Source organism: Pituophis catenifer, unplaced genomic scaffold (assembly GCF_029215685.1).
Source record: "Pituophis catenifer annectens isolate HBS135680 unplaced genomic scaffold, rPitCat1.0.hap2 SCAF_7, whole genome shotgun sequence".
Lineage (NCBI taxonomy): Eukaryota > Metazoa > Chordata > Lepidosauria > Squamata > Colubridae > Pituophis > Pituophis catenifer.
Genome location: NW_027256887.1, coordinates 88,129,821 through 88,251,716, shown reverse-complemented (window position 1 = coordinate 88,251,716; position 121,896 = coordinate 88,129,821). Strand labels below are relative to the sequence as shown.

Sequence of the window (121,896 nt, the reverse complement as noted above, 5' to 3'; positions counted from 1 at the left end):
TTTATACAAAGTCAGCTTATTGCCCCCACAAACTGGGTACTCAATTTACCTACCTTAGAAAGGATGGAAGGCTGAGTCAACCTTGAGCCTGGTGAGATTCGAACTTACAGTAATTGCAGACAGTTGGTGTTAATCACAATGCTATCAGTCTGCTGAGCCACCAGGCCCCGTGAATCAGGTGAATTCACGTGGCCACGTTTGGAGACCCCCTGCTCTAGCCGTTGGCGCAGAATCAAGATTCAGGTTACTCCCTGGTAAACCTGCCTCACTCACTCAAGATGGACCTTCTCCCACAGGGATCCATGGATTGTCCCAACCTGGATTTTGAGTACGGAGATGCTGACAGCCACGCAGCTGAACTGGCAGGTAAGAAAAGTCTGGAAGGAGCCACGTTCTTCCCTTGGGTTGAAAAGAAGGCCACCAACTTTCGTGGTTTTGTGGACACTGCCTGAAAATGCTCAGGTATTTTGCAAGCAATTCTGATTCTGATTCATTCATTCATTCATTCATTCATTCATTCATTCATTCATTCGACTTGACTTGATTTCTATAGCCACCAATCTCAGCGAGCAACTAATTCTGGGCTGCTACAGAAATCCAGTCAATCAATCAATCATCAATCAATCATCAATCAATCAATATCTTTATTCAGCAAAACTTCAAATTTCACGGGAAATCCTTGCCTGCTTTTCACGAGACTGACTTCAGTCTACACAGATAGTTCTCGGCTTAACTACCATTCATTTAGCAACTGTTCAATATTACAACAAAGCTGGAAAATGTGACTTACACTTATAACTGTCACAGCTTCCCCACATCACATTCAGGCAGTCCTCAACTTACAACAGTTCACTTAAAAAGTTTAAAGTTACAACGGCAGTGTAAAAAGTGACTTTATGACCATTTCTCACACTTGTGACCATTGCAGCATCCCCATGGTCACGTGATCAAAATTGCTTGGCAACCGACTCGTATTTATGACGGTCACAGCATCCTGGAGATCACGTGATCCCCTTTTGCAACCGTCTGACAAGCAGAGTCAAGGGGGAAGCCAGATTCACTTAACAACTATGTGGCTAACTTAACCCTTGCGGGGATTCACTTAACAACGGTGGCCAGAAAGGTCGAAAAATGGGGCGAAAAGTCTTGCTTAGAAATAGACATTTTGGACTCAATTGTGGTCATAATTTGAGGACTATCTGTAATTGCAATTTGGGGGTTTGGGTTTACGATCCCGAGGGTCATGTGGTCGCCCTTCCCAATTTTCCCAGCTGGCTTCAGACAAAGTCAAATGGGGGGGAAGTCGGATTTGTTTACCAATCGCTACAAAAAAACAGATTGCGAAATCAGGTGCAGACGGGGAGTGACTCACTTAATGACCACCCCACTTAACAACAGAAGTTCTGGTCCCAATTGTAGTCATACGTCGAGGACTTCCTGTATGCTTTAACCCCCGTGAGAGATGTTTGTTTGAGGGAATGAAGCCCCCCAGGGAGGATTGGGTAGAAGGTGGGATTTGAATCCAGTGCCTAAACTTTGCTGCTGCCCCGTGCTCGGTCTTGGCTGAGAGGGCAGCTGTGGGGTGGCACCAAGGCAAGGGTGGCATCATCGGAGGGCAGCTTATTCATTCTCTCCCTGTTTGAAAAAAATCAATCTTTCTTGAATAGAGCTCTACAGCTACACCGAGGGACCCGAATTTGCCCTCAACAGGAGATGCTTTGAGGAAGATTTCCAGATTCAAGGTACGTTTTTCCCCCTCTAAGGTTTCCCTCCATGCCCCATCGATCCGGTTCCCTCTCTCTCTCTCTCTCTCTCTGTTTTGGGGGGTGGGGTATTTGTGTTTCTGAGGGGCCCAGAGTTGCACTGATCGGATTGGGACACCCTGCAGATTCATCTTTCTTTCCTTCCTTCCTTCCTTCCTTCCTTCCTTCCTTCCTTCCTTCCTTCCTTCCTTCCTCTTTTTCCTCCTCCTCCCCATTCCTCCTTCACTTGTAGTCTTTTACAACCTCTTCCCCTTCCTTCCTCCTTCCTCCTTCCTTCTTTCCTCTCCTTCCTCCTCCCCCTCCTCCTCCACTTGTAATCCTTGATATGACTTCTCCTTCCTTTCTTCCTCTTCCTCCTCCCCATTCCTCCTCTTTATAACCTTCCTTCCTTCCTTCCTTTCTCTTCTTCCTCCTCCTCCCCATTCCTCCTTCACTTGTAGTCTTTTACAACCTCTTCTCCTTCCTTCCTTCCTTCCTTCCTTCCTTCCTTCCTTCCTCTTCTTCCCCCTCTTCCGCTTCCTTCCTTCCTCCTCCTCTTCTCCTTCCTTCCTTCCTTTCTCTTCTTCCTCCTCCCCATTCCTCCTTCACTTGTAGTCTTTTACAACCTCTTCTCCTTCCTTCCTTCCTTCCTTCCTCTTCTTCTCCCTCTTCCGCTTCCTTCCTCCTCCTCTTCCCCTTCCTTCCTTCCTTCCTTTCTCTTCTTCCTCCTCCTCCCCATTCCTCCTTCACTTGTAGTCTTTTACAACCTCTTCTCCTTCCTTCCTTCCTTCCTTCCTTCCTTCCTTCCTTCTTCTTCCCCCTCTTCCGCTTCCTTCCTTCCTCCTCCTCTTCTCCTTCCTTCCTTCCTTTCTCTTCTTCCTCCTCCTCCCCATTCCTCCTTCACTTGTAGTCTTTTACAACCTCTTCTCCTTCCTTCCTTCCTTCCTTCCTTCCTTCCTCTTCTTCTCCCTCTTCCCCTTCCTTCCTTCCTCCTCCTTCTTCTTCTTCTCCCTCTTCCCCTTCCTTCCTCCCTCCTCCTCTTCCCCTTCCTTCCTTCCTTCCTTCCTTCCTTCCTCCTCCCCCAACCCCCTTTTACCCCTTCAGCCGTTGAGGGAGATGGAAGGTCCTGGTTCTTGCTCTTCTGGAGGCTTCAACTTTTGTTATTTGAGGCTCTTCTGGTGTCGTCTCTCCATCTCCTTCCGAGTCTGCTTTCTGTCTCTTTGGCCTTCTCCTCTTTCTCTGTGTGCCTTGTATGGTACGGAAACCCATTTCTTACCCTTTGAATGGGAAAACTCAGCGGGTCCTTCCTTTCCCGCAGCCAAGGGCAAGCGGTGGGCAGAGTTGGACCTGACCCAGCAGAAGACCTACGTGATGCGGCTATTGGACGGGCTGGAGGTGGTCAGCAGGGACCAAAGGCTGAAAGTCGCTCGGGCCGTTCTCTATTTGGCACAAGGTAACGGCAGCTCTCGAGGGCCAAATAGGTTCCTTTCGGGAGTTCCTGATTGGTTGTTTGTTTGATTAATTAATTAATTTGCATCCTGCCTTTATTATTCTCACAAATAACTCAAGGTGGCAAACAAATCCTCCTCCTGTCAGCGTTTCAACGCTGGCATGGAGAGCAGAGGAGAGCGAGAGATAAACTCTGGAACTTTTGCCTGCTAAATCCCTTTGAAGCTGGGTTGTCGTGGAAATGAGGGGAGAGGGCACATTCCTGGGGAATGAAGTCTGAAGAATGACTTGGAAAATAGCCAATGAGAAGCAGAGATTTGGGGATCGGAAAGGGAGGGATTGGGGGGCAAAAGGTCAGTCTTGTCCGCGCGGAGTCATGATCCGGTGGCTGTGCTCAATTAAAGAAAGATTTCCTTAAAGATTGGCAGTTTGGAAATTCATTTAATTTTGAGATAGCATCGTAGTCTGACACCTTCCTCCTCCGATTTTCCACACAACAACTCTGTGAGGTGGATTGGGCTGAAAGAGAGACAGAGAGAGCCCAGCTGTCTTTCATGCCTAAGGCGGGACTAGAACTCACCATCTCCCGGTGATTGGCCCAGCCACCCAGCTGGCTTTCATGCCTAAGGCGGGACTAGAACTCACAATTTTCTAGTGATTGGTCCAAAATCACCTAGCCACCTTTCACACCTAAGATGGTACTAGAACTCACCATCTCCCACTTTCTGGCCTGGCGCCTCAACCAGTGGTGGAATTCAAATTTTTTTACTACCGGTTCTGTGGGCGTGGCTTGGTGGGCGTGGCAGGGGAAGGATACTGCAAAATCCCCATTCCCTCCCCACTCCTGGGAGAAGGATATTGCAAAATCTCCATTCCCTCCCCACTCCTGGGAGAAGGATATTGCAAAATCTCCATTCCCTCCCCACTCCTGGGAGAAGGATACTGCAAAATCCCCATTCCCTCCCCACTCCTGGGGGAAGGATACTGCAAAATCCCCATTCCCTCCCCACTTCAGGGGAAGGATACTGCAAAATCCCCATTCCCTCCCCACTTCAGGGGAAGGATTCTGCAAAATCCCCATTCCCTCCCCGCTCCTGGGAGAAGGATATTGCAAAATCTCCATTCCCACCCCACTCTGGGGCCAGCCAGAGGTGGTATTTGCCGGTTCTCCAAACGACTCAAAATTTCCGCTACAGGTTCTCCAGAACCTGTCAGAACCTGCTGGATTTCACCCCTGACTCAAACTAAGAGACCAGCCTTTAGTGTGAAGTGCATTATTCCACACACACACCTATGTTACTAGAAATCCTTACTCTATGTGTCTGAAGTTATCCACCTTATATTTTTGGCCAATATCTTATTAAAGTAAAGAAAGGAAAAGATGATTTAGAGCAAGGAATGGCTAACATTGCAAACAGATTTTATTTTTAAAAAACCGTGAAATTATGGAGGGTTACAAAATCCTACGCTAAGCAGAACATGGGATGTGAAGGCCATACTTAAGTACCTACAATGGCTTCTGAGCAACACCTTGAAAGACCAGCCAAGAAGTGCTATCTAGGGAACAGTCAGATAAGGGAGCGCGTAGCCCTCAGCTGCACAATGGACGGAGAAAGAAAGGAAATTCTCTAATTCTCAGTCTTAAAAAAGAGACGGTGGGAGGTTTGTATTTTCAGACCTGCAAGACTGATAATCCGCCTTCCCAGGTAGACAAGACAGGAAACATAACAAGATGAGTTAATTCTGCTTTATTGTAAAGCTACGTTAACAGTCTTGCAAGTCTTCGAAAAATTAAGATATTTTGTTTTGCTTTCTCTTCGTTGTTCACTATAAACAGTGGCGGGATTCAAATAATTTAACAACCTGTTCTCTGCCCTAATGACCGGCTGGGTGGGCGTGGCCATGGAGGGCGTGGCCAAGGGGTATAACAGGCAGCACTCTGCCTCCTGCACCCCCCTGGGAGTAAAAACAAGGCCGTGCCCCATTTTGGGCCTAGTAGGCCTCACTGCAGCCTCCTGGGAGCAAAAACGGGCTGGGGGGGGCGCTGCACATCCCAACCCCCCCCCTGTGCCTTATTTTGGGCCTAGGAGGTTTCCCTGCACTTACTTGGGAGCCAAAATGGGGCACGTGGGGACTCCTGGAAGGGCGGAGCGGGAAGGGGTGGGGCCAGCCAGCAATTTAACTACCGGTTCTCCCGAACTGGCTGAATCCCACTGCTTACTATAAACCAGTGTTTTCCAACTTCAGCTACTTTAAGATGTCTGGATTTTGGCTCTCAGAATTGGCTGGGAGAATGGCCAAGCTTGGGAAACACTGCAAAAAAAAAACAAAAAAATAGGCAGAATTTTCACTATTCTTTTTTTTTTTCACTTCTCACCTGCATGGGGTTTCCAGGTGTCTTTGGAGAGTGTGACACGGAAGCGGATGTCCTCTCCTGGGCGCGACACAACAACTTTTTGCTGTACCAAATGGGGACCTTCACGGCTTTCCTGGAACTGCTCAACATGGAAGTGGCGTAAGTGACGTTTTCGGCAACGGGCATAAAAGACTCTGCACGCCCTGCTGCTGAATTTACTTTGGCAAGCGACAAGTTTATTTATTTATTTTTTTAAAAAAGCTTGTATTTCATAAAAACATTGACGCTGATTTGGAGAACGTATTATTATTATTATTAATAATAATAATAATAATAATAATAATAATAATAATAATAATAATAATAATAATAATAATAATAATTTTATTTCTATACCATTGCCAACTTTCGGTTGTGTGAATGGGTTGATTTAGGGAGAGGCTCAAATAAATAGAAAAACACCATTTTTCTAACCTTTAAATACTGATTTGTTGCACACAAAGGAATTTCGGCGGTGGAGTGGTGCGGTGGCGTAGAGGTGGAGCTCTCACCTCACAATCGGGAGGCTGTGAGTTCGATCCTAGGTAGAGGCAGATATTTCTCTCTCTGGGCACAATGAGAATAGATCTACCGAACAAAACTCCGCATTGGTGACAGGAAAGGCATCCGGCCAGTAAATACTCACCTCCATTCAGTTGGCCAGACTCCGGTGCAAGGGATTAAGGGGTCGTTAAAAGATGATGATGAAAGGAAACTTTTGACTGTTTTTCCGTGTTTTTTATTTTATTTTAGCAACACCGAGGCCCGTAGCAGCGCCCTGAGGAAGCCGGCGATCTCTCTAGCGGACAGCACTGAACTCAGGTGAGTTAGTCCCAGTGTGATTCTTCCCTTCACAGGTAGTCCTCGACGTACGACCACGGTGGAGCCCCCCCCCCTAAATTTCCGTTGCTGAGCAAGGCAGTTGTTAAGCGGGTTGTTTTGCAATAAAAATATAAGTAGTCCTTGACGTATATGACCATTTCCGTTGCTAAGCGAGACCGTTGCTAATTTGACAACTTTTGTCACGGTTGTTAAGTGAATCGGTGCCATTCAGTTAGTAACACAGTCATTAAGCAAATCCGATTTTACTTGTCAGAAGGTCGCCAAAGGAATCACACGACCCCGGGGACACTGCAACCGTCGTAAGTGTGAGTCAGTTGCCCAGCAGCCTAATTTTGACCACGAGCGAACGCTGCAACGGTCATAAGTGTGAAAAATGGTCCTAAATCACTTTTTTCCGCACCGTTGTAACTTTGAACAGTCACTAAACGAAACGGTTATAAGTCAAGGACTAACTGCAGCTTATTTTTGGATTTATTTCCAGGGTGATTCTGAGCGTCATGTACCTGATGGTGGAGAACGTCAGGGTAGAAATGGAGACTGACCCTCCGAAGTGGACGGCGTCCCGCGAGATGTTCAGGGCTGAGCTGAGTAGGTTACGGCAACACACAAAACAAATACACACACACACACAAACACTATGCCTCTGGAGTGGCCAAGGTGGTGCCTTTTAACCTTAGCATTGGTCCTTGCTCTGTTCAGGTTCAATTTTTGCTTTTTTCTCTCTCTTCTCTCTTTCTCTCTTCTCTGTCCTCTCTCTCTCTTTTCTCTCTCTTTTCTCTCTCTTTTCTTTCTCTTCTCTTTCTCTTCTTGTTCTCTTCTCTCTCTCCTCTCTCTCCTCTCCCATCTCTCTCTCTTCTCTCTTTCCCTCTCTCTCTTCTCTGTCCTCTCTCTCTTCTCTCTCTCTTCTCTCTCTTCTCTTTCTCTCTTCTCTCTTCTCTCTCTCCTCTCTCTCCTCTCCCTTCTCTCTCTTCTTTTTCCCTCTCTTTTCTCTCTCTCTTCTCTCTCTCTTCTCTCTCTTCCTTCTCTCTCTGTCTCTCTCCTCTCCCTTCTCTCTCTTCTTTTTCCCTCTCTTTTCTCTCTTCTTTCTCTTCTCTCTCTCTTCTCTCTCTCTTCCTTCTCTCTCTGTCTCTCTCTTCTTTCTCTTCTCTTTCTCTTCTTGTTCTCTTCTCTCTCTCCTCTCTCCTTTCTATCTCCTTTCTCTTCTTTCTCTCTCTCCTCTCCCTTCTCTCTCCCTTCTCTCTTTCCCTCTCTCTCTTCTCTGTCTCTCTGCTTTTTCTTCTCTCTCTCTTCCTTCTTAGCCCTTTGCAACCTCCGATGCCACATCCAATAATTGGGGATCCATTCACTCTCCTTGGGTGGACCCCCCCCCCGGCCAAAAATTCTGTTTAATTTTTTTTTAAACTTCTGGGTTGCTCTTACGTAGACACAAGGTTGGGTTTTGCCAGGCCGCTGATGACACCCCCAACTCAACTTCTCCTATCCCCTCCACACACACCCCCTCCGATTTGACTTTTCAAAATTTTCCTGGCAGGTTACCCGATCCACAGCGAAGAACCGTTTGGCCTCTTGCTGTTCACGATGGTGACCAAATTCTGCAGCGAGCATTCTCCGCATTTCCCCATGAAGAAAGTCCTGCTTTTACTCTGGAAGGTCCTCGTGGTGGGTCAGCTTCTCTCTTTCCCTGATGGGGTTTCAGTGGGGCGCATCGGTGGGAAGAGGGGGGGGTCTCAGAGCCGACGTTTCATGACCCAACTAGGGAACATCATCAGTGGTAGATGAGGAGAGGGGTTTGTGGAGGAAAGGAGGAGGAGGAGGAAAAAGAGCAGGAGAAACAGGAGGAGGAGGACTGGAAGGTCCTCTCTGAACTTGATTGTTTTTTGCAGACGTATTATGACCCAGCTAGGGAACCTCATCAGTGCTACATGAGGAAAGGAGTTTGTGGAGGTGAAGAGAAGGAGGAGAAGGTGAAGGAAAAACAGGAGGAGGACTGGAAGGTCCTCTCTGAACTTGATTGTTTTTTGCAAACGTTTTATGACCCAAATAAGGAACATCATCAGTGGTAGATGAGGAGAGGGGTTTGTGGAGGAAAGGAGGAGGAAGAGGAAGAGGAGGAAAAAGAGAAGGAGAAACAGGGGAAGAACTGTAGGGTTCTCTATGAACTTGTTTTTTGTTTTTTTTTGCCAAACATTTTATGACCCAACTAGAGAACATCATCAGTGCTAGATGTCAGGTTTCGAGGTCGTCTCAAATAAATTGCATTTCAAACAAAATCTTTGAAGAAAAACTCCCATTTATTAAGCACGACATTGTAACTCCGACTCCATCGCAGCCAACACTGACTTCCAGACCCAAAACCCTCCCTTTCCATTCCCCACTCCCCTGCACTCATTGGCCATCTTCCAAGTCACTCTACCCCTAATCTACTGCTCCAGCTCAAAGGAATTTCCCCCCTCCCATCCCATCTCCTAGGGGATATTATCTCCAGGGAAAATAAGTAGGTGAAAAGTCAAACGTCCCTTTCCAGACGCCTCCGCTTCTCCTTCTTATGTCAGCCCTAGAGTAAATGCAGCTTGAAGTGCTGTCACTAGAAGGATGGGGGTGTGGTTTTCTTGTCAGTAGTTTAACAGAGAGCAAAACCCCAATGCCTTCTAAGCACTGATGATGTTCCCTAGTTGGGTCATGAAACGTCTGCAAGAAGATAGCCAAATTCAGAGAACGCCCAAGACCTCACCGGTCAACCCTGAGCTTCAAAGATTCTCTCTATGAAAATTGAGAGTCGCTGGCCAGCTAGAGCAGGGGTCTTAAAGTTGCCAAGGTTGGAGACCCCTACTCTAGCTGGCCTCTTTTTCGCAGTTCACTCTGGGCGGCTTCGATACCCTCCAAGCGATGAAGGTGAAGAAGCGGCAGGATTTGGGGCTGCCCCCCTTGCCAGAAGACAGCATCCTGGTCATGCGTAACATGCGGGCGGCCTCCCCTCCAGCCTACACCGCCGAGTTGGGGGAACAGCCGCAGCCGCCGGCACAGAAACGGGGACACCGGAGTCGACGGGTAGGATAAAAATTTCGCTTTATTATCCGGAGTCAGAAATGCAGATAATTCTTCCTTTCCTTCCCTTCCTGTTTTGATTGATAACTTCAACTTCCCCATCCTCCTTGCTTTGCAGACGTGGGACAAGAATGATTGGCTATCAATAAATTTCGGATAAATTGGAGACTCGGGCTGGGACGGGTGTGGTTTTTAATCCAGGGTGAAAATTGCAAGTATTTTGGTTTGAAGCAAGGGAACGCCTCCAAGGGTCTCCCCTTGCAGGACCTGGGAATTTGATGCTGTCAAGACAGCCTTGTCTCTCCCGTTCTTCCAACATACATGAGGTGAGGTTTGGCCTAGTGGTTAAAGCACCAGTCTAGAAAGCAGGAGATGGGGAGTTCTAGTCCCACCTTAGGTAAGAAAGCCGGCTGGGTGACTTTGGACCAATCACCAGGAGATGGGGAGTTCTAGTCCTACCTTAGGCATGAGAGCTGATTGGGTGACTTTGGACCAATCACCAGGAGATGGGGAGTTCTAGTCCTACCTTAGGCATGAGAGCTGATTGGGTGACTTTGGACCAATCAGCAGGAGATGGGGAGTTCTAGTCCTACCTTAGGTACGAAAGCCGGCTGGGTGACTTTGGACCAATCACCAGGAGATGGGGAGTTCTAGTCCTACCTTAGGCATGAGAGCCGATTGGGTGACTTTGGACCAATCACCAGGAGATGGGGAGTTCTAGTCCTACCTTAGGCATGAGAGCCGATTGGGTGACTTTGGACCAATCACCAGGAGATGGGGAGTTCTAGTCCTACCTTAGGCATGAGAGCCGATTGGGTGACTTTGGACCAATCACCAGGAGATGGGGAGTTCTAGTCCCATCTTAGGCAAGAGAGCCAACTGGGTGACTTTGGACCAATCACCAGGAGATGGGGAGTTCTAGTCCCACCTTAGTACGAAAGCCGGCTGGGTGACTTTGGACCAATCACCAGGAGACGGGGAGTTCTAGTCCCACCTTAGGCAAGAGAGCTGATTGGGTGACTTTGGACCAATCACCAGGAGATGGGGAGTTCTAGTCCCACCTTAGTACGAAAGCCGGCTGGGTTACTTTGGACCAATCACCAGGAGACGGGGAGTTCTAGTCCTACCTTAGGCATGAGAGCTGACTGGGTGACTTTGGACCAATCACCAGGAGATGGGGAGTTCTAGTCCCACCTTAGGCAAGAGAGCTGATTGGGTGACTTTGGACCAATCACCAGGAGATGGGGAGTTCTAGTCCCACCTTAGTACGAAAGCCGGCTGGGTGACTTTGGACCAATCACCAGGAGACGGGGAGTTCTAGTCCTACCTTAGGCATGAGAGCTGACTGGGTGACTTTGGACCAATCACCAGGAGATGGGGAGTTCTAGTCCCACCTTAGGCAAGAGAGCTGATTGGGTGACTTTGGACCAATCACCAGGAGATGGGGAGTTCTAGTCCTACCTTAGGCAAGAGAGCCGATTGGGTGACTTTGGACCAATCAGCAGGAGATGGGGAGTTCTAGTTCCACCTTAGGCATGAGAGCTGATTGGGTGACTTTGGACCAATCACCAGCAGACGGGGAGTTCTAGTCCCACCTTAGGCAAGAGAGCCAGCTGGGTGACTTTGGACCAATCACCAGGAGACTGTGAGTTCTAGTTCCACCTTAGGCATGAGAGCCGATTGGGTGACTTTGGACCAATCACCAGGAGATGGGGAGTTCTAGTCCCACCTTAGTACGAAAGCCGGCTGGGTGACTTTGGACCAATCACCAGGAGACGGGGAGTTCTAGTCCTACCTTAGGCATGAGAGCTGACTGGGTGACTTTGGACCAATCACCAGGAGATGGGGAGTTCTAGTCCCACCTTAGGCAAGAGAGCTGATTGGGTGACTTTGGACCAATCACCAGGAGATGGGGAGTTCTAGTCCCACCTTAGTACGAAAGCCGGCTGGGTGACATTGGGCCAGTCCCTCTCTGTCAGCCCAGCCTACTTCACAGGGTTGGAAGGGACCTTAGAGGTCTTCTAGTCCAACCCTCTGCTCAGGCAGGAAACCCTATTCTTTCTGCTGGCACAGATAGGGTGGGCCCATCCCATTGTGGTGAGATGGTTCCTCCACCTTCACACATGGGCTGAGCTCTGTCCCTCGACTTTCCGGTTTTCTTGGCGAGTCATCTTCTTTTTCCCCCCAAAAGCATGGGTGGTCCTTCTGGTAGAAGGTTGTCCCGGAGCAGAAGACTTCCTACCAGGTGGCCACCACCTTTGTTCCTCTCTTGCTTTCTTCGCTGCAGCCTCTGATGAAGCAGGACAGCCTAGATATTTACAACGAGAGGGACCCCTTCAAGAACGAGGAGGCCGTGGTGGACGAAGAGGAGCCCGATGACATTGAGAGCGGGCTGGAAAGCGAGCTGGACCTCTTGGAAAGGACCACTGTCGTCCAAGCCGAGCTGGTTCCATGCCCGCCTGTGGAGAAGGTCTCCTTCCCAAAGGGCCTTCCGTGGGCCCCCAAAGTCAGGTATCGTGTCCCCCTAGGTCTCCTCCTACCCCTCAGGAACCTTCCGTGGACCTGGTCAGGACGTGAAGGAGGATGAGATGGTTGCTCTTTCAGAGTCAGAACAGAGCTGGAAGGATCCTTGGAGATCTACCCTATACGATTTGAGACAAGTGGTTGTCTAATCTCTTCTTGAAAGCCTCCGGGTGATGAAGGACGTTGAAACGTCCAAATGTTCCGTTGCTAAGTGAGGCAGTTGTTAAGTGAGTTTTGCCCCACGTTACGACTTTTCTTGCCGGAGTTGTTAAGCGAATCACTGCGGTGTCGACTTAGTCACACGGTTGTTTGAGTGAATCTGGCTTCCCTGTTCACTTTGCTGGGCGGAAGGTCACATAAAGTGGATCTCTGCAACCGTCATAAATATGAGTCGGTTGCCAAGCGTCCGGAATTGGATCACATGACCACGGGGACGCTGCAACAGTCGTCAGTAAACGGGTCAGACTTTTTCTACAGTGTCATTCTAACTTCGATCAGTCGCTATAAATGAACTATTTGTAAGTCAAGTGTTAAGGATATTGGTGTTGTGTTACCAACCAGCAGAGTAAATGCACAAGGAAACGTTGCTGAGAGCGATGAATAAGAGATATGCAAACTGGTTTACCAAAAGCTTACTTTATAGTAGAAAAAACACTCTCATAGTCTTTAAACAAATTCCAAGTCTTTGCCAGTTAAATCAGTCCAGTGATACAAAAACTCTTCTTACCAAACAAACAGTAGTTGGTTAGAATAACAAACTCACTCTGGTTCACAAACCACGATGATAGCAGATCCATCCAACGATGATTAGCAGAATGTTAGCAACTCCTCACAATGGTAGCATATCATACTCTGGTAGCATATCACAACATCTTCATACACAATGGCAGCATATCATAGCAGCAACTGAATACGTTGCAGTACCTTACTTAAATACGTTCACAACTAATTACAGCATGACTCTGCATTACAAGGATTCAGCAATAAAGCCTTAAAGTCACACAATACATATTCACATTAAAGTCACAGAACACATATATTGCCTGGACAACCTGTTAGGCTCAAACCATATCCTAACATCAAGGACTGGCTATAAATCTTTTATCTTTGGATGTGACCCGCCTGCACTCAAAGTGGCTGAAAAAGCAACTGCTAATCCAGAATTGGCATGAGGCTACAAAGTTTTCTCAAGTTTTGTACTGTTGTTCTGTCCTCTCTCTCTCCCTTCTCCCTTTCTCCCTCTCTCTCTCTCTCTCTGTCTCTGTCTCTCTCTGTCTCTCTCTCTCTCTCTGTCTCTCTCTCTCTCTTTCCTTCTCTCTCTCTCTTCTCCCTCGTTGTCTGTGATGCAACCACTTTGTGTCTTCCAGACAGAAAGACATAGAACATTTCCTGGAGACAAGCAGGAACAAATTCATTGGATTCACACTTGGGCAGTGAGTAGATGGTGGCCCTCGGAGGCTATTTTTTTACCTCTTAAGTACAAAACTTTAATTTACCTGTCAGGGGTTGAAGGAAGGCATTGCTGGCTAAATGGGAAAATCTGGGTTTTTTGAGGGGTGCTTGGTGCCCTCTGAGGTTGGTGGTTTTCTTGCGGACGTTTCATGACCCAACTAGGGAACATCATCAGTGCTAGAAGGGAGGGAGGAGGAGGAGAAGAAGAAGAAGAAAAAGAAAGAAGCAGAAGGAGGAGGATGAGGAGGAAGAGGAAGAGGAAGAAGAAGAAGAAGAAGAAGAAGAAGAAGAAGAAGAAGAAGAAGAAGGGAGGGTGGTTTGTGGAGAGGAGGAGGAAGAAGAGAAAGGAGAAGGAATAAAGGGAAGGGGAAGGGGTGGGAGGGAGGGAGGGAAGGAAGGAAGGGCTGTGGGGGGGTCCTTGGTACCCTCTGAGCTTGGTTGTTTTCTTCCAGACATTTCATGACCCAGCTAGGGAACATCATCAGGAATAAAGGAGGGAGGGAAGGAAGGAAGGAGAGGGAAAGAAGTAAGGAAGAAATGAGAAGGAGGGCATTGATGGTCTCTGAGCTTGGTTGTTTTCTTGCAGACATTTCATGACCCAACTAGGGAACATCATCAGGACTAGAAGGGAGGGTGATTTGTGGAGAGGAGGAGGAAGAAGAGAAAGGAGAAGGAATAAAGGGAAGGGGAAGGGGTGGGAGGAAGGAGGGAGGGAGGGAGGGAAGGAAAGAAGGAAGGAAGGAAAGGCTGAGGGGGGTCCTCAGTGCCCTCTGAGCTTGGTTGTTTTCTTGCGGACGTTTCATGACCCAACTAAGTAACACCATCAGTGCTAGAAGGGAGTGAGTGGGGTTGTGGAACGGAGAAGGAGGAGGAGGACTGGGGTGATGAAGTTACTTAGTCTGGGTCATGAAACATCTACAAGACAACAATCAAGTTCAGAGGGCACCAAGGATCCTACAGCCCCTCCCTCCTTCCTCCTCCTCCTCTCCACAAACCCCCTAACACTGATTATGTTACCTAGTTGGGTCACGAAACGTCTGCAAGAAAACCACTAACTCAGCACCAAGAACCCCACCCTCCTCCTCCTTCTCCTCTACCTCCTCCATTCTGCAAAGCCCACCCCCTTCTAGCACTGATGATGTTACCTAGATGGGTCATGAAACGTCTACCAGGGAGCCCACGGGTTTAAGTAACCATTCTATAAAGATCCATCCACCTATCTACTTTCTCTCCCTTTCTCTTTTTGCCACTGACCATATTCATACTTTGCAATCCTTTACTGGATTGACTTCAGCGGCTTCTTCCGGTTCTAGATATTGCAATTCTAGCACTCTTCTCTAACTCCAGATGTACGAGAGGGGGACTTTTCTAGAGACTTCCATCCGGGGGGGCTTGAATTGCACTGTTGAAGAGCCCGGCGTTAAGCACATACAAAATATTTATACGTACAATAAGGTCTCAGTTCACCTTTTCCTGATAGGTTTTTTTTTTTCCCCCCAGAGTCTGTTTGTCAAATGCATTACGGTAAAAGTGGAAAGGATGGATGGATGGATAAACCGTTCTTGCAAAGACAGCCTCGTCATCCAAAAGCTGGAAGAAGAAAAGATATATTTGGTTCTTAATTTCTCTCTCTTTTTTTTTTCCTTGTTCCTTCCTTCCTTCCTGTTCTCTTCTGATCACCCTTTCCAGGGACACGGAGACCTTGGTGGGCTTACCGTGCCCGATCCATGAAAGTGTGAAGACTCTGAAAGAGGTAAGGCAGATAGTTGGCAATAAACTGGTTATTTCTTTAACCCTGCCTGCTTTAAGGTGGGTGGACTTCAACTCCCAGAAGCTGTGGAATTCTGGGAGTTGAAGTCCACCCACCTTAAAGCAGGCAGAGTTGAGAAATCCTTCAATAAGCACTTGGATTTAGCTGTGAATTCTGATTTTTCTCGCGTGGCAATTCTGGGATCTCTGTAAGGAGGATTTGGGGACTTTTTATTTATATTGGTTTTTATTTATTTATATCCATCTTCATTATTTCTTATAAACAACTCAAACTCAAACATACCTAAACTCCTCCTTCTTCCCAAAGTTGCTCAAGGCAATCAGCCAGCTTTCATGCCTAAGGCAGGACTAGAACTCACCGTCTCCTGCTGATTGGCCCGAGGTCACCCAGCTGGCTTTCGTGCCTCGGGCAGGACTAGAACTCACCATCTCCTGGTGATTGGCACAAAGTCACCCAGGCGCCTTTCATGGCTAAGGCAGGACTAGAACTCACCGTCTCCTGGTGATTGGCCCAAAGTCACCCAGCTGGGTTTTGTGCTTAAGGCAGAACTAGAACTCCCAGTCTCCTAGTGATTGGGCCAAAGTCACCCAGCTTGTTTTCATGCCCAAGGCGGGACTAGAACTCACAGTCTCCTGGTGATTGGCCCAAAGTCACCCAGCCGGCTTTCATGGCTAAGGCGGGACTAGAATTCACAATCTCCTAGTGATTGGCCCAAAGTCACCCAGCTTGCTTTCATGCCTAAAGCGGGACTAGAACTCACTGTCTCCTGGTGATTGGCCCAACTCACCAACCGCCTTTCATGCCTAAGCTGGACTAGAATTCACAATCTCCTAGTGATTGGCCCAAAGTCATCCAGCTTGCTTTCATGCCTAAGGCAGGACTAGAATTCCCATTCTCCCACTTTCTAGCTTGTTGCCTTAACCACCAGAGCAAACTGGTTAATATTTTCAATTTTAACTAAATTAAACCGGATTTTAACTCAAATTCCTCCAAGATATTTTGATTATTTTTTGTGCAATTCCTGTTGTTCCATCTTCTCCTCAGCACAAATATATCTCGGTCGCCGAAGTGCAGATCAAGAATGAGAAAGAAATGGAAAAGTGTCCCATCTCTTTGGTAAGAATCTCTCGTTGACTGTCCCATTCCGCTGCAGCTTTTTCACCTCCCGGTCCTCGACTTACGACCGTCGATTACACCAGAAATCCCATGGCTGAGCGAAGCAGCTCTTCAATGTGTCGTGTCCGGTTTTATGACCTTTCCCGCCAGGGTTGTTGAGCGAATCCCTGCAGTTGTTAATTGAATCATCTGGTCGTTAAGCGAATCTGTCTACTCCCATTCGACTTTGCTTGTCAGATGCCGGCTGGGAAGGTCCTGGACCCTGCAACTGTTGTAAATACAGGTTGCAGAGCGCCTGAATTTTGATTTTTTTTTTTGATGCTGAGACGGACGTAAACGTGAGGTGCAATTGGAAGCCATTTTTTTCAGTGCCGTCGTAACTTCAAATGGTCGCTAAACGGATGGTCGTAAATCAAGGACTTCCTGTGTCTTCTTGTTTGCTCTGCTATGATAATTTGTTCGGTCTGTTCTCTTCTTGGACACTAATATTTATGAAGAACGGTTGTAGGATTTGGGTATGTCTAGTTTAATGAAAAGAAGGACCAGGGGTGACATGATAGAGGGGCTGCCCCAAAGAAGAGGAGGGGGTCAAATTATTCTCCTGAAAGTAGGTCAAAAAGCAACGGATGGAAACTCATCAAGGAGAGAAGCAACCTGGAATTAAGGAGAAACTTCCTTAACAGTGAGGACAAATTAACCAGTGGAACTCCTTGCCACCAGAAGTTGTGGGTGTTTCATCAGTGGAAGGTTTTTAAAGAAGAGATTGGACAATCATTTGTCTGAACTGGTATAACTTCCTGCCTGAGCAGGGGGTTGGACTAAAAGACCTCTAAGGTCCCTTCCAGCTCCATTGTTCTGATTGTTTTGCACCTGTTCTCTCACTTCAGGGGGAGGAGGAAGTGCAGGAGACACCCTGTGAGATCCTATATCGAGCCATGCTATACAACCTGCCCCAGTACATGGTGAGTTGTTTTATTTATTTATTTGTTTGTTTATTTTATTGCATGCGGCGTAGCATAAATGCAGCGTAGTGCATGCAATTCACAGACAGAACCTAGAAAATGTGCATCAAAACTGTGCATCAAATTTGCATCAAAACTGTTGTGAGCCGCCCTGAGTCCGGCTGGAGATAGGGAGGCATATAAATCTCAATAATAATAATAATAATAATAATAATAATAATAATAATAATAATAATAATAATAATAATATAAAAAAATATATATAAAACGCCAAATCAGCGAATTATTTTTAAAAGATACCGGGTGGGTAATGAATAAAAATATGAATAAAATTAAGTTTTGGCATTTACTGGAGTGACTAAACCTCTGGCCGGATATCTGGATCCTTTAGCCATTGGACAGCACTGCCCACGAGGGCAGGGATCCAGTCCAATTTCTGAGGGGAAAATTCCTCACAATACGACGTAAAGTTTGTGGGGTGTTCCCACGATGACTGTTAGGATTATTATTATGTTTCCTTAACACAGGTAGTCCTCGAGTTACGACCCCAATTGAAACCAGAGTTTTCTTTGCGCTAAGCGAGACAGTTGGGAAGTGAGTTTTGACACGTTTTACAACCTTTCTGGGTCACCGTTGTTAAGCGAACCACTGCGGTTGCTAAGTTACTAACGTCGTGAAGTGAATCTGGCTTCCTCGTGGAGTATGTTTGTCGGAAGGTCGCGAAAGGGGATCACGTGACCCCGTCATAAATACGAGTCATTTGCCGAGCGGCTGCGTTTTGATCCCGTGGCCATGGGGATGCTACAACGGTCGTATGTGTGAAAAAGTGTGACCGTTCCCATGGACACATGACCAAAATTCAGACGCTTGGCAACTGACTCGTATTTATGACGGTTGCATGGTCGCGGGGTCACGTGATTCCCTTTTACGACCTTCTGACAGGCAAAGTCAATGGGGAAGCCGGATTCGCTTAATGTCCACGTTCCTAACACCTGCAGCGATTCACTTAACAACGGTGGCAAGAACGGTCGTAAGATGGGGCCAAATTCATTTAACAAATGTCTCACTTACCAACAGAAATTTTGGCCTTGACTGCTGTCGTAACCCGAGAACTATCTGTACCAATTAATCCTGGTTCCACAGACAGCAATGTACAAATCTCTTTGATTGGACTGAGCTCCCTTCTGTTCATTTGAATTAAATTGTAAATTGTAATTTTTTTGGTGTTGTTTTTTGGGGTCTCCAAACTTGGCCGCTTTAAGACTTGTGGACTTCAACTCCCAGAATTCCCTAGTCAGCCATACAGGAAGATTTGAGGACTTCAATTCCCAGAATTCCCCAGTCAGCCATATAGGAAGATGTGAGGACCTCAGCTTTCTGAATTCATCAGTCTGACTGAGGAATTCTGGGAGTTGATGTCCACCAGTCTTAAAGCGGCCAAGTTAGGCCGGCTGAGGAATTCTGGGAGTTGAAGTCCACCAGTCTTAAAGCGGCCAAGTTAGGCTGGCTGAGGAATTCTGGGAGTTGATGTCCACCAGTCTTAAAGCGGCCAAGTTAAGCTGGCTGAGGAATTCTGGGAGTTGATGTCCACCAGTCTTAAAGCGGCCAAGTTAAGCTGGCTGAGGAATTCTGGGAGTTGAAGTCCACCAGTCTTAAAGCGGCCAAGTTAGGCTGGCTGAGGAATTCTGGGAGTTGATATCCACCAGTCTTAAAGCGGCCAAGTTAAGCTGGCTGAGGAATTCTGGGAGTTGAAGTCCACCAGTCTTAAAGCGGCCAAGTTAGGCCGGCTGAGGAATTCTGGGAGTTGAAGTCCACCAGTCTTAAAGCGGCCAAGTTAGGCTGGCTGAGGAATTCTGGGAGTTGATATCCACCAGTCTTAAAGCGGCCAAGTTAGGCCGGCTGAGGAATTCTGGGAGTTGATATCCACCAGTCTTAAAGCGGCCAAGTTAAGCTGGCTGAGGAATTCTGGGAGTTGATGTCCACCAGTCTTAAAGCGGCCAAGTTAGGCTGGCTGAGGAATTCTGGGAGTTGATGTCCACCAGTCTTAAAGCGGCCAAGTTAGGCTGGCTGAGGAATTCTGGGAGTTGATGTCCACCAGTCTTAAAGCGGCCAAGTTAGGCCGGCTGAGGAATTCTGGGAGTTGATATCCACCAGTCTTAAAGCGGCCAAGTTAGGCCGGCTGAGGAATTCTGGGAGTTGATATCCACCAGTCTTAAAGCGGCCAAGTTAAGCTGGCTGAGGAATTCTGGGAGTTGATATCCACCAGTCTTAAAGCGGCCAAGTTAGGCCGGCTGAGGAATTCTGGGAGTTGATATCCACCAGTCTTAAAGCGGCCAAGTTAGGCTGGCTGAGGAATTCTGGGAGTTGATGTCCACCAGTCTTAAAGCGGCCAAGTTAGGCCGGCTGAGGAATTCTGGGAGTTGATGTCCACCAGTCTTAAAGCGGCCAAGTTAGGCCGGCTGAGGAATTCTGGGAGTTGATATCCACCAGTCTTAAAGCGGCCAAGTTAAGCTGGCTGAGGAATTCTGGGAGTTGATGTCCACCAGTCTTAAAGCGGCCAAGTTAGGCCGGCTGAGGAATTCTGGGAGTTGATGTCCACCAGTCTTAAAGCGGCCAAGTTAGGCCGGCTGAGGAATTCTGGGAGTTGATATCCACCAGTCTTAAAGCGGCCAAGTTAAGCTGGCTGAGGAATTCTGGGAGTTGATATCCACCAGTCTTAAAGCGGCCAAGTTAGGCTGGCTGAGGAATTCTGGGAGTTGATGTCCACCAGTCTTAAAGCGGCCAAGTTAGGCCGGCTGAGGAATTCTGGGAGTTGATATCCACCAGTCTTAAAGCGGCCAAGTTAAGCTGGCTGAGGAATTCTGGGAGTTGATATCCACCAGTCTTAAAGCGGCCAAGTTAGGCTGGCTGAGGAATTCTGGGAGTTGATGTCCACCAGTCTTAAAGCGGCCAAGTTAGGCTGGCTGAGGAATTCTGGGAGTTGATGTCCACCAGTCTTAAAGCGGCCAAGTTAGGCTGGCTGAGGAATTCTGGGAGTTGATATCCACCAGTCTTAAAGCGGCCAAGTTAAGCTGGCTGAGGAATTCTGGGAGTTGAAGTCCACCAGTCTTAAAGCGGCCAAGTTAGGCCGGCTGAGGAATTCTGGGAGTTGAAGTCCACCAGTCTTAAAGCGGCTAAGTTAGGCCGGCTGAGGAATTCTGGGAGTTGAAGTCCACCAGTCTTAAAGCGGCTAAGTTAGGCCGGCTGAGGAATTCTGGGAGATGAAGTCCACCAGTCTTAAAGTGGCCAAGTTAGGCTGGCTGAGGAATTCTGGGAGTTGATGTCCACCAGTCTTAAAGCGGCTAAGTTAGGCCGGCTGAGGAATTCTGGGAGATGAAGTCCACCAGTCTTAAAGCGGCCAAGTTAGGCTGGCTGAGGAATTCTGGGAGTTGATGTCCACCAGTCTTAAAGCGGCTAAGTTAGGCCGGCTGAGGAATTCTGGGAGATGAAGTCCACCAGTCTTAAAGCGGCCAAGTTAGTCCAGCTAAGGAATTCTGGGAGATGAAGTCCACCAGTCTTAAAAGCGGCTAAATTTGGAGAGCCCTATTTTAAAGTCTACTTTTGGATTGATAATCTCCTTCCCTGTTTCAGATAGCTCTGTTGAAGATCCTGCTAGCTGCAGCCCCAACTTCAAAAGCCAAGACCGACTCAATCAACATCCTGGCAGACGTGTTGCCGGAGGAAATGCCGTAAGTGGACGGCACCCCAGAAAAGCTATGGAACTACTCCGATGTGGCGGGAGATCTGGGGAAGACATTATGCATCAGCATGAATTCTGGGAGTTGTAGTCCTGTTACATCCACAGGAGGCCACACTTGGGATTTCTGAAAATCTTCATAAATAATCTAAATGAGGGGACACAGGCAGGTCCTCGACTTACAACAGTTCATTTAGTGACCGTTCGAAGTGTCAACGGCATTGAAAAAAGTGATTTACGACCGTTTTTTATACTTACAGCCATTGCAGCATCCCCATGGTCATACTGACTAAAATTCAGACATTTTACAACTGACTCATATTTATGACGGTTGTGGTGTCTCGGGGTCACATGATCCCCTTATTGCAACCTTCTGACAAAGTCAATGGGGAAGCTGGATTCACTTAACAACCGTATTACTAACTTAAACAAACTGCAGTGGTTCGCTTAACAACTGAGACAAGAGAGGTCGTAAAATGGGGTAAAATTCACTTAAGAAATGTCTCATTTAGCAACAGAAATGCTGGGCTCAGTTGTGGTCGTAACTGGAGGACGACCTGTAGAAGGGAAACTCATCAAATTTGCAGATGACACCAAGCTGGTGGGGGAATAGCAGACATTTTAGAAGATCGGCTGAAGATCCAGAAGGCATTTGACAGAGTTGAGACCTCGGCCCTATTCAACAAAATGCAATTCAGTGGTGAGAAAAGTAAAGGTTTTACACCTAGGCAAGAAAAGCGAAATGCACAGGTACAACATAGGTGGTCCCTGGCTCAATAGTAGGAACTCTGAGAGGGATTTTGGAGTCCTAGTAGACAACCATTTAGATATGAGCCAGCCGTGTGCGGCAGCTGCCAAAAAAGCCAACGCCATCCTAGGCTGCATCAACAGAGGGATAGAATCAAGATCACCTGAAGTGTTGATACCACATTATTATGCCTTAGTAAGGCCACACTTGGAATCCTGCATCCAGTTTTGGTCACCATGATGTAAAAAAAGATATTGAGACTCTAGAAAGAGTACAGAGAAGAGCAAAAAGAAGAAAAAAGAGCAGGAGCCTGGATAACTCTGCAGACTAAGCACTGTAATTTAACACCAGCTGTCTGCAATTAAAGTAAGTTCGAATCTCCCCAGGCTCAAGGTTGACTCAGCCTTCCATCCTTTCTAAGGTGGGTAAAATGAGGACCTAGTTTGTGGGGGCAATAAGCTGACTTTGTATAAAATATACAAAAGTATGAAGGCTATTGCTTAACGCGCTGTAAGCCGCCCTGAGTCTCCGGAGAAGGGCGGCGTATAAATCAAATTAAATTAAAAAAAAAAAAGATGATGATTAGGGGACTAGAGGCTAAAACATATGAAGAACAGTTGCAGGAACTGGGTATGTCTACTGTGATGAAGAGAAGGACTAGGGGAGACATGATAGCAGTCTTCCAATATCTCAGGGGCTGCCCCAAAGAAGAGGGAGTCAAGCTCTTCTCCAAAGCACCAGAAGGCAGGATGAGAAACGACAGATGGAAACTAATCAAGCAGAGAAGCAACCTAGAACTAAGGAGAGACTTCCTAACAGTGAGGACAATTAATCAGTGGAACTCCTTGCCTCTAGAAATTGTGGGTGCTCCAATACTCGAGGTTTTCAAGAAGTGACTGGACAGCCATCTGTCCAGGATGGTATAGGAGTAGGGATGTCCAACCTTGGCCGTTTTAAATCTTGTGGACTTTTAACTCCCAGAATTCCATGCTGGCTGAGGAATCCTGGGAGTTGAAGTCCACAAGTCTTTCCAAAGTGGCTATGTTTGGAGACCCCTGGTTTCAATCCTCATCTTTTTTTCTCTCCTGGGTTTCAGGGTGACCGTCCTCCAGAGCATGAAACTGGGGATCGATGTGAACCGGCACAAAGAAATCATCGTCAAGAGCATCTCTGCTTTATTGCTGCTCCTCCTGAAGCATTTTAAGCTGAACCATGTTTATCAGGTGGGACTTTGCCGGTCTTTGGAGAGAAGAAAGAGATTTCCTTCCGTTTTATGGTATTTTATTTGCATTGTGTATAGCAGGGGTCTCCAACCTTGGTTGCTTTACGATGGGTGGACTTCAACTCCCAGAATTCCTGGCTGAGGAATTCTGGGAGTTGAAGTCCACCAATGGCTGGCTGAGGAAGGCCCATCAATGGCTGGCTGAGGAATTTTGGGAGTTGAAGTCCACCAATGGCTGGCTGAGGAAGGTCCATCAATGGCTGGCTGAGGAATTCTGGGAGTTGAAGTCCACCAATGGCTGGCTGAGGAATTCTGAGGAAGGCCCACCAATGGCTGGCTGAGGGATTCTGGGAGTTGAAGTCTACCAATGGCTGGCTGAGGAATTCTGAGGAAGGCCCATCAATGGCTGGCTGAGAAATTCTGGGAGTTGAAGTCCACTAATGGCTGGCTGAGGAAGGCCCATCAATGGCTGGCTGAGGAATTCTGGGAGTTGAAGTCCACCAATGGCTGGCTGAGGAATTCTGAGGAAGGCCCACCAATGGCTGGCTGAGGAATTCTGGGAGTTGAAGTCTACCAATGGCTGGCTGAGGAATTCTGAGGAAGGCCCACCAATGGCTGGCTGAGGAATTCTGGGAGTTGAAGTCCACTAATGGCTGGCTGAGGAAGGCCCATCAATGGCTGGCTGAGGAATTCTGGGAATTGAAATCTACCAATGGATGACTGAGGAATTCTGGGAGTTGAAGTCCATCAGTCGTAAAAGTGGCCAGGGTGGGAGATCCCTGGTGTATAGGTTTTATATATAGCGGTACCTCGGTACTTATTTATTAGTTCTGTGAGGCACAAAAAGTACCAAAAATTGACAAGTATCAAACATATTTTTCTCATAAAAAATACAGGGACACCTCAATTTACAATACTTCATTTAGTCATCTTCTTTTAAGACCCCATAATCCCTTATGGGGTGTAGACTGGGCAACTGAATGGAACTGAGTATTTACTAGCCGGATGCCCTTCCTGTCACCAATGCTGAGTTTTGTTCAGCAGATATTCTCAGTGTGCCCAGAGAGAGAAATATCTGCCTCTACCTAGGATTAAACTCGCAGCCTCCCGATTGTGAGGCCACCGCACCACTCCATAACAGTTCCATTTAGTGACTGTTTAAAATTACAGCGGCCCTGAAAAAAGGGATTTATGACCATTTTTCACACAATCGTTGCAGCCTCCCCGTGGTCACGTGATCAAAAGTCAGATGCTTGGCAACTGACTCATTTATGACGGTCGCAGCGTCCTGAGGTCATGTGATCCCCCTTTTGTGACCTTCAGACAAGCACAGTCCATGGGGAAGCCCGATTCACTTAACAACCGTCACCCTAACAATTGCAGTCATTCACTTAATACATGTAGCAAGAAAGGTGGTAAAATTGAAGCCAATTCCTAGGCAAACCATAATCCATTAAAAATCAGTTGGAAAGGAGAAGTCAGGAGGAGAGGGAGATGGACCATGAACCAAAGGATAATGAAAGAGAAGAATTTTATTCAATACTCAAAAAAAAAGAATTAGGCCTGTTTTTAAAAGAAAACTGGAATGAAGAAACTCAAAATTTATGGGATACAACAAAAGCTTATATAAGAGGTTTATCGATAGCGTACACAATAAGGAAAAATAGAAATAAGAAGAATCAACTCGCAGAGCTCCAAGGAAAATTAGAAAAAGCAGAATCTAAATTACAGGAAGAACCCCTGTAAGTTGAGGACTATCTGTAATGTAAGTGAGTCACAAGGCAACTGACACCGACAAGTTGTAGCTTCTGCATTGAGTACTGGGACAACATTTTCACATGAAAATGCATTAAATACCAAATTTTGAGGAGTTTCAAAGCAGTGTGGAGTACCAAGGTACCACTGTAGCTTTATCTTTTTAAGATTGTAAGCTGCCCAGAGTTAGCTTTTTAAAATGGGGCCGCTAATAAGTTTACTAAATAAAATAAAATTAAAATTTCTTAAGCCCACCTCCCTTCTTGCATTGATGATGTTCTCTAGTTGGGTAACGAAATGTCTGCAAGAAAATCACTAAGCTCAGAGAGCACCAAGGACTCTTCACGGTTCAACCCAGAGCTACAAAAAAGTTTCATCTTAAAAGGAAAAACAAATAGGCTTATAATGTTTGATTTAGCATGCTGTAATTTTAAGATTAGAGAATTATGTTAAGTGAATTATGATGTTGTAAATGTTGAAGGTTTGGCACACAGAAATATTTGAGCCCAGATGACACCCTGTTTAAGGAAAGATGGAATGCTTGTATTTTGAAAAAAAAAAAAAAAACTTAAAAAAAATTTCTCGTCTTTGAAATTCCTTTGACTCTCCGTAACATTTCCCCTTTCCTTTTCCTCCAGTTTGAATATGTCGCCCAGCATCTGGTCTTTGCCAACTGCATCCCGTTGATTCTGAAGTTCTTCAACCAGAATATCCTGTCTTACATCACCGCCAAAAACAGGTGCCGGCTGCAGTCGCCCCGGTCTACCCCCCCCCCCCAACCCACGAAGGCATTTTAAACCTTCAACTGAAGAATTCTTTTATTTATTGTCTTCATCTTCTTCTCCTTCTTCTTCTCCTCCTCCTCCTCCTCCTCCTTCTCCTCTTCCTTTTCTCTTCCTCCTCCTCCTCCTTCTCTTCCTCCTCTTCCTCCTCCTTCTTCTTCTCTTCCCCCTCCTCTTCCTCCTCCTCCTCCTTTTCTCTTCCTCCTCTTCCTCCTCCTCCTTCTCCTCCGTCTTCTCCTCTTCCTCCTCCTCCTCCTCTTCCTTCTTCTCCTTCTCCTCCTCTTCCTCCTTCTCTTCTCCTTCTCCTTCTCCTCCTCCTCCTCTTCCTCCTTCTCTTCCTCCTCCTCCTCCTTCTCTTTCCCCTCCTCTTCCTCCTTCTCCTCCTCCTCCTCTTCCTCCTCCTCCTTCTCCTCCTCCTCCTCCTCTTCTCTTTTTCTTCCCTTTGATTTCCCTGCAGTGTTTCTGCCTTGGATTATCCCGCCAGCACCATCCATGAATTACCGGAACTCAATGCTGAAAGTCTCGTAAGTCACTGATTATTTATCACCTCCTGAGCATTGGTGGGGTTGGTTAATAGCAGCATAACAAAATAACAGAGTTGGGGGGGACCTTGGAGGTCTTCTAGTCCAACCCCTTGCTCAGGCTGTTGGTTGTGGGAATGCTGCAATTTGTCATTTTTTCCCCCCTTGGCCGAAGGAGACGGGAGACGACAGCCAGTTTTGCTGGAGGAATCTCTTCTCTTGCATCAACCTTCTGAGGATACTCAACAAGCTGACCAAGTGGAAACACTCGAGGACAATGGTAGGTCAGGAGATGTAGGCATTTATTTATTTATATGGGGGAGGAGGAAAAAGAAGAGGAGGGAGAGAAGAAGAAGCCTTGGTAGTACAAGGGTTTGAGGCACCCTGTTATTAAGCTGCTTAAGACCAGCTGCCTGCAATTACTGCTGGTTCGAATCTCTCCAAGGCTCAAGGTTGACTCAGCCTTCCATCCTTTCTAAGGTAGGTGAAATGAGGACCCAGTTTGTGGGGGCAATAAGCTGACTTTGTATAAAATATACAAAAGGATGAAGGCTATTGCTTAACGCATTGTAAGCCGCCCTGAGTCTTCGGAGAAGGGCGGCATATAAATCAAATTAAAAAAAAAAAAAAAAAAAGAAGAAGAAGAAGGGGGAGACGGGGAGGAGGAGGAGGAAGAAGAAGAAGAAGAGGAGGAGGAGGAGAAGGAAGGAAGGAAGGCCAACGCCATCCTAGGCTGCATCAACAGAGAGATAGAATCAAGATCACGTGAAATGTTAATACCACTTTATAAGGCCTTGGAAAGGCCACACTTGGAATCCTGCATCCAGTTTTGGTCACCACGATGTAAAAAAGGATGTGGAGACTCTAGAAAGAGTGCAGAGAAGAGCAACCAAGAGGATTAGGGGACTGGAGGCTCAAACATATGAAGAACGGTTGCAGGAACTGGGTATGTCTAGTTTAATGAAGAGAAGGACTAGGGGAGACATGATAGCAGTGTCCCAATATCTCAAGGGGCTGCCCCAAAGAAGAGGGAGTCAAGCTATTCTCCAAAGCACCTGAGGGCAGGTCAAGAAGCAACGGGTGGAAACTCATCAAGGAGACAAGCAATTTAGAACTAAGGAGAAGTTTTCTGACAGTCAGAACAATTAATGAGTGGAACAACTTGCCTCCAGAAGTTGTGAATGCTCCAACACTGGAAGTTTCTAAGAAGATGTTGAATAACCATTTGTCTGAAGTCGTGTAGGGTTTCCTGTCTGGGCAGGTGGTTGGTGCTGGAAGGGAGTGAGTGGAGTTTGCATAATGGGAGGAGGAGGACGAGAAAGGAGGGGTCCTTTGTGCACTCTTGCAGACATTTCATGACCTAAGTAGGTAACATCCTCCACCACCACCACCTCCTCCTCCTCCCTTCCAAATCCCACTCTCCTTCTACCACTGATGACGTTCCCTAGTTGGGTCATGAAACCTCTGCAAGAAAACCACTAAGCTCAGGGAGCACCAAGGATCCCACAGTCCTCCTCCTACTCCCCTTCTAGCATTGATGATGTTACCTAGTTGGGTCATGAAACGTCTGCAAGAAAACAAGCCAGCTTGGAGAGCACCAAAAGACCCCTCCTGTCAACCCCGAGCTACAAATATTCTCTTTTAATTGAAACAAGCTTGATCGTATTTCTTCCCTCGACAGATGCTTGTCGTCTTCAAGTCCGCTCCGATCCTGAAACGGTCTCTGAAGGTGAAACAAGCCATGATGCAGCTCTACGTGCTGAAACTGCTGAAGATCCAAACCAAGTATCTCGGACGCCAGTGGAGGAAGAGCAACATGAAAACCATGTCGGCCATCTACCAGAAGGTCCGTCACCGCATGAATGACGACTGGGCGTACGGCAACGGTGAGTGTTACACAGGCAACCCACCCGGGACCCCTCAAAGGGTAAATCTGGACGGTAGCTCAACTCCGGTTAACTCCAGTTTACGAAGAAATGGTTGCAGGAATTGGGTAGGCCTAGTTTAATGAACTAGGGAGACGGCAGCTCAGTGGCTAAGACGCTGAGCTTGTCGATCGAAAGGTCGGAAGTTCAGCGGTTCGAATCCCTGGTGCCGCGTAACGGGGTGAGCTCCCGTTGCTTGTCCCAGCTTCTGCCAACCTAGCAGTTCGAAAGCAGGTAAAAAATGCAAGGAGAAAAATAGGGACCACCTTTGGTGGGAAGGTAAGAGCGTTCCGTGCGCCTTTGGCGTTGAGTCATGCCGGCCATATGACCACGGAGACAGTCTTCGGACAGCGCTGGCTCTTCGGCTTTGAAACGGAGGTGAGCACGGCCCCCTAGAATCGGGAACGACTAGCACATATGTGCGAGGGGAACTTTTACCTTTAGTTTAATGAAAAGAAGGACTAGGGGGTGACATGATAGCAGTGTTCCAATATCACAGGGGCTGCCACAAAGAAGAGGGAGTCAAGCTATTCTCCAAAGCACCAGAAGGCAGGACAAGAAGCAATGGGTGGAAACTAATCAAGGATAGAAGCAACTTAGAACTAAGGAGAAATTTCCTGAGAATGGAAACAATTAGCCAGTGGAACAACTTGCCTCCAGAAGTTGTGGGTGCTCCAACACTGGAGGTTTTTAAGAAGAGATTGGACAACCATTTGTTTGAAATGGTATAAGGTCTCCTTGTGATCATAAGTCGAGGACTATCTTTAGTAATCTGAAATTTGGAACTACGTTCTAAATTCTTGGTTCGGAGAGTCTGTAGGTGAAAACAAGGAAAACTAGAACTCACCATCTCCTGGAGATTGGCCCAAAGTCACCCAGCTGGCTTTAATACCTAAGGTAGAACTAGAACTCACTGGCTCCTGGTGATTGGACCAAACTCACCCAGCTGGCTTTAATACCTAAGGGAGAACTAGAACTCACCATCTCCTGGAGATTGGGCCAAAGTCACCCAGCCGGCGTTAATGCCTAAGGTAGAACTAGAACTCACCGACTCCTGGTGATTGGCCCAAAGTAACCCAGTCGGCTTTAATGCCTGAGGCAAGACTAGAACTCACCATCTCCTGGTGATTAGCTAAAGTCATCCAGACGGCTAATGCCTAAGGGAGACCTAGAACTCACCGTCTCCTGGTAATTGGCCCAAAATCACCCAGCCAGCTTCTGTGCCAGAGGTGAGACTAAAACTCACTGTCTTCTAGTAATTGGCCCAAAGTCACCAGCCTGCTGTCATGCCCAAGGCTGTACTAGAATTCACCGTCTCCTGCTTTTTAGCCTGGCACCTTAACTGCAAAGCCAAACCTGCTATCCTTCAACTCCTGTGACACCCAGATTTTCAGGCCCAGTGGTCACTTTTTAGTCCACGAAATCCTGCCTCACTTTCCCCCTGTGTGTTTTCGGCACCTAGATATTGATGCTCGTCCTTGGGACTTCCAAGCCGAAGAATGCAGTTTACGAGCCCACATCGAGTCCTTTAATAGCCGGAGGTATGACAAGATCCAGGACGCTGAATTTTCTCCGGTGGACAACTGCCTCCAGAGCGTGCTGGGACAACAATTAGAACTCCCTGAAGATTTCCGCTACTCGTACGAACTCTGGCTGGAGAGAGAAGTATTTTCCCAGCCCATTCACTGGGAAGAACTGCTGTGCTACCAGTGATGGGGAAACGGGATTCGAACTCGGTGCTTCAGCCAATAAGTGCTACCTGGGGGCGGGAGGTGGGGGAGAGGAAGGAGTTTTCTTTGGTTTGTGGATGTCTTTCCACAGGGAATTAACAGCTAGAAGTTGTAAAAAACAATTCCTCCTTTTCCCTCAACGTTACGGGCCTGTAAGCAAAGAGAAATTTATTATTATTATTCCCGTCGTTTTCCCTGATCCAGGTTACACGATACGTATATATTTAAAGTTCTTATAATGGTGGCTTTGAATGAAGGGGATTCTGTACATCAGCAGTGTGCAACCTTGGCTACCTTAAGATCTGTGGACTTCAATTCCCAGAATTCCCAAGCTAGCTGGAGAATCCTGGAAGGTGGATTCTGGGAGTTGAAGTCCACAAGTCTTAAAGTAGCCAAGATTGGACACCCCTGCTGTACATCATATATCTCCAAGATTTTGGTTGCTATTATAAACATTTTCTATGAGTAAGATACCTGGGCAAACATATACCTGTAAACCAGGTGACATTCTTTCACTACAGACAATCTATTGCTGATTCCATCAAACATTTCAGCAAAGTATCCTCTAATTGTATTTCATAACCACCTATGAGGATAATCTCTAACTAGAAAACACTATTCATAGAATAATTTTTCAGGATATAAGGATAAATTAGGGGGCATTTGCGTGTCTCCGATACATAAAAATATATCGGAGATATGCAAATTATATACCAAAAATATGTAAAAGCACTGTCCAATTTTCTTCCATCTTTTATTCACGATTCCCCGTGGATATATTCCAAGAATTTTTTCCCCCAGGCATTGCAACGCTGCATTAAACAGATGTTTGCAAAAGGTTTGATGCATTTTCGAATCAAAATGAATGCATCAAATGTTCAGGAACTGTTCTTAACCTGTTTTGGAAATGAAAAAGCACATGATTTTAGAAATTGTAGCGGCATGCCAAAAAATATTTACACCGCACAATAATTGTGTTGATAGTGGCTTATCCGGAATGCATTCAGATCCCTCCATACAGATGTTCTCTCTTTTATTTCTGCGAGGTGACAATGTTTGAAGCATGCCAGCCCTGTTGCATGTTCACGCTTCAAGGATATTTTGCACGTCCCCAAACCTGCTCTCCCGGCAGAGATAACACGGGTTCCCCCATGAACTGCTTCATGCTTTGTGTGTGTGTGTGTTTTTATGCCACGAACACAGGTAGCAAGAAGGAACAGAAGGGTATAGCGCTAAGCAAAGCTTGGTTTATGAGCACAAGACGAGAGTTAAACACGCTTGTATTCCGACATGCTTGAATGTACAGTATGGCTACGTGTGGTTCTGATGTGCGTGAGACACTTTTATCGGCAGCCTTAGTAACATGGCACCGATTTCTCTCTACAATACAAATAAGAGGATTTTAGTGTTTTTTTTTTCATTTTGGCCCAGCAGAAAGGGCATTTTGTCCAAAAGCTGGACGTATTTTCCAGGCTGCATTTTCAAAAAAAGACCATCGTATATATGCAACATCCTATCTAAAGAAGGAAGCAGATGCAGTGAGGAATATATTTAGCAACCCGGTAAATACGTGGCCTTAAAATTTCACCAAAATGACTTGAAAGCTAGATGTGCACCTTATCAGTTCTGTGAAAGTGTCTGCATAAAGACAAAGACAAAAAAAAGAAAATTACGCGTCATTTTGTTTGCAATCCTATTTTGGAGCAGATGTTTAAGGAGCTGCTCCTTACCTTCTTCGGAAATGAAAAATACATGATTTTAAAAATCATAGCGGCATGCGAAAATATTTGCTCTGTGGCACCGCACAATAATTGTGTTGATAGTGGCTTATCAGGAACGCGTTCAAATCCTTCAGTTCTCTTTTTATTCCTGCGGAGTGAAAATGTTGATTTCCTAATGCATTCACAAATTATTTTTTAAGGAAGCGTGTGTATTATCCTAAGCACGAGGTGTAAGGAAGAATAAAAATCTAATTCTTAAAACAGTTTTCTTCTTTAGATTATTGAAGGATATTTCAGTGCTTGTTACGCACACCCAGAGAACCAGTATTTTCACCGTAACAATGGGGAGAGCATTTTAAACTATAGACTATTATATTTTAAACTATTAAATATTATAAACTATTATTTATAATACAGGGATGTATTCCGTAACTAATACTGTAAAGCTTTAACCTCAAGAGTAGCTACTACTGTAGTACAAGTGCATTTTTTAGTAAAAAAATAAATGAAGAAATTCATTTTTCCTTCCTTCCTTCCTTCCCATCCTGAAATTCTTCTTTTCCCCTTCTGCCTTAACATAGTTTTTCTAAAAAGCTATAAAATTAATGTGCCAGATGGCACCTGTCTCTGCATAAGGCAGCTAAACCATATTGAAATTCGGATTATCAGATCAGCCAAACCTCCTTCCTTGCCCAGCCTCTGTAAATGTGGTTTTTAATGAAATAAATATAACCTTATCTTTAAAAAGCCATTACCCTCTGGGACAATTACTATATTTAAGAGATAGGATCATGTACAAAACAAGCCACCTCTGTGGCAGTATTTTTTTTTTAAATTGTTTTTAAAAAATTACTGCTGAGAAGTGTTAGGGGATTTGTAATTTTTTTCTGGAAGAAAAGGCTAAGAAAATTTAGCTTCCATCTTTATGCATGCGATAGGTCCAGTTCTGATTGTCCCATAATAAGCCAAGCATGCGAGTTTCTGGAATATCACACAGAAAGGAAGGAAACTGATAAAGGAGAATACAGGTAATTCTCATTTAGGGACTGTTTGAAATTACAACATCACTGAAAAAAAGTGACTTATGACCATTTTTCGCACTTATGACCATTGCAGCCTCCCCATGGTCACGTGGCCAAAATTCAGACCCTTGGCAACTGACTCATATTTATGACGGTTGCGGTGTCCCTAGGTCACGGGATCCCCTTTTGCGATTTTCTGACAAGCAAGGTCAATGGGGGAAGCCAGATTCACTTAATAACCATGTAACTAGCTTAACAACTGCAGTCACTTGAGACTTTTCAAGGAAAGATTGGACTGCCATTTGTCAGAAATGGTTGGGGGGGGGTTGGACTAGATGACTTACAAGACCCCTTCCAACTCTTGTTAATCATTCACTTCACAACTGTGGCAAGAAAAGTCATAAAATGGGGTACACGATTCACTTCACAACAGGGTGGATTTGATTTAAATCAAGTCGATTTAAATCACGATTTAAATAATGATTTAAATCACGAGTAAAAAGGCTTGATTTAAATCAACTCGATTTAAATCATAATTTTTAAAGAGCAACTGTCATCTCTGCTACTCCTTTGACCCACTGTTGACTCACCGATAGTCCCAGTGTTGCAGAATATACAGCCTCCTGCTACATAACTAAGCTCCATTTCATGCTGAATAAACTAAATTATTTATGTATCTTAAATAGAAAACTATCTTGCGATAGATTTTTACCCCAAAAGTTTTTTATTAAAATAAATTTAATAAAAATCAAAAAAATCTGATTTAAATAAAAAAATCCAATTTAAATCAAAAAAATCCAATTTAAATCAAAAAAATCCGATTTTTTTGATTTTTTAAAAAAAATCATTGATTTTTATCCACCCTGCTTCACAGCTGACTTCACTTAGCAATAGAAATTTTGGGCTCAATTGTGGTGGTTAATTGTGTTTGTAACTCAGGGTTGAACTGTGGGATCCTGGATGCTCTCTGAGCTTGCGTTTCATTACCAAACTAGATTACATCATCAGTGTTAGAGGGAAGTAGGGTTTGCTCTATTTATATACACCAGAAGTCTTCAAACTTGGCAGCTTTAAGACTTATGGACTTCAACTCCCAGAATTCTACAGCCAGCTATGCTAATTGCTGGTGAATTCTGGGAGTTGAAGTCCACAAGTCTTAAAGCTGCCAAATTTGGGGATCCCTGATATACATGTATGTGTGTGTGGATATACACACACACACAATTTGCCCTGTCAGTGTTGGTAGGTATGTTCTGGAAGGTTGTATATAAAGTTGGATATAAACAGAAAGCAACGCCCCCCTCCCTTCTATGGTGGTCAGGGAATTCTGGGAGTTGAAGTCCACAAATCTTCACCTGGCCAGGCTTGGGCCCACCTGGTTTTTTTTTAAAAAAAGGACCCTTCCAACAATTATTTTGACTGCGCAGGCGCAAGGCTTCATATTTTCCCCCCCTCCTCGGCTCGTTGCCTAGCCACTGAGAGTCGGGCCCGCCCCCTTCCCCATGGCAACCGGAGCAGCGGCGGGACAAACAGAAGCCTCCGAAGCCCGCCCCCTCGCCAGAAGCCCCGCCCACCGAGGGCGGTCGTTGCGGCGGTTGCGGCGCTTCGGGGTGGGGGAGACGCGTGTCCGGCGCAGCACGTGGGGACGGACGGGGGGTCCGCGGGCTCGCGGTGGCGGCGTCGAGCAGGTTAGGGGGGGTGTCAGGGGACGAAGCGGGAGAGGGCGAGTGGGGAGGCCGGTCGCCCGAGCTCTTCCTCCGCCGCTGCTTTCGCCAAACAGGCTCAGCCGGGCGGTTGGTCCTCCGGGGAAGACCCGGGAGCTGGGCTTAGTGGGTTGTCTGAATGCAGGTGGAGGCTTCTTTCCCTCCCTCCCTCCTTATTTTTCCTTCCTTCCTTTCGTCTTTTCCTTCCTTTCCTCGTTTCCTTCCTTCCCTCCTTTCCAATTTTTTCTTTCCTCTTTTCCTTCCTTATATCTTTTCCTTTCCTCCTTTCCAATTTTTCCTTCCTTCCCTCCCTCTTTTCTTTCCTTACATCTTTTCCTTCCCTCCTTTCCAATTTTTCCTTCCCTCCCTCTTTTCCTTCCTTTCCTTCCTTCCCTCCTTTCCAATTTTTTCTTTCCTCTTTTCCTTCCTTATATCTTTTCCTTTCCTCCTTTCCAATTTTTCCTTCCTTCCCTCCCTCTTTTCTTTCCTTACATCTTTTCCTTCCCTCCTTTCCAATTTTTCCTTCCCTCCCTCTTTTCCTTCCTTTCCTTCCTTCCCTCCTTTCCAATTTTTTCTTTCCTCTTTTCCTTCCTTATATCTTTTCCTTTCCTCCTTTCCAATTTTTCCTTCCTTCCCTCCCTCTTTTCTTTCCTTACATCTTTTCCTTCCCTCCTTTCCAATTTTTCCTTCCCTCCCTCTTTTCCTTCCTTTCCTTCCTTCCCTCCTTTCCAATTTTTTCTTTCCTCTTTTCCTTCCTTATATCTTTTCCTTTCCTCCTTTCCAATTTTTCCTTCCTTCCCTCCCTCTTTTCTTTCCTTACATCTTTTCCTTCCCTCCTTTCCAATTTTTCCTTCCCTCCCTCTTTTCCTTCCTTTCCTCGTTTCCTTCCTTCCCTCCTTTCCAATTTTTTCTTCCCTCTTTTCCTTCCTTACATCTTTTCCTTCCCTCCTTTCTAATTTTTCCTTCCTTCCTTCCCTCCCTCTTTTCTTTTTCTTTTCTTTTCCCTCTTTTTCTTCCTTACATCTTTTCCTTCCCTCCTTTCCAATTTTTCCTTTCCTCCCTCTTTTCCTTCCTTTCCTCGTTTCCTTCCTTCCTTCCTTTCCAATTTTTTCTTCCCTCTTTTTCTTTCCTTACATCTAATTTTTCCTTCCTTCCTTTCCTCGTTTCCTTCCTTCCCTTTCGTTTCCTTCCTTCCCTTTCCAATTTTTCCTTCCTTCCCTTCCTCCCTCTTTTCCTTCCTTTCCTCTTGCTTTCTTCCTTCTCATTTCCTTCCTTTTGTCTTTTCCTTCCCTCTCCAATTTTTCCTTCCTTCCTTCCCTCCCTCCCTCTTTTCCTTCCTTCCTTTCCTCGTTTCCTTCCTTCTCATTTCCTTCCTTTCATCTTTTTCTTCCCTCCTTTCCAATTTTTCCTTCCCTCCCTCCCTTTTTTCCTTCCTTCCCTCCTTCCCTATTTCCTTCCCTCTTTTCCTTCCTTCCCTCTCTCATTCGTTGCATTCCTTCCCTCCCTCCTCTTCTTCCTCTGCCTTTTAACTACTCCGTCTTCCTATTTTCCACACTACAACAACCCTTTGAGGTAGGTTCGGCTGAGAAATTTGACTTTCATGCCTAAGGCAGGACTTGAACTCACCCTCTCCCAGTTTCTGCCTGAAGCAGTAAGTCAAACTGGGTCTCCTCTTGAAATGTTTAAGAAGAAAATAATAAAGCAGAAACAAGTCAGTAAAATGCAACTGAGGGACAAAACTCCTGCTCCAATTTAACAATAATTACGGGGATTTATAAACTGCCGCCCTGCACAGAATTCTCACCTCTTCCGGGATCCTTTCGGATTACTAGCAATAGGATTTTAGACTTATATACCGCTTCATAGTGCTCTACAACCCCTCTCTAAGTGGTTGAGAAGAGTATTTCCATTCAGGTAGTCCTCAACTTATAACGTTTCTTTTAGCGACCGTTCAAAGTTACAAGGGCGCTGGAAAAAAGGGATTTAATGACTGTTTTCATTTTATATTATTTAGCCTTTGAAATGATGGTTTGCATGTTAACCTTCTCATGCTGGCCTTTGAACACGATAAAGATTTGATCGACTGCCCGTTATTATGTGGAAAGGAATTGATTTTGTCCACCTGCAGCTCTCTGCAAGATGTATTGCAGGGATTTAATATTTTAATTTTTTTTACAATGTAAAGGCCTTAACCTGCGTTCTTTTTTGTTTGTTTGTTTGTTTGTTTTCCCTTAACACTGCAGATAAACTGAGTTTGGAATCCGATCCAGGGATCTGGCTTTGAAAGGGGACATGATGCTCATCAGCTCACCTGCATAAAAGGATGATACCATGGTAACGTATACCTTCCCCCGTGCTTCACCTGGGTGACAGGTAGATTAGATTTGCCCTTTCTGGCTGCAGAGGGAGGGAGGGGGAACCCGGCATGCAGGTAGTCCTCATCTTATGACCACAGTTGAGCCCAAAACATTCCTGTTCCTAAGTGAGATGGCCGTTAAGTGAAGTTTGCCCCGTTTTGTGACCTTTCTTGCCATGGTTGTTAAGCGAATGCCTCTCGCAGATATGCTGGGCGACATTACTCCAAGCTAGTCTGATTTCTGGACATGAGGATGGGAGAGGCCATTTCAGGCCATGAAATAATCCCCAGATGCACAAGTGGCCGTTGATGTATCTTGATTTATTTCATTGTGATCCGGCCTTTATTATTTCAGAAGTAATTTGAGGCAGCGAGCACGCATAATACTCCTTCCTATTTAACCCACAACAACCCTGTGAGGTGGGTTGGGTTGAGAGGGACTGCCTAAAGTGGGACTAGAACTCAGTGCCTCCTGGTGATTGGTCCAAAGCCACCCAGCCCAAGGTAGAACTATAACTCACCATCTTGTGGCGATTCAACCAACCAGCTTTCAGGTTGTAAGGCGGGATTAGAATTTACTGTCTCCTGGTGATTGGCCCAAAGTCACTCAGTTGTCTTTGATGCCTACAGTAGGGTGGGGCTAGAATTCACCAACATGTGTGATTGGCCCAAAGTCCCCACATTGGCTTTCTTGCCTCTGAGGCAGAACTAGAACTCCCTGTCTCCTGGCGATTGGCTTAAGTCACCCAGCTGGCTTTCACGCCTAAGGTGGGACTAGAACTCCCTGTCTCCTGGTGATTGGCCCAAAGTCACCCAGCCAGCTTTCATGCCTAAGGCAGGACTAGAACTCCCTGTCTCCTGGCGATTGGCTTAAGTCACCCAGCCGGCTTTCACGACTAAGGTGGGACTAGAACTCCCTGTCTCCTGGTGATTGGCCCAAAGTCACCCAGCCAGCTTTCATGCCTAAGGCGGGACTAGAACTCCCTGTCTCCTGGCGATTGGCTTAAGTCACCCAGCCGGCTTTCACACCTAAGGTGGGACTAGAACTCCCTGTCTCCTGGTGATTGGCCCAGACTCACCCAGCCAGCTTTCACGCCTAAGGTGGGACTAGAACTCCCTGTCTCTTGGTGATTGGCCCAAAGTCACCCAGCCGGCTTTCATGTCTAAGGCGGGACTAGAACTCACCATCTCCTGGTTTCTAAGCCAACGCCTTGACCACCGCAGCAAACTGGCTCTCAGTTATCAGGCCCCTGGGGAAACGCACCCTCGGAGTGCCCTCCCTACAAGGTGGGGGTTTTGTTGTGTTTTTTCCGCTTCCCCCCCCCCCCCACAGGGAGGCAAGAGCAAAGGGAAGGGCTCCGGGAAAGGCAAAGGCAAGGGTGGCAAGAAATCCAAGAAGGCCACCGTGGAGGTGGATATTCTGAGCCCAGCGGCCATGCTCAACCTCTACTACATCGCCCACAATGCCGCCGCCTGCCTGGAGTTCCGTGGCTTCCAGTGGCCGGGCTCTCTGAAGAAGAAAGGCAAGAAGAAGAAGTAGGCAAGGTGGAAGAGCCCCACCGGGGGCCGCTCAGCGGAGGTTCCGTCGGGGGCAGGAGGACCTTCAGCGAATCGGCTCGGGTTTGCCGTGGCGCTTGCCCTTCTGACAAAGTAAACCTTGCTTTGACCTACCGGCGTGGTGTTTACCGCGGAATACCTTCCCCACAGCCCCCACTGCCATTGCCTCGATCCCATGCACGAGCGGCAGCCTCCGCGCCAAGTGCCGGCGTCCCAAGACATCGCGCGACGCTCTCCTGCCGGCGACATTCTGCATCTCGGGAGGCCTCGAGCGCCCGAAACACCTTGCCTGCACGTTGTCATAACTTGGCAGTTGTGACTCGGTGCACGCACCACGGGCCGCCTTCCAACAAGCCAGGTGGGGTTATGCACTGGTTGCCCTTGGGAGCTGCAGGGCTGATGGGGCGCCATTCTTTCAACCGAGGTTTCCCGGGAAGCCAGGATTACATGTGGAGGCTTGTCAGGTTTTCATTGAGCACCCAGGTTCCCGAGGAGTCCCCGGCCACCCTCTCTTCTCAGGTAGCCAAAAGGAAGAGATGTGCTCCGTTGTAACCCCGAACCAGACCAAATTTCCAGAGAATGTTCCTGAATCCTCTGCGGAATTGTCAAGAGGATTCCGCAGCAGAGATCTCTGTCCTTTGGAACTGGTCCTGGCTAGATCTTGGCTTGAGTGGAAGTCACATTCCCCCCACCCCTCCTTGCTAGGCTGTTGCTCGGCAGCCACGCTGAAGATCTGATCTTCGCTTATTACTGTGACAGAATAAAGAAATAATGTGTGCGCAACTCCCATCAGCGGAAGCACCCACTGCACCCGTCTAGCTCCAAATAGGGTCCCTATTTGAAAGATAAATGGGAAAACTTCATTTTGCCTTGCAAAACCAGGATGGGACGTAGGTAGGTTGGTTCAGGATGCTGCTTTGATTGTCATTTGGAGACCTAAAATGTGACATCCCATCTGCAGACTAACCTTTGATAACTGATCTCGGGCAAAGCGTGGCTAGACGTGTTTTTGCGCTTCAGGGGCGTAATGTGGGGAATTGTCCAGTCCAGAAGGTTTAAAGACCCTTCTTAGTCCTTGCAAAGACTCCTCAAAGCTTGCCAAAGTGGGGCCTCGCCACTCTTGCAACGTCCAATTGATGCGTAAAGCATCATTCTCCATATCGATTGGTGATCAAAGACAACAAGAGCCTTGGCCAATTCAGAGACAGGCCCCTGGGGAACCACAAAGGGTGTGGGGTGTCACAATATCAGCACGACTGCCAAGGCATCCAAGGGCGATGGTTGCGGTGCCCAAGGCCCCTGCCTTGCTCACACTCCTCCATTTTTGGCATGGTGCATCGTTTGCTAATTTGGCCATTCGATTTGCACATCGGGAGGCCTGTACTTCTTCCCCGGATCTGTTTTAAACCCGTGTCGTAATACTTGTATAGCAGTCCTTCTGCGCACAACAGAGTGAGATGCTGCAAGCCAACATCTGCTGGTTTGTGCCCATGTTATCACTACTGCGCCCCCTTCCCTGCTTATATCTGGTTTTTCTGTCTTCATTCAAAAGCCAAACAGGCTGTTTTGTTGTGTTGTGGGTTATCCACAGGTTTTTACAAAAAAAGTTTTTGAAGAAAATGTCTCATTTTCGTATTAACGTTCAGGGACTCTGTATCGTAATAGCTTCCAGTAAAAAGATAAATATCAGCATACAGAATCCCAAAAGGTTAATATGAAAAACCATTAGACATTTGTCTGTTTGATCAGTGCCAGTTTTTGCTAGCATTTTGGAGTAAATGAGGCTGAAGGGGGGGAAAGTTTTAAGAAGATGGCCCACAAAAGACTCTGGAGAAGAAAGTGGAAGCTAGCAGATTGGGACAAAAAAAAAAGATGGCTTGGAGATGGATAGGCAAGATTAGCCCAGTGGTCTAACAAGGTCAAGTTAATATCCTAAAACAGGGGTCTCCAACCTTGGCAACTTTTAAGACTTGTGGACGTCATCTTCCAGAATTCTTCAGCCAGCTTTGCTGAGGGAAGTTGAAGTCCACAAGTCTTAAAGTTGCCATGGTTGGAGACTCCCGTCCTAAAGTGTTGGGTATCTCTGCAAACTTCCCCAGGGAGACTGAACTTAGAGCTGAGTGGCATCATTACAAGCACCTTGGCTACTCTAGCCGTTTCTTTTTTATTCCAAGGTCAGCAGGTAAAATGGAAAACAGACAAGCTTTCCCACGCTCTGAAGAAACTTGATTTGGCAGGGCCTTCTTTGCAGATGTTATCAGGGTAGCCACAAGTAACAGAACCCCTTCCCCAATTCGCTGTTTTGGATTAAGAGATACAAGAGGCTTCTGGTGTTGACGTGTTTGTTGCCTTCTTGTTGCTTCGAGGTGCTCCCTGCCTGCTCTGAACCCCAGAACCAGACGTCTGGGGTTTCTCTTGAGTAGACAAAAAATAGTTGGTTTTTATTGTTAAAGGCCGCAAGTTGCAGGTTGTTTACTCTGCGGTGGCCCCAGCGCAGAGTGTTTTTGCTTTGAAATTTCTCCTATAAGGGTGTGGTGCTATTCCCAAACTGGGAACAGGCTAACTTTTAAGAAGTATAAAATGCAAAAGTTGATAGCAAAATATTTAAGGTATTATTGTTAACTTAATTTCCTCACTGTATTTTTTTTACATGTAAAAAGTGTTTGGAGGTAATAAAACTTCAGCCAGTGTTGATTCGTTAATACAGGAGTTTGAATACTTTTCAAGGCTTTTGGGGCAGATCACTGCAGCGTCTTGCATGTCCAGCTAATGGAGGCAAGGGTGGACTGGCAACAGAAGTCCTTTCAGGTCAAGGTTTGCCCTGGCACTAATGTATCCTAGTAACCATAAACCTGGGCACTGATTAATACACAAGAGAAGCATAGTAACACAACGTTGAAGTGTATTGTAACATTTTATTAGATCGTTTGATGCTTCGATAGAAAGCCAACTATTAGGAGCTGTATTTCTGACAACCTGATTGGCTTAATTTTAAAGAAAAAAGGAATCTCTTTGCCAAGACCTGTTTTTAAGCACAGCCTGTTAGAAAGTGATATTGGCTTATTTTAGTAAGCAAGAAAAAATTGCATACATACATACAGGCAGTCCTCAATTTATAACTGCAATTGAGCCCAAACTTTTTTTTGCTAAGCGAGACTGTGAAGCAAGTTTTGCCCCGTTTTACCACCTTTCTTGCCACAGTTGTTAAGTGAATCACTGCACTTTTTAAATTAATAACATGGTTAAGTGAATCCGGCTTCCCCGTTGATTTTGCTTGTCAGAAAGGGCATCACATTGACTCTGGGACACTGACTCATAAATATGAATCAGTTGCCAAGCGTCTGAATTTTGATCACACAAAGCATGGGGATCTTGTAATGGTCATTAAGTGTGAAAAAGTCATTTTTTTTTCAGTGCTGTTGTAACCGCTAAACAAACTGTTGCAAGTCGAGGACTGCCTGTACTTTGAGGAAGCCACTAATAATGGTCCCCTCCCCCCAGCCAATTATTAGCTTGGCTCTGCTGCTGCCAAGATAGACCAACAGACAGGTGTTTTGGTTGGGCTGCTTAATCTGCTGTTCAGGCATCTCTAGAAATTAGGATTGCTAAAGTTTGCTGGCCATGCTGCCTGCCTCAACATTTCTGTAAAGCAAGCTGTGACATGCATAGCGATTCCCAAGTTCTGTTTTCACAAATTCCAATTGGGATTTTGGCTGGGGATGGTGGGAACCACAGGCCTTCAGAGAGCAGCCATTCCAGGAAGATCATTTTTCAGGGTGAAAATACTCGGTCAGATTTACTGAAATGTTTAGCACGAAACTTTGCCTGTTTTGGTGAGATGAAAAGCCTCAGTGGCAAAATAAAAGCATCTTTCCCATGACACAAACCAGGTAATTTCAAAGTCCATTAAAATGTTTTAAGGAGTTGAGAGTCTACAGAAGATGGTCAAGAGCTTTGGGTAGGCTTGTTTATTTATTATTGTGTTTATTAGATATATATTTGCTGCCTCATTTCACTGTGGGGTTACTCTAGGTGGCTTATCATAACAAAAATGAAGAAAGATGGAAAAACATGTGAAGAGAAGTAAAATAATAAACAATGACAAAGGAACACAATAAGAATAAATGCATCAATAGGTATTTATTAATACATCAAATGGTCCTCTACAAAGACCCAGCAACTGAGGAAGTTTTGGGCTGCTGCACTGGCTGATTCTGGGCACCAACTGAACTCCAGGTGGGTCGGGACTGCTGCATTCACACAACATGCCAACCTGGGCTGGCTTTGCTGGATGAGCGCCTTGTGTGAACCCAGCAGCTTCCACATAGGCGCAGTCCTCGACTTGCAGCCACAATCGAGCCCAGAATGTATGTCACTAAGTGAGTCTTGCCCACATTTCACTGCAGGTGTTAAATTAATCAGCCGGTTGTTAAGTGAATCTGGTTTCCCATTGACACTACTTGTCGGAAGGTGGTAAAAGACGAGTCCAGGGCACCGTGACCGTCATAAATGTCAACTAGTCAAGCATCCGATTGTAAATCACGGGGATGCTGCAACGGTCGTAAGTGTGAAAAACGGTCGCAAGTCACTTTTTTCGGGCACCATTGTAACTTCGATCACTAAGCAAACTGCTGTAAGTCGAGGACTACCTATATTGCGTAAGACACTTGTCTGGGTCTGCAAGAGGCAGCATTAAACCTTCCTTCCCTAAGAACTTATGCAGACTCGGCTCCAGGGTGGCTCAGGATGATGCGTCTTGTAGGGTAGGCAAACTTGGCTCTTTTACACCCTGTGGACTTCAACTCCCAGAATTCCTAAGACAGCTTGTCTGACTCAGGAATTCTGGGAGTTGAAGTCCACAAGGTGTAAAAGAGCCAAGTTTGCCTACCCCTAGGCCAGTGTTTCCCAAACTTGACCCTTTGAAGATGTATGGACTTCAACTCCCAGAATTCCTCAACCAGGCATACTGGTTGGGGAATTGTGGGAATTGAAGTCCATGCATCTTAAAATAGCCAAGTTTGGGAAACACTGCCCTAGGCGCCTGGAAGGGGGGCCTCTTCCCCCCCTCCCTTCCCGCCTTCTCCCTCCCAACGTCAAGGCCGGAGCGGACCTCCCGCATATGGCAGCCCGGGAAGGAACGGCACTTCCCGCCCCCAAGACCTCTCCAACATGGCGGCGCTTCCGGCAGCTGACCCTCCCAAGATGGCCACCGCCACTACAGGAAAGCGCAGGCCACTGACCCTCCCAAGATGGCCGCCGCCGCCACAGGAAGCCCGCCTCTAACCTCCCCAAGATGGCCGCCCACCATTGCTTGCCTTACGAGGCCGCTCCACGGATCCCTCCCCCCGCAAAAAAAAAAACAAACCACCTCCTCCGCTTCCCCTCCTCTCAATCACCCCGCGGCCTCCACCTCCGCCTCCTCCTCCCTCACCGGGCCCCGACCGGTCGAGCGCGGCGCCTTCCCTCCCTCCTTCCTTCTATCCCCTTCATGACCTTCCCATCATGGCGGCGCTGGGCCTCCGCTCACGCCCTGCGTTCCCCCCCCACTCCCCCTCCCCTCTCCCTTCCCCTCCCCTCTGGCCTGCTGCCGCTCCCGCCACCGCAGGACTCCTTTCCCCGCCCGCGGTTAGGCCCGAGCCTCGCCTCGAGTAGCGCTGGGGGTGTTTGATACGTGTGTGTGTGTGTGTGTGTTTTTCTCCTCAGCAACGCGACGAGGCAGGCCCGGCTTCGCGCGCGCGGCCGACCCTCAGTCTCGAGCGAGCCGGCCAGCGGGCGCGCGCCCGCGCTGCCTCCTCCTCCCGCCCGCCCGCCGTGCCTCCCGCTCACTCCTTCGCGCGGCCGTCATCGTCGCCGCCGCCCGTCTTCCTCCTCCTCCTCCGCCCCCGCTGCCTCATCTTCCTGCCCGGCTGGCTGGCTGACTGACTGACTGACTGGGGCTGGCTGGCTGGCGGCTCCACGGCGCAGGCCCGCTGCAGCGCAGCCGCTCTGAGGTGAGTGTCCTACCGCGCAATCTCCCAGCAGCTCCTCACTCGCCGCGCGCCAGACCCGGCGCAGCCGCAGCAAGGCGGGGGCCCCCGCGCCGCCTCGCCCGCCCGCCCCCGCCTGGGCCGCCGCGCGCGCAACCCCCCCACCCCCCACCCCGCCCTCCCGCTTCGCCCGCCCGGCCAGGCCCAGCTAGGCCTCAGGCCTGAACTCCATCGCCCATCATCCGAGGCCCGCGGCCCGGCCTAGGCGCGGAGGAGCCTCGGCCGAGTTACCCGCGCCGGGAGACGGCCGGAAGCCTCGTTTCCTCGGCCCGGGGACGCCGATTCCAGCCGCCCCACATGACTTGCACAAATAATTCGCCCCCCCCCCGCCCCATTTCTCCCCAATGGCGCCGGCTTCCGGGAGTCACAAGTCTCCTCGTCCCATTCCTGGAAGGAATGAGGGGAGGGGGGCTTCCTCTGGCCAGGAGAGCTCTGGCTGCCGAAAGCTGGCGCCGTTGGAGGGAATTTGCACAGCTGCCTTGAGCCAAAGTTGATGTTATTCAATGGAAATAAAGGGGGGGGGCTGTCAGAAAAGGGGTTCCCTACGCCCCCCCCCTTTTCCCAGCAGGCCATGACTGGCCTATATTGAGCTGTCTGTCAATCTCCGATCAAGAGAAGTACAATCTGGAATGGTCTTTGGCCAGGCCCTAGGGGTTTCCTGCTTTAAGCAGGGGGTTGGACTAGAAGACCTCCAAGGTCCCTTCGGACTTCTATCCTATTTTTCATTTTCTAAATTCTATTCTTTATTCTATTCTAATATTCTATTCTGGTCTATTCTTAATTCTGTTTTATTCTGTTTATTATTTTCTATTCTATTCTAATATCCTGTTCTAATAATCTATTCTGTTCTATTTTTAATTCTATTTAATTCTATTTATTATATTCTATTCTTCTATTCTGATATCCTGTTCTAATGATCTATTCTGTTCTATTCTTAATTCTTTTTTATTCTACTTATTATTTTCTTTATTCATTCTATTTTATTCTATTCTTTATTCTGATATTCTGTTCTAATAATCTATTCTGTTCTATTTTTAATTCTATTTAATTCTATGTATTATATTCTATTCTGATATCCTGTTCTAATGATCTATTCTGTTCTATTCTTAATTCTTTTTTATTCTACTTATTATTTTCTTTATTCATTCTATTTCATTCTATTCTTTATTCTGATATTCTGTTCTAATAATATAGTCTGTTCTGTTCTTAATTCTATTTTATTCTTTTCTTTATTTTATTCTATTTTTATTTTCTATTTTTTATTCTATTCTAATATTGTGTTCTAATAATCTATTCTGTTCTTTTCTATTCTTAATCCTATTTTATTCTTTTTTCTTCTTTTTTTTTAATTTGATTTATATGCCGCCCTTCTCCGGAGACTCAGGGCGGCTTACAGTGCGTTAAGCAATAGCCTTCATCCTTTTGTATATTTTTATACAAAGTCAGCTTATTGCCCCCCACAAACTGGGTCCTCATTTTACCCATCTTAGAAAGAATGGAAGGCTGAGTCAACCCTGAGCCTGGTGAGATTTGAACTTGCAGTAATTGCAGGCAGCAGATGTAAGTGGATGTTAATAACAGTGCTTTAGTCTGCTGAGCCACCAGATCTCATTCTGGGCTATTTATTATTTTCTATTCTTAATTCTATTCTATTTTTGTTTTTATTTCTATTCATAGCCCACAAAAGCTCTTCTACACCTTTCAGGGCAGGTAGTCCTTGACTTCCATCACAATTGAGGCCAAAAATTTTCCACTGCTAAATGAGACAGACGTTAAGTGAGTTTTGCCCCGTTTTACGACCTTCCTAACCACGTTTATTAAACGAATCACCAGTTGACAAATTAATAACCCAGTTGTCCAGCTTCCCCCCATTGACTTTGCTTGTCAGAAAGTTGCAGACAATGACCCAGGGACCCTGCAAACGTCATAAATATGAATCAGTGGCCAAGTATCCAAATTTTGATGACGTGACCCTGGGGATGCTGCAGTGGTCATAAGTGTGGAAAAAAAGATCATAAGGCACTTTTTTTTTTCCAGGGCCGTCGTAACTTAAGTCGTTAAACCAATGGTTGTAAATCAAGGATTACCTGTACAAAGTGTGGATGGGAAAAGGTGCTGGACTGGTTTTAGGGAACTGGTTTTCCAAACTGATCTCTGGAATCTCTTGGATGAATATATGGACAGATCTTTCGGGAGGGGGAAAACCCACTTTTTGAGTGGGGGAAAAAAAGGGGAGTTAAAATTCCACCTAAGGGTGGATCTGCATTTATTTTGATTTTATTGGGTTTTTCTGGGAGGCCTGTGATGCAGAAAAGGAATCTAAATAGGATTTAGGGTGTGTACCAAGGGGTTTTTTCTTTGATCCCGCTTTCTCGATCGAAAAAAAAAGGGGGTTAAATTCCATGGAAAGGCCGGTTCCGTGTTTTATTTTGTTTTTTATTTGTCTTGTGGAAGAGACCCTTCGATTAAAAATTCAGGGGCCACCGGAGTCTTTTTCACCTCTTGTCTGGCTGAGGGAGACTTTATGAATATACCGGAGTGTATTATTCTTTTAAAAAGCAGGTGATGGATTTTTTTTTTATTTTTTTTTTAAAAACCATTTTATTCCTGGGACTCAAAATTTGTTCTCCAGCTTTCCTTGACATTTCATAAGCTCTGAAGAGGAGCTGGAAGACTTTGTTCCCGGGAAGGGAACAGCGGGAGGGCGGATTAGTATACCATTTATCTGATATCAAGGGGATATCCATTTATTTCTTCATCCTGGAGAGATCAAATTGCTGTTTTAGTCTTCTTGCTAGCTGGTTACAAAATTAACCAGGCTGGCACCATTGTTTGCTTCTGTCCTTTTAGGCACCCGGATTTTTTTTGGTTGGGGGGCCCGCAAGGGTGGTTATCGGATGCTCTTCCCAAATTGTGACGTCCTTGGTGCAACCCTGAGCTGGGTTGTTTGCTTTCAGACGTTTCATGACCCATCCAGGTAACATCATCAACGCTAGAAGGAGCTTATATATGAAATAACTCCACTCCTTTTTTTTTACAACTGATGATGTTACTTAGTTGGGTCATGCAACGTTGGCAAGAAAATAATCCAGCACAGAGAGCACCAAGGACCCCACAGTCATTGTCGCCATCCTCCTCTCCTCCACAAATCCCACTCCTCCTAGCACTGATAATGTTCCCTAGTTAGGTCATGAAACATCTGCAAAAAACCCACAAAGTTCAGAGAGCACCAAAGACCACACTTTTATTTATTTATTTATTTATTGGTTCGATTTATATGCCGCCCTTCTCCGGAGACTCAGGGCGGCTTACAATGTGTTAAGCAAGAGGAAGTTCTCTTCCTCACCTCTTCCTTCTCCCTTCCACAAACTCCACTCCTTAATCCCCACTCCCTGTAGCACTGATGATGTTCCCTAGTTGGGTCATGAAACGTCAGCAAGAAAACTACCAAGCTCAGAGAGCTCCAAGGACCCCACAGTGCCTCCTACTCCCCTCTCCCTTCTCCTCTCCACCACAAACCCTGCTCTCTAAACCTCACTCCTTTCAACACTGATGACGCTACCTAGTTGGGTCGTGAAACATCTGCAAGAAAACCATCAGGCTCAAGAGAGCTCCAAGGACCTCACATATTCTATTCTCCACAAATCAGTGCTTTTAGTGCACTTTATTAGGAAACTTAATTCTCCTTAGCCCCTTCCCCCCAATACCCCCATCGATTGCACCCGCCTCTTGGCTCAGTTCATAGGGGAAGGTCCGACCAGCCCCGATATCCCCTTGTGACGCCTTTAGAACTGGCCTTGCCGTCTTTGTCTTAGCCTCTCTCTCGCCAGAGGGATTTGGCATCGTGAATCATATTTATTTATTTATTTTCTCTCCCCTTGCCTTGACTCCCAGATCTCATGACTGAGCCAGGAAGTGTGCAGATCATCCTCCGAGATAGGTCTGCCTCCTCCAGCAGACGGGTCCCAGAGGATCCCAGCCTGTAAAATTTGGTAGAAAAAAAAAAAAATCAAGGTCTTTTTTTTTTGGCCCCGGAAACTCAGTTGCTCTTTTCTTTTTTCTTTTTTTGCATTAACATGTTTATTGAGTTATCAAGTAATATAAAATGCAACTCGGAAGCTCTTGAGCAAAATTTAAAAAAAACTCTCCGTACAGGAGACTAAAGTGGGGTGATCCCACTTTATAATAATCCACCCCAGCCAGCCTTCGGCCCGCATACCGCGACCGATAGCCTTGAATGTTTGAGAAAAGGAGGTATCCGTGAGAGATTTCTCATTTTTTGGGGACCTCTCCAGTGGATCTGAGAAGGGGGGGGGGGGGGAAAGCCCATTTATCGTAATAGGCTTAGAAGAATGAGGCTGCAGCTGTTCTCCAAATGCGAGGATTGCAGCCGGCCTCTTGAGTTGCTGGTTTTTCTGGGATTATATTGGGACAGGAGGCAAATCGGGTGCGCACCACATGTATAAGGCTTTGATTAAAAAAAATGTCCATTTTGTCTGGCAGGACGGTATAAACATCGGCCATCTGCTCAACCAGAAAACAGAGACTGGTGACCCCCTTATTTAGGCAAATATAGAAAGAATTGTCCTCTTTTAACGACCCCATAAACCCTTATCTGGGCAACGGAATGGAGCTAAATGTTTACTGGCCGGATGCCCTTCCTGTCACTAATACGGAGTTTTGTTCAGCAGAGATATTCTCATCGTGCCCAGAGAGAGAAATGTCTGCCTCTACCTAGGATCGAACTCACAGCCCCCTGATTGTGAGGCCAGAGCTCCACCTCTAGGCCACCGCACCACTCAAAATATAGAAAGAACGATCTCTGCTAAATTCGAATTTCTGCGCATACGATTCGGAGGGGTCTCTCTCCATAGCGATGCAAACTTAAAATTCTTTTATTTTGAGTTCTCAGACTTGTGCTCCAGTTGTAAACAATTCTCCGATCCCGTCACAAAATACCATACAGGTAGTCCTTGATTTACAACAGCTTAACGACCATGTGACTAACTTGCCGAGCGTCTGGATTTTGATGGGGATGCTGCAACAGTCTGTGTGAAAAGCAGTCCTAACTCACATTTTTTCAGTAGCGTGACGTCGTTTCTTCGAACGGTCATTAAACAAGCTGTTGCAAATCGGGAACTACCTGTACTCCCTCATTTTGAATTCTCTCTTGATAAACCGAGTTTAGGATTGTTGGCAGGGATGAAGAGAAGGATCTAAATGGCTTTTAGAGGCAAGAACGGAGGATTGGATGCTTAAGCCGATATCAGACCCTTTTTTGCAAAAATGAATTTATCACGGAGGCAGCAGCTCCAGGCTGTTGATGAAGTATTGTTATATATAGAAAATGAGATATGCAAGTTTTGGTGTATTCGGGTCTTTTCCCGTGTAAGATTGAGAGTATCTTGGCTTTCGTAAACTTTCAAGGGTAGAGGTATGAGATAAATTATATATATATAATATATATATTAAAAAAGGACAGGAAATGATTCAAGACGAGAGCAAAGCCTTGGGTGCAACCCTACACCACCTTGCAAGTTTACTTAAAGAGTAGATACAACCAACTCACATTTCTCCTGCTAGTGGTTGACCACAGGGTGATCAGAGAGTTTCTGAAGAGCCTGTGCAGAGTTTTTGCTTTCAAAATGTTGGAACAAGAATTTGGTGACCTCTGCAGCTGGTACTCGGAAGGCAATATTGGAATTAGAATAACAAGAGTTGGAAGGGGCCTCGGAGATCTTCTAGTCCAACCCCCTGCTCAGGCAGGAAACCCTATCCCATTTCAGACAAATGGTTATCCAATCTCTTCTTAAAAACCTCCAGTGAGGAAGGAAGGAAGGAAGGAAGGAAGGAAGGAAGGAAGGAAGGAAGGAAGGAAGGAAGGAAGGAAGGAAGGAAAAAGAATAGCAGAATAACAGAGTTGGAAGGGACCTCAGAGGTCTTCTAGTCCAACCCCCTGCTCAGGCAGGAAACCCTATCCCATTTCAGACAAATGGTGGTCCAATCTCTTCTTAAAAACCTCCAGCGTTGGAGCATTTACAACTTCTAGAGGCAAGTAGTTCCACTGGTTAATTGTTCTTACTGTTAGGAAGTTCTAGGTTGCTTCTCTCCTTAATTAGTTAAAATGAGCATTCCTCACCCAAGTGGCTGATTTTAGAATAATAATACCGCTAGTCCTCTCTTAACAGACATTCGTTTAGTGACTGCTTGAAATTATGATGGCACTGAAAAGAGTTACAACCCTTGCAGCATCCCCGTGCCCACATGTTCAAAATTCAGACGCTTGGCAGCTGACTCACACGACAGTTGCAGTGTCCCCAGGGTCATGTGATCCCCTTTTGCAACCTTCTGAAAAGCAAAGTCAAAGGAGGAGCCAGATTCACCGAACAACCGCAATTCATTTAATAGGTGCAGTCATTCACTTAACTGTGGAAGGAAAGGTCGTAAAATGGGGGCAAAAATTACTTGTCTTGCCTAGCAACATAAATTTTGGGCTTGACTTTGGTCCTAAGCCGAGGACTACCTCTAATCGCATTTCAAATCCAGAAAATAGTGTTCGGTATTCATGTACAGGTAATCCTCGAGTTACGACCACACAAGAGGCCAAAATTTATGTTGCTAAGTGACACATTTGTTAAGTGAGTTTTGCCCCGTTTTACGGCTTTTCCTGCCACAGTTGTTAAGCAAATCATGGCAGTTGTTAAGTGAGGAACACGGTTGTGAAGTCAATCTGGCTTCCCCCGTTGGCCTTGCTCGTCAGAAGGTCCCAAAATGGGATCATGTGACCCCGAGGCACTGCGAACCAGTTGCCAAGCATCTGAGTTTTGATCCCGTGACCATGGGGATGTTGCAACGGTCATAAGGGTGAAAAACGGTCGTAGGTCACTTTTTGCAGTGCCGTTACAACTTCGGTCACTAAGTTGAACTGTTGTAAGTTGAGGACTCCCTGCATTAGGTATGTCCGTTGCCTTGAGTTACCTATAGAGCAATAAAGGCAGGATAAAAATCTAAGAAATAAAATAATAAACACAGCCGCTGTAACTTTGAACGGTCACTAAACAAACCGTTGTAAGTTGAGGAATGCCTGTATAGCAGGAACTGTTCCTTATATTGTGGTTAGCCACGCACATTAAAACCCAATCAATATTTAACTGTTATTTATTTATTTTTATTTATTTATTTTTCATATTTGTATACCGCCCTACTCCCGAAGGACTCAGGGCAGTGAACAGCCATAATAAATACAAATACATATAGAAGTTAAAAACTGTTAAGAAACAGATTAAGTAATTTAGGCTCAAAGATTAAAAAACATCCAAATTTATCTAAAGAGGTTTAAAATCCAATTTAAAAGACAGTTTAAAAGCCAATTAAAAGCCAATTAAATTTCAGTTTTTATTGCACCTTTCCTTCCGAGAAGCTCGAAGCAGAATTCACGTGACCGTCGGGATGCTGCAACTGTGAAAAACGGTCATAAGTCACTTTTTCCGGAACTGTCATAACTCTGAACGGTCACTAAATGAACTGTTGTAAGTCAAGGACTACTTTTTTTTTTTTTTTTTAAGGCAGTGCAAATGTTGTGGCTTGCGATGGGTCCCAGAGCAGTGAAAAACACGCCTTGCTTAATCTTTTAAATTTGAATTGTTATCTTTTTTTTTTTTTTTGTGCAAAACTCCCGTCTGGCCTTGGGCAAAACCGGCTTGCTCGGAGCCGATAAGGCCTTCCAAGATATCTCTCTCTGCAGCACCAAGTTGGGAGAAGCTGTTGCAAGGTCCAAGGAGCAGGATTAGAATTCCCCCCCCCCCCCCGCCGTAAACGGAAGGCCCGGCTTTCGTTCCCACCTACAGGTAGTCCTCGACTTACAAACAGTTCACTCAGTGACCACTCAGAGTTACAACGACACCAAACAAAAGTGGCAGGACCAGGGGTGGGTTCTAAATTTTTTTACTACCGGTTCTGTGGGCGTGGCTTATTTTGTGGGTGTGGCTTGGAGGTCATGTGACTAGGTGGGCGTGGCTAGCTGGTCAGAGTCATTTCTGGAAGGTCCTCGCACTTACGACCAGTCCTCGCACTTACGACCCGACTCATTTGTTTGCTTTTAACACTGATCAGCTGTAGGGCGGCCCTTTGAAGCCCCGCGGCAAGAGTTTAAACAGGTTTTTTTTCCCTCTAGTCATCAGCTGGGACTCAGGAGGCAGCAATAGATTGGGGGTGGGGCCAAATAAAAGGTAAGAATAACGTGGGGGGGTTGGGGGGGGAGAACTGGTTCGGTGACATCATATCGTCACTGCTACCGGCTCGGCCGAACCGGACCGAACCGGGAGGAACCCACCACTGGGCAGGACCATTTTTCACACTGTGATAGTGATAGTGATAGTATTCAGCCGGTTCGGGAAAACCAGTAGTGACCGGCACTATGCCATCCTATTTAGCCACGTTACGTCCGGATGCTTGACAAATGACTCACATTTAACCGTGTTTCCCCGAAAATAAGACCTCCCCAAAAATATTTAACCACATGCACAGACGGTCCCCGCCAATTCCTCTGGTTAGGGTTAGGGATCCTTGGTAGTACAGGGGTTTAAGGCACCCTGTTATTAAGCTGGTTATTAAGACCAGCTGCCTGCAATTACTGCAGGTTCGAATCTCTCCAAGGCTCAAGGTTGACTCAGCCTTCCATCCTTTCTAAGGTAGGTGAAATGAGGACCCAGTTTGTGGGGGCAATAAGCTGACTTTGTATAAATATACAAAAGTATGAAGGCTATTGCTGAGCACATTGTAAGCCGCCCTGAGTCTCCGGAGAAGGGCGGCATATAAATTGAACAAACAAACAAACAAATAAACAAATAAATAAAAGAGCCTTGGTAGTACAGTGGTCTAAGGCACCCTGTTATTAAGCTGGTTATTAAGACCAGCTGCCTGCAATTACTGCAGGGTTCGAATCTCGCCAAGGCTCAAGGTTGACTCAGCCTTCCATCCTTTCTAAGGTAGGTGAAATGAGGACCCAGTTTGTGGGGGCAATAAGCTGACTTTGTATAAATATACAAAAGTATGAAGGCTATTGCTGAGCACATTGTAAGCCGCCCTGAGTCTTCGGAGAAGGGCGGCATATAAATCAAATTAAAAAAAAAAGGGAGACTAGCTGGAAATCGGGTAAGACGGCAAGAGGAGCCCCGTCTCGTTCCACGCGCCCCAAAATAATAAAACCTCCCCGAAAATAAGGCCAAGCGCTTATTTCAGGGTTAAAAAAAAATATAAGACAGGGTCTTATTTTCGGGGAAACGCGGTATGACAGTTGCAGAATCGCTTGATCATATTTTGTGACCTTCTGACAAGCAAACTCAACGGGCAATTCAGATTCTCTTAACCACCACGTGACTAATTTAACAGCTGCAGTGATTCGCTTAACAACTGTGGCATGAGAGGTGGTAAAACGGGGAAAAAAATTCACTTCACAAATATCTCACTCGAGCGACAGAAATTTTGGGCTCCGTTGTGGTGGTAAATTGAGGACTACCTGTTTGGTGGCTAGGATAGCCAATTTTCACATATAGGTAGTCCTTGACTTGGAACGATTCGCTTCCTGGCCAAAGTTTTAACAGCACAAACAAAAAAAGTGTTCACACTTACGACCGTTCTAGCATCCCTGCGGCCATGTGATCAAAATTCAGACGCTTGTCAACCGACTCATATTTACGACGGGTCGTGGTGTCCCACGATCCCCTTTTGCGACCTCCTGACAAGCAAAATCAACAGGGAAGCCAGATTCACTTAATAACCGTAGGACAAACTTCACAACTGCAGTGATTCGCTTAACAGCGAAAGAAAGGTCATAAAATGGGGCAAACCTCACAACTGTCAGAATCAGGATAGAGCCGGAAGGGACCTTGGAGGTCTTCTAGTCCAACCCCCTGCTCAAGCAGGAGACCCTACACCATTTCAGACAAGTGGCTGTCCAGTCTCTTCTTAAAAACCTCCAGTGATGAAGCACCCAAAACGTCTTGAGGCAGGCAGTTCCACTGGTTAATTGTCTTACTTTAGCAATGGAAATGGTGGGTTTCATTGTGGCCATAAGTAAGGAGTGGTGCGGTGGCCTACGGGTGGAGCTCTCGCCTCACAAATCAGGAGTCTGTGAGTTCAATCCTAGGTAGAGGCAGATATCTCTCTTTCTGGGCACAATGAGAATAGATCTGCTGAACAAAACTCTGCATTGGCGATAGGAAGGGCATCCGGCCAGTAAACACTCAGCTCCATTCAATTGCCCGGACTCCAAGGGATTATGGGGTCATTAAAAGATGGTGATGATGATGATGATTGCAACCATAAGTCAAGGACTACCTGTATTATTGTTATTTCTTAAGTTTACATGCTACTCAATTTGGGGCGGTAATAAATCGAAACTGTCCAGATGGCGGACCCTGGGAGAGGGAAGCGGCTTCCAACATCCTAGTAAATAACACGGTTTAATCAAAGGAACCTCCTGGGCCAAACCTTCAAGATCAAATTACCTGGACAGGTGTTGTCAAAGACAGACACGCCCCGCCCCCACAGGCCCCGTGCTGTGAAGGGCTTTATAGGTAGCAACCAGCACCTTGAACTGCACCCGGAAGCAAACTTAACAACCCAAAGGATAGGTAAGCTATAATATGGATAGTCCTCGATTTACAACAGTCCGCTTAGTGACCGTTCAAAGTTACAACGGCTCTGAAAAAAGTGACGACCGTTGCAGCAGTGGTGGGTTTAAAAAAATTTTTACGACCGGTTCTGTGGCTGTGGCATGGCTTGGTGGGCGTGGCAGGGGAAGGATACTGCAAAATCCCCATTTCCTCCCGATCAGCTGGGATTTCGGAGGCAGAGAATAGAGGGGGACGGGGCCAGTCAGAATTTTTACTACCGGTTCTCTGAACTACTCAAAATTTCCGCTGCCGGTTCTCCAGAACTGATCAGAACCTGCTGAAACCCACCTCTGCGTTGCAGCATCCCCAGGGTCGCGTTAACAGGGATTCGCTTCCGACGTGTGGCCAGAAAGGTCGTAAAATCCCATGCCGTCGTAACTCTGAGCGGTCACTAAACGAGCTGTAAGCCGCGAACCCCCTGTAGAGCTCTGTGAGGTTGGTCCTGACGGCTTCTCCTTCTCTGCTTCCTTCCCTGCAGCAGTAACCATTCATGGAGGAACATACGGTCACCCAAACGGAGCACATGGCAACCATCGAGGCCCACGCAGTGGCCCAGCAAGTCCAGCAGGTACACGTGGCCACGTACACGGAGCACAGCATGCTGAGTGCCGACGAGGATTCCCCCTCTTCGCCCGAGGACACGTCCTACGACGACTCGGACATCCTCAACTCCACAGCCACCGACGAGGTGACTGCCCACTTGGCCGCTGCAGGTAGGTTGGCTTCCCTGGCTTCTGGCTGCCTCTTTTGAAGACACACCTGGGGGCAGGTGGAGGAGGCACGTAGGTTCCTTTCCCAGGCCCGTCCTTCAAGAGGGTTTGGCAATGCTCTTGGGCTTGGCTTGTAGTTGAGACCAAAAATCAATTGACCATGCCTTCAAGAAGTTGTTCTTTTTTTTAAAAAAAAAAAAGCTTCCTGCTTTTTGGCATTTTATTCAACCAGGACCTGGGCGGTTGTCTGGCAAAGACCCTCAAAATTAAAAACACGGAAAACTGACAGCAGAAAAAGACCCAGTGATTTATCAAGGATGCCCTTTGAATTTTCTTATCTGTCTGTCTGTTTGCCTGTCTCTGTCTCTCTATCTTCTCTTTCATCATCTATCTTTCAATCGTCTATCTTTATCTACTGTCTATCTGTCTATATCATCCATCCATCTATCTATCTATTTATCTATCTATCATTATTTAACTTCTCTTTCATTATCTATCTTCTCTCTCTTATTGTTGGGGGCTATATGATGACTCTGTAGACTGCTTAGAGAGGGCTGTAAAAGCACTATGAAGCAGTATATATAAGTGCTATTGCTATTGCTATCTATCTCTATCAATCTATCATCTATCTCTATCTACATCCATCCATCTATTTATTCCTCTATCCATCCATCCATCTATCCATCCATCCATCCATCCATCAATTTATTCCTCTATCCATCCATCCATCTATATCCAACAATCCATGCATCCATCCATCCATCTATTTATTCCTCTATCCATCCATCCATCTATCTATCCAACCATCCATCTATCCATCCATCTATTCCTCTATCTATCCATCCATCCATCTATCTATCTCATCCATCCATCCATCTCTTCCTCTTTTTCTCTCTCCCGTATTTGTTTCTTTATATCTATCATTTATCCATCCATCTATCCACCCACACACCTATCTATCTATCTATCTATCATCTATCTATCTATCTATCCATCCATCCATCCATCCATGTATCTATTCCTCTATCCATTCCTCTATCCATCCATTCATCCACCTACCTACCTACCTACCTACCTATTAGAGGTAGTCCTTGACTTATGACCCAATTGAGCCCCAATTTTTTGCTGTCAAGTGAGACATTTGTCAAGTGAATTTTGCCCCATTTTACAACTTTTCCCACCACAGTTGTTAAGTGACTCACTGCACTCGTTAAATTAGTAACACGGTTGTTAAGTGAATTCGGTTTCCCCACTGACTCTGCTTGTCAGAAGGTCGCAAAAGGGGACCCTGCGAACGTCATAAATAAGAGTCAGTTGGCAAGTGTTCGAATTCTGATCACATGACCCAATCGTAAGTGTGGGAAACGGCCAAAGGTCACTTTTTTCAGTGCCTTTGTAACTTCGAATGGTCGCTGCTGTAAATCGAGGACTCCCTGCAAAGGGATATTCTAGGAAGGAGAGACCCCCTTCGCTTCCTATCACTTCGGTGGTTGTTTGTTTGTGTGATTGTGATCGGTCTGACATTCTCCTTCCCGTTCTCCCAGTAAGAAAAATATTGTGCTGTTCAAAATCCATATTTTGCTGCTTGAATTTAACCTGGTAAACTGTCTGGAAATGGCCTTCCTGGAATTTTCAGTTTTCTATATTCATTTTATTTATTTATTCATTTATTTTTATTTTATTTTATTTGTATACCGCCCTTCTCCAACAGGACTCAGAGCGGTGAACAGCCATAGTAAAACATAACATATAAAATTTAAAAGCAATTTAAAAACATTAAATAATTTGGCTATCCATTTAAAACAACCCGGGTTAAAACCAATTACAAATTAAAATCGAAGGGATGGGATCAAGCCAGCCCAGCTAGATGGAATAAGTGTGTTTTCAGGGCCCGACGAAAAGTCCGGAGGTCTGGTATCGAGCGTATCTCTGGGGGCAGGTCGTTCCAGAGGGCAGGTGCCGCCACAGAGAAGGCTCTCCTTTTGACAAAGGAGCAAGGAAAATCCCGTTTTTATTTTTATTTTTTGGTCTTGATTTTTTTCAGGATACTTTGCTGAAACCAGAACCCTTAACGATGAAGCATAGCCTGCAGAGGGCAGCAGAAGAGCGATAATAACAGATCTGTTTTTGTTCAGTTTTTCAGTTAGGTGGCCTGTTGCCCTTATTTTCCATTTTTTAAAAAAAGCCTGTGATCATTTATTCATCGACACTGGCAGTCCTCGACTTACAGCAGCTTGTTTAGTGACCGTTCAAAGTTATAACAGCACCGAAAAAAGTGACTTAGGACCATTTTTCACACTTCTGTCCGTTGCATCGTCCCCACAATCATGTGATCAAAATTGAGATGCTTAGCAACTGGTTCGTACTTACGACCGTTGCTGTCCCAAGGTCACGTGATCCCCTTTTGCGACCTTTTGACGAGCAAAAATCAATGGGGAAGCCGGATTCACTTAACAGCCGAGTTACTAATTTGAACAACCCCCAGTGATTCACTTAACAACGGTGGCCAGAAAGGTCTTAACACAGGGCAAAACTCCTTTAAAACCTGTCTTTACTTTACAACCTCAATTGAGCCCAAAATTTCTGTTGCTAAGTGAGACAGCTGTTCAGTGAATTTTGACCTATTTTACAACATTTCTGGCCACAGTTATTAAGTGAATCGTTGCATTTATTAAGCCAGTCACACGGTTGTTAAGTGAATCTGGCTTCCCCATTGATTTTGCTCGTCAGACGGTTGCAAAAGGGGATCACGTGACCCCAGGACACTGCGACCGTCATAAATACGAGTCAGTTGCCAAGCGTCCGAATTTTGATCACATGACTGTGGGGATGCTGCAACGGTTGTAAGTGTGCAAAATGATCATCAGTCACTTTTTTACAGTGCTGCTGTAACTTTGAACGGTCACTAAGCAAACCGTTGTAATTCGTGGGCTGCCTGTCTTTTGTTCGGAAGGCAGCTGCCATAATTCCCAGCCAGCTTACCCCTTTTCTGAGTAACCATCTGCCCTGCTTTGCGACTGGGGATAATGGGAGCCGTCACCCACTACATCTGAATTGAGAAAAGATCTCCAACATCTCTGGCTTTTCTCTTTTGGGTCTTTCAGATCTCTCTTTTCTCCCCAGGGCCGGTGGGAATGGCCGCCGCCGCCGCTGTGGCCACCGGTAAAAAAAGGAAGCGGCCTCACGTTTTTGAGTCCAACCCATCCATCCGCAAGAGGCAGCAGACGCGGTTGTTACGGTAAGAGCTCTTGGCCCACCTGTCTCTGGCCAGCGAATCCCAGGATTCCCAAGTGGGGGGAGGCAGCATGGGGCCTTCCGGTTGGGTACCAAGTGCTAGACTTAAACAGTGGGGGGATACACCCCCCCTCTCCTGCCAGATTCTGATGGAGCTTCCTCTAACCTAGCTTTGCCCAGGGAATAAGGGAGTTGAGCTGTATGGTATGGAGCAGGGCAGCTGGCCTATGAGCCAGTCGAGATGCCAGCCCTACAAGGTAGACCAGAGTAAGGAAACGATAGCATGGAGGTCAATGGCTCCTTTATTGGGAGGTGAAGTCTGGAGGTGATTCCCTCCCTTTCATGCTGTCTTATCTATCTACCTGCCCATCCATCCTCCCTCCCTCCCTCCCTCCCTCCCTCTCTCTCTCTCTCTCTCCCTCTCTCTCTCCTATCTATCTATCTATCTATCTATCTATCTATCTATCTATCTATCATCTATCCACCCATCCACTTATCCAGCCAGTGCAGACCCTAAACACTAACCCTAACTATCTGTCCTTTTCTGTCCTTTTCTGTCCCTTTCTGTCTGTCTGTCTGTCTGTCTATCTATCTATCTATCTATCTATCTATCTATCTATCTATCTATCATCTATCAATCCATTCACCCAGTCTATCTATCAGACAGGCTGTCTATCATCTATTTGTCTGTCTATCATCTATCATCTAAGTATTTGACTGTCTGTCTGTCTGTCTGTCTGTCTGTCTGTCTGTCTCTCTCTCTCTCCATTCATCCTCCCAGTATATCCATCCATCCATCTATCTATCTATCTATCTATCTATCTATCTATCTATCTATCTATCTATCTATCTATCTATCTATCTTATCTATCTATCTATCTATCATCTATAATCTATTTATCATCTATCCACCCAATCTTAACTATTTGACAGACTAGCTGTCTGTCTGTCTGCTCCCTCCTCCATCCATCCCCTCAGTATATCTAGTTGACTGTCATTCCATCCATCCATCTCTATCATTCAATTTCACTCTGTGTGTATATTTGTCTGTCTATGATCTTCCTTCCTTCCATCCATCCATCTTTCTATCTTTCTATCTCTGTTGTAATCCGGATACTAAGCCACATGGGGTTTTGGAGATGGCAACCCACCAACCTCTTGACTTGCAGAAGGAAACTCATCCCCATGTCCAGTTTTGCAATAAGGTGGGACGTGGGAGAGCCTAGAGCCGTGATGGCGAACCTATGGCACACGTGTGTGGGCACACGCACCATCGCCAACTGCTCTTCTGGTTTCCGGCCAGCTCCTCTTCGCAAGTGCAGTGGCGCCAGAAAACCAGCCAAGAAACAGGCTATTTTTCAGGCCATATTATGGGCTGTTTTCACCAGCCAGCTGGTTTTCGAGTTTCTGGCACTGGCATGCACACATGCACACACATGCATGATGCTCATTCCAGTTTGGGCACTCAGAGGTCCTATCAGCGCTCCCCCCCCCTTCCTCCCAACTTCATTCTGGAACCCTGTGAAGCTTCCAGGTAGTCTTCAAGGGTGGCCCCACGTAAGGCACATTGCAGCAGTCCAAACGAGAGCTGGCCAAAGCGGGAATGACTGTTTGGGGGCACCTACACACATTTTTACCCCTTGTGTGCCCTGAGGGTAGCGTTACCTCCTGGCTGGTTACCAACGCAAGCTTTCTTCTCATTGGGAATGGCAACGTCTGAGCCAATGCGCAGGTCTAGGAGACAGGACGTACATTTCTTGGCATGCGCTTTGGGCCCTTCCCAAGAAGAACCAAGTTAAAACGCTAGTTGGGAACACTTTTCCGCTTCTCTTTTCTCAAGGGTTTCTCTGATGCAACGTTCAGCTTTATTTCTCCCGCCCTGCTGTTGCAACCCCTGGCCCAATCTTGCTCGGTATCGACCGGGTAGCCCCATTGGTGCTTTGGCAGAGTTGGTCGCCTTAGTGACGAGTCCCGCAGTGGGCTCGGGAGGTTGGCACTTGCAAGTCCTCGGGTGGACTAAGATGCCAGAGAGAGCTTCGGTGTGCTGGACTATGGAAATAGTGTAGATAAATGTTTAGAGTTAAGGGACTGATGTGTTTGTTGTTCGTAGCTTTACCAAAGGAAGTTGCTTCTGTTTATGTTTTTCTTCCTTCTTTCTTGTACTTTTTCCTTTCCTGAGCTTTTTCATTTTTCAAATCTTTTTTGTTTATCTTTAAACTTTGAAAATAAACTTCCCCCCTTCTGTCTTTCTATATCTGTACATCAGTTTATCTGTCTTTCTCTCTATATATCTGTTCATATATCTATCTTATTTGTCTGTCTATTTATCGTCTATCTAATCTACCCTTTTCCCCCGAAAATAAGACCCTGTCTTATATTTTTTTGAACCCCGAAATAAGCGCTTGGCCTTATTTTCGGGGAGGTCTTATTATTTTGGAGAGAGATGGGGCTCCTCTTGCCGTCTTACCTGACTTCCAGCTCTGCGTTTAAATATTTTCTGGGAGGGCTTATTTTCGGGGAGAGGTTTATTTTAGTGCACGCACTCAAAAGCCCGATTGGGCTTATTATCAGGGGAGGTCTTATTTTTGGGAAAACGGGGTACCTACCTACCTACCTACCTATCATCTATCTATTATTTTATATCTATCTATCTATCTATCTATCTATCTATCTAATCTATTATTTATCTATATATCTATATTATCTATTATTTATCTATTATTTATCATCTATCTATTATTTATCTCTATTTATCTATATCTATTTATTATTTACCTCTATATCTATTATTTATCTCTATTTATATCTATTATTTATTTATCTATATCTATCTATTATTTATATCTATCTATCTATCTATCCTCATGTGCTATCAGAGTTGCCAAAATTTGAAAGCCCCTTAAAAAAAAAAGTTTCTTGTCCATTTGTTCTTAGTTCCTCCATCCTAGCTACCTTAAATGTGCATGTCGGAGAGAGGAAGGCACAATGTTTCGCTTGAATTCATACTTCTACACGCAGTCCTTGTTTAGCAACTGCCTCGTTTAGCGACCGTCGTTACAGCAGTGATGAAAAAGTAACTGCAACCAGTTCTGCACGCACATTTACGAACTTTTGTAGCTCTGTAAAGCAAGTGAAAACTCAACTCAGATTATCGGCACAGTTGTGGGTTCACTTAGCAACCGCTTCTCTTAACAACCAAGTTGTTGGTCCCAGTGTAACCTTCGTAAAAGGTCATCCCATGTTTGGGGTCTGCAGATGCCACGGAGAACTGTCAGCAAGTTGCACTGCTGGCTTCTTTAAGTTAGATCAGTGTTTCTCAACCTTGGAAGCTTGAAGATGGGTGGACTTCAACTCCTAGCAGCGCTGGCTGGGGGATTCTGGGAGTTGAAGTCCACCCATCTTCAAGCTTCCAAGGTTGAGAAACACTGAATTAGATCCTTTAAAAAATAGCCACCCTTGAAAACTGCATTTAACCAAGATTTGATGATATTACAGAATAGAATATAGAATAAGAGTGTTGGAAGGGACCTTGGAGGTCTTCTAGTCCAACCCCCTGCTCCAGCAGGAGACCCTATATCAGGTTTGTCCATCCTCGGCCACCCATCTTAAAGCATGCTGGCTGGGGGAATGCTGGGAATTGAAGTCCACAGGCCTTAGGTGGCCAAGGTTGGATATCCCTGGTCTAGTCCACTGCTTCTCAACCTTTAAGATATGGAGACTTCAACTCCCAGAATCCATCTCTCTTAAAGCAGGCTGGCTGGGGAATTCTGGGAGTTGAAGTCCGCAAGTCTTAGATTGGCCAAGATTGGACTCCCTTTGCCCAACACAATTCCAGACAAATGTCTGTCCGATCCCTTCTTCAAAACTTCCAGCGATGTTTCGGAACATCCTGGGCAGAACAGCACAAGTAGTTCCCTATGTACGACTGGCTGCTTAGCGATTATTCGAAGTTACGACGGGTCTCCCCAGAGCTACTTACAACCCAATTTTCTCTCCTCCGCCGCAGTCACGTGATCCCATTTTGGGCACTTAGCAGCTGGCACCGTTCCCCCGTTTGCTTCTCACCATCTCTCTACCCAGCTGCTCCTCGGAGGCACGGCTGGCACCTGAGGTTTCCTTGTTTGTGTACACAGAAGTGCTTTTTGTCCTGATAACAATCAACAAGCTGTAGTGCTAACAATTCAAAATATCTCTTGATTGTCCCCTACCAACCTCCCTTTCCCAGTTCCTTTACAGAATTCAGCCCCAAATCAGTGTGGCTAAGTGGCACATGGGTTAAGTGAGTTTTGCCCCGTTTTACGACCTTTCTTGCCACGGTTGTTAAGTGAATCACTGCAGTTGTTAAAGAAATTAACATGGTTGTTAAATGAATCCGGTTATCCCCATTGGCTTTGCTCGTCAGAAGGTCGCACAAGGCAATTACATGACTCCCGGACACTGCAACTGTCATACGTGTGAATCGGTTGTCAAGCATCCGAATTACCATGGGGATGCTACAACGGTTCTAAGTGTGAAAAACGATCATAAGTCACTTTTTCCAGTAATGTTGTAGCTTTGAAAGGTCAATAAATGAACTGTTGTAAGTCAAGGACTACCTGCATACCAGTATTCCTTCCTTCCCTTATTTTCCCCACCACAACAACCCTGTGAGGTGTGGGTTAGGCTGAGAGAGAGTGATTGGCCGAGAGTCACCCAGTCAGCTTTCATGCCTAAGGCGGCACTAGAATTCACCATTTCCTGGGGATTGGCCCAATGTCACCCAGTCGGCTTTCATGCCTAAGGTGGGACTAAAACTTCCAGTCTGCTGGGAGTGGCCTAAAATTTTACCCAGCCAGCATTCATGCCTAAGGCAGGACTAGAACTCACCGTCTCCTGGTGATTGGCCCAGAGTCACCCAATCAGCTTTCATGCCTAAGGTGGGACTAGAACTTACCATCTCCTGGTGATTGGGCCAAAGTCACCCAGTCAGCTTTCATGCCTAAGGCGGCACTAGAATTCACCATTTCCTGGGGATTGGCCCAATGTCACCCAGTCGGCTTTCATGCCTAAAGTGGGACTAAAACTTCCAGTCTGCTGGGAGTGGCCTAAAATTTTACCCAGCCAGCATTCATGCCTAAGGCAGGACTAGAACTCACCGTCCCCTAGTGATTGGCCCAGATTCACCCAATCAGCTTTCATGCCTAAAGCGGGACTAGAACTTACCATCTCCTGGTGATTGGCCCAAAGTTACGCAGCCAGCTTTTGTACCTAAGGTGGGACTAGAACTCCCCGTCTCCTGGTTTCTAGGCCATCCACTTAACCGGAAGATGCCACCTCCGCCCCACTGTATTTTGCTTTTTAATTTATTTAACCTCAACTTATTTTCACATTCAATATGTTAACATTTTATACATGCTTTTACCTCGTTTTGCTTTTTTTTTAGCTTTTCTGTTTAATCCTTCTCATTTTAATTGTCTTGTGTAGTACTTTTTTTTTTTTATCATAGCGTAAGCCCCCGAGAGCCGCCTGACAGCGGGAATGGGCGGCTTATGAATTTTAATAAATAAATATGCAAAAAATTTCCCTATCCCATTTTACCATTTGTTGGGCCTTCATCCCATTTGCAAACTTCACATGGTGGAAAAATTTAAAACCAGAAGCCTTGAGGATCTGACTTTCCTGAAGGGGAATATCTTTTAAAGCCACCGCTCTTCCTTTTCTTATCCTTCTGAGCCAGGAAGCTGCGGGCCACGTTGGATGAATACACCACGCGAGTCGGGCAGCAAGCCATCGTCTTGTGCATCTCCCCCTCCAAACCCAACCCGGTTTTCAAAGTCTTTGGGGCGGCCCCGCTGGAGAACGTGGTAAGACTCCTCTGCGCCTTCCTCGCCCCTCCCTAGTTGGAAGTGGATTTGAGTTGCCAGGAGTGTGTTTGTATGTGGAGGGAATGGAGAAGTTTGGAAATTGCCAGAAGAAGATGCGAATGGGAGTATTTGCCTCCGCAAATACCTCAGAAAACCAGGTAGTTATTTTATTTTTACTCAAAGGGTAAAAGGTGAGAAAGCAGAAAGCTCCCAGATATCCACTCTACATATCTACAACTGTGGGGCCCAACTATGCTCTCTGAGCTTGGTGGTTTTCTTGCAAACGTTTCACGACCCATCTAGGTAACGTCCTCAGGGGTGGGTGCTCGGTGAGGTTCTCCGGCAGACGCTTGAGACTTTCAAGTCCCTCTTGGGAGGTTGAATTGAGGGGCAGCGCTTTGGGGATTGGGTACTGATAGAAGAGAATATTTGTAGCTCAAGAGTTGAACTGAGGGGTCCTGGGTGCTCTCTGACCTTGGAGGTTTTCTTACAGATGTTTCATGACCCTACTAAAGAACATCATCAGTGCTAAAAGGGAGAGTGAGGGTTGTGTAGTGGAAGAGGAGGAGGAGGATGACGACTCTGGGGTCCTTATTGCCGTCTGAGCTTGGAGGTTTGCTTCCAGAAGTTTCATGACCCATCTAGGTAACATCGTCAGTGCTAGAAGGGAGTTGGGTTTGTGAAGGAGGAGGAGGAGGACTGTGGGATCTTGGGTGCTTCCTGAGCTTGGTTCTTTTGCAGACATTTCACCACCCAAATAGGTAACGCCATCAGAGCTAGAAGGGAGTGGGGTTTGCTCTCTGTTTACACACAAGTGGCTTGCTTGTCAGTGTTGATGGGAGTGTTGTTTCCTTCTTGGCAGTTCCTTGATCACGCCAAGCCCCAAAACCCTAGAGAATACCTGGAAGCCTGGCATTCAAACAAATCGGCCATCAACAGGCACATCGATATAAACAACATCTACACACCATTCAAAAAAAGAGAAGTGAATATACTCCAGTTAAGGAACTGACAATTCCAACAGTAAGCAACAGCCTAATTAAGGAACACCCCAGAACACTCCCACCAACACTGATAGGGCAAACAAACTTGTATATAAATTAATGAGAGCAAACCTAGCACTGATCATATTGTCTAGTTGGGTCACGAAACGTCTGCAAGAAGGCAACCAAAGCTCAGGGAGCACCAAGAAACCTATAGTTGTCCTCCTTCACTCCGCAACCCTCCTTCCTTTCTCTCACTGATGATGTTCCCTAGTTGGGTCAGGAAACGTCTGCAAGAAAATCACCAAGTCCAGAGAGCACCATCTTCCTCCTCCTCCTCTCTGCAACCTCCCCTCCTTTCTGACACTGATTATGTTACCTAGTTGGGTCGTGAAATGTCTGCAAGAAAACCCCCAAGCTCAGAGAGCACCAAGCACCCCTCCCCCCCTTCCTCCTCCTCTTCCTCTTCCCCTACACAAACCCCACTCACTCCTTTCCAGCACGGATGATGTTCCCTAGCTGGGTAATGAAACGTCTGCCAGCAAATCTCCAATCTCACCGAGCACCCAGGACCCCTCCTCCGTTCAACCCTGAGCTACGAACCCTCTCTTCTGCCGGTACCCAACCCCCAAAGCGCTGCCCCCTCGACCCAACCTCCCAAGAGGGGACTTGAGAGCCTGGCTGAGAATCTCACCAAGCACCACCACCGAAGTCCCTGCCCTCCCTTACAAACCCTCTCTGGCAACCACCCCCTGCCACGGCTTAACGTTGCTCGCCGTTTCATCATCTCGCTGCCCTGCGCCTCCCATCCTTTGGGGGCCAAGGGCTGTTTTTCCCGGGCAGCTGCGGCGTTGTTTGCTCGCTCGTTCGCTCTGCCGCTCAGCACCACGAGCAACGCGGACGCATTCCTGCCCCTCCCCACTCCGTTTCCGTTACTTAGCAGTTTCTTCCCTCCTGTCGCTCTTGGCTCTTGTTTACCTGAACCTCTGCGATTCCCCACAGGTGCGCAAGTACAAGAGCATGATCCTGGAAGATTTGGAGTCAGCGCTGTTGGAGCACGCACCTGCGCCGCAGGAGGTTAACTCGGAGCTTCCCCCTCTCACCATCGACGGGATTCCGGTCTCGGTGGATAAAATGACCCAGGTAACCATCCGAGGGAGGTGGAAACTTGGAGCAGGTTGCTAAGAGAGGGAAGGAGCATGACACGTCTCTGGCCGATTGATTTCCCCCCCCCCCCCCAATCAAGCATCTCTCTCTCTCTCTGCCTCTTCTCACAACTCCTCAGAGGCGCACTTAATTCTGCCCCTCCTGGGAGAGAACCGCGATGATCTTCTAAAACGCCAGCAGTCCTCGACTTACGACGCCAATTTGAGCCCCAAATTTCCACTTGCTAAGCGGAAGACTTCTTAAGTGAGTTTTGCCCCACCTTACCGCCTTCCTCGCCACAGTCGTTAAGTGAGTCGCTGCAGGTGTTATATTGGTAACAAGGTTGTTAAGTGAGTCTGGCTTCCCCCTGGACTCTGCTCGTCAGACGGTCGAAAAACGGGATCACGTGGTCCTGGGACTCTGCAACCATCACAAAGTTTTTAATCTTCCTTTTCCTTCCTTCCTTCCGTCCTTCCTTCTTTTTCTTTCTTCCTTCCTTCTTTTTCTTTCTTCCTTCCTTCTTTTTCTTCTTTCCTTCTTTCTTTTTTTCTTTCTTCATTTCTTCCCTCCCCTTTCTTTCCTTCCTTCCTTCCTTCCTTCTTTTTCTTCCTTCTTTTTCTTCTTTCCTTCCTTCTTTCTTTTTTTCTTTCTTCCTTTCTTCTCTCCTTCCTTTTCTTCCTTCCTTCCTTCCTTCCTTCCTTCCTTCCTTCCTTCCTTCCTTCCTTTTATATTGTATTTTTATGTCCTCATATGCTGCCTTGGGTCGCCCTAAATAAATAAACGTCTGAAGCCAGATTCCCTTTAACAGCCCCGCGGCTAACTTAATGGCGGCGATTCACTTAACAACTCTGGCAAGAAAGGTCGTAAAATGGAGCAAACCTCTCTCCATGGCTGTCCCGCTTAGCAAAAGCAGAAATTTGGGGCTCAATTGTGGCCGTTAAGCCCAGGACCGCCTGTATGTCAGGGAGGCCTCGCAAGCTGTGAAACCTGAACTATTCTGGCGGCAACTGGGAAATTAAGGCTTGGCGATGTTGGGCTGTCTTCAGAACCCTGATTAGTCCTTGGGAAGCACCACGATTGTGTTCACGGCTGATCACGTTCCCATAATTAAAGCTCTCGTGCCTGAGCGGGCTTGCTGTGCGCGGCTCTCCTTGATTGCGTCCCCAGGGCCCTTGACAAGTGCTCGGCGTGGCGCAAAACTCTCCGTTTCTAATTAATCCATCGGGGGACCCCAAAATAGAACTTTTCAAAGCAGCCAGATGGAGCTTACGGACTCCCATCAGAACCGAGACAGGCCTAACCTGAACAGATGCATCTCTCTCCATCTCTGTCTTGGTCTGCTTCTCCCTTGCAGGAGTGGCGTTCGTAAGAAGCAGGTTTAAAAAAAAAATAAAATCACACCCCACAGGCCTTGGGGGTGAGTTGAAGAGGGCCCATTGCGTAGAGGAAGAAGGTCTTCTTCGGGGCAGGTAGCCCCATGCTGAAGACCGAGGATTAACTGGGCAACCATGTTAGTCTGGGGCCGTAATGGCGAACCTATGGCACACGTGCCAGAGGTGGCACGGAGAGTCCTCTCTGTGGGCACTCACGCCGACGCCAGCTACTCTTCCAGATTCCATTGCACACATGCACGGCCGACAGCTGGTCTGGCGTGCATGCGCACCGGGCCAGTTCTGTTCCAGGTTCTGGTGCTCCGGCACGCATACGCACTCCAGTTTCAGCACTCGGTGCCGAAAAGGTTAGTCGTAACTGGTCTAGGGCATCATTTCTCAACCTTGGGGACTTGAAGATGTGGGGTCCTGGGTGCTGTCTGAGCTTGGTGGTTTCCTTGCAAATGTTTCATGACCCAACTAGGTAGCATCATCAGTGCTAGAAGGGAATGGGATTTGGTAGGGGGGAGGAAGAGGAGGAAGAGGAGGAGGAAATGAATTATGGGGGTCCTTGGTGGTCTCTGAGCTTGGTGGTTTCCTTGCAGACGTTTCATGACCCAACTAGGGAACATCATCAGTGAGAGAAAGGAAGGAGGGTTGCGGAGTGAAGGAGGACAACTATAGATTTCTTGGTGCTCCCTGAGCTTTGGTTGCCTTCTTGCAGACGTTTCATGACCCAACTAGGGAACATCATCAGTGCTAGAAGGAAGAGGGATTTGCTTCCTGTGTCTATAACCCCACTCCTTCTAGCACTGATGATGTTCCCTAGCTGGGTCATGAAACATCTGCAAGAAAGCCACCAAGTTCTGAAAGCATCAAGGACCCCACAGTCCTTCTCCTCCCCCTCCTCCTCTTCCTCCTTCTCTTTTGCAAATCCCTTTCCCTGCCAGTACTGATGATGTTACCTAGCTGGGTTATGAAACGTCTTCAAAAAAAAAAAAAAAGAAGCCACCAAGGTCTGAGAGCACCAAGGATCCAAACAGCTCAACCCTGAGCTACAAATATTCTCTTCTATCAGTACTTTTTAAGATACGTGGGCTCGACCTGCTGGCTGGGAAACTCTGGGAATTGAAACCCAGCCCTCTTCAAGTTCCAAAGGCTGAGAAACACCAGTCTACAATATACCAAACTCATAAAGAGTTGTGCTGCACCTTTTGTGGATTAACATTTTTTTTTAAAAAATAAATAGCTTACATAAGATGCTTTCCGATCACGATATACTGCAAGATTATTTAGGAGACACTAGGGGGCGCTGTAGTGTGATATTTTCATAGCTATTATACCTCTTTATGGAATGATTAGGAAAACCTGAAAAACTTGGATTTCATATGTGTGGTAGAGAAAAAGAGAAACGTTCTTTGAGTTAAGGGAAGGTTGTCTTTAAATCAAAGACAGGCAGTCTTTGAGCAGTTGTGCCCTACCCTTCACTCTCCAGACCTCCATCCGGGAGTCGGAGGAATAAAATTTTCCATTCCTGTCGTTTGACCTCTTTAAAAAGGTTTTCAGAAAGCCTGGGGGGGGGGGGCGAAGGTAAGTCACTCCCTTTCCTTCCTACCCAGAGAAAAAGGAGGAGGAGGATCCAAAATCATGCTATCAAATTTCACCCACATTTTGCAGCCACATATTCTCAGGGCAAAAATCAGAATATCGCCTGTTACCCTCTGTGGAACCAGGAGTTCATTTTCGAACAAGCAGGATTGGAAGAATACAGATTGACCGTACTTGAGCCAAAAATATCCAGGTGTTGAGGCTTTTTCTCATTTTGTGACCTTTCTTGCCACCGTTGTTAAGTGAACCCCTGCAGTTGTTAAATTAGTAACATGGTTGTTAAGTGAATCCGACTTCCCCGTTGACTCTGCTTTTCAGAAGGTCGTCAAACTGCGACCGTCATAAATACAGTTGACAAGTGTCCGAATTTTGATCCCGTGAGCGTGGGGATTGCTGCAAAGGTCGTAAGTGTGAAAAGCGGTCATAAGTCACCTTTTTCAGTGCCGTGGTAGCTTCATCACTAAACGAATGGTTGTAAATCAAGAATTACCTGAGGTTGACTCAGCCTTCCATCCTTCCGAGGTGGGTAAAATGAGGACCCAAATTGTTGGGAGCAAGAGGCTGACTCTGTAAAACCGCTTAGACAGGGGCGTAAAAAGCACTGTAAAGCGGTATATAAGTCTTAAGTGCTATTGCTAACTCTATTGAGGCTTTTGAATTTGGGTGTTGAAGAAGATTCTTGAGAAGACCATGGACAGCCAAGAAAACCAACAAATGAATCTCCCAAAGGCGCTTTTATTTTAAAGACACCTGGATTTTTTGATTTTTCTTTAAGACATTTCACTTTCTCATCCAAGAAGCTTCTTCAGTTCTGACTAACTGGTGGGAAACTATGATCTGGACAAATGAAAACAGATGGACCATCAGACAGTCAACCCGAAATTCCGACTGAAGGTTCAAATGATTCTACTTTGGACAGGTGATGTGAAGAGAAGACATTGATGCAAGGAAAGGTAGAAGGGACACTCAGCGGCCCGGTAGAAGGACTGAGATACAGTGGTACCTCGATATTTGTTGGAAATCCATTCCGGAAGACACAAAGAATACTAAAACTTGACGAGTACTGAGAAAACGATGTGATTTACCACATGACTTGCTATTTCAGCCAGAAGAAATAGTGAGTCACGAGGCAGCCAACGTGAGCAAGTTCTTCCTTGCACGTCGAATGCAGGGAGAAAGATGAGTGCCGGGACAAGATTTCTGCTTCAAAACATGCCGAAAACTGAATTCAATGAGTTTTGAAGCAGTCGGATGCCGTGGTATGATGGGTGCACTCACTGTTGAAAGACCTAACCTGGACAAATGAGAACTTTTCTTTGGTCAATTCCTGAGGTCAATTTCTGCAAAGTTAGAGCCAAATCTATCTGTGTGGTCGCTAGAAGCATCGTAGACCAAGCCAGGTCCAAAAATGCTAGAGAATTCCTGGACGCTTGGCATTCAGGCAAATCAGCCATCGACGGGCACATAGAGATAAGCAACATGTACACACCATTCAAAACAGATGATTCAAAAGCTAAAAAAACCCAAAAGACTTCCTTGCCAACACCAACTTCATGGCACATAATCAATCAATTGTTCAGTCGATTCCTGGAGTGCTAAGTTAGAGCCAAAAATATCTGTGTGCGCTAGGAGCATCGTAGACCGAGCCAGGTCCAAAAATGTTAGAGAATTCCTGGACGCCTGGCAGTCAGACAAATCAGCCATCAACGGGCACATAGAGATAAGCGACATGTACACACCATTCAAAACAGATAATCCAAAAGCTAAAAACCCAAAAGACTTCCTTGCCAACACCAACTTCATGGCACATAATCAATCAATTGATGGTTCAATTCCTTGGGTGCTAAGTTGGGGCGAAATCTCCAGCCTTCCGTCCCTTGATTTCTTATCCTGGAGGACAAACACGCACCTCAATAATGGCGTGTTTCTCCGTGAAGAAAAGAACACCGCAGAGGATGATGCAACTCTCAGAGGCCAGAATCAGCGACTCTGCCGACAAATACACCCTAAACGCTGCAGCATTTCCCCATGGGTTTTTTAAAAAAATAATAATAATCTTCATTTTGTGCAGCACTGTTGTACATGATGACACACAACGTTCGTAGGCTCCACGGTTCATCCGGCAAGAATTTCCAAGGCGATTTCCACAAAATGTAAATAGCGACATTATGGGAAGGGTTGAAGAACAGTGTAAACAGCTGAAGAAGTGAGAACTGTGGATGGATCCGGTTGATGATTCCCTCGTTTTGTTTAGTTTTGGTATTCTCAAAGAGTCTTCTCCAACGCCAGACTTCGAAAGCATCAATATTCTTCCCACCTTGTCCCAAAGGTGTTTTTTTCAAAAGGCAACTGGACTTCCTTTGTTTTTCCTTGAAGAAATTTCGCTTCTCATCCGAGAAGCTTCTTCGGTTCTGATTGAATTGGTGGAGGATGGAAGGATTTAGACTTTAGACTTGCAGTCGTCTGGTCGTTAGTGCTCTCTCTGAGAGTCCTTGTGGCCGCTTGGAGGTTTATCTGCGCCCTCAGGGTCACCTGAGTAACCTTCCTTCCATTCTTCACCGTTCAGTCAGAACTGAGGAAGCTTCTGGGATGAGAAGCGAAACGTCTTCAAGGAGAAATAAGAAAGTCCAGTTGCCTTTTGAAAAAACACCTTTGGGACAACCTGGATGACTAAGAATCTCAATAGACATCTTGCTGGCTTGGATGGATGGATGGATGGATGGATGGATGGATGGATGGATGGAAGGAGGGATAAGAATACATTACAGATAGTGCTTGACATGCAACCATTAAGGGACCATTCAAAGTTACAACAGCACTGAAAACAATGATTTACCACTGGTCCTTACATTTATGACCGTCATAGTATCCCCAGGGTCATATGATTAACCATTTGCAACCTTCCCAGCTGCTATCCGACCAAATTCGTTAAGCCAAATTCGCTTAACGACTGTATGATTCGCTTAACAACCTCAGCAGTCCGCTTACCAACCGTGGCCAAAAAAGAAAATCAGGTTTACTGAATAACAGAATAAGAGAGTTGGAAGGGACCTTGAAGATCTTCTAGTCCAACCCCCCTTGCTCAACGAGAAAAGCAGGATGCGACTCACTTAACAACTGCCTTGCTCAGCGATGATGATTCTGGTCCCAATTACGGTCGTAAGTCGAGGACGATCTGTGTATAGGTTCAAGTCTTACGATACTCAAGATGGCAGCATGCAAATACAAATCTATGGTGAAATTTCCTTTGTTTTTTCATTTCCTTTTCTTTTTTCACGGCCTCTTTTCCCCCATCGGACTGTGCATTATTAGAAGTAAAATTCCAAATCTTTCAAAACTCCTTTGCAATAACTGCAGAATACTTCTGCTCTTAAGTTTTTGGGTACGGAGAACAAGGGATGGAACAGGAGTTCTGGCTGATAGTTCCTGCCCCATCCCAAAATGCATTAGGAAAATTCCACTTTGCTCTTGTGTTAAAAGTTTCTCCAGGATCTCTGAAAATCTTGCTTCAATATGATCCGTAATGGGCCAGTCTGCTGCTTGCCTCTTGATATCATCTATATGTTAAATATGTATTTATTGTATGTTTATATACAATATAATTATGATATAACACTGTATATCCCAGTGTAGATCTGGTCCTGCCAGCAGGCCTGGGGAATGCAGAGTGGGATGGAGCCCATTAAATGGGCTCATGTGATGTGTTGTCGCTGGGGCGAGGTGGGAGGAGGGTTATTTGATTATATTATTTTATTAATTTATGATTCTCTCTTTTATTAGTTTTATTGTTTTTTTTTCATATGAGGTTTTTATATTCTTGTAAACCGTCTTGAGTTGCCAGCTGCAAATAGGCGGCAACATAAATTTCCTAAATAAATAAAAATATTAAGATGTATATTTTGACATTGTAAGCCTCTCGGGCTCACCTTGTGGTTGAGATGGATGGCAAATAAATTTAATGAATAAATACAAATAAATATCTTTGGATAGTGAGGTAGGTAGCGTTTAAATTTCATAAATATAATGATGACCTTCTTGCATCTCGATAAGATCTGTTCAGGTAGTCCTCGACTTATGACCACGACTGAGCCAAAAATTTATATTGGTAAGTGAGAAATTTGTTAAGTGAGTTTTGCCCCATTTTACGGCTTTTCTCGTCACGTTCGTTAAATGGGTCGCTGCAGTTGTTAAATTAGTAACACGGTCGTTAAGTGAATCTAGCTTCCCGCTTGACTTGACTTGTCAGAAGGTCGCAAAAGGGGATCACGTGACCCCGGCACACTGCGACCGTCATAAATGTGAGTCCATTGTCAAGCATCCGAACGTAAATCGTGTGATCACGGGGACGCTGCAACGATCGTAAGTGCGAAAAATGTTCGTAAATCGCTTCTTTCTGTGCCGTTGTAACTAGGAAAGGTCATTAAATGAAACTGTTGTAAGTTTGAGGACTACCTGTGACGGGCCAAGCTCTTGATGCAGACCTTTGTTTCCCCAATCTTTACATCATCATTATTATTATTATTATTATTATTATTATTATTATTATTATTATTATTATTATTTTCTTAATGCCACAGGCCCAGCTGAGAGCTTTCATCCCTGAAATGCTGAAATACTCAACGGGTCGCGGAAAGCCGGGCTGGGGGAAGGAGAGCTGCAAACCCATTTGGTGGCCAGAAGACATTCCCTGGGCTAACGTCCGCAGCGATGTCCGGACAGAAGAGCAGAAGCAGAGGGTAGGTCTTGAACACCTTCCTTCCTTCTTCTAGCAACAGACTTTTCTTAGGTTTGGCACACGATGAGGCCTAGAAACTTTGGGGCTTGATTAAAGTAAGAACAAAAGTCACTCAGAAGACCCCACATATGGAGAATACCCCCACTATAGTTTCAACTGGAAAACGACGAGCATCCTAGACCAAGCCACGCCCTAAAAAATGCTAGAGAATTCCTTGTAAATAGAGATGTTTACAACTCAGCCATCAATGGGCATATAGAGAGAAGCAACATTTGCACACCATTCAGAAATGGCAATCAAAAAGCTAAAAGGCCAAAACTCTTCTTTGCCAGCAATGAACGCCCCGATAAGCAGAGATTAACACCAAAATTAATACTAGACCAACAATCAAGCAATAAAGAAACCCCACCAACTCATACAAACCATCAAACATGAAACAACAGCCTGATCAAGGAGCCAGCAAGAACCCTCCAACACTGACAGGGCAGGCTACTTGCATATAAATAGAGTGCAAAACCCCCCATTCCTTTCTGGACTGATGGTGTTACTTAGTTGGGTCACAAAACGTCGGCAGAGAAAACAACCAAGCTTAGCGAGCACCAAAGACCCCAAAGTTGTTGTCGTCATCCTCCTCCCCCTCCTCGCAACCCCCCTCCCTTCTAGCACTGATAATGTTACCTAGTTGGGTCATGAAACATCTACAAGCCAATAACCAAGCTCAAAACCTGGTTAACCGGATGCTGTATTGCATTGCATCACATCCTGGAGAGTCAGACTAGCCGGCTTCCCACCACCTTGGCCTTAAACACAACTCATGGTTTTCCAGATAGGCTCTTTCATACCATGAATATTAACAGAATCACAGAGGTGGGAGGGACCTTGGAGGTCTTCTAGTCTAGTCCAACCAGGCAGGAAACCCTCTTACCATTTCAGATAAATGGAGGTCGATACTCTTCTTGAAAACCTCCAGTGTTGGAGCACCCACAACCTCTGGTGGCAAGCTGTTCCACTGGTTAATTGCCCTCACTGTCAGGAAAAATGTCTCCTTAGTTCCATGTTGCTTCTCTCCTTGGTTAGTTTCCATCCGTTGCTTCTTCTCCTGCCTTCAGGTGCTTTGGAGAATAGGCCAACCCCCTCTTCTTTGGGGCAGCCCCTCAGATACTGGAAGACTGCTATCATGTATTGGAAGGTGCAAGAAATTGCTCCAGTAAATCTGACTTCATAGAATCTTAGGGCTGGAAGAGACCTTGGAGGTCTTCTAGTCAAACCCCAAGGCAAGAGATCTTCCACCATCCAAGACAAATGGTTGTCCAATCTTTTCTTGAAATCCTCCATTGATGGAGAGAACCCACCACTCCATCGTGAGCGATTCCATCGTTCTCACCGTTAGGAAATTCCTCCTCATTTCAAGGTTGGCTCTCCTTCTGAGGAGCTTCCACCCATCTGCACTGGGTAAAATTTACCAGGTGGTCTAAATGTTCTCTGGGTGACGCGACATCAAGTTGGCTTTTGTCAAGGTAACAACTCAAGAGCTGACCAGCTGATGCAATGAGGGGAATGAGTCAGCAGGTTTTTTGGCTGTTATCCCTTTAAGAGCCTGTGCTTAGGCTGTTATCGCTTTAAGAACCTGTGTTTTGGCTGTTATCCCTTTAAGAGCCTGTGTTTTGGCTGTTATCCCTTTCAGAGCCTGTATTTTAGCTGTTATCCCTTTAAGAGCCTTAAGAGGAGGCCCTGCTAGAGTGTTGGTTGGTTCGTCAAGTTTCTTCCCTGCTGTAATTGCTGTTTGTTTAGATACTGCTTGTAGTACATGTATGTATATTATTTCTATATTCCTATTGTAGATAAAGAACCATGATTTGATACAAACCACTGTTGACTGTATTTGCTCCTGGCCTGATACACGTGGTAGACCTGTGCACACCTGCCTCTCTCAGTCCCCCTGATCTTTTCTCCTCTCTCCTTCTCACCTGGCCTCAGGTGTCTTGGACCCAGGCGCTGCGGACGATTGTGAAAAACTGCTACAAACAGCACGGCCGGGAGGACCTGCTCTACGCTTTCGAAGACCAGCAGACCCAGTCCTTGACCGCCACGCACAGTATAGCCCACCTGGTTCCCTCCCAGACGATGGTCCAGACCTTCAGCAACCCTGACGGCACGGTGTCCCTCATCCAGGTGAGGGTTACAGGGGGAATCAGTTCATGCCCCGCCTCGGCCTGGCGTTCGGATTGTGGCTTTAGGGTGGGGTGGAGGGGAGAGAGTTCTGGGTTCTCCGTGCTGAGCGAAAGTAGGTTTGGGGGTCCGGTGACTCGCGATTAATCCCAGAGGCTCCAGGGTGATCTTCAGCAATTAGATCTGGGGAAATGGGCAGATTCCGGATCTCTTGAAGGACCAAGGAATGTGATCTTTTCCCTTAAAAGCTGTGTGTGGAAACAGCATGGGACAGTTCATATGAGGGATTTTTTTTTAAAGAAAGTAGCATTATAGGGTTCTGTAAAAAGTATGTGATCATACTTTCACAGGAAAAGGAAAAAATGGATGTAGTATAATTTCCTTCCTTCCTTCATTTTCCTCCTTCCTGCCTCCCTCCATCTTCCTTCCATCCTTTCTTCCTTCTCTCATCTCCTTTCCTCCTTCCCTTCATTCCTTCCCTCCCTCCCACCTCTCCTTTCCTCCTTTCCTCCCTTTCTCCATTTTTCTTCCATCCTTTTTTCTTTCTCTCATCTCCTTCACCTCCCTCCCTTCCTTCCTCCCTCCCACCCCTCCTTTCCTGCCTTTCTCCATCTTTCTTCCTTTTTTCCTTCTCTCATCTCCTTCACCTCCCTCCCTCCCTCCATTTTCCCTCCATCTTTTCTTCCTTCTCTCATCTCCTTCCCCTTCCTTCCTTCCCCTATCTTCCTCTCTTTCTCCCTCCCTCCCTCCAGCTTCCTTCTTTCCATTCTTCTCTCTTCTCTTTTTTTCCTCCCTTCTTCCCTCCCTCCCTCCCTCCCTCCCTCCCTTCTTCCTCTCATCATGATGTCATTGGTCCAATGTCACACTGTCAGTGTGTCCCTGCCAGTGGTGGGTTTCAAAACTTTTTACTACCGGTTCTGTGGGTGTGGCTTGGTGGGCGTGGCATGGCTTAGTGGGCGTGGCAGGGGAAGGATACTGTAAAATCTCCATTCCCACCCCACTCCAGGAGAAGGATACTGCAAAATCCCCATTTCCTCCCGATCAGCTGGGACTCAGGAGGCAGAGAATAGATGGGTCAGAATTTTTACTACCGGTTCTCCGAACTACTCAAAATTTCCGCTACCGGTTCTCCAGAACTGGTCAGAACCTGCTGAAACCCACCTCTGGTCCCTGCCCTTCCCAACCAATCCGCTCCCCTCCCCTCGTGGATCTTGGCCCCCCCTCCCCTGGCTTTGTGACTGCTGAGACCTCGGGAGGGGCCCCTGGTGACTTCTGGGTGTCTTGCAGGTTGGCACCGGAGCCACAGTGGCCACCTTGGCAGACGCCTCTGAATTGCCCACCACTGTGACGGTCGCTCAGGTGAACTACTCCGCCGTGGCTGATGGAGAGGTAAGGGGCCCCTTAACAGAAGCACCCGCAATTTCTGCTTTCATAAAACAAATGACAATTACGGTTGTAAGTCCGAGAACTGCTTACAGTCCAGGGGCGGGCAACTGTGGCCCTTTTACAACCTGTGGACTTCAACTCCCAGAATTCCTGAGACAGCTTGGCTGTCTCAGGAATTCTGGGAGTTGAAGTCCACAGGTTGTAAAAGGACCACAGTTGCCCGCCCCTGGCTTACACCTATCTCTTCGTTCCAATTGGGATAAAGTCAGGAGTCCACAACGAACCACTGTTTAAAAAAGGACGTAAAATCGGGCGCGGTCACGTAGTGACTCGCTTAGCGACCAGAAGCGACTTCGGGCCTCCGTTCCCATCGTAAGTCGAGGACCCCCCCATCCTCCTCGTTCATTTCAACCGAGCTGAATCCAAGGCTGCTTGGCACCTTCTGAAATAACGTCGGACTGAAACGAGCCAGGATGGGAATCCGATAACAGTCTGTTAAATTGGGGAAGGGGAAGGAGGTCACCCCTCCCCTTTTTTTTTTAACCTTGCTCCCACCCCCCCTCATCCCGCCCTTGGTCTCCAGGCCTTTGTAGCAGCCTCGTTCTCCCCCGCCCCACAACGGTGTAGGATTCTCAGAGCAATAGAGGGCAGCACAAAACAGCTTTGTTTCCTCGAGAAAACCGGATTTCCATCTGAAAAACCAGCTAAAAATTGTGGGGTTTTTTTGTGTGTGCGTTTTTGATTCCGCCCTTGAAAATTTGCTCGGGAAGACAAGCGTCCATTGTCTGAGCAAAGCTGGACACTTTCCCTCTTGCTTAGGCTTTTCGCGGGCGCTTTAACCCCCCTCTGATAGTCCTCGACTTACGACCTTAAATCCTCGGTTTATGACCATCAAGGAGCCTGGCCATCCTGGTCGTAAAACTGGTCATCCACATGACCTTAATGAGCTTTTTAGGCATTAGTTGTTAAGCGAATGCCACGGTACTAAAGCAACCCGTCATGGTCATTAAATGAACAACGTGGTTGTTAAGCGAGCCAGTGGTTTGCTCTGGGCTGGTTTTGCCTAACATTGGAAGCCAATTTTTCGGTTAAAACCGTTGTAAAATGCAGGATGGCGCAAATGGCCATAAATGCAGGTCACGTGACCGCAGGATGGGTTGTCTTAACGACCACAACGGAGCCCAGAATTTATGTCCCTAAGCGAGACATTTTGTTAAGTGAGTTTTGCCCTGTTTTACGACCTTTCTTAAGTGAATCACGGCGGTTGCTAAAGTTAGTGAGACGGTTGTTAGGTGAATCTGGCTTCCCCGTTGACTTCCCCGCTGGTCAGAAGGTCTCAAAAGGGGATCACGTGACCCTGGGACACTGCAACCGTCATAAATACGAGTCAGTGGCCAAGCATCTGAATTTTATTCACATGACCATAGGGATGCTGCAGTGGTCATAAGTGCGAAAATCGGTCGTAAGTTACTTTCTTCGGTGCTGTTCTAACTTGGAACGGCCATTAAACAAACTCTCGTAAGTCGAGGGCCGTACCTTTTGGGGACCTGTCATATCTTTGACCGTTTGCTAAGCGAGCGGACATAAGTTGAGGAGTCCTGCAACGGATCTCTCGTCTCCTCCATCCCTGCCAGGTGGAGCAGAACTGGGCGACGCTACAGGGGGGTGAGATGACCATCCAGACCACACAGGCCTCCGAAGCCACGCAGGCAGTGGCCTCCCTGGCCGAAGCCGCCGTAGCCGCCTCGCAGGAGATGCAGCAAGGCGCCACGGTCACTATGGCGCTCAACAGGTAGGGGAGGGGTCCTGGGTCCCCATTTGAACCCTTGACCAGATCTCGGTAACCCTGGTTGGTTGATTGGTTGGTTGGTTGGTCGGTTTCTTCCTTCCTTCCTTCCTTCCTTCCTTCCTTCCTTCCTTCCTTCCTTCCTTCCTTCCTTTCTTTCTTTCTTTCTTTCTTTCTTTCTTTCTTTCTTTCTTTCTTTCTTTCTTTCTTTCTTTCTTTCTTTCCTTTCTTTCTTTCTTTCTTCCTTCTCTTTCTTTCATCTATCATTCTTTCCTTTCTTTCTTTCTTTCTTTCTTTCTTTCTTTCCTTTCTTCCTTCCTTTCTTTCCTTTCTTTCTTTCTTCCTTCTCTTTCTTTCATCTATCTTTTCTTTCTCTTTCTTTCCTCACTCCCTTCCTCTCTCTTCTTCCTTCTTACCCCTTCCTTCCTTCCTCTCTACTTCCTTCTTACCCGTTCCTTCTTTCCTTTCTCTCTCCCTCTCTCTTCTTCCTTCTTACACCTTCTTTCTTTGTTTCTTTTTGTTTTCTCTTTCTTTCATCTATCTTTTCCTTCTCTTTTCTCCCTTCCTTCCTCTCTCCTTTCTTTCTTTCTCTCTCTCTTGCCTCCCTCCCGTCCTCTCTCTCATTCATTCTTCCCACCTTCTTCCTTCCTCTCTCTTCTTCCTTCTTAAACCTTTCTTTGTTTCTTTTTCTTCTTCCTTCCTTTCTCTCTCTCTCTCTCTCTCTTTCTTTCTTTCTTCACCCATCTCATTCTCCACAGCTTTAGCTTTTCCTGCAGCTGTCACATTCCCTTCAGCACCGAATGACAAGAGCTAATCTACAAAATCCTTTTTTAAAAGAAATAGAATAGGTTCTTGTTTTCATTCTCCAGCGAGCAACCCAGTTTCTTTTCGGTGCATCCTTGGGAAACGCAGTGACTGGGATATTTGTGGGGGGGGGGTGGAGGGGGCACTGCACAAATGCCAAGGTGCTGGATGTCTGTGGGGTGGGCTCCCCCCTGTCCCACCCAGCCTTTGCCAGCCTGCTGGCTCAAACTCCGCAGCGCAGAAGCCCTGGCCTTTCGCAGGAAGCTCTCTCCGGCTGCGTGGGAAGCAGAGATCGCTTTCCAGGCTGGCTTTGGTAGCGGGAGATTAATGGCGTCCCTGGAGAGTTGTGTTAACAAGCCTATGAGCACCTGAGCTGACTTGAGTGCCTGGTGGGGGTGGGGTGCAGAGAGAATGTGGCTACCTGTGAAAGGAGTGTGTGGGGGGAAGGTGAGAGCACTGCATGAAGCTGAGAAGGATCAGACAGAACAAAAACAAGCAATTTTTTTTTCCAACGGAATTGGTGATGGTCACTGGAGAAGGGAAAGCTTTTTTTTTGTTTTGCTTTAATTTGTATGCCGCCTTTCTCTGAAGACTCAGGGGGGCTTACAATGCATTAAGCAATAGCCTTCATCCTTTTGTATATTTATACAAAGTCAGCTTATTGCCCCCACAAACTGGGTCCTCATTTTACCTACCTTAGAAAGGATGGAAGGCTGAGTCAACCTTGAGCCTGGTGAGATTCGAACTCACAATAATTGCAGACAGCTTGATGTTAATAACAGTGCTTTTTAGTCTGCTGAGCCACCAGGGCCTTGGATTCCTCCCGGCCTCAATCGGTTAATTAGGATGTGCACTTTTTTCATCTAACAAAGGAGAATATTTGTATATTCTCGAGGTTGAAAACAAGGAGTCCTGGGTGCTCTCTGAGCTTGGTTCTTTTCTTGTAGACATTTCAGGACCCAACTAGGGAACATCATCAGTGATAGAAGGCAGGAAGTTTGTACAGAGGAGAAGGACTGTGGGGTGCTTGATGCTTTCTGGGCTTGGTTGTTTTCTGGCAGACTTTTCATGACCCAACTAGGGAACACCATCAGTGCAAACTCACATTTAGGAAGTGCCCATCTCCCTCGCAGGGGAACTCAGGTTGGCGTACAAATAAAATATTTAAAGCGCACAAAATAAAATCCAAATTGGAAAGAGGCAAAAATTAATTCTTTTCTTTCTTCCTACTCATGGGTGCCTCCCTCTTTGTCATCTTGTCTTTGCAGTGAGGCGGCTGCTCACGCCGTGGCCACGCTTGCAGAAGCCACCCTCCAGGGCGGAGGGCAGATCGTCTTGTCCGGCGAAACGGCAGCGGCCGTGGGCGCGCTCACCGGGGTACCAGATGCAAACGGTAAGCCGGTCCTGATAACCGCGCCACGGCTTTCGAGAGAGTTTGCGTCTCTGGCCGTTTGAGGGTGAAGATCTTCTAGGACCAACAAGCACCCCAACCCTGTTGCATTGAGTTGGCCAAGAGATACGAGGGAGATAGAATAATAATGATAAGGCTGGAAGGGACCTTAGAGGTCTTCAAGTCCAACCCCTTGCTTGACCAGGAATCCCTCTTGTCAGCCTTCCAGAAAAACCCTAATTCCAAGTAAAGACTCTGAAGCAAGCATTTTTCAAAGTTCTATTTACTAGAATAGGTAAACTGGCACATCTGGGGAAAACCCGAATCTGAGAGGTCCATATTTTCCCTCAGTAAATCAATGAGCCTTGGTGGTACAGGGGTTTAAGGCACCCTGTTATTAAGCTTATTAAGACCAGCTGCCTGCAATTACTGCAGGGTTCGAATCTCGCCAAGGCTCAAGGTTGACTCAGCCTTCCATCCTTTCCAAGGTAGGTAAAATGAGGACCTGGATTGTGGGGGCAATAAGCTGACTTTGTATAAATATACAAAAGGATGAAGGCTATTGCTGAGCACGTTGTAAGCCGCCCTGAGTCTTCGGAGAAGGGCGGCATATAAATCAAATAAAAAAAAAAAAAAAAAAACCCCAAAACCATCCCCTCACTCCTCAGTTGATCACATGCTCCAATCACCGTCCGTCCCATCTCGAGACAGCACTCCCACCACTCCTCCAGATGCAGGGATCGGCGTGACCTTGACCGAGAGGAAGAATGCTATTATGTCTACAGACAACCCCTCTACTAAATCCCCCCTCCTACTTTCCCACACATGAGAAGGTGGCAGCATGGAAGCTTCCGGCCTAATATGTCTTCCAAAGCTGACACCTCTACCATTCCAGACAAGCGGATGTCCACTCCCTTCTTAAAAGCCTCCAGCACCCACAGCTTCTGAAGGCAACTTCTGTTCCTCTGGTTAATTGTCCTCACTGTTAGAAAGTTCCTCCTTAGTTCTAGGTTAGTATCCGTCCATTTTTTCTTGTCTTGTCTTCTGGAGCTTTGGAGAATGGCTTGACCCTCTCTTAACAGAATAGAAAAATAACAGAGTTGGAACCCTAACCTGACCCTTGGAGGTCTTTAAGATAGACGGTCCCACAAGTTGCAAGGCCCTGCGTGGCATTGTTATAGGTAACAGCCAGCAGCCAACTGGCCATCAGTGGAAGTTATGGAGCAGGGACATCTCATGGACATGTTGAGGCAAGCTCATCTCTGCTTATACCACTGCATTCCGGACCAGTTAAAGCGTCTGAGTGGCCTTCAAGGTCAGCACCGTGTAGAGTCCATTGTGGTAGCCATTGTGGTGGCTTATGGAGTAGGGACATCACATGGGCAGACCGAAGCATGGCCATCTCTGCTTACACCATTGCATTCTGGACCAATTGAAGCTTCTGAGTGGCCTTCAAGATCAGCTTCACGAAAAGTGCATTGTGACAGTCCTTACGATAACTTATGGAGGAAGGACATCTCAGAGACATGCCGAGGGAAGCCCATCTCTGCTTAGACTGCTGCATTCTGGAACCACTTGAAGCTTCTGAGTGGCCTTCAAGGCCAGCTCCACGTAGAGTCCATTGTGGTAGTCAAGCCATGAGGTGACCAGGACGTGAGGGACACTCTGAAGGTTCTCCTGATCTAGGAAAGGATACAACGCGGTGCCTCAGATGAAGTTGCACGAAGTTCCTCTTGGCCAAAGCCACCACCTGCTCATCAAGCAGAAGCTGTGAGTCCAGGAAGACACACACACACACAAACTTTGAAATTGTGCATCACCTTTGAATGAAGAAGTACCAACCCCAACCAAGGTCAACATTGGAATATCCCCAGATCGGGGTGGCCCAAACATACATGGTCTCCTCTTCTTGATAGGACTGAGTTGGAGATGATTCTTCACTATCTGTTACACCAGGGATCTCCAAACTTGGCAACTTTAAGACTTGTGGACTTCAACTCCCAGAATTCCCCAGCCGGGGAATTCTGGGAGTTGAAGTCCACAAGTCTTAAAGTTGCCAAGTTTGGAATAAAATAAATAAATAAATAAATAAATAATTTTATTTCTATACCGCCCTTCTCCCGAAGGACTCAGAGCGGTGTACAGCCTATTTAAAAACACAAAAACACGACAACAATTTAAAATTTAAAATCATTAAATAATTAGGCTCCAATTAAAATCCCAGAAATTTAAAATACCCCAATTTAAAACTCCTGCGTTAGACCAATCATCTCCAGATCTCTCCTAGTTTTGGGAGAGAGACAAAGTGGCTGTGACCATCATCCTTTTTCAACACAGGACGTCCTCAACTTACAACAGCTCGTTTAGCAGCCGTTCAAAGTTACGACGACACTGGAAAAAAGCGACTCGTGACCGTTTTTTTCACACTTAACGGCCGTTGCAGCATCCCCGCGGTTCACATCATCAAAATTCGGAGGCTTGGCAACTGGGCATGTACTTACGACGGTTGCGGTGTCCTTTTGGGGGGGGGGGTGTCACATGATCTGCCTTTTTGCGACCTTCCGACGAGCAAAGTCAATATGGGGAAGCCGGATTCGCTTAACAACCGTGTTCGCTAACTTAACGATGGCGGGGATTCGCTTAACAGCGGTGGCGAGAAAGGTTTTCAAGGGGGCAAACCTCACTCGACAACGGTCTCGCTTAGCAACGGAAATTTTGGGCTCGGTTGCGGTCGTAAGTCGAGGACGAAATGTATTGATCTTTCTGGAGAAAACGGCCCTGGCAGAAAGTCCCGTTCGGACTTTTTCATCCTGGGGGGAAAAAAAATCCATCCAGGTGCTGGCTTAGAAAATCGACATTATCTTGACGGCACCTGATCCTCACCTGGGAATTTGAATTTTAAGACAAGCCTATTATTTACACACACCGACTTCCAAGGAAAAGTCTGCCTGGCTATAAGTATATCAGCCTTTAGACAGAGCCAATCAGCGATGTCCTTCAGAAGGGGGTCCACCCAGAAGATTAAGGATCGACCACGCCATGCCTCACGTGGACTGGCAAAAAGTGGCGGGGGAGGGTCTTAGCAGGCAGTGGACTTAAGCAGCCAATTCATCCTGTCCTAGATTCGATACCCAGCAATGATTTATGTATTCTCTGAACCTTCCTTCCTTCCTTCCTTCCTTCCTATATCCATCCATCCATCCCATTGTCCTTCCTTCCTTTCTTCCTCCCAGTGTTCTTCCTTCCTGCCTTTTTCTCATTGTTCTTCCTTCCCTCCTTCCCATTGTCCTTCCTTCCTCCCTCCTTCCCATTGTCCTTCCTTCCTCCCTCCTTCCCATTTTTCCTTCGTTCCTTCCTCCCTTGCCCTCTCTCTGTCCTTCCTTCCTCTCTCCTTCCCATTTTTCCTTCCTTCCTTCCTCCCTTGCCCTCTCTCTGTCCTTCCTTCCTCTCTCCTTCCCATTTTTCCTTCCTTCCTTCCTCCCATTGCTGTTCCTTCCTCCCTCTCCCTCCCTCCTCCCTCCCTCCATCTCATTGCCCTTCCTTCCTCTCTCCTTCCCATTTTTTCTTCCTTCCTTCTTCTCTTGCCCTCTCTCTCTGTCCTTCCTTCCTCCCCCTCCCCATTTTTCCTCCCTCGCCCTCCCTCCGTCCTTCCTTCCTCCCTCCATCTCATTGCCCTTCTTTCCTCTCTCCTTCCCATTTTTCCTTCCTTCCTTCCTCCCTCACCCTCCCTCCTCCCTCCCTCCATCTCATTGCCCTTCCTTCCTCTCTCCTTCCCGTTTTTTCTTCCTTCTTCTCTTGCCCTCTCTCTCTGTCCTTCCTTCCTCCCTCCTCCCCATTTTTCCTCCCTCGCCCTCCCTCCGTCCTTCCTTCCTCCCTCCTTCCCATTTTTCCTTTCTTCCTCTCTCCTTCCCATTTTTTCTTTGTTCCTTTCTCTCTTGCCCTCTCTCTCCTTCCTTCCTTCCTCCCTCCCCATTTTTCCTCCCCCACCCTCCCTCCCTCCGTCCTTCCTCCCTCCTTCCATCTCATTGCCCTCCCTTCCCATTTTTCCTTCCCTCCTTCCCATTGTCCTTTTTTCCTCCCTCCCTTCTTTCCTTCTTCTCATTGTCCTTTCTCCCTCCCTCCCTCTTTCTTCCTTCCTCCCTCCCTTCCTTTCTTTCTCCTCTTTTAATATGTTGCTCCATATAACTCCAGTCTTCTCAGAGAAGAAGTTCCATTATCAGAGTAGTCCAAATCAAACATCCGGCATTCAGGTGGCAACGATCACCGCCTAAAGGCCAAGGCGCTTTTCCATGCCAGCTGCCATGCCGGGCAATCATCCCCTTAGCCTTCCCTCTCCGGCCCGCTCGCCCTCCCTCCTCCCGCAGAATCCCAGCACGGCTGCCCATCCAGCCATTAGCGGCAGAAACCAGAGGGGAGAGTAGATTTCCTGAACGATCCGGTGAGATTCTAGCTCGCAAGATCACATGATCGCCCCATTCTGCTTTCTGAACACATCTGCAGCGGCTACCCAGAAAGATTTTTCTAAAACCCGCCAGGTTCGCAACTGAAAATTACATCGGTGGGTTTAGCAGCTTTTGAACAGCTGGCGCCCGCATTTTAATTACGGTTCATTTATTAGACGAACTTACAGGTTGTCCTCGGCTTAACGACCCCAGGAGAGCCCAACGTTTCTGTTGCTAAGCGAGGCATTTGCCAAGTGAGTTTCGCCCTGTTTTTACGACCTTTCTTGCCAACGTCGTTCAACGTCGTTCAGTGAATCCCTGCCGTTGATAAGTTAGTCACCCAGGAATCGGGCTTTCCCCGTCGACTTTGCTGGTGGGAAGGTCGCAAAAGGGGATCCCGTGACCCCTGTCGTAAGTATGGATCCGTTGCCAAGCGTGCCGAATTTTGATCCCGTGACCACGGGGATGCTGCAGAGGTCGTAAGTGTGAAAAAATGGTCCTAAGTCACGTTTTCCCCGTGCCGTCGTAACTTTGAACGGTCACTAAGTGAGATGTTGTAAGTCGAGGACTACCTGTAGATGGCCACCGGACTCACTCCCAGTGACTCAGACTGGCACGCAATTTTAGAAACCCAGAGTTTAAAAAAATCTACATTTTGAGCCCCCCACCTACCCCTCTGCCATCTCTCTTCACCTCCCACATCAGGTGACTTGCTTATCGCCCTAAATTATTCTTGAAGATGAATCCCTGCCAGGAAGGAAGGCCACCTATTCTCCGCAGGATGCCAACCCCGGGGCACAGGATGCCCCTCTGGGATTGAGGAGGGAGGGCAGGCCCAGTGGCTGGCGCTGGGCAGCAAGGACAGCCCGTCCAGAGAGACCTTGGTGCAAATTTTTGCATCGTGGAGCATCTTCCACGTCCTGTCAGGTCAGGCAGGGGGTTATGCCAGCTGCCACTTCGGCACAGCTCCTGGTGAGCAGCTGGCACCGTCTGGATTTGTGCAGGACCCAGTAAATGCTGAAGCCTGGCACGCAAGCAGATCGGCCAACGACAAGCAGATAGAGATTAGCAACCTCAGCGAGCCCGTTGGGTCTAGGGGTGAATGCACCAGGCAAACCCTAACACCCTTCTAGCACTGATGATGTTACTTAGTTGGGTCAGGAAACGTCTGCAAGAAAACAACCAAGCTCAGAGAGCACCAAGGACCCCATGGTCTTTTTCCTCCTCCTCCTCCTCCTCCTCCTCCTCCTCCTCCTCCTCCTCCTCCTCCTCCTCCTCCTCCTCTATTTCACAAACCCCATTCCATTCTAGCATTGATGATATTACCTAGTTGGGTAATGAAACATCTGCAACCAAACAGCCAAACTTAGAAAGCACCAAGGACCCTACTGTTCTCCTCCTCCTCCTCCTCCTCCTCCTCCTGCTCTCCCCAAACCCCACTCCCTTTTAGCACCCATGACATTATGTTTCCCACAGAAACTCAAAGCTTCCCGTTGCCCATCATTCCACTTTGGCCCAGCTCAGCTAGCGAGTGCCACGGAGGCAGGCTGCTGGACTTTGCCAGCCTTCCTTCTGGCTTTTGGTTGTGAGGGGCTAACTAACCGGGCCCCTTCGCCCCTTTCTAGTCCGGGGTGCCCAAAACCTGGTCCCCATCGTCTCTCGCCAGCCCCCTGTGTCCCAATGACCTTCTCAAACAGGGACGCCAGACTTTGCTGCTGAAAGCAGATAATGCGGCCGCGGTAATCCACGGCCAGGAAACAGCTGCGCAGAAAGCTGGCAAGAAGGAAGCTTTGCACCACACAAATGCACACACACACACACACACACAGAGAGAGAGAGAGAGAGAGAGAGATGCACAAAGTATGCACGCACGCATCCTCTCAACCACCGGTCTTGCCGAGAGGTCAAGAAGACCATAAGGTAGTCCTGGCCCACTGGTCTTAAGACTGTGTTGTTCCACAAAGTTGTGAGGTTGCGTGTGACATCACACCCCTGGGGATCAACTCGGGGGTTTATGCTGTATCTTAGGGGATTTTTCCCAAAACAGAGAAGAAACGCAGCTGTCAACTTGCAAAGCTTTCAAGTTGCCATGAGCAGGAGGGAGGGAGAACTGAAGTGCATTCCATACATTATTTCTGACCGCAATCGGAAGGAGGGTGTTAGGTTTCACAGCCAGCCAAAGTGGTTAATTGGAGAATGTGATTTATGACATGGCCAGAGAGGAGGGGAGAGACAGGGTCTTAGGGGAACGTAAATCTACGCAGGATCAGTCCTAACTGCCTCCCAGTATTGCCGGAATGTTGCTCCTAATAAATGAATATATTTCCTTTGAAGTTTGGATCATGGCTCATGAATTAATTAGGGCATCTTTCGGAAACTTGACAGGCAGCATGTTGGTGGACCTGGTCTCCTGGTTTAGCAGGGGGTTGGACTAGAAGATCTCCAAGGTCCCTTCCAGCTATTGATAACAGAGTTGGAAGGGACCTTGGAGGTCTTCTAGTCCAACCCCCCAACTCAAGCAGGAGACCAGATACCATTTCAGACAAATAATAAATGGCTGTCCAGTCTCTTCTTAAAAACCTCCAGTGATAAGAGCACCCACAACTTCTGGTGGCAAGCAGTTCCACAGATTAATTGTTCTCATTGTCAGGAAGTTTCTCCTTAATTCCAGGTTGCTTCTCTCCTTGATTAGTTTCCATCCATTACTTCTTGTCCCGCCTTCAGGTGCGTTGGAAAATAGCTTGGCCCCCTCCTCCCTGTGGCATCCCTCAAATATTGGAAGACTGCTATCCTGTCTCCCCTGGTCCTCCTCTTCACCCATGCCCAGTTCCGGCAACCGTATGTTTGATCCTATGTTTTAGCCTCCAGTCCCCCCACTCATCCTGGTTGCTCTTCTCTGCACCCTTTTCCAGAGTCTCAACGTCTTTTTTTTTTATAGTGTGGTGACCAATACTGGACGCAGTACTCCAGGTGTGGCCTTACTAAGGTTTTAGAGTGGTGTTAGTAACTCCCTTGATCTTGACTGTATCCCTCTGTCAATGCAATTTAGGATTGCGTTGGCTTTTTTTTTTTTTTTTTGGCAGCACATGGCTGGCTCGTATTTAAGCGATCGTCCGTCAGGACTCCCCAGATCCCTCTCACAGCTCCTACTCCCGAGCCTTGCGTGTTCTCCTCCCAAACCCTGGTGCGAAGTGCAAAGGAGAGTAAAGGGATTGTAACTTTAATCCCACACACACACACACACACAAAAAAATCTACAATCCCAGGCTTCACACCGACTGACGTCTGCCAGTAGATTAAGGCTAATCAGGGGGGTCAGCTCAGGCGCAGGGACAATCCGAGGCTCAATTCCTGGGTCTCTGGAGCTTTCGTCCTGTCCCTCCTGAGGACAGCCAGATCAGCCTTTGGGGAGTGGGGGGCAGGAGATTCAAAGGACTTCCTTCTCTCCACCCCCCCTTGTTGCCCACCCCTCTCCTCCCAGCCCCACCGCCCCCTAAACCGTTGCGTCAAATGGCGAGGTGGTTTTGACTTAATAATCCTTCTGCAATGAAGGTCACCAGAGATGGTCTGAGTGCTTCCCAGATTTGGGGGTTCGGTTCGGAATGGGGGAACAATCTGGTTGTTTTAGAACAGGGGTCTCCAACTTTAGCAACTTTAAGCCTGCCGGACTTCAACTCCCAGAATTCCCCAGCCAGCTGACTAGGGAATTCTGGGAGTTGAAGTCCACAAGTCTTAGTTTGGAGACCCTGGCATGGCCGACTAGGGAATTCTGGGAGTTGAAGTCCACAAGTGTTAGTTTGGAGACCCTGGCATGGCCGACTAGGGAATTCTGGGAGTTGAAGTCCACAAGTCTTAGTTTGGAGACCCCCGACATGGCTGACTAGGGAATTCTGGGAGTTGAAGTCCGCCAGGCTTAAAGTTGCCAAGGTTGGAGACCCCTGTTTTAGAAGGTTACCCCTTTTATACTCTGGTTTTATTTTATTCTTCACCCCCCCCTTTCCTAAATTCAATGGCCCATTCCCCCTATATTTGTCTTCGCTTTCTTCCTTCCGTTTATTTTTTTTCCCACCCTTTGGTCAAGGCGATCAACTCCAGGCAGTCCTCTGCTTAACGACCCCAGTCGAGCCCAAAAGCTACATTGTTAAGTGAGAAATTTATTAAGTGAGCTTCGCCCCGTTTTACGGCTTTCCTTGCTGCCTTTGTTAAGTGAATTGCTGCATTTGTTAAGTGAGTCACACGGTTTGTTAAGTGAATCTGGTTTTTCCCCTTTGACTTTGCCGGTCAGAAGGTCACAAAAGGGGATCACGTGACCCCAGGGACTCTGCAACCATCATAAATGTGAGTCAGCATCCGCGTGTAATTCACATGGCCGTGGGGGATGCTGCAATTATGGTCGTAAGTGTGAAAACTGTCTTCAGTCATTTTTTTTTTAGTGCCGTCGTAACTTCGAACGGTCACTAAACGAACTGTTGTAAATTGAGGGCTACCTGTACAGCAGTTCAGTTCAACTTACAGCAATTCATTTAGTGACCGCTGAGAGTTACAACGGCACTGAAAAAAGTAACCTAAGATCGTTTTTCACACTTACAACCGTTACCGCATCCCCCGAGTCACGTGATCAAAATTCAAAGCAGCCTCCATTACCGTCGTAAGGCGAGGACTACCTGCATTGGTTTGCTTAGTGCATTCACTTAATGACCCTCCAAAAACGTTGTAAAGTCACATCCTATCCGCTTTATGACTGTCCCAGCAAGCTCCATCAAGGTTGTAAGTCGAGGACTGCCTGTATTGTTTTGCTTAATGACCTCACCGTTCCCCTAACACCCACCACAAAAAAAGCTAAATAAGGTCACATGACTGATCCACTTTACGACCATCGCAGCAGGCTCCATTACAGTCCTAAGCCGACGACTACCTGTATTGGCTTGCTTAGCAACCTCTGCATTCACTTAATGACTGCCCCAATGATGTCCTAAGGTCACACAAGTGATCCGCTTTAGGACTGTCGCAGCAAGCACCATCACGGTCATAAGTCAAGGACGGCCTGTATTGGTTCGCTTAATGACCTCGGCATTCCCTTAACGGCTACCACAAGGAACCTAGCCAGGTCACAGGACTGATCCGCTTTACGACCGTCACGGCAGGCTCCATTCCGGTTGTAAATCGGGGACTACCTGTGAGAAGCATCCTGCTGGTGGGGTGGATGGGCGAGCGCAGTTGGGGAGGGGCGGGGGAGGCCTCCCTGCTCAATAGGGTTGAAGGCGATGTGGGGTGAAAGTCACTCGAGGAATGAGGAAGAGCAGGTTTGGGGGGCATTTCAACATCTCAACTTCAGAAAGAAATCAAAAAATCTGCTGGAAATCCTCACCTTTTGATCTCACTGCCTTCCCCCCCCCAACACCGATGGCGCTTTTCCAATAAATCTTAATTATGTCCCTTTGAAGATTGGAGGGGCTGCCCCCCAACTCAACCCCCTTTTTAATCAGCTAGGCCTATGATGGAGCCATATCAGTGGGCACGCGAGCTCAGCTCCGGTGTGCATGCGCACACCGGCCAGCTGATTTTTGGGCCTTCTGGGTCCCACCGGAAGTCGGCAAGCAGGCCGATTCGGCCTCCGGAAGGCCTCTTGGAAGGGGGGGAGGCCGTTTTCACCCTCCTCAGGCTCCTAGAAAGGCTCTGGAGCCTGGGGAGAGCGAAAAACAGGCCTTCCGCTCCCATTAGAAGTCGGCAAACAAGCCATTCCCGGCCTCCAGAGGGCCTCCAGGGAGGTTGGGGAGTTGTTTTTGCCCTCCCCAGGCTCCTAGAAAGGCTCTGGAGTCTGGGGAGAGCGAAAAACAGGCCTTCCGCTCCCATTAGAAGTCAGCAAACAAGCCATTCCCGGCCTCCAGAGGGGCCTCCAGGGAGGTTGGGGAGTTGTTTTTGCCCTCCCCAGGCTCCTAGAAAGGCTCTGGAGCCTGGGGAGAGCGAAAAACGGGCCTACTACATGCCAAAAGCGGGGGAGTGCCGGGGAGGGTGTCACATGCGCATGAACGGGGGTTGGGGCACATAGAATTACGGGTATGGGCACGTGTGTGCATGACCCCCCGCGCTCCCCCCGCTTTTGGCACGCAATGGCAAAAAGGTTAGCCATCACTGAGCTAGGCAGAGGGAAGAATTCCTCCGTGGCAACACAACCCCCAGACCGACAAAAAAAAAAAATGCCTCCGGAGGTTGTGGGGGCTCCATCCCTGGAGGTTTTTGAGAAGAGATTGGACAGCCATTTGTCTGGAGTGGAATAGGATCTGCTGTTTGAGCGGGGGGCTGGACTAGAAGACCTCCAAGGTCCCTTCCGACTCTTATGATCAATTCTGCGTTCTGTTTAGGACAGTGATGGCTAACCTTTTCGCCATCGCGTGCCAGGAGGGGGAGGGCAGGGGGTGGTGTTACGTGCGCGCGTGCCCACACCTATAATTCTATGTGCCCCGTGCATGCGTGTGTGACCCCCCCGCCCCCCGCTCCCAGCACGCAATGGCTCAGTAGGCCCATTTTTCTCTCTCGCTTGGCTCCAGGGCCTTTCTAGGAGTCTGGGGAGGGAGAAAACAGCCTTCCCCACCCCCCGGAGGCCCTCCAGAGGCCAAAAATGGCCCATTTGCCAACTTCCTGTCCTACCGGAAGTTGGCAAATGGGCCATTTCTGGCCTCCAGGACATGGGGAAGGCCATTTTCGCCCTCCCCAGACTCCTAGAAAGGCTCTGGAGGCTGGGGACAGCAAAAAACAGGCCTTCCCCACCACCCACCAAGGCCCTCCGGAGGCAGGAAACAGCCTGTTTTCCTACTTCTGGTGGGCCCAGAAGGCCGCGCCGGAGCTGAGCTCGCGTGCCCACTGACATGGCTACGCGTGCCACCTGTGGCACGCGTGCCATAGGTTCGCCATCACGGGCTTAGGCGAACGAAGGAGAAATTTCCTGCGAATGGAAACACTTAAATCAGTGGAAACGACTTGCCTCCAGAAGTTGTGGGTGCTTCATTTTTTTTAAAAAGAGATTGGACAGCCGTTTATCCAAACGATACAGGATCTCCTGCTTGATCCAGAGGGGTTGGGCTAGATGACCTCCCAGGTCCCTTCCAAGCCTGTTATTCTGAAAGGGTTAGGATAAAGTCCCGAACCTCTTTGGCCAAGTAGTCTGTTTTTATTTTCTCTGGCATGACTGTCCTCCCTGCCCAGTGGGTTGCCTCAGGTCACATCTCTGATGACCACAGAATCTTGGGGTCGGAAGGGACCTCGGAGGTCTTCTAGACCGACCCCCTACTCGAGCAGGAGATCCTATTCTGTTTGTGGTTCAATGCCATAAAGAGGGTCTTCGGGTTGGATTGGAAACCAGCTCCTTCGCATACTAGAACGGGCTATACGGGTACAACCCCAATTTAGCCTGTTGTTTAAGTGAGTTCGGTCCCATTTTACGACTGACTCACATTTATGACAGTTGCAGTGTCCTGGAGTCACGTCATCCCCTTTTGCAAATTCCTGACCAGCAAAGTCAATGGGGAGGCCAGATTCACTTAGCAACCGTGTTACCAACTCAACAACTCCGGTGATTCGCTTAACAACTACGGCAGGAAAGGTCGTAAAATGAGACGGAGTTCATTTAACAACTGTCTTGTTTAGTAGTGGAAATTTTGGGCTCAACTGGGGGCTCTGCGTACTGATGCAATGGTGGTCCTTAATTTACAACTGCAATTGAGACTAAAACGATAGGATTTTTTAAAAAATCTAATTTTTTTCCACCACGACCGCTTTACGACCGTCACGGCAGAGCTTGGGATTTACCTGCTGTTTTCCCCAATTCGGTCTATTTCCTCATGCAATACACCTGAACTGGGGCAGGCGACAGGTGTCCGAAAAATCAAAGCCAGTTTTGGTGTGCAGGTGCATAACCACAAAAGAGAAAACGGGAGGTTGCGTGCGAGGGCCTGCAGATGGAGCAAAGGAAAGAGGTTGCAGCTGCCCAGAGAATCAGGCAGGGAAGAATGCAAAGCCTCTCAGAATCACAGTCGGAAGGGACCTCGGAGGTCTTCTAGTCCAACCCCCTGCTCAGGCAGGAACCCCTATATACCATTTCAGACAAATGGTTGCCCAATCTCTTCTTAAAAACCTCCAGTGATGGGGAAGGAAAGAAAGAGGGTGGGAGGGAGGAAGGAAAGAAGGGAGGAGAGAAAAGGGGAAGGAAGGAACAGGGAGGAAGGAAGGAAGGAAGGAAGGAAGGAAGGAAGGAAGGAAGGAAGGAAGGAAGGAAGGAAGGAAAAAGAATAGCAGAATAACAGAGTTGGAAGGGACCTCAGAGGTCTTCTAGTCCAACCCCCTGCTCAGGCAGGAACCCCTATATACCATTTCAGACACATGGTTGCCCAATCTCTTCTTAAAAACCTCCAGTGATGGGGAAGGAAAGAAAGAGGGTGGGAGGGAGGAAGGAAAGAAGGGAGGAGAGAAAAGGGGAAGGAAGGAACAGGGAGGAAGGAAGGAAGGAAGGAAGGAAGGAAGGAAGGAAGGAAGGAAGGAAGGAAGGAAGGAAGGAAGGAAGGAAAAAGAATAGCAGAATAACAGAGTTGGAAGGGACCTCGGAGGTCTTCTAGTCCAACCCCCTGCTCAGGCAGGAACCCCTATATACCATTTCAGACACATGGTTGCCCAATCTCTTCTTAAAAACCTCCAGTGATGGGGAAGGAAAGAAAGAGGGTGGGAGGGAGGGAGGAAAGAAGGAAGGAGAGAAAAGGGGAAGGGAGGAGCAAAAGGGAAGGGAAGGAGGAAGAAAGGAAGGAAGGAAAAAGGGAAGGAGAGAAAAGGGAAGGAAGGAACAGGAAGGAAGGAAGGAAGGAAGGAAGGAAGGAAGGAAGGAAGGAAGGAAGGAAGGAAAAAGAATAGCAGAAGAACAGAGTCGGAAGGGACCTCGGAGGTCTTCTAGTCCAACCCCCAGCTCAGGCAGGAAACCCTAGATACCATTTCAGACAAATGGTTGCCCAATCTCTTCTTAAAAACCTCCAGTGATGGGGAAGGAAAGAAAGAGGGTGGGAGGGAGGAAGGAAAGAAGGGAGGAGAGAAAAGGGGAAGGGAGGAGCAAAAGGGAAGGGAGGGAGGAAGGAAGGAAAAAAGGAAGGAGAGAAAAGGGGAAGGAAGGAACAGGGAGGAAGGAAGGAAGGAAGGAAGGAAGGAAGGGAGGAAGGAAGGAAGGAAGGAAGGAAGGAAGGAAAAAGAATAGCAGAATAACAGAGTTGGAAGGGACCTCGGAGGTCTTCTAGTCCAACCCCCTGCTCAGGCAGGAACCCCTATATACCATTTCAGACACATGGTTGCCCAATCTCTTCTTAAAAACCTCCAGTGATGGGGAAGGAAAGAAAGAGGGTGGGAGGGAGGGAGGAAAGAAGGAAGGAGAGAAAAGGGGAAGGGAGGAGCAAAAGGGAAGGGAAGGAGGAAGAAAGGAAGGAAGGAAAAAGGGAAGGAGAGAAAAGGGAAGGAAGGAACAGGAAGGAAGGAAGGAAGGAAGGAAGGAAGGAAGGAAGGAAGGAAGGAAGGAAGGAAAAAGAATAGCAGAAGAACAGAGTCGGAAGGGACCTCGGAGGTCTTCTAGTCCAACCCCCAGCTCAGGCAGGAAACCCTAGATACCATTTCAGACAGATGGTACAGGTAGTCCTCGACCACAATTGAGCCCCCTGTTTCTGTTGTTAAGCGAGACATTTCTTAAGTGAGTTTCGCCCCATTGTACAACCTTTCTGGCCACAGCCGTTAAGTGAATCACTGCGGTTGATAAAAGTTAGTAACCCAGTTGTTAAGTGAATCCGGCTTCCCCCAGGTTGTCAGAAGGTCGCAAAAAAGGATCGCAGGACCCTGGGACACAGCAACGGTCATAAGTACAGAGCGGTTGCCAAGCCTCTGAATTTTGATCACATGACCATGGGGATGCTGCAAAGCTCATAACTTCTACATATGTAACCTCGACGTATGACCTCAATCGAGCCTAAAATTACTCTTAACCTCTTACGCATTTGTTAAGTGAGCTTTGCTCCATTTTATGACCTTTCTTGACCCTGTGAATCCCTGCAGTAGTAATACGGTTGTTCAGTGAATCCGGCTTCCTCATTGACTTTGCTTGTAAGAAGGTCGCAAAAGGGGATCACGTGACCGTCATAAATATGAGCCAGCTGCCAAGTGGCTGAATTTTGATCATGTGACCACAGGAAGGCTGCAACGGTCCTAAGTGGGAGGGAAAAACGGTCATGTGACTTTTTTCAGTGCTGTGGTCACTTTGAACGGTAGCTAAACAAACTGTTGTAAGTCTAGGACTATCCCGCTGGCCAAAATAACTATCTTTATTCCCTCAATTTTTTCCCCAGGCCTGGTCCAGATCCCAGTGAGCATGTACCAGACGGTCGTCACCAGCCTCGCCCAGGGGAACGGCCCCGTTCAGGTGGCCATGGCCCCCGTGACTGCCAGGATCACCGACAGCACCGTCACCATGGACGGCCAGGCGGTGGAAGTGGTCACGCTAGAACAGTGACAGCCGACCAAGGCCAGATTGTGATGCCACAGCTTCTTCCTCTCTTCTCCGATTTTTCTACACCTCTCCGGAAATGCAATCAGGAAGCGTTGGGAGTCTCACAACTTTGGACTACGCAACCCAGAGCGGGAAAAGGGCGTGTGCCTGCTGGGTCATCGAGCGGACCCACCTGCTCCCATAGGAGCGAGGAGGCTCGTCCGGACAGGTTACGCCCCGGCTTTCTTTGCATGGATCGCCCGTTCCGAAGAAGGGCGAGGATCGGAAAGCTTTCCTGCCCTCTGTTTGTGAAGTCGGGGCCCAGGCCCCCCCTCCCTGGCGGACCCTCACCGTCCCACCATTCCCACCGAGCTCACCCCTACCGTCCTCACCTCGAGAATTTAGGGCTGTTTTTCTCGTACGGACAAGAATTTCCCGCGAGGACGAGAAACGTTGATGGACGAGAATTTCGCACGAAAACGAGAAACGACGGGCGGGAATTTCATGCGAGGACGAGAAATGTCGCGACGTCTTATGGGAAAAGACCCTTTTTTTTTTCCTCGAAAAGGCGCCCCGGGAAAATCGCATCTCCCGGAGAAGGCGGTGATCCTGTTATCTGCCGATTCTGGACCTGCGTCCAGGACTCTTTGGTAGCCAGGTGGCATCGGAGCTCCCTCCTTTCCGTTGGAAAGTCCAAGTTAGATGGCTCATCCGAGAATCCTTCGCTGACCTGTTTTGGCTCTCTTCCACCTCAGCCCTCGCCAGTTGTGAAAGGTCGAAAGAAAGAGGCAGGGGGCACGCTGCAAAGAGGGTATCCCCTTCCTCTCGATTCCTCCCCCCCCCCCCCGGCCCCTGTTTTTGAGCCACAGACCCTCAAAATAATCTTTCCCAGGGTGGTTTCAAAGGCCGCGCCGGCCATTCTGATTTTGGATCCCTTTCCCATCAATGGGTTTCCCCTCGTATGGATGGTGCCTAGCCGGAAACCTTCCTAAAAAAACCCTTTCTCAGTTAAGACCCCTGTGGGGCAGTCCTGGCCCTCCACCCCATGACCCATCATCCTTGCCAGTAGCTCTTGGCCACTGGCATCCAAGTGCACTCATGCAAAGGTGTGATGTCTTCCTGTTCCCCCTCCCTCCCTCCTTTTTTCCTTTCTTTCTTCTTTCCTCCCTCCCTCCCTCTATTCCCTCTTTCTCTTCCCTCCCTCTTTTCTTCCTCTTTCCTTTTTTCCTTCCTTTCTTTCCTCCCTCCCTCTCTCCAGTCCCTCTCTTCCTCTCTCCCTCTTTTCTTCCTCTTTCCTTTTTTCCTTTCTTCTTTCCTCCCTCCCTCCCTCTCTCTAATCCCTCTCTTTCTCTCCCCTCCCTTCTGTCCCTCTCTCCATTCCCTCTCTTTTCCTCCCTCTTCCCTTTTCTGCTTTCCTTCTTCCCTCCTATTTTCTACTTTTCTCCCCTCCCTTCTGTCCCTCTCTCTATTTCCTCTCTTTTCCTTCCTTCCTTCCTCCCTCCCTCTTTCCTTCCTTCCCTTCCTTTTTTCTTCCCTTCCTTCCTCCCTCTCTTTCTCTCCCCTCCCCTCCCTCTTTCCTTCCTTCCCTCCCTCCTTCCTTCCTCCCTCCCTCCCTCCTTCCTTCCTTCTTTCCTCCCTGCCCACGGATGACCCCTGAATAGCCCGGGGTGGGTGGGAGGGAAACGGCCCTTGAATGGGTGGGTGAAAAGCAGCTCATCCCCACCTAAGGTTCGACTGAGCAGTTATATCTCCCATTTCAGGGGGCTTCCAGGGAGACCCCCTGCCACCCACTCCTGAAAATTGCTGGAAAAAAACCCATCCACTCCGTCTTTCCTCATGGAGACACCCACAGTATTTAACTGCCTTCTTCTGTCCTTTGACGCAGAATACCATTTTGCAAAAAAAGTCAGTTTTTCAAGCTGACTCCTCTCTCTCTCTCTCTCCTTCCCCACCGGTCTCTTTCCAGGTTCGTGTCTTTTAAACCTGGCTTCTTTTTCTCGATTTAAAACAAGGAGAGAGGGGTGGGGGGGGGAAAAGAGAGGATAACCTACGAGGGTCCTTTGTAGACATATTTTCTTCCGGACGTAAATCGAGGAGAAGTTTTCCTTCCCAGGTCTTTGCTTTTGATTTTTCTTTTGATTTTTGGTTGTCGTCGTTTTTCATTTTTTAAATATTATTTTTTATTGTCGTTGTAAAGAGACGTCAGATGTGACTTTAAAGTTGGTGTTCCTTTTTATGTTTCTTTTTCCCCTCCCCGGTGACAGAATAAAGTTCTGATAGACTGAGAAATTATTTCCCTGAGACCCAAAGAAGAAAAAGAAAAATCCTCTTTTCCTGCCACTACTGTCAAAAGCATGGGGTTTCCCTGTTGTTTCCCCCAATTCTGTCTATTTCCTCATTCAATAAATTGTTACAGATGTGTCCAGAGGTTGCCCTTCGTTCACATTTCTTTTGTCTATTGCCCAGGACAAAGTCACAAAGGGGTTGGCTTATCCCACATGCGTCTCCAAACTTGAAGACTTGTGGACTTCAACTCCCAGAATTCCCTAGTCAGCCATGCCAGAGGTTCAAAGTTCAAGACTTATAGACCTCAACTCCCAGAATTCCCTAGTCAACTGGCTGGGGAATTCTGGGAATTGAAGTCCACAACTCTTAAAAGTTGACAAATTTGGAGACCCCTCCGGAATCACTGCAGCTATGATGTGAATGTGGCTTCCCTGTTGACTTCTCTGCTTGTCAAAAAAAGGAGATCCCCTAACCACGGGGTGTTGCCACCGTCATAAATACGAGTCAGTGGCTAAGCGGCCAGGTTTTGATAACATCATGCTGCAATTGTCCTGTGTGAAAAATAGTCACGTTGCTTTTTTTCACTGCCCTTGTAAACCGGTCACTAAACGAAAGTGTGTAAGTCGAGTATTGTGAGATCCGTAGCAGCCACGATGTTTGTCGATCCGAATTCAGAGTCGAGCATCACCCATCGTGCCGCGTCTACGAACAGCCGAGCATCCTAACTCCGGTTCAGCCGGCCAAAAGTTCCAACAGGGATCCAGGATCTGTTTCCAACACTTTTATGTGCCTAACAACCCAGGAGAATCTCTGCTTTGAGATCTTAAGAACGGGGACCAATTATAGCTTATAGTTCTATAAACTTCTAAACCCCGAAGATCAGCTGTCTCCATCGCTCAGAATAAAGACATTTTTGGAATTTGTCTATGGAGATTCTCAGTCCTCCAGGCCGTGGTCCCAAAGGTGCTTTTTCAAGAGGCAACTGGACTCTCTGGTTTTTCTTTGAAGATGTTTCGCTTCTCATCCAAGAAGCTTCTTCAGCTCTGGCTGGATCCATCCATCCACCATCCAGTAGGAGTTGAAGAAGCTTCTAGGATGAGAAGCGAAACGTCTTCAAAGAAAAACCAGAAAGTCCAATTGCCCCTTGGAAAAAAAGCACCTTCAGGACAAATTTTGGTACCTGCACACCTCAAATAGATTTTGGATCTAGGGGGCATCTGGGACCCTTTCAAGTTTCTGGTCCATGAATCGAATTTAAGGAGAGGGAAGGACTTTCAGAGTCATCGGCAAATAAATGTGATTAAATAAAGAGATAACTTCAAAGTCCTGGAAAAAACAAGCATTTTTTTTTTTCATTCAGGTTGGTGATTGACACTGGAGAAGATAAAAGTTTTGCATGGCATTGTATTCCTCCCAATCCCGGTCAAATGTGCAGTTTTTAAATCTACAGGTAGTCCTTGGTTTACGGCCACAATCGAGCCCAAAATTTTGGTTGTTAAGCAAGACATTTGTTAAATGAATTTCCCCCCAATGTACGACCTTTCTTGCCATGGTTGTTAAGTGAATCCCTGCCATTGATAAGTTAGTAATCCGGTTGTTAAGTGAATCTGGTTTTCCCCTGCTGGTCAGAAGGTCGCAAAACGGGATCATGTGCAACGGTCGTAAGTATGAACCAGCTGAAAATTTTGATCACATGAGCGCGGGGGATGCTACAAAAGTGTGAAAAACAGTCGTCAACTTTTTTCACTGCCATTGTAACTTCGGTGGCTAAAGTAACTGATATAAATTGAGGACTATCTGTACTTGAGGATGGACTGTGGAAAGCTTTTTTCTTGAATCTGTTTTGTGTCAGGATAGATATCACATGCCCAGTCCCTGGGTCTTTTGGATCCCGGAACAAGGAGCACACCAGTGACCAAAGAGATTTTAAGCATTATTATTTACTTTATTCATTAAACATGAAACTCAGTCAACTGAACATTCAAAAATGCATCACAAATATGCAGTCAAATATGCATTGACTGGTGCTAATGGTTGATACGGGTTGCTGCCAGCATCCTAGGTATCAACCTATTATTATTATTATTATTATTATTATTATTATTATTATTATTATTATTATTCATTAAACATGAAACTCAGTCAACTGAACATTCAAAAATGCATCACAAATATTATTGACTGGTGCTAATGGTTGATATGGGTTGCTGCCAGCATCCTAGGTATCAACCAATTTATTATTATTATTATTATTATTATTATTATTATTATTATTATTATTCATTAAACATGAAACTCAGTCAACTGAACATTCAAAAATGCATCACAAATATTATTGACTGGTGCTAATGGTTGATACGGGTTGCTGTCAGCATCCTAGGTATCAACCAATTATTATTATTATTATTATTATTATTATTATTATTATTCATTAAATATGAAACTCAAGTCAACTGAACATTCAAAAATGCATCACAAATACCACTGACTGGTGCTAATGGTTGATACGGGTTGCTGCCAGCATCCTAGGTATCAACCAAATATTATTATTATTATTATTATTATTCATTAAATATGAAACTCAAGTCAACTGAACATTCAAAAATGCATCATAAATATTATTGACTGGTGCCAATGGTTAATACCAGTTGCTGCCAGTGTCCTAGGGATCAACCAAGTACCTTCTTAAGATGTAGGATGTTCCAAGTAGCGCATTTTTTTGCAGTTCCGCTGGTGTTATTGCAGGAAGCTGCAATTTGCTGATGTATGTTATAAAATTCTTGGACATGGTACCAAGTGCCCCGATGACAATGGGTATCGCGGTGACATGTTTCATCCATAGCCGTGTAGTTTCGATGGCCAGGTCGCGATATTTCGTGATTTTATTCCAGTTCTTTTTCTTCGATTCTGGCATCTCCTGGTACCGCGATGTCAATAAATTGTACGTTTCGGTTTTCGACAACTGTGATATCTGGCGTGTTGTGTTCCAAGTGACGATCCGTCTGTATTCGAAAGTCCCACAAGATCTTCACCTTCTCATTTTCTATAACTTTTCCCACTTTATGTTCCCATGGCTTTTTGGATACAGGTAAGTTGTATTTTTTACATAATGACCAGGGGATTAATTTAGCAACTCGGTCTTGACTAGCTAGAAACAATGAGCATACCAGTGACCAAATAGATTTTTAAGCTTGTTATTACTATTATTATTATTATTATTATTATTATTATTATTATTATTATTATTATTAATGTCAAGCAAACATAATCAAAAGCATAACGTTTCAAGAAAAACTTGCAGAATCATTTCTCCAGGATGGCTAAAGTCCCAATAAAGGGGAATATTTGTAGCTCAGGATTAAAACGAGGGATCCTTGGTGATCTCTTGAGCTTGGCCGTTTTCTTGCAGACGTTTCGTGACCCAACTAGGTAACCTCATCAGTGCTAGTCAGAGTATTGGAATCTCAAGTACCAGTGCTGAGCAATTTGTAAACTGGCTTGATCGATCATTGACTCGTTTATTTCATAGAAGTCTGGGTTTGGAAAGGGATCAAAAGAAAAAACAAGGCAGTTCAGTTGCCTTCTGAAAAAGCACCATTGAAGGGTGCTTGAGGTCATCCAGTCCACCCCAGGCTCAGGGCAGGATCCCAAATTCGAGTTTTGCCAAAAAAAGGACCAGCCAGCCACTGCTTGAGCAAAACCAGTGATGAGACACACCGAGTCACTGGGTTTTTTTGTCAATGTTTTCTAACCATCAGGAATGACAGTTGTACGGTGTGGAAGAGACCAAGGCTTGCACACAAACACACACACGTAACACAACACAACACAAAAACACACACACTTCTTTCTTGGAAGGTGCCTCATAAAAATCTTAATGGGAAGTTTTACTATTAACGAAGATACAGGTCCTCTTCGACTTACAACCGTGACCGAAGTTACAACGGCCCTGAAAAAAGTGACTTGTGACAGTTTTTCGCACTTAACGACCGTCGCAGCATCCCCACGATCATGTGATCAAAATTCAGAAGCTTGGCAACTGGCACATGATCCCCTTTTGCGACCTTCGGACCAGCAAAGTCAAAGCCAGATTCACTTAAGAATCGTGTGACTAAATCACAGCAGTGATTCACTTAACAACTGCGGCAAGAAAGGTCGTAAAATGAGTCAAACCCCCAGTTAACCACTGTCTCGCCTAGCAACAGCATTTTTGGCAGTGGTGGGTTTCTACCAGTTCACCGCGGTTCGGGCGAATCAATAGTAGCGGCGGCTGCGAGAGGCTCCGCCCACCCATCCGGACGTCATCACGGATGCTCTGTCTGTGCATGCGCAGAAGCGCCACGCACAAGTGAAGGAAGCGCGCACACTCGCGGTTCTGAACCAGTAGCGAAGAAACTGATTTTTGGACTCAATTGTGGTCATAAATTGAGGACTACCTGTATGTCCAAAAAGAAGGAAGTATTCTTGGTTTCACACAACCGACTTCCCTGAGGTAAAAACCTGGCTTGGCTCATGGAAAATGTAGTCTTCTTTGCTGGATCCCGGTTTGAAGGATATCAGCTAAACAGTGACGGCGAAATCTTTCCCCTTAAACCAGTGGTAAAATCCAATTTTTTTTACTACTGGTTCTGTGGGCGTGGCTTAGTTGGCGAGGCTTGGTGGGCGTGGCAAGGGAAGGATACTGCAAAATCTCCATTCCCACCCCATTCCAGGGGGAAGGATATTGCAAAATCTCCATTCCCACCCCATTCCAGGGGGAAGGATACTGCAAAATCTCCATTCCCATTCCACTCCAGGGGGAAGGATACTGCAAAATCTCCATTCCCACCCCACTCCAGGGGGAAGGATACTGCAAAATCTTCATTCCCATCCCAACTCCTGGGGGAAGGATATTGCAAAATCTCCATTCCCACCCCACTCCAGGGGGAAGGATACTGCAAAATCTTCATTCCCATCCCGCTCCAGGGGGAAGGATATTGCAAAATCTCCATTCCCATCCCACTCCTGGGGGAAGGATACTGCAAAATCTCCATTCCCACCCCACTCCTGAGGGAAGGATACTGCAAAATCTCCATTCCCACCCCACTCCTGAGGGAAGGATACTGCAAAATCTCCATTCCCACCCCACTCTGGGGCCAGCCAGAGGTGGTATTTGCCAGTTCTCCGAACTACTCAAAATTTCCGCTACCAGTTCGTCGAACTGCTCGAAATTTCCGCTACCGGTTCTCCAGAACCTGCTGGATTTCACCCCTGCCTTAAACCAGGCTTGGGCTGATGGACAAACTGGCATATGGAGGTGATCCACCTTGGATTATTTTACTGGGCCAGGCCCAGAACTGTTTAAAAGTCACCGTCTGAATGCTTGATTTGACTTTTTAAACCCTAAACAGTTTAAGGCGCAGTTCTCAAAAGAGGAATCTTGAGGACCAGCGCCTTAAACTGTTTAGGGCTTAAAAAGTCAAATCGGGCATTCAGACATTAAGGTCACCAACCCAGGATTTTTAAAGTCACCTTTTCCCCTTGTTCTCACAAAGCACGGGAGAAATTGAAATATTGTGTCAGGGTGGCAATTAATCCCATTCTGGGATTAGAGATTAGAGATTACCATTCTCTAATCCATGATTAGCGAAATGGATCGTGACCTTTCCTTGAAGTATACTTTAAGAAAATAAACCCGAAGATATGTTTTCTAAGAAAAACTCATTTATTTGTTATAAAGAAAATAAAACATCTTACTAGCTAATTAATTACATCTTGGCACCTCTCCTGGCCGGAGAACAAAGAAAGTTAGAAGAAAGTGAAAGAATGTGGACATGCGCAGTTAGCTTGCTGAGAAGGACTTGGCAAGCTACGGTAAGTCTGAAATTCAAAAATAAGAGCTCATCTGGTAAGTACAAAAACGCAGTGACATATTGCATCCCATTTTGGTCGCCACGATATTAAAAAAAGAGATTGAGACTCTGGAAAAAGTGCAGAGAAGAGCAACTAAAATGATGAAAGGCCTGGAGATTAAAAAAACATATGAAGATTTGCAGGAATTGGGTTTGGCCGGTCTAGAGAAAAGAAGGACCGGGGTGGGGGTGACATGATAGCAGGGTTCCAGTATTTGAGGGGCTGCCCCAAAGAAGAGGGGGAGGGGGTCAAGCTATTCTCCAAAGCACCTGAAGGCAGGAGAAGCAGCAACGGATGGAAACTAACCAAGCAACCTGGAATTAAGGAGAAATTTCCCAACTGCTAGAACAATTAACCAGTGGAACAGCTGGCCACCAGAAGGTGTAGGTGGTCCAACACTGCAGGTTTTTAAGAAGAGATTGGACAACCATTTGTCTGAAATGGTATAGGGTTTCCTGCCTGAGCTGGGGGTTGGACTAGAAGACCTCCAAGGTCCCTTCCGACTCTTTATTATTCTGTTTTCTTCAACAGACAGTTTAAACCCACTTTGATTTGTGGTTTTTAAACTGTGGTTTTAGCACGCTTGGAAATATCCGTTTGGAAGGATGACACAGGATCGTTCAATGATCTAAAATTTCTCATTTTATGGCAAGGGGTTGATTTTCACTCCGAGTTTGAATACTTCATGAGTAGAAAATAAATAGAATTACAGGTAGCCTTAGACATAGGACCACAATTGAGCCCAAAATTTATGTTGCTAAGCGAGATAGTTGTTAAGTGAATTTTGACTCTTTTTAGTCGGTTGCAAAGCGCTTCAAATTTTGATCACGTCACCACAGGATACGGCAACCGTCGTAAGTGTGAAAAACGGTCGTAAGTAATTTTCAGTGCCATTCTAAGTTTGAATGGTCACTAAATGAATCATTGTATGTCCAGGACTATCTGCATAAGAGATGTTCTCCATTCCACCCAATAATTTCCCTTGGCCAATTTTTTTTTTAAATGTATATACGATAGATAGATGATAGATAGATAGATAGATAGATTCAGATACAATCATTTATTTATCCATTCATTTATTAACAATTTTTCAAGGCAAGAGATAATATATTTGAATTACAAGGAAATACATTTGGGCAAGACAAAAGCAGCAAAAATGAAATGGTTAAAAGTTGACGAGCCGATAGAAAGATCAGCCTATGGCATCCAGGGAGGGGGTAGGACTAGATGATCTTTTAGGACCCTTCCAACTCTTCACAGACACAGAATGGGTCGGGATCTGTTTTGCCGAAAGATCTTTAAAAAAAGAGATCAAATCTAACCAAGCCGTGAAATCTGAGCGTCTTATCGGTTATCCTAAGGGATACAAGTAGTCCTCGAATTAGGACCACAATTTTGACGTAATTTCCGTTGCTAAGCGAGGCAGTTGTTAAGCGAGTCACCGACAATTTGCAACCTTTTTTGCTCTGGGTGTTAAGTGAATCTGGCTTCCTCCATCTGGCTTTGCTTGTCCGAAGCCAGCAAAAGGGGATCACACACACCAGGACACTGCGTCCGTCATAAATATGAATCAGTTGCCAAGCGCCCGAATTTTGATCACATGATCATTGGGAATGCCGCAAGGGTCGTTAAGTGTGAAAAATGGTCCTAAGTCAGGGGTGGGTTCTACTTACCTCCACTACCGGTTTGCAACGGGAGCACCTGTGCCGGGCAGTGGGTGGAGCCTCCCACCACCGTTACTACCAGTTCACAAGAACCGGACTGAACCGGGAGCAACCCACCACTGTCCCTTTTTATTTCCGTGCCGTGGTAACTTTGAATGGTCACTAAACGAACCGTTGTAAGTCGAAGACGATCTCTGTTTTAGTGGTGCTCCAGTTTTGTTTTGTTTTTTTAATTTGAATTATATGCCGCCCTTCTCCGGAGACTCAGGGCGGCTTACAATGCGTTAAGCAATAGCCTTCATCCTTTTGTATATTTATACAAAGTCATCTTATTGCCCCCACAAACTGGGTCCTCAGTTTGTGAGGACTGTTATGATTACCGTATTATTTCTTAAATATAGATGCCAGTCATCTCACAGAGATCGCAGAGTCTCCGAGCGGCTTACAATAAATAAAACAGAACAGATGAAAACAATATTAAATATTAAAACAGACCAAAAGGACGAAAGATTCAAACTTTCTCCCCAAACTATAACGAAGAGGCGGCCTTCATCCAACAGCCCCAATTCCTAAATTCACCTAGTTTCTTTTCTTTTTTTAAATTATTTATACATTTTTCTTTAACATATATAAGTATTTAGTAAACAGTGTATTGTCTGGGTCATTTTACATACACATAATAGTAATAATAATATTCATTACTTGTACATAATAGTATTCTTCCAACTTTTAATTTCTAGTTCGTATTATCTAATAATCGATAAAACAAATCCCAAGTTTAAAAAAAATATTCGGTGTCTTCTTTGTCCTTTCCCTTTAATGTTAACCTATCCATTTCCGCACAGTCGAATATGTTTTTTTTTTAAATTATATTTTCATCTGTAGGAGTTGCCTCATTTTTCCAATGTTGTGCAAATAAATTCGCCTTGTTTATTCTGAGCCCGTGCACAATGGGAGGCCGATCAACGGGCTTGAGTCTGCAGTGACCGGCTAAGCCACCCACCACCGCTGTCCCCCTCACCCTTAACCAAGGTTAAACAAAAATGCGCTTAAGGTATTTTGCAAATGCAGCTGGGGAAGATCTAATTAAGCATCAGAGCATCTTTAAATATTGGTAATGACCTCGGTGCACCTCTGCACCTGGCCGGCTCAGCGCTTTCCTTAAGGAGATCATTTCGAGAGCGATTAACTTATAGCCCAGGTTGCCAAGTGCCACTCACAATATTTTAATATTATTTGGGTTGGGGGTTTTTTTGCTCGTTCTGCTCTGCCCTGGAAAAGGATTTGGGTGTTTCTGCTGTTCAGCAGATCTGTCTGTTTAGGAAAACAAAATTAATAAATACATCTTGAACTTAAATTAAAAAAAATATTTTTTGTTCCCTCTCTCTGTGCGTAATCTTGTCTGGTTTTGTTCTGCTTTTATTTATTTGATTTGATTTATATTTGATTTATATACCGCCCTACTCCCGAAGGACTCAGGGTGGTGAACAGCCACAAGATAAAAACACATAAATACAAAATTTAAAAACAGAATAAAACCGAATTAAACAATTTGGCCGAAGACAGATTTAAAACATCCCAATAAATTAAAAACGAATTAAAATTTGTGTTTTAAAAAGGAAAAAAAAGGGAAAAATTAGGCCAGGCCAGCCTGATGGAATGAAAAGGTCTTGAGAGCGCGGTGGAAGGTGTGTAGATTTTGTGGTTTTTTTCTCTTTTTTTCCTTTTTTTTTTTTTTTTTGGAGTCAGTATGTTAATATTTTGAATAAAAATGAAAAGATTTGTCAGTTTGGGAAAGAAAAAAACCAGTCTGAGAGATGTACGTAATGTAATTTCATTTTAATGTATGCTGATTAGTGTACATTCAAAGTGACAATAAAGTTATTATTAAATATTCTATTTTATTTTTTTTTATAATTTGATTTATATGCCGCCCTTCTCCGGAGACTCAGGGTGGCTTACAATGCGTTATTCTATTTCTTATTCTATTCTATTCCTTATTCTATTCTATTCTGTTCTGTTCTGTTCTGTTCTTTTTTCTGTTCTGTTTTGTTCTGTTCTGTTCTATCCTATTTCAATATCCTATCCTATCCTATCCTATCCTATCCTATCCTATCCTAAAAATCGGTGCCAGGGACCAGTCTCCAGAGTAGAAACGGGATTGGGGGTCTCCCGCTCCCACCTCTCGGCTTCTCCCCCGGCCTTGTGTCTGCTGGGCATTTGACATTATTTTTAAGTCCGGAGAGGCCTAATCCCAGCCTCATCCGATATCCGCAGAGCTTAGTCCAAATACGCCAAGCAGCCTGGCCTAGATTTCATCCACGCGGCCGTCTCGCTCGGGGACAAGCGGGGAATCGCATTAGCATCTCACCGGGTTGGGGAGGGAGGGAGGGGGGGGAATTAAAGGGGAGAGGGGGGAGGTGGGCAAGGGGATCTTCAGCCCAAGGAGGGCCGAGGTGCTCAGAGGAGCTTTGTTTAGCGGGAGGGGGCTTAGGTGATGCTGGGTGGATGGTGGGGGCTGGCACTGCACAATCCATCCGACAGGTCTCTGAGCCAGCATCCATGACACCGAAGGAGGGAAAGGAGGGATGGAAGGAAGGAAGAGGGAAGGAGAGAGGAAAGAAGGGGGCTGGATGATGAATGGAATGAAGGAAAGAGGAAGAGGGAGCGAGGGAGCGAGGGAGGAAGGAAGGAAGGAAAGAAGGGGGATGGATAATGAAAGGAAGGAAGGAAGGAAGGAAGGAAGGAAGGAAGGAGAGAGGAAGGAGGGAGGGAGGGATGATGAATGGAATGGAGAAAGAGGGAGGGAGGAAGGAGGAAGGAAGGAAGGAGAGAATGTGGAGGGAGGAAGGGAGGGAGGAAGGAAGGAGAGAGGAAGGAGGGGTGGATGGATGATGGAAGGAAGGAAGGAAGGAGAGAATGAAGAGGGAGGGAGGGAAGAAGGAAGGAGAGAGGAAGGAGGGGTGGATGGATGATGGATGGAATGAAGGAAAGAGGGAGGGAGGGAGGGAGGGAGGGAGGAAGGAAGGAAGGAAGGAAGGAAGGAAGGGGGATGGATAATGAATGGAAGGAAGGAAGGAGAGAGGAAGGAGGGAGGGATGGATGATGAATGGAATTTAGAAAGAGGGAGGGAGGAAGGAGGAAGGAAGGAAGGAGAGAATGAGGAGGGAGGGAGGGAAGGAGAGGAAGGAGGGGTGGATGGATGATGGATGGAAGGAAGGGAGGAAGAAAGGGGGATGGATAATGAATGGAAGGAAGGAAGGAGAGAGGAAGGAGGGAGGGAGGGATGATGAATGGAATGGAGAAAGGGAGGGAGGGAAGGAAGGAAGGAAGGAGAGAATGAGGAGGGAGGGAGGAAGGAAGGAGAGAGGAAGAAGGGGTGGATGGATGATGGATGGATGGAAGGGAGGAAGGAAGGAAGGAAGGAAGGAGAGGACGGTGAGAAAGAGAGAAAGTAGACAGAGAAACGATGGGTAGATGAAAGGAAGGAAGGAAGCAAAGAAAGAAGAAGGAAGAGGAAGGAGAAAGGAAAATCAGAAGGTCGCAAAAGCTGATTGCACGACTCCCCCGGGGACACTGCAACCGTCACAAACACCAGTCAGTTGCCAAGTGTCTGAATTTGGATCATGTGACCAAGGAGAGGCTGCGACGGTCGTAAGTGTGAAAAACGGCCATAAGCCCCTTTTTTCGATACTGAACGGGCCACTAAACAAAGTGTTGTAAGTCGAGGACTCCGTGTAAAGACAGAAGCAGCTTCCCAAGACGCCGGGAGGGTCTCGGCTGATCCTGATCAAAGAACAGAAGCCCCCCCACCTCCCCACCCATCACCCCCACCCCCCGCCCATTACGAACATGATGTAACAAGAGCCACAATTGTTTTCTGGCTTTTGATTTCCAAAGACTGACAGATGTTCAAACAGCAGGAGGTCCTTGTATGCGCCGTTCCGGTTTTTCATCCCGCAGGACAGCCTGGGGGGAGGGGGGGGTCCAGGACCTCCCACCCACCATAATTCAGCCCTCCGCTTTCCCCCCTCGGCTTCCTTCCAAGGTATTTCCCCAACTTACAACCGTTCGTTTAGTGACCGTTTGAAGTTACCACGGCACTGAAAAAAAGGACTTGTGACAGCTTTTGTTTCCCCCTTACGACCGTTGCGGCCTCCCCGTGGTCACATGATCAAAATTGAGAAGCTTGGAAACTGGCATGTACTTATGACGGTTGCAGTGTCCTGGGGATCCCGTTTTGTGACCTTCGGACCAGCAAAGTCAAAGCCAGATTCACTTAAGAACCGCGTGACTAAATCACAGCAGGGATTCACTTAACAACGGCGACATAAAGGTCGTAAAATGAGTCAAACCCCCACTTAACCACTCTCTCGCCTAGCAACACAATTTTTGCACTCAGTTGTGTCGTAAATCGAGGACTACCTTTATATCCAAAAGGAGGGAAGTATTCTTGGTTTCACCAAAACCAACATTCCTGAGGTAAAAACCTGGCTGGGCGCTTGGAAAATGTAGTTTTCTTTGCTGGATTCCGGTTTGAAGGACCGCTTTTCCCAGTTATGACCATTGCAAGCATCCCCATGATAAAAATTCAGATGCTTCAACGCTGACTCGGATTTATGACAGTCGTAGTGTCCCTGGGGGGGGGGATTTCACATGATCCCCTTTTGCGAATTTCAGACCAGCGAAGTCAATGGGGAAACTCGGAGTCGACTGTCGGTTTACCTGGAAAGGTGTGCGGCCATTTTAAGGTGGGGGACTTCAACTCCCAGAATTCCCAAACAAACTTTGCAGGAAAGTCAAATGCAGTATTTTAAAAACAAAACAAAACATACAGGTAAGTCCTCAACTTACGACCACAACAGCGTCCAAATTTTCACTTGCTAAGTTGTTAAGTGAGTTTTGCCCCGTTTTACGACCTTCCTTGTCACAGTATATAAGCAAATCGGTACAGTTGTTAAATTAGGAAAATGGCCGTTAAGTGAATCTGACTTCCCCCACCGACTTTGCTTGCCAGAAGGTCGCAAAAGGGGATCACTGCAATGGTCATACATGTGAGTCAGTTGTCCAGCATCCGAATGTAAATCACACGACCACTGAGGATGCTGCAATGGTCGTAAGTGTGAAAAATGGTCATTATTTTCAGTGCCGTTGTAACTTCAAACCGTCACTAAACGAACGGTTGTAAGTCAAGGACTACCTCTAAGCATCTCCTCCATAAGAGGAAAGCCAGCAAGACAGATTCGTTAACCATGGCTTCAATGAACCTCTAATTAACCATGTTCTATTGTGTGACTAAAACATGGCTAATTTTTAGCGCAAATTTTCACGCGAAGACAGCCAGAGAGTCCCTAAAAGTTCAGAAAGACCCCAAACTTGTGCCTGATCATTCCTCCCCTTCATTTCTTACACCCCCATGAGCCCCCCACCCCACCCGATGGCCGATTTCCATACCCCCCCCTTTTTTCCAAATAAAAGCCCTGATTCCATAGAGCTCCCTTCCTCAGAATTCCTAGGAAGGCAACTTTGATGTTGATTTAAAAAAAAAAAACGAAGACCATGTTTCTAGTCCTCATGGTAGGGGATGGAAGTTGCCATTTGGCCTAGGAAAGAATTATAAATTTTTAAAAACAGATTAACAGAGTTGGAAGGGACCTTGTAGGTCATCGAGTCCAAGCAGGAGATCCTACACCAGTGATGGCTAACCTTTTGGCCGTCGTGTGCCAAAAGTGGGGGGAGCGCGGGGGGGTTGTGCGTCTGTGTGCCCACACCCATAATTCGATGCGCCCTGTCCCTCCGCACATGTGTGACCCCCCCACTCTCCCCGCGCTTTTGGCACGATGGGCCCGGTAGGCCCGTTTTTTCGCCCTCCCCAGGCTCCAGAAGCTTTCTAGGAGCCTGGGGAGGGTGAAAACTGCCTTCCCCATCCCTCCGAAGGCCCTCTGGAGACTGGAAACAGCCTGTTTCCTGATTTCCGGTGGGCCCGGAAGGGCCGAAAATCAGGTGGCTGGCGCGCACATACATACTGGAGCTGAGCTAGGGCAATGCCCACAGATACGGCTCCGCGTGGCACCTGTGGCATCCGTACCATAGGTTCGCCATCACGGCGCTACACCATTTCTGACAGACAGCAGTTTTGTCATAGAGAGAATTTTCTTCTTCCGAAGCCAGCCGGACAACCCAGGAAGATGCGGCAACAATCGCTCTGTGACTTTGACCAGGTAGAGAAATGATTTTGTTTCCACATCTGGCTGTACCTGCTCCAGCCACTGACCCAGGAGGTGAGATCCCGGTTGGCTCTTCGGTCATCCTTGAAGCTTGACCATCAACCCCTCGGTGGTCCGGAGGGAAAGGGAGAAAGCAGTGGCTAAGCCCCCAGGCGGTAGTTGGCAAGTCTAGAACCACCGGAACCAGATAGCTCACCAGTGTGAGTTCTACCATTGCCAAAGACAGCAAGAGGGAGAGACCATCGACTCCCCTCGGCCGAAGGTCAGTAGCTTCATCTGTTCCGGATGGCGTCGCGTGGCACCAGAACGGGAATAAAACGCCTGATCTGAAATGGAGAGAAAACACACACATGATATTGGTTGTACAGAAGTCCTCGAATTACAATGGTTACACTTAGTGACCGTTCGAAGTGACAACAACGCTGAAAAACATGACTTATTTGGCCATTTTTCAGACTTACGACTGTTGCGGCATCCCCCGCGGTCACGTGATTTACATGCGGGTAGTTGGCAACGGACTCACATTGATGACCGTATTCAGTATCCCTGAACCCCTTTTGTGACCTTCTGAGAAAAGTCAACGGGGAAACGAGATTCACTTAACAACCGGGGGACTACTTTAACAACTGCGGTGATTCACTTAACAGCCATGGCAAGGACAGTTGTAAAATGGGGTAAAACTCACTGAATGGATGTCTCACTTAGACACAGAAAGTTTGGGCTCCGTTGTGGTCGTAAGTCGAGGACCACCTGTTCGGTGTGAAAGAAACCGGTGCTTGCACACACACAAGTACACACAAACACACACAAACATATACTTTTTCATTGGAAAGTGCCTAATCAAAATTGTAAGGGAAAGTTTTATTATGGAGGACCGAAACGAAGATACAGGTGTTGCTAACAACAGTTTGTTTAGTGACCATTTGAAGTTACAACGGCACTGAAAAAAGTCACTCATCACCGTTTTTCGCACTCGGGATCATCACAGCCTCCCTGTGGTCAGGCGTTCAAAATTCAGACGCTTGGAAATTCGTATTTATGACGGTTGCTGGGATCATACAATCCCCCTTATGCGACCTTCTGACAAGCAAAGTCAATGGGGAAATCCGGGTTCCCTTAACAGCCATGTGACTCGCTTAACAACTGCAGTGATTCTCTTAACAACAGTGGCAAGAAAAGTCATAAAACAGGGAAAAATTGATTGATTGATTGATTGATTTATCAAAATTTATAGAGATTTAACAAATGTCTCACTTAGTAATGGAAATTTTGGGCTCACTTGTGGTCATAAGTCGAGGACTATCTGTATTTGATAAATAGATGATGTTTATAGAGGTAGACCTCGATTTACAACCACAATTGAGCCCAATATTTTATTTTACAATCTTTCTTGCCACAGTCGTTAAGCGAATCATTTTAGTTGTTAAGTCAGTAACACGGTTGTTAAGTGAATCTGGCTTCCCGATTGACTTTGCTCGTCAGAAGGTCGCAAAAGGGGGATTGTATGATCCCAGCAACTGTCATAAATATGAATTTGCAAGCGTCTGAATTTTGAACGCCTGACCACAGGGAGGCTGCAACGGTCCTGAGTGCGAAAAACAGTGATGAGTGACTTTTTTTCAGTATTATATATATTATATATAAAAATATATATTTTGTATTATGTATTTTCTATTATGTACTTTGTACTATATTATATATTTTGTATTATATTACATATTTTGTATTATGCATAATTTTGGCTTGCTTTTTTGCTTCTTAATTTTTAGGGGGAGCTTTTTTGGATTTGGTATTTTGTCTTTCTGAATAAAATAAAATCAATTTTTTAAAAAAAAAGACACACACACACACACACACACACACAGAGCTACCTCAAAGCAGGCTGCCTCCAGAATCACGAGGCCCATGCTCCTGTTGTTCAGCTTTGGGGAGATGGCCAGATTTGGGCCCCAGGCTTTTTGCCTCTGACCCCTCCTCAAAAACCCCTCTTGGCTTGATGACCTGACAGATGTGTCGAGACACGGCCAGACGCTGACTGGGGGGGGCAGCATGAAAGCCGAAAAAGACCCACCCACCCCTCGGCTGGGTTCATATTTTACCCACCCTGACTTTAAAACACACATAGAGAAAACCGAGCACAGCTTGTCCTCAAGTGACAACCCACCGGGGGTCGTAAAATTTCCGTTGCTAAGCGAGACGGTTGGGAAGTGAATCGCTGCAGTTGTTAAGTTAGTTACATGGTTGTTAAGTGAATCTGGCTTCTATTCTGTTCTACTCTATTCATTGTTCTGTTCTATTCTGTTCTATTTATTATTCTTTCTGTTCTATTCATTGTTCTATTATGTTCTGTTCTGTTGTATTCATTGTTCTGTTCTGTTCTATTATATTCATTGTTCTGTTCTATTCTGTTCTATTTATTATTCTTTCTGTTGTATTCATTGTTCTGTTCTGTTCTGTTCTGTTGTATTCATTGTTCTGTTCTATTCTATTATATTCATTGTTCTGTTCTATTCTGTTCTATTTATTATTCTTTCTGTTCTATTCATTGTTCTATTCTGTTCTGTTCTGTTGTATTCATTGTTCTGTTCTATTCTGTTCTATTTATTATTCTTTCTGTTCTATTCATTGTTCTGTTCTGTTCTGTTGTATTCATTGTTCTGTTCTATTCTATTATATTCATTGTTCTGTTCTATTCTGTTCTATTTATTATTCTTTCTGTTCTATTCATTGTTCTATTCTGTTCTGTTCCGTGGTATTCATTGTTCTGTTCTAATATATTCATTGTTCTGTTCTATTCTGTTTTATTTATTATTCTTTCTATTCTATTCATTGTTCTGTTCTGTTCTATTATATTGATTGTTCTGTTCATTGTGCTGTTCTGTTCTATTCATTGTTCTTCTCCATTGTGTTCTATTCCTTGTTCTGTTCTGTTTTGTTCTGTTCTGTTCATTGTTATCTTCTATTTTGTTCTTTTCTGTTCTGTTGTATTCATTCTGTTCTGTTCTACTCATTGTTCTGTTTTATTCATTGTTCTATTCTGTTCTCTTTTGTTGTATTCATTGTTCTCTTCTCTTCAATTCTACAGATAGTCCTCGACTTACAACCATAATTGAGCCCAAAATTTCTGTTGCTAAGCGAGACATTTGCTCAGTGAGTTTTTCCCCATTTGAGGACATCTCCTGCCACAGTGGCTAAGGGAATCCTTGCACTGGTTAAGTTAGTAACCCTGCGAATCCGGCTTCCCCATTGACTTTGTTCGTCAGAAGGTCACAAAAGGGAATCACATGACCCCGGGACACTGCAACCGTCATAAATACGAGTCAGTTGTCAAGCATCCAAATTTCGATCCCCTGACCGCGGGGGATGCTGGCTGTGTAAGTGTGAAAGTGTAAAAAGTGGTCATCAGTCACGTTTTTAATTCAGTGCCGTTGTAACTTCAAACGGTCACTAAATGAACGGCCGCAATTCGAGACATTGACTTGCAGTTAATGTCAGTGAAGTCAGCAAATTGCCGCCGAGGGACGGAAGGAAACCACCTCTGATTCCCAAAACGGAAAAAAGGAACTGGGAAAAATGCAATTAATCCCAATTTTTTCCCTCTTTCCTGGGGTGATTTTTCCACCTGGGCGCACCCCGAAGGGCTCCGCTTATCGGGTTAGGACGGACACCGCTCGATTCCCCGGGTCCCAGCTGCGTCAGAAGGCACCACAACGGCACACCTCTCTCGGTCTGTTACCTGCCAGGCCGCTTGGGGAGTTCCACTCCGGCAGAGAGAAAACAAGGGGCTAATTCAGGTGTTTTCGGATGGCAGGTTGCAGAAAAGATTGTAAAAGGGCCTCGTTTTCCTCTCGCTCGGCCTCCTCCTTCAGCATCCAGGATGGCTCCGTGCCCGGGGTTATTTTTCCTCCCTCCCCACCCCGCAAACTCATGTTGGTTTATTTTCCTTGAAACGTTTATTTCCTTTTCAGATCCTGATTCCCCTTCCTTCTCTGGAGCAGGGTGGGGTGGGGGGAACCCTAAAATTAACATTAAACTACCTTTCCTCCTGCTGCATACCTGTTTAATATTTGCGTCTTTCTTTCTTTCTTTCTTTCTTTCTTTCTTTCTTTCTTTCTTTCTTTCTTTCTTTCTTTCTTTCTCCTTTCTTTTTCCTTCTTTCTTTTTTCTTTCTTTCTCTTTCTCTCGCTCTTTTTCCCTTTCTTTCTTTCTTTCTTTCTTTCCACTTCCTCCCTTCCTTTCTTTTTCCGTTCCTTCCTTTTTTCTTTCTTTTTTTTCTTTCTTTCTTTCTCTTTCTTTCTTTCTCTCTTTTTCCTTCTTTCTTTCTTTTTTCTTTCTTTCCACTTCCTCCCTCCCTTTCTTTTTTCCCTTCCTTCCTTTTTTCTTTCTTTCTTTCTTTCGTCTTTCTTTCTTTCTTTCTTTCTTTCTTTCTTTCTTTCCACTTCCTCCCTCCCTTTCTTTTTTTCCTTCCTTCTTTTCTTTCTCTTTTTCTTTCTTTCTTTTTCTTTCTTTCTCTTTTTCCTTCTTTCTTTTTTCTTTCTTTCCACTCCCTCCCTCCCTTTCTTTTTTCCCTCCCTTCCTTTTTTCTTTTTCTTTCTTTCTTCCCTTTTTTCTCTTTCTACTCACTCCTTAATTCCTTCTTTCTTTCTTGTTTATTTATTTCTACTTCCTCCTGTCCCCCTCCCTTCCCTTCTCTCCATTTCATTCCTCCTTTCTTCTCTTTTCTTTCTTTTGCTTCCTTACTTTGCTTCCTTTCTTTCTCTTTCTCTCTCTCCCTTCCTTCCTTCCTTTTTTCTTTCTTCCTTCCATCTTCTCTCTCTCTCTCTCTCTCTCCCTCCCCCCCCTCTTTCTTTGTCTTCTTTTCTTTCTGTCCTAGCTCAGGGCATACCCATAAAAATTAAAGCATGGATGATTTTGCTTTGATCCAGAAAAATGTGGAGATTATATCTACATTTCACAATGCAGAATCAATTGAGGAAAATTAAATCATTCCTTATTTTTAGAGATAGAAGTGGGGGGCGGGGTAGGGGGGGAAGGATGAAGGATGTTCTCAAAAGATGCTCCTTCTCCTTTTCATCTCCTGAAACCACCAGAAAGCTCCTGGGCACGTCTGGAATCCATCCCTGCTTCCATTAAGTCATCTCAGGTTTGCAGTTTCTTGGAGGGGGGGGGTAGGGGTGGGAAAATGGGGCACGGAGCTGTTACAGAAAATTTGGATTGTTAGAAGGAGGCTGATCCCCTCTTTCGCATGGAAATTACAAATTGCATCGAGATGGAATTGGAGGGAGGGACAACCGAGAAGGATTTAAAAAAAAAAAATACAATAAATTTATTTCTGACTTTTCCTCAAAATCCCAAGCAATACAAAACGTTGCATTTTTCAGGAGACACAATATTCAGCACAATCTGATCCCAAGCAGGTTCCTAAAAGGCACCGAAATCATCTAATAATTCAGATCCTGGCCATCTTCACACAACCTTGGTGGTACAGCAGACTAAAGTGCTGTTAAATAGCACCAGCTGCCTGCAATTACTGCAAGTTCGAATCTCACCAGGCTCAAGGTTGACTCAGCCTTCCATCCTTCCGAGGTAGGTAAAATGAGGACCCGGATTGTGGGGGCATAAACTGACTTTGTATTAAAAAAAAAAAACCACTGCCTGGGGGGGCCGAAAACCGTACTAATCAGGTATATACAAAAGTATGAAGGCTATTGCTTAATGCATTGTAAGCCGCCCTGAGTCTCCGGAGAAGGGCGGCATATCAATCGAACCAATAAATAAATAAATAAACCACCTGGTTCCTGAATTAACCCATTTCCAGGGTCGGCTCAGCGGGCCGATCCCCAGATTAACTGGCTAAGCTTCAATCAAACGAACTGAGACCCAAATTGACTATCATTGGTGCAAATACATCTGGTAGATTTTTCCTCTGGGCAGCCTAAGTGTGTTGTCTGAACGCAGCCAATGTCAGATTGTGTGGTTTTCCCTTCTCTCCAGCCCAGTCTTGCTGCCAAATAATACTCTCCACCCCCCCGAGGGAATTGGGGTGGGGGCAACCTTGCAAGCAGTATATCCTAGTCAACCTTAGCTGATTTTGAAAAGATAAAACAGCTTCGGGACTTGTTGAAACTTGAATGGGAAACACACAAAAATCCAGCGCTGAAGGCTAAATTGAGAAGAAAAGATTATTCTCCTCTTTCTGTCTCTCTTTCAGATAAAAACTTTAGCAAACCCACAGGTAGTTCTCGACTTACGACCAAAATTGAGGCCAAAATTTCTGCTGTTAAGCAAGACAGTTGTTAAGTGAGTTTTGCCCCATTACATGACCTTTCTTGCCATGGTTGTTACGTGGAGCACTGCAGTCGTTAAGCGAGTTACATGATTATTAAGCGAATCTGGCTTGCCCCTGGACCTTGTTTGTCAGAAGGTCGTAAAAGGTGCAACCGTCATAACTATGAACCACTTGACCACAGGTATGCTGCAATGGTCGTAAGTGTGAAAAACGGGCATCAGTCATAAGTCCCCTTTTTTTGGTGCCGCTGTAACTTCGAACATCACTAAGCAAACCGTTGTAAGTTGAGGACCACCTCTGCAGTTCATTTAGTGACCGTTCACAGTGACAGCGGCACCGAAAAAAGGGACTTACCACCATTTTTCACACTTACGGCCTTTGCCCGATGATCACGTGATCCAAATTCGGATGTTTGGCAGCTGATTCACACTTATGACCGTCGCCGTGATTCCCCCTTTTCAACTTTTTGACAAAGCAAAATCAACGGAGAAGCCAGAGTCACTTCATCACCGTGTGATTAACTTATCCGCTGCAGGGATTCACTTAACAACCGTGGCAAGGAAGGTCGTAAAGTGGGGCAAAGCCCGCTTCACAAATGTCTCGCTTAACGACAGAAATTTGGGGTTCCATTCTGGTCGTAAGTCCGTAGAGGAGTCTCTGCTTCCAGAGGAGATAAAACTGAATGAATAAAAGCATCTATCAAGGAGGAAGTGGAATCGTGGCTGGCTTTGATGCTCTCCTAAAAATGGCAATTTAAGTGCTCAGTTCCTCGCATTTGGCTTGCAAAGTTCCAGCCATTGCAAGCCGAGCATTATCGTGTTTTGATATTTGATATTTTACCGTAAGGCACGCCAATAATGGATTCGCAGGATGCTTTTAGCGTCCTATAAATAAATAAACATACTCTCTCACCGAAAGAATTCAAGGAAGCCACCTAGTTTTGGGATGCAAAAGCAACAGAAATTCAGAATTGCAGAATAACAGAATAACCGAGTCGGGAGGGATCTTGGAGGTCTTCTAGTCCAACCCACTGCCTAGACAGGAAACCCTACACCACTTCAGACAAATGGTTATCCAATCTCATCTTAAAAACTTCCAGTGTTGGAACATTCACAACTTCTGGAGGCAAGGAGTTCCACTGGTTAATTGTTCTTACTGTCAGGAAATTTCTCCTTAGTTCTAAGGTGCTTCTCTCCTTGATTAGTTTCCACCCGTTGCTTCTTGTTCATTGCTTTGGAGAATAGCTTGACTCCCTCTTCTTTGGGGCAGCCCCTGAGATATTGGAACTCTGCTATCATGACTCCCCTAGTCCTTATTTTCATTAAACTAGACATACCCAGTTCCTGCAACCGTTCTTCATATGTTTTAACCTCCAGCCCCCTAATCGTCTTTGTTGCTCTTCTCTACACTTTTTCTAGAGTCTCAATATCTTTTTTTACATCATGGCGACCAAAACTGGATGGAAATATTCCAAGTGTGGCCTTACCAAGGAATTATAAAGTGGTATCAACACTTCACGTGATCCTGATTCTATCCCTCTGTTGATGCAGCCTAGAACTGTATTGGCTTTTTTGGCAGCTGCTGCACACGCCTGGCTCCTATTTAAATGATTGTCAACTGGGACTACCATTAGAAATTATTCTAATCCGGAGCGAGTCCTTTCACACAAAATCCTGTATTCTTTCCGGTTTCACGTACTGGGAGCAGAATTTTCATCGTTAAGTAAGACAGTTGTTAAGTGAGTCACATCCAACTCTTTTGCCATGCTTGTTAAGCGAATCTCTACGTAGGTAGGTGGGTCGCAAAAGGAGACACTGCAATCGTCATAACTATGAGTCAGGTGCCAAGCGTCTGAATTTTCATCATGTGACGAACTCGTCGGATGCTGCGATGGTCGTAGGTGTGAAAAACAGCCCCAAGTCACTTTTTTTTGTGCCCTTGCAACTTTGACCGGTCACTAAATGAACTGTTGTAAGTCAAGGACCACCTGTATAATTCTTTCAATCTCTCTTTTGAGCCGCATATCAGATGTGAACTTTTTTGATTGATGGATGATGATTCTATGACTATTTACTATATTTGTCAACTGTACCATCCAACAATTTTTTACATATAACGCTAAGCTTGGTTGAAGACTAGACTGCCATACAAGCAAAGACGGATTAATTTTAAACTAGGTTACTTTTTTTGACTGTTTTGCAATCTCAGGAGTGGTGCGGCAGCCTAGAAGTGGAGCCCTTGCTTCACAATCAGGAGGCTGTGAGTTCGATCCTAGGTAGAGGCAGATATTTCTCTCTCTGGGCACAGTGAGAATGTATCTGCTGAACAAAACTCCGCACTGGTGACAGGAAGGGCATCTGGCCAGTAAACATTCAGCTCCGTTCAGTTGCCCAGAAAGAAGATGGCGATGTTTTGCAGACTCAGCCTTGGTGAGTGCCCTTTTTTACACAATCTCAGAAAAATGGCTTAATTCACTACCATGGTTAATTCGTTCAATTCAGCTGAGGAGCCCTGAACAATTGATTAACATTCAGCTCATAAATATTTTGTTGCAACATTACAAGTACTCTGCAATTTTAAAGAATGATATTCAATTATAAAATAATAACAAATGCATGTTTTTTTTTTTAATGTGCCATCCAATCTGCTT

The 121,896-nt window shown here is 46.3% G+C and overlaps 3 protein-coding genes across 7 annotated transcripts; all 3 read left to right on the top strand.

The window, feature by feature from the left end:
- Positions 1 to 278: 278 nt before the first annotated feature.
- On the top strand, positions 279 to 29,700 carry STRIP2 (striatin interacting protein 2). Its single transcript, XM_070947917.1, has 20 exons — positions 279 to 366; positions 1,668 to 1,742; positions 3,061 to 3,195; positions 5,586 to 5,706; positions 6,340 to 6,408; positions 6,911 to 7,017; positions 7,961 to 8,088; positions 9,283 to 9,477; positions 11,762 to 11,985; positions 13,365 to 13,430; positions 15,139 to 15,202; positions 16,265 to 16,336; positions 17,224 to 17,298; positions 20,929 to 21,026; positions 22,879 to 23,005; positions 25,398 to 25,498; positions 25,999 to 26,065; positions 26,238 to 26,342; positions 27,744 to 27,948; positions 29,450 to 29,700. The coding sequence occupies exons 1-20, from the start codon at positions 279 to 281 to the stop codon at positions 29,698 to 29,700; spliced, it is 2,373 nt and encodes a 790-aa protein (XP_070804018.1).
- A 4,374-nt stretch (positions 29,701 to 34,074) lies between these two features.
- On the top strand, positions 34,075 to 38,132 carry SMKR1 (small lysine rich protein 1). Its single transcript, XM_070947343.1, has 3 exons — positions 34,075 to 34,148; positions 36,407 to 36,497; positions 37,853 to 38,132. The coding sequence occupies exons 2-3, from the start codon at positions 36,495 to 36,497 to the stop codon at positions 38,057 to 38,059; spliced, it is 210 nt and encodes a 69-aa protein (XP_070803444.1). The 5' UTR covers positions 34,075 to 34,148; positions 36,407 to 36,494; the 3' UTR covers positions 38,060 to 38,132.
- A 5,543-nt stretch (positions 38,133 to 43,675) lies between these two features.
- On the top strand, positions 43,676 to 99,316 carry NRF1 (nuclear respiratory factor 1). Of its 5 annotated transcripts, none has more exons than XM_070947194.1 (12): positions 43,676 to 44,066; positions 55,260 to 55,491; positions 58,612 to 58,726; positions 64,439 to 64,565; positions 66,551 to 66,691; positions 74,250 to 74,408; positions 76,385 to 76,579; positions 77,864 to 77,965; positions 79,597 to 79,754; positions 81,821 to 81,945; positions 89,109 to 89,222; positions 96,749 to 99,316. In XM_070947194.1, exons 2-12 carry the CDS (start codon positions 55,269 to 55,271, stop codon positions 96,910 to 96,912), a joined length of 1,623 nt encoding a protein of 540 aa, XP_070803295.1. In that variant the 5' UTR covers positions 43,676 to 44,066; positions 55,260 to 55,268; the 3' UTR covers positions 96,913 to 99,316. The 5 variants fall into 5 exon arrangements, with proteins under 5 accessions (XP_070803295.1, XP_070803293.1, XP_070803296.1 ...); XM_070947192.1 differs by having other exon boundaries at positions 55,257 to 55,491; XM_070947193.1 differs by lacking the exon at positions 43,676 to 44,066 and adding an exon at positions 54,415 to 54,736 and having other exon boundaries at positions 55,257 to 55,491.
- The last annotated feature ends 22,580 nt before the right edge of the window (positions 99,317 to 121,896 follow it).

Bases quoted from the DNA above. Each gene is read 5' to 3' on its own strand.
- STRIP2 (XM_070947917.1), top strand. From the start codon at position 279: ATGGACCTTCTCCCACAGGGATCCATGGATTGTCCCAACCTGGATTTT. The intron at 9,478-11,761 runs GTAGGATAAAAA...TCTTCGCTGCAG, and splicing joins GGGGACACCGGAGTCGACGG to CCTCTGATGAAGCAGGACAG. The intron at 21,027-22,878 runs GTAAGTGGACGG...CCTGGGTTTCAG, and splicing joins GTGTTGCCGGAGGAAATGCC to GGTGACCGTCCTCCAGAGCA.
- NRF1 (XM_070947194.1), top strand. From the start codon at position 55,269: ATGGAGGAACATACGGTCACCCAAACGGAGCACATGGCAACCATCGAG. The intron at 64,566-66,550 runs GTAAGACTCCTC...GATTCCCCACAG, and splicing joins CGGCCCCGCTGGAGAACGTG to GTGCGCAAGTACAAGAGCAT. The intron at 77,966-79,596 runs GTAAGGGGCCCC...CATCCCTGCCAG, and splicing joins CCGCCGTGGCTGATGGAGAG to GTGGAGCAGAACTGGGCGAC.